The 142,783-nt window shown below is 45.9% G+C and overlaps 1 pseudogene across 1 annotated transcript; it reads right to left on the bottom strand.

Annotated features, from left to right (window-relative positions):
* Positions 1–39,582: 39,582 nt before the first annotated feature.
* On the bottom strand, positions 39,583–81,453 carry LOC147737591 (uncharacterized; annotated as a pseudogene). The gene is made up of 4 exons (XR_015299698.1): positions 81,404–81,453; positions 79,461–79,575; positions 53,159–53,340; positions 39,583–42,979 (listed from the first exon to the last, which is right to left on the bottom strand). The product of XR_015299698.1 is annotated as an uncharacterized LOC147737591 (transcript).
* Between the last annotated feature and the right edge of the window lie 61,330 nt (positions 81,454–142,783).

Genomic DNA, 142,783 nt, shown 5'->3' with positions numbered 1-142,783 from the left:
GCAGCTCTCTCAGCAAGGGAGCAGAAGGGGAGCCAGCAGGGCGGGTCAGTAACCAATGCAGCTCTCTCAGCAAGGTAGCAGAAGGGGAGCCAGCAGGGCGGCTCAGTAACCAATGCAGCTCTCTCAGCAAGGGAGCAGAAGGGGCGCCAGCAGGGCGGGTCAGTAACCAATGCAGCTCTCTCAGCAAGGGAGCAGAAGGGGAGCCAGCAGGGCGGTTCAGTAACCAATGCAGCTCTCTCAGCAAGGGAGCAGAAGGGGCGCCAGCAGGGCGGCTCAGTAACCAATGCAGCTCTCTCAGCAAGGGAGCAGAAGGGGAGCCAGCAGGGCGGCTCAGTAACCAATGCAGCTCTCTCAGCAAGGGAGCAGAAGGGGAGCCAGCAGGGCGGTTCAGTAACCAATGCAGCTCTCTCAGCAAGGGAGCAGAAGGGGAGCCAGCAGGGCGGCTCAGTAACCAATGCAGCTCTCTCAGCAAGGGAGCAGAAGGGGAGCCAGCAGGGCGGCTCAGTAGCCAATGCAGCTCTCTCAGCAAGGGAGCAGAAGGGAGCCAGCAGGGCGGCTCAGTAACCAATGCAGCTCTCTCAGCAAGGGAGCAGAAGGGGAGCCAGCAGGGCGGATCAGTAACCAATGCAGCTCTCTCAGCAAGGGAGCAGAAGGGGAGCCAGCAGGGCGGTTCAGTAACATTCTGGCCACCATGTTCTGAATCACTTGTAATTTAGTAAGCAGGGTCTCTCCCACTTCTGCCAACAGAGCATTACCATAGTCTAATCGGCTGATGACCATGGCTTGAACTGAGGTTCTGCAGTGATTAGTGGGCATGTAGGGAAGACTTTTGCGGAGTAAACGCATATTATAGTAGCAGGAGCTAGTAGTGGCAGCAATGTAGTCTTTCATGGCTAATGACTGATCTAATTTTAGGCCTAGATTTTTAACACATTTTTTAGGAACAGGAGCTGGTCCCAATTGTGAGGGCCACCATTCATCAGACCAGCGAGCTGAGGCTTTCCCCGTTGGCATGACCTTGGTTTTTCCAGGATTCATATGGAGGCAGTTCTGTGTCATCCAGCTAGAGATTACAAGCATTCTGCTGGAGAATCACAATTTCTCTGCTTCTATCTTTGGGCCAATAGTAAATATAAGCTGAGTATCATCAGCATATGAAATTATCTCAAAACCTAGCTGTTCTACAAATTTTGCCGAAGGTGCCATATATATGTTAAATAATGTTGGGCTTAGGCAGGAGCCCTGGGTTATGCCCCTGCCTAGATGATTGTTTTTCTGACAGATATGGCCCTAGCATGATAGTTTGCATTCTGTCTGACACAAAGTTCTGCAACCACTTCAAGGCAGTCCCTTGAATGCCACAGGAAGCTAGTCTCTCCGCGAGCACTAAATATGAGATGGTATCAAAAGCCACGGAGTGATCTAGAAGGATCAGATCTTCCAATGTCTATTTTCTGTCTGAGCAAGTCAGTTACAGCTAGCGTGGCAGTCTCGGTACTGAAGCCCGGTTGAAACCCGGATTGTGATGGATCCAGAATTTCGTTGGACTCCAGGTATAGACTTAGTTGTTTGTTAATTATACTTTCCAGCAGCTTGCCCAATAAGGGTACCAAAGAAATAGGGTGGTAGTTTCTGAGTTCTCGGGGATCCGCAGTCGGTTTCTTCAATATTGGACGTACGAACGCTTCCTTCCATGTTATTGGAATGGTACCTGATTGTATTGAATAAATATTGATATTTAGAACTGCTGGCACGCAACGAGTGGCTTATAGGGCCATTGTCTTTGGAGGACAAAGATCTTGGGGTGAGCCAGATTTTGAGAAGGAGAGAGCATTGGAAACTTCCTCAAGTGTGGTTAACTCGAAACAATCTAAGGTGCTAGCTGCCATTTTTTCTAAGCCCTCGGTTCGAGTAGAGGCTTCAAGGTCTTGAGAGGTGATCGATGAAAAGTTAGCATAAATATCAATTATCATTTCTTGAAAATAGATTGCTAACGAATTACAAAAATCTTGTGTTTCCATAGGCAATTGTCTACAGACATGAAGAGATACGAAGTCTTTTACTATATTGAAAAGGGCCTTTGGGACATTACTGGCACGTTCAATTTGGTTAATAATAAATAGACGTCTGGCTGATTTTAAATTCAAATTACAGCTAGACAAGAATTGTTTAAACCGTAGTTTGTTTTGTGGGTCTTTACTAACTCGCCAAAGTCTCTCCAATCTCTTGCATTTGTATTTTTCAATCTTTAGCTCCGAAGTGCACCAGGGGGCTGATGGTGGACAATAGAGAGAATGAAAAACTGTCACAAAGTCGGTATTAAATTCTTCCAACGTCGTAGGAGCGTCCTTATCCTTCTTTGGTGATTCCAGGTGAACATCCTCATTAAAGGCTTCTACAGAAAGATTTCGCCAAGGTCTTATCTTATCTTATCTTAATGTTTTGTTGAAGCGCTACAGCTGCCTCGGCAATGAGGCGTCCCGGCGCTGAAACCTAGATCCGATCCTGAGCAAGAAGGCCTAGGGCAGAGGCGGGTTTAGAGACAAGGGAAAAGATAAGTTTTCACTGCCTTTCGGAAGGCAGAAAGGTTGTCCAGCGCGCGAATATGATGTGGGAGTTCGTTCCACATCTTGGGTCCCAGGAACCTAAAGGAGCGTCCGCCCATGCGGGAGAGTTTTATGCGTGGGACACAGAGGAGGTTTTGGTTGGAAGATCTTAGGTTCCGTGACGGCGCATAGGGAGTGAGAAGGGGTTGAAGCAGAGGGGGAGTGTCAAGTTTGAGAATTTTGAAGGTCATGATGAGGGTCTTAAACTTGATTCTGGAGTCAACCGGGAGCCAGTGCAAATTTCTGATGGTTGCTCTGGCTGAACATCTGCGGGGCAGGCCGATCAGAGCCATTTTCTTGCGCCACTTGTTTTTTCCCTGCACTTAAGTCTGAGCTCTTAGGGCATGGCTGTTGGATAGAGAACTTAATCATTGAATGATCGGTCCAAGTGAGAGAGTCTGGGAGGTTACAGGTTAGATGATCAATATTAGAAAAGATTAGGTCTAGCGAGTGGCCAGCTGGATGAGTTGGGCCTGTAACTCTTTGGGTGAGTTCAATCATGTCAAGAGTAGAGAGGAGTTTATTAACCTCAGGGTTCGTATGATTTTCACCATGAAAATTAAAATACCCCAACAAAAGAAATGTATTTGAGGAGAGCACATTTATAGCAATTAGATCTATCAGTTGGTCCGTGAAATTGGTCTTAGGAGAGCTCTTCCGGGGAACCCTCCCTGCTCCCGGGACCGACGTTACAGAGCCTACCAGCAACCTAGGTCTGATGCCGATGCCAGACACAATTCTGCCCTCCTGCTGCTGGGCCATGGCCGAGCAGGGGAAGGTAGTACAATAGGTTTCCTGTCACAGGGAGGTCGCTCCCCACACTGCAACAGCACCACCTGTCTGCCCGTGTCTCCCAGCTCCCTGCTGTTGCCTCGGACACAAGTTCATGGCACTCCTCCACCCGCAAGCTACCACCTGTGCCTCATCCCTGGTGGCCAGTGGTAGGTTGCTTTCTGTAATTGTATTGCTTGTTGTATTGTTTATTTTGTTTGCTTCATTCCCCTTGCGCTACTTCTGTGTCCTGTGCCCTTCTGCCTTCTCGCCGTTCCTCCTGTGGTTTCCCCGCCGCTGTGTCCCCTGCGGCCCTGCCCCCCGCTCGCTACACTTCACCTTAATGTATTTTGTTGGATTGTTCGTTGTTTTCCTTTCCATTCCTCCTTTTCCTCTTGTGCCATTTCTGTGCCCTTTTTGCCTTCTGTACACTCGCCGTTCCCCGTTTTCCCGCCGCTGCACCCCCTGCGGGCCCAACCCCCCGCTCACCCATTCATGCGCCCCCACCTCCCAGATGCTCCTCCCTCCCATCTTCCCTTCTTATGGCGGCTGCTGCACGGTGAGGAGTACGACCCATGACCCTTTCAAAGGCAGGTGGCTCCCCACGCCGCAACAGCACCACCTGTCTGCCCGTGTCTCCCAGCTCGCTGCAGCTGCCTTGGATGCGAGTTCGGGCCCTCCTCCACCTGCAGGTTACCACTTGTGCCCCATCCCTGGTAACCAGTGGTAGGTTTCTTTGTGTAATTGTATTGCTTGTTGTATTGTTAATTTTGTTTGTTTCATTCCCTCTGTTGCCTCTTGCGCTACTTCTGTGCCCAGTGCCCTTCTGCCTTCTCGCCGTTCCTCCTGTAGTTTCTCCGTCGCTGTGTCCCCTCCGGCCCGCCCCCCCACTTGCTACACTTCGCCTTAGTGTATTTTGTATTGGATTTTGTTGGATTGTTAGTTATTTTCCTTCCCATTCCTCCTTTTCCTCTTGTGCCATTTCTGTGCCCTTTCCGCCTTCTGTACCCTCGCCGTTCCTCCCCAATTTTCCTGCCGCTGCGCCCGCGCTCCCCCGCTCGCCCATTTGTCTGCCCCCACCACCCAGCTGCTCCTCCCTTCTACCTCCCCTTCTTATGGCGTCCGCGCCTGGACCGCGCCCAGAGCCAGAACACCTGGCCCCCACGAACGCCACGACGCCGGTCTCCGCAACTACTTTAGCTCCCTCCACGTACTCAACCCCGGATGATCATTCACCTGCTGCCTGGCTGCCCCGAAACGCACCCAAGGACCCTACTCCTGCCGGAACTGCAGCTTCACCAGCATCCGGCCCGCCAATCCTCCTACCAGGAAAGAACCCGACTACCTTAGATGAATTCATCTCAACACTCGCAACACTAGAAAGCGTGTTAAGACTCACTTACCAGCCGGGATGAGATTAAAACTGTGGATCAATGTTTTGTCCACGGGGCAAAGTAACATAATTAGGAAAATTAGTTAAATTAGGATTGCTATATAAGATATAGTGCCAAAATTCATAATGCCATCTTTGATGTAATCTTTCCTAGTTTTTCAGTGCAGGGCAGTAGAAAAACGAATTTGCAGGAAGTCGCTCTGAGGTTGGCACTTCTTTACGATCCCATAGGGATTCTATAAGGACAGTATCCACTTGTCCTAGCTCAAATTTACATTTTGTTACAATCCGTCAGGGAACTTAGAGTCAAAGAACTTAAAGTATAAGTAAAAGATTCCTATTTTCATTTTAAATTTCAATGCTCCACGTTCGATTTCTGAAGAAAGAATACATTATTGTGGCTTCTCTCCGCGCTTCTGGTTAACGAAACACGGCAGAGAAGACCTACAACATAAACGGGATGCAGCTGGCAGCCGCAGCGTGTACATGCAGTGTTCAAAGGCCTCGTGTAAGATGATCAGTTGAGTGGCGGTTTAGCTGCCGCTTGCTGTGTGGTACAAGTGGGATTATACGAAGTATGCATCTAAGACTACCCAATGTTACAGTCCTGTTTTTCTATTACAAACTTACTTCAAATGTTTTGTTTGATTTAAGTTATTCCGGTAACTGTTCAAAACTAAGAGATTGATCTTGAGAACACAATTTGTCACATGGGTAGGCTGAGAATTAAGAAAAACAACAAATCTCCTGGTTTTATAGATGCCATCTTGTTTTTTAGTGGATGTCACTGTCTGTGATGGTGAGACCGGGACTGTTCTTATCATGGAAATGCCACTGAGTGCAAGCTGCCCAGACCTTTAATAGAGAGTTCTCAACTACAATATTTTGGAAAAGAGGTGAAGCCACAAATAAATGAGTGAGGTTTGTGGCTGCCCAAATCAGTGAACACCTTGTTGGGGGAGGGGATTCACAAGGATTTTTTTAAAGCACTCGCTACTTTAACAGAGACAGTTTCCAAGCCCTCAAAGTGTTTACCGATAAGAGACTAAGGGCCAGATGTAGGAAGCTAAATACTGGTCGGTAATGACCAAAAATTGGTGAATTTTCCGTTACAGACCGGTATTTAGCCCTTTCCAATGTAGGAGGCTGTAAATAAGGATTCGGTAATTTACCGATTTGTTATTTTAAGGAATCAGTAAAATACTGATTCCTTATTTTAAGGAATCAGTAAATTACCGAATCCTTAAAACCTATGTAGGTAGCACTTAAGTGAGTGCATTTTTGCTTTGAGGATTCTCTAATTACCACCAACTACAAGTTGGTGGTAAATACCGAATACCTTTAAAAAGGAATTATTTGCTTTTTTCAAAGTGCCATGTGGCAGACATCCATGCCCTTAGGGCATGTATGTGCGCCACATGTGCACACAGTATCAAAACGTGGGAGAACCCAATAGACCCTTGTAGGCTTGGGCAATGAGTGGTTAGTTTAGATGTCTACAAGGGATTTGTTTTATATGCAATTTCTTAAATCAATATCTGTTATTAACAAGTTCGTTCACAAAATTGAACTCAATGTATCCTTAGGATTACTTGAAGTATTAGTCAGCAGTTATATCAGAACAATGATAACAATCAATGTAAAAGAGAATAGACACACAAAAAGTTGATCAAGACCTCTATGCCTTCAGCATAGAGGTCTTGATCAACTTTTTGTAATTTTGATACATTCAAGATCTAATTAGCGTCTCATCAATAGGATGCGACCCACACAGCAGCATTTTTAGGTTAGATTTGTAGGTTTACTTGTAGAGAACTAGTTGATGCTTTTATTTTGTTTTGATTGATACATCAACTAATTGCATCTAATTGTCTTTATATAGGGGGTTTTTATTTGATGAAAATTAGTCCTGATGATGGTCTTACAGATGAATACCCACAAGACCGAAACGTCGACATAAAACATCAACTCCTCAGCCTAGTTTTTGTTACATCAAAAGGATACCACACTTCATTTATTTGTTTGGGTTCCCTCATGAAGTTATGGAGCTGATGTAATGTGATGAACGGACAATTGAATTTATATGTATCGCTTTTCATGACTTTTTATCTATTGATTTGTTTCATTTGCCATCCCCATGTAATTTTATTCTGATTTGTGTCAATACAATTTATCTTCAAACATAACCTTTCCTGCTGTGTGTCTATTCTCTTTTACATTGATTGTTATCATTGTTCTGATATAACTGCTGACTAATGCTTCAAGTAATCCTAAGGATACATTGAGTTCAATTTTGTGAATGAACTTGTTAATAACAGATATTGATTTAAGAAATTGCTTATAAAACAAATCCCTTGTAGACATCTACACTAACCACATGTGCACACATGCACGATTCAGGGGTGTAACAGGGTGTCAATGTGACACCCTGCCACCCTTGAATATGCTCCCACTATTACCAATTCGGTATTTACCGAATCGGTAATAGTGAATGGCTTCCTATTCATTCCAGGGCCATAGGAATAAATGGGAAGGTATTCCTCATTACCAAATCGGTATTACTGATTCGGTAATAAGGAATATTACCGAATCAGTAAATTTTACCTATTTTTTACCTACATCATATTTACCGATTCTTAAATACCGAATCGGTTAAATTCGGTATTTAAGAATCAGTAAATTGAGATTACCTACATCAGGCCCTAAAGGTATAATAAGGAGATAGCGATGCCTAAGATCTTATTTCATACCAATCAAGTTACTTCCTGTGTAGACTTGGCTCACCAAATGTAGAAATTGCAGGCAGAAAAGGCTTACTTTAAGGTCCAGTACCGTCTAATCTATGTTTCTTCTAAACACTAAGGGATTCAACAAACTTTATTCGGTTTTATAAATGGAAAAAACCATAAAAGTTATAGATAGGATGCTTTTATGCAGCATGCTGCTGGGGTTGTGGACAAGGAGATTGAACTGGCTATTAGACAAATATCTCGCTCACCTTTCCACCCTTCCCTAGGGGTTTCTTCTGTTGCTCCATATGCTGGTTCCCATACTGAGTCCCCTCAAGTAGGCTTGGTGGACATACCTCAAGATATGCCTCAAGACCAGGCTGGGGGTATCGTCCCCCTTACACCAGTTGTTGTCACACGGGCCGGTGCCCAGTCTCCAATTTTTAGGTCAGCCCCTGACATGACCCCTGGCAATGGGTGGGGCCCAGGAGGCGCTAAGAGGAAGCACCCCTCAGTTGGGGGCCCTTGTAAACGCAAAAAGAACATTGGATCACAGTCATCTTCAGCAGTCCACCCAGTAGTGCCTAACCTGGATGCTATTTCATTTGACATGCTCAAAGCAGCCTTGCTGTCAGCATTTGGAACTAAATTGGACCCCATCCTACTCCGACTTTCTGCACTGGAAAGCAACCTGTCTGCACTGATAGCTACTTGCAAAGGGACCGTGTCCTTCTCTCCACAAGTATCCCTCCTACAAGGCCTACGATCTCGACCACCATTTCCAGTCCCAGTGGTAGTGGCACAGAAGCAGGAGACAGAGCAGTGTCAATCACGAAGCAGCCTAGTCACATGGTAGGAGATACAATGGCACCTATTGCCCAGGACTGACCCTCAGCACCGTCCAGCCAACCGGAGGGGGGTGGGGGCACCCAGAACCCAGTACCTTTTCAGTCTCTGCAATCTCAGGGTTTCAAAGTGGGGGATTGTGCAGTTCCGATGATAGGTGCGAAGGGCTGGAAGCCATGCCCCCGGGGACTGGAATAACTATTCTCCTAGCTTGGGCTCTATTCATCTCCTACCTGAGTCCACTCCGCTTGTTGTGGTGTTAGCTAGAGTACCATGCCTCAACCCCGGGACCAAGGAAGACTTTTACCAGCTGAACAATAAGGTGGTGCACTGGCTCAATTAAAACATTGCCCCTGGGCTTAGGGTGGAAAACCAAATTCTCATGATGCGCCAGACACAGTTGGTTGGTAGCGCCAAGAAATACTGGCTGGGGGACTGCATTATCATCAATTTTAACAATCCAGTCATGGTAAACCGAACCTTAAGCACGGTTGCCCAGTCTAACTACAGGTGTTGGAACTCAGCAATCTTGACACTCCCGCTGGGATACTTCTACAGACCCAATTATTACCAACTATGGTCCCAGCGCGAGCGGCTCCAAGAGGTGGGCCATAGGGGTCGTGCAGAGGGGATTACAGTGGTAAGCACAGCAAATAGGTTTACTCCTCTGAGCTTATACGAAGATTGCGATTGACGATATGTGGGTACCTCGGACCCTGTGGCACCCGCATCCCAGGGAAATGTATCGCCTCCGGAACAGGTATCGAGTGTGAATGGAGGGTGTAAATTTCTTTCTTGGAATATCATGGGGCTGAAGAGTAAGATTGGGAACACCGAATGGTTGGCCCTTGTTAAGAGTTTTGATGTGATATGCCTCCAGGAAACATGGGCTGAAGACAATAATTAGCACCTGGATGGCTATAAAACCCTCTTTGTTCCAGCTACCCCATCCAGGTCAGGGAGAGCCAAGAGGGGGCTTATCACATTTGTTTCTCTAGCTGTCCTTGGCATCTCCGCTCCCTGTAGGAAGGAAAATGTTACTTACCAGTGTGCGTCTGTTCTTGGCATGTAGACCTGCAGAGATTCACACTCTGTGCATAGATGGCCATCTGGTGTGGGGCTCGGATGCTTGCACCTTGTTGTTGTCTCGGAAGAAGTCTTTTGTAGCCACAAGATAGGTGGCTTCTCCTTTGGACGATAGTGCGCATGGGCATCAACTCCATCCTCAGATTGTTTTTCGCCATGAAGGGAAATGATGGAGTTTGTAAGAAACAGAGATGTCCATAAGAATGTATCTAAGATAACACTGGAACAGATACAGGTTCCGAGGAGGTGGGGGGCTTGTGAATCTCTGCAGCTATACATGCCAAGAACAGATGCATACTGGTAAGTAGCATTTTCCGTTCGAGGCATATGAGTCGCAGAATTCACTAGCCCCTAGTTGGCGTGTTGAGTGCGCTCTAGGGGGAATTGTTAACATGTATTTTGCTTTCTGATAGCATATTTGAATGCATTTTACTATCCACATGGCAATTCCAGCATTGAAAATTGGGTTGCCTTTATGAGGTGGTGAGAAAACCACAAACAGTTCTTTTGTTTTCCTAACGGGTTTAGTCCTGTCGATGTAATAAAGTAAAGCTCTTTTGACATCAAGCGTGTGAAGACCTCTTTCCGCTACAGAATCAGGGTTTTGGAAAAATACTGGTAACTCTACTGATTGATTAAGATGGAATGGAGAAATCACCTTTGGAAGAAATGTTCTAAGAACCACTTTGTTGCGATGCATTTGTAAAAATGGTTCTTGTACCGTTAAAGCCGGAATCTCACTTACTCTCCTGAGAGAGGTGATTGCGACAAGGAAAGCTACTTTCCATGTAAGGAATTGTAATTCGCATTTGTGTAAAGGCTCAAACGGGGGACCCATGAGCCTAGTAAGAACAATGTTTAGGTTCCACACTGGAGATGGTGGCAGTCCGGTTGAAATAATTCTTTTAAGGCCTTCCATGAAGGCTTTGATAGCAGGTACCCTAAACAATGACAAATGTTGCCTGTTTTGTAAGTAGGCTGCAAGAGCAGCTAGATGTAATCTGATTGATGAGTATGCAAGATTTCATCTTTGTAGATGTAGTAAATAGCAAATAATGTTCTGAATTGAAGCATCTAATGGGTCAATTTTGTTGTTATTGTAGTAAATGACAAATCTTTTCCATTTAGCTGCATAGCAAGCTCTAGTAGTCAGGCGTTTGGCTTCTTTAATAATATTCATACAGTCCATGGGAGGTTCAGGTAACCGAACTCGAAGATTTCAGGAGCCAGATTGCTAGATTCAGTTGTGCTGGATCTGAGTGCCTTATCTCTCCATGGTTCTGCGTCAGCAGTTTAGGGGACAGATGTCGTTTTTGGTGTGGAATTATTGAAAGTTGGAGGAGTGTTGTGAACCACGGTTGCCGAGCCCATGTGGGAGCAACCAGGATCATCTTGAGAGACGGCTGTTGGAGCTTGCGTACTACTAGTGGGATGAGTGGGAGTGGCGGAAAAGCGTACGCAAATCTCCCTGACCAGTTCATCCATATTGCATTGCCCTTGGACAACGGGTTTGGGAACCTGGCAGCGAAGGTGTGGCATTTCGCGTTTGAGTGTGTGGAGAACAGATCTATGTCTGATTGGCCCCAAATTTGGAAGAAAGGTTGAAGGACTTGTGGATGAAGTTCCCATTCTTGTATTTGTTGAGTCTGACGACTTAACAGATCCGCTATCTGATTGTTTACTCCTGGAAGATGTTCTGCCAGGAGATATATGTTTTGTGTAATGGCCCACCTCCATATACTTTGCGCTAGGTGAGACATCTGCAAAGAATGTGCTCCTCCTTGCTTTTGTATGTAGTACATTGCTGTCATATTGTCCATCCGGACTAAGGCAGCCTTGTGGAGAAGATGTACTTGGAACTAGAAATATTGCCAGTGGTTCTAGGTGATTGATGTGGAGCGCTTTTAGTTGAGTGGTCCACTTGCCCTGAATTGTGTGATTTAGGAGATGGGCTCCCCAGCCGGTGAGTGATGCGTCTGTTGTAAGCACTATTTGTGAAACTGGCTCTAGGAACGGCCATCCTTTGGAAAGGTTTTGTGTGTTCCACCACTGCAGAGAGCGATGTGTTTGGCTGTCTGCCAACATCAGATCTGTAAGTTGTCCCTGAGCCTGATTCCACTGACATGCCAAACATGCTTGTAAAGGGCGCATCTGAAGTCTTGCATGAGGTACGATGAAAATGCAAGAGGCCATCACGCCTATTAGCTGCATAAACACTTGTGCTTAGAGAGAGTGTTGAGGCTGAAACTTGGTGATGAGGGTTTGCATGCTGGCTATCCTGGCTGGATTTGGGTATGCCAGAGCATTGCAAGTGTCTATTATAGCTCCTAGATACTGATGTACGTAGGAGGGTTGAAGGTGTGACTTGGTGTAGTTTAGTGTGATCCCTAAGTCGTGTAATAGCTGGATCATTTGATAAGTGTGATGAACACACTGACGTATGACTTGGCTTTTAAGAGCCAGTCGTCGAGGTATGGAAATGCTTGGATTTGTTGCCTTCTTAAGTGTGCTGCTACTACTGCAAGGCACTTTGTGAACACCCTGAGTGCTCTGGTCACCCCAAATGGAAGGACCTTGAACTGATAATGCTGGCCGTCAACTGTGAATCTTAGGTATTTCCTGTGAGCAGGGTGAATGGGAATTTGGAAGTAGGAGTCCTTGAGATCTAGTGTGGCAAGGAAGTCGCCTCTTTGAAGCAGTGGAAGGATCTGCTGAAGAGTGATCATGTGAAAATGATCTGATTGAACGTAGAAATTGAGAGGTCTATGGTCCAGTATTGGTCTTAGAGTCCCGTCTTTTTGGGGAATTAGGAAATACAGGGAGTAAACCCCTGTTCATTGATGTTGTATGGGAACTGGTTCTACTGCATGCTTTTGAAGCAGTGAAAGAACTTCTTGTTTGAGGAGTGTTAGATGTTCCCCGGACATTGGACGCTGTTTGGGTGGTAAGTTGAGGGGAGTAGCAGAAAGTTACAGGCAGTAGCCATACTGGATAATATGTCTTACCCACTTGTCCATAGTGATGGAATTCCAGACAGGTAGGAACTGTGATAGTCTCCCTCCGACCAGAGTGGAATGGGCTGGAGGGAAGTCATTGCTTACTAGCGGGGGAGGTGCGAGTGCTGTTGTTACCGCGACCTCTCCCTTTGTTGTTACTTTCCCTGTATCCACCTCTAAAATATCACCTACTGGGAGATGTTTGTGTGGTATTTTTGTATGAAGAGGAAATTGTGCCTGTACCAATGTTCTTGGATTATCCTCTGTAGAAGGAGCGGCGAAAGGAACCACGTGTCGATGGAGACTGTAATGCTCCCATGGATTTAGCAGTCTCTGTGTCCTTTTTAATTTTTTGGTGTTTACAGCCGGTCCAAAAAGTTGTTGCTGATTGAACACCTGGTTGAGGATAGTTGTTTGTACCTCCTGTTTGAAGCCAGAAATGTGCAAGCAAGCATGTTGTCTGAGTAATATGCTAGTGTTAAAGGCCCTAGAGGCGGTGTCTGCTGCATCAAGGGCACACTTGATTGATGCATTTGTTATTAATTTCCCCTCTTGGATGAGATCATTGGCCTTGGTCTTGTATTGATCTGGTAAATGTTGCAATAGGGTTTCTACTTGGTCATAGTGAGCCCTATCATACCTAGCAAGTAATGCTTGTGTGCTGGCTATCCGCCAGGTATTAGCTGCTTGAGCAGCAACTCGTTTGCGGGAAGCATATAATAATTTATACTTCTTGTCTGGAGGTGGTGCCTCACCAGAGGTCTGCGAATTAGCCCGTTTCTTAGCGTTAGCTACCACCAGGGAATCTTAAGGGAGTTGACTTTTGATGTAGGCGGGATCATTGAGAGGAGGTTTATATTTTTTGTCAATTCTCACATTGAGAATTCTAGCCCTAACAGGGTCTTTAAATATGTCAGGGGCATGTTTAATGACACCTTTTAACATTGGCAGGGTTTGTACAGTCTTTAGTGACTGCTCAAAAGTGTCTGAATGCATTGAAACACCATGGTATGTAGCTGCCCTATTTACCAACTGACTAAAGCCAATATTGCCATCTGGGGGAGATGGCTTTGTTGGGTATGCCTGGGGATCAGGGAGGTCTGGAGGGTCGACCGAGTCATCATAATCGTCCCAGTCGTCCTGTGGTACGTCTGTTGGTATCAGGATCTGTAAAAGGGTCATTGTTGCCTCCCCCATCCCCTAAACCATCATCAACCTGTAGTAATCATGAGATTGGTGTAATTATAGGAGAGTATGGAGGAGAGATAGGATTGGTAGGAAGAACAGGAGAAGTAGCACAGTTCTTTTCTTAAGAGGCACTGCAGGAATGCCTGGTGTATCCAGTTTCCTTTTCTTGTGTGGAACAGTAGACACATGTCCGGTGTTAGGGTCTATGTGGGGTGTTTTTTTATTCGGATCGATAGGATCCGGTCAAAAAAGTTATTCCTCTTCGGTAGACGCTTTCGGTGCCGATCTTTTCGGGTCTTGTGTGCCCAACCCAGCGGTGCCTAACCAACCTACAAGATCCCAACTTACCACTCAAAGTGGTGGTCGCTCCTGGAAGATCCTCATCCACAAGCCTGCAGTGTTTCTTTGTCCCGGAGAATCTCCATTGAAATCAACAGGGCACTCTACCTCAAAACAGCCCCTGCGCCCGGCCGCCCTAGTGCCGCTGAGGGTGCACCTTTGGTCCCCAACTTGCCCTGAGCTAAACCCTAGGAGCTTTGCTCCCACAATCCTGTGGTCTGCTTGCCAGCCGCCACCAAACAAAGCCCCCCTATCCTCCTTAGGATAACATTGGGCCTCAACACTCTGCACCCGGCTGTCCTAGTACAGCTGAGGGTGCAACAACAGTGCATCACTGACCCTAGGAGACCCCCTGAGTCTAACCCCAGAACATTAACTCCCACAGTCAATTACTTACCTGAGAACCGTTAACCTGATTTCCCTCCGTTGGATAACATAGACACTTTTTCTCCAAAATGTTTCGAAGTGTGGAGTTTTGAAATCTAAAAATATTTTTTTTAATTGCACAAATAACCAAAACGTGTTTACTTACCTGTTTCAAGGGAATGTCCCAGTGCTGAATCTAGGTATCCATAGCGATACAAAAGAGGATGATGGAGATGATGGACAGAGCGTTTGAGCAAATCAAACACTCATCCCCAGTCAACTGATCTGGGTTTAATCCATCACCATTCTTTAGCTCACTCCGCCACCCCAGTTCCGACATGGCCATATGCAAATCAGTCTGACCCTGTGCCTCATGGGAACAGTCCAGCCCGAACTGCCAAGCCATGTCTTCCCTGGACCGGAAACAAGAATCTTGGGACGGGTTTCGGGTTCATAGCCCTCATCAGCCAGGCTATCTTGAATCCAGTGGCAAAGTGAGCATATCCTGCCAACTTAGGGTGAACAACGCAAAACAAAAGGGGATGATGGACGGAGCGTTTGAGCAAACCAAACACTAACCCCCGGTCAACTGATCTGGGTGTAATCCATCACCATTCTTTAGCTCACTCCGCTACCCCAGTTCAGACATGGCCATATGCAAATCAGTCTGACCCTGTGCCTCATGGGAACAGTCCAGCCCGAACTGCCAAGCCATGTCTTCCCTGGACCGGACTTAAATACGTGTGAACATTGGAAATGCGCACATCCCAGTATTTGGGCACTCCCTCTGGTTCAAAGAATCATTTGACTCCATATGATTTTATAAATTTATTCGATTAGAGTTATTTCTTGTTTCAAAAGTTCATCAGTGGATTATTTTCATCCAACTAACTATGTTTATCACAAAATCATCATTGCTCCGATGCATTTCGGGTCCAAAACCCTTTCTCAAGGAGCACTGCAAAAAAGAAGAACGATCTATATTGGCATCATAGTAATGTTATCAAGATAGCGTATTCAAACAGAGCAATTCCCAAAAAGAATGTAAAACCAAAAGTGTACATTCCAAAACACGAAACAAAAGTTTGTGCAAACATTTGTGGAGAGACTATAGAACAGTAATATAGACCGATGTATGAATCACCAGAAGATGTGGCAAAGTAAGCCCACTAGAAGACAGGAAGCTGTGTCAGAATGAAATTAATGCACCTAACTGGGGAGTGCATACGTTACAAGAAGGCTGGAGTAACAAAATCCGCGCTCACGTGTAAGTGAAGCTGTAACGCGGTGCTGGAGGGAGAAATAAAAACGGGCGGTTAAGTAATCACTCGAAACGCGAGTGCAGTGTGAAATGAAGGTTGGCTGTCGGTTTTACATTAATGCGCTTACCGATATGTGATATTCAAAGAGGGACAGAAGAAGTCTCCTGGTTCTTACTGCAGCTCAGGCGCGCCGGGCTGAAGTGTCAGCTCGCGAGTGAAATAGACAAACTTAAAAGTAACGCGGGATCAGCCACCAAGGAAATTAACGAAGGACTTAATACTGTTGATTATGGGGGCCATGTTGGAACGGTGTAGAGTGGAAGGTGACATGAACATAAAGGGCATGCAGGTGACACGGTGTAGTAGACAGGTTGACAAGTGGGAGAAAAAACGATAGAAAACAGAAACTAATTAAAATTAAACAGAATAGTGAGATGACAATGGATGCTAATCAGTTACATTAATGTGGGCTTAAAAAATGATGATAAACTAGAAAGTGCAATTGACATCTCAGAGAACTCGCACAATACAAATGTGTCCATTATGTACCCGGCTGGGTACTTTACAGGAAGCAACTTAGCTCTATTCGATCGTTGAGCCCAAAAGGTTTATACGATTGCAAAAAGTAAATCCATGAAGTTTCCCTTTGTAGTAGAAACTTATTATTGTCTCTTCCTTCTTTTTTTTCAATCATCTCGAGGACCAAAAATTTCAATTGTGCCACGGTATGTTGATTTTCCATGAAGTGTGCCGCCACACTGGATTTGGTTTGCTTTGTCCGAATATTAGATTTGTGTTCGTTTAATCTGACTTTGATTTTTCGCTCCGTTTTACCTATGTAAGTCTTGCCACATGGGCACTTGAGGAGGTAAATTAGATTGGACGAATCACACGTTGCGTTGACTTTCAAATTAATCGCTGTTCCTCTCATGGGGTGGTTGATTTTGTTACCTCTTATGATGTTGTTGCAACTGTTGCAGTTAAGACACGGTATGGTGCCCTTGTAGGTGGGTGAAATGGGTGTCTCTTTTGAGAGGATCTCCTTTAGGTTGTTAGCTCTGGTGTAAGCAAAAATCGGAGGGTTTTTGAACATGTCTTTAAAGTCAGGTTCAGATGCCAGAATTCTCCAGTGTTGCAAAATGATTTTTTTAAATCTTCCACTCACTGTTGAGTATTTAGAAACGACCACCATCCGGTTGGTCTCTTTTCTGGTTGTCTTTTTTAAAGCTGTTTGGCGTTGAATTCTGGAGACTTTAGTCTTGGCCTCCTCTGTGATTTCCTTTGGGTATCCTCTGGATGTGAATCTTGAACTCATTTCATCTATCCGTTGAACCAGAATCTCCGGATTGGATACAATGCGTTTAACTCGCAACATTTGACTATATGGTAAGTGACATTTTAACGAATTTTGATGAAAGCTAGCGAAATGCAACGTATTGTTGCGGTCTGTCGGCTTTCTGTAGAGGTCTGTACTCAAGCCGGTATCAGATCTAGTGATTAGAACGTCCAGAAAATTGATTTGATTGTCATTGATGTTCCATGTCATTTGTATCCTGTGGTCTTTGGTGTTAAGGTTGTTGAGTTCTTCTTCCAACGTGGTTTTGGTGCCTTTCCACATGATGAATAGGTCGTCGATGTACCTGACGTACATCAACAAATTTTCAGTCCAAGATGGATTGTCGTATATGTACTGCTGTTCGAAATTAGACATATAGATATTAGCGTACGCTGGAGCAGCGCAATTGCCCATGGACATCCCAGATGATTGTTGGAACCAGTGATTGTTGTGACAAAAATAACTATGATAAAGTGTATAAATCATGAGCTCCATCAGGAAAACTTTCATGGCTTCAGGGATGTTGCTGTGTGCTAGGGTTTTCTCGATGGCTTCTATTCCACCTTTGTGTGGAATAGAGGTGTACAAACTGTTCACATCCGCAGTGCAAAAGGTTACGTTATCGTGTCGGTTTATTTTGATCTCTGACAGTTTGAGTATGAATTCGGTGGTGTCTTTCACGTAGCTTTTTGATTCTTTAACAAATGGTTGGAGATAACGATCCAAAAATTTGCCTACAGGCTCATGAAGGGATCTCTTGGTGGAAACTATAGGCCGCATTGGCGGGTCCATCAGGTTTTTGTGTATTTTAGGTAAAAGAGTTATGGTGGGACTTCTTGGGTACTCAACCACTAGGTATTTCTTAGTGCGTTCATCGATGATACCTGTATCAAAAGCTTTATCTATGATTGATATTAATGCGGCTTTGTATGAACAGGTGGGGTTAGATTCCAGCGGAATGTAGGTATCAGATCCACTGACATGTTCATTCATTTTTGTGTCGTACATACTGGAGTTCATAACGACGAGGGCCCCGCCTTTGTCAGCTTTTATGCATTTAATCAGTTTGTTATTGGCGATCTTTTTCAGTGTGTCATTATCTTTCTGAGTCAAATTTCTAGTCCCAGCTCTTTTCTTGAAGTTTATTTTACCCAAATCTTGTTTAACTAAAGTCTCAAATGTATCTATACTTTTGTGACTGGTGGGTGGTATGTATGAGCTAGTTGGGCGTAATCCACAAAGTTGATCCGGTTTCTGATCTGTAGTTGGCGGAATCACATTCTCAAAAAAGTGTCGTAGCTTTAATTTCCTTGTCAGTTTAAATGTACTGGTTTCTAGTTCCAGTAGGTTGGTGTAAGAGGTGGGAACAAACGATGTGCCTTTTTGCAGAAGTTCAGTCTCGTGTTTTGAAAGTTGAATGTCAGAGATGTTAATCACTAGCGATTCTGTTTCTTTTTGTCCTTCTTGGAACCTCTTGTGTTTGGAGCTTCTGGTTCCTTTTCTCTTACTTCGCCTGGGTCGTCGATTTCTGGGGGGCCTCTCTCTAAAAAAGGACCTGTGTTGGATGTAGAAGCGCTCTCTTCCGTTTGTGTTCTGTGTTGATCTTGACCCCTGTTAGTGTCGGGGGTTGTCTTCTTAGTTTGTCTGCTTGAAGTGTCGCTCCCAGAGGAGGAGGTATCCGTGTGTTGACTTGTCGGTTTATTGCGACGACGTTGGGCATAGATATCAGCCCAAGTATATACCTCATCCAATTGATAATCTAAGGTATCACGTTTGAATTTTCTGAGTTTCCTATCGTTGATGTCCTTTGTATGTTTATCCAATTGGATTTTCATATCCTCTAGCATTTGTGTGATATCTTCTGTTGTTTTGAACACTTCTATTTCTTTCTCAACTTCTTTGATTTCATTGGTGAGGTCAACGAGGATGTTGGATAATTCTTCGATGATAAGCAGTATGAGATCTAAACTGCATTTGTTTAGGATTGCGTTCCACTTGGCTTGGAAGTTTTTAGAATTCTTGCACAAAGACGGTTTGAGCGCAATTCTGAGTCCACGGGGAATGCGGAGGGCTTGGTGGTATTTTATTAATGTCTTTGCGTGCAGTTGCTGGTTGATGCGTCGTTTAGATAAGTATAAGAGATGTTTGACACATTGTTCTCTTGTGCGAGTGCTAGACTCTTGTGATACATCATCTTGAATTAATGCATAGATGCGTTCTTTTTCCTCATCTCCATAAGCTAGGAGGTCCGCTCTTGCTTCTGTGGATTTTGATATGGTTTCGTATTGCATCTTGAATGCGTGCTACTGCCTATGATGGGCGGATCAACGGTTAAACACAAAAGTGGGATAGGCAATGCACTGCGTTGTTGATAAGTAAGGTGAAATTGAATCTTCACAAATATATTCATGTGAATTTAAAGGTGCTCCAACTGGTGGCGTAACCGTCCGTTTTCGCCAGATTTAAGACTTAAATACGTGTGAACATTGGAAATGCGCACATCCCAGTATTTGGGCACTCCCTCTGGTTCAAAGAATCATTTGACTCCATATGATTTTATAAATTTATTCGATTAGAGTTATTTCTTGTTTCAAAAGTTCATCAGTGGATTATTTTCATCCAACTAACTATGTTTATCACAAAATCATCATTGCTCCGATGCATTTCGGGTCCAAAACCCTTTCTCAAGGAGCACTGCAAAAAAGAAGAACGATCTATATTGGCATCATAGTAATGTTATCAAGATAGCGTATTCAAACAGAGCAATTCCCAAAAAGAATGTAAAACCAAAAGTGTACATTCCAAAACACGAAACAAAAGTTTGTGCAAACATTTGTGGAGAGACTATAGAACAGTAATATAGACCGATGTATGAATCACCAGAAGATGTGGCAAAGTAAGCCCACTAGAAGACAGGAAGCTGTGTCAGAATGAAATTAATGCACCTAACTGGGGAGTGCATACGTTACAAGAAGGCTGGAGTAACAAAATCCGCGCTCACGTGTAAGTGAAGCTGTAACGCGGTGCTGGAGGGAGAAATAAAAACGGGCGGTTAAGTAATCACTCGAAACGCGAGTGCAGTGTGAAATGAAGGTTGGCTGTCGGTTTTACATTAATGCGCTTACCGATATGTGATATTCAAAGAGGGACAGAAGAAGTCTCCTGGTTCTTACTGCAGCTCAGGCGCGCCGGGCTGAAGTGTCAGCTCGCGAGTGAAATAGACAAACTTAAAAGTAACGCGGGATCAGCCACCAAGGAAATTAACGAAGGACTTAATACTGTTGATTATGGGGGCCATGTTGGAACGGTGTAGAGTGGAAGGTGACATGAACATAAAGGGCATGCAGGTGACACGGTGTAGTAGACAGGTTGACAAGTGGGAGAAAAAACGATAGAAAACAGAAACTAATTAAAATTAAACAGAATAGTGAGATGACAATGGATGCTAATCAGTTACATTAATGTGGGCTTAAAAAATGATGATAAACTAGAAAGTGCAATTGACATCTCAGAGAACTCGCACAATACAAATGTGTCCATTATGTACCCGGCTGGGTACTTTACAGGAAGCAACTTAGCTCTATTCGATCGTTGAGCCCAAAAGGTTTATACGATTGCAAAAAGTAAATCCATGAAGTTTCCCTTTGTAGTAGAAACTTATTATTGTCTCTTCCTTCTTTTTTTTCAATCATCTCGAGGACCAAAAATTTCAATTGTGCCACGGTATGTTGATTTTCCATGAAGTGTGCCGCCACACTGGATTTGGTTTGCTTTGTCCGAATATTAGATTTGTGTTCGTTTAATCTGACTTTGATTTTTCGCTCCGTTTTACCTATGTAAGTCTTGCCACATGGGCACTTGAGGAGGTAAATTAGATTGGACGAATCACACGTTGCGTTGACTTTCAAATTAATCGCTGTTCCTCTCATGGGGTGGTTGATTTTGTTACCTCTTATGATGTTGTTGCAACTGTTGCAGTTAAGACACGGTATGGTGCCCTTGTAGGTGGGTGAAATGGGTGTCTCTTTTGAGAGGATCTCCTTTAGGTTGTTAGCTCTGGTGTAAGCAAAAATCGGAGGGTTTTTGAACATGTCTTTAAAGTCAGGTTCAGATGCCAGAATTCTCCAGTGTTGCAAAATGATTTTTTTAAATCTTCCACTCACTGTTGAGTATTTAGAAACGACCACCATCCGGTTGGTCTCTGGTGATTCATACATCGGTCTATATTACTGTTCTATAGTCTCTCCACAAATGTTTGCACAAACTTTTGTTTCGTGTTTTGGAATGTACACTTTTGGTTTTACATTCTTTTTGGGAATTGCTCTGTTTGAATACGCTATCTTGATAACATTACTATGATGCCAATATAGATCGTTCTTCTTTTTTGCAGTGCTCCTTGAGAAAGGGTTTTGGACCCGAAATGCATCGGAGCAATGATGATTTTGTGATAAACATAGTTAGTTGGATGAAAATAATCCACTGATGAACTTTTGAAACAAGAAATAACTCTAATCGAATAAATTTATAAAATCATATGGAGTCAAATGATTCTTTGAACCAGAGGGAGTGCCCAAATACTGGGATGTGCGCATTTCCAATGTTCACACGTATTTAAGTCTTAAATCTGGCGTAAACGGACGGTTACGCCACCAGTTGGAGCACCTTTAAATTCACATGAATATATTTGTGAAGATTCAATTTCACCTTACTTATCAACAACGCAGTGCATTGCCTATCCCACTTTTGTGTTTAACCGTTGATCCGCCCATCATAGGCAGTAGCACGCATTCAAGATGCAATACGAAACCATATCAAAATCCACAGAAGCAAGAGCGGACCTCCTAGCTTATGGAGATGAGGAAAAAGAACGCATCTACGCATTAATTCAAGATGATGTATCACAAGAGTCTAGCACTCGCACAAGAGAACAATGTGTCAAACATCTCTTATACTTATCTAAACGACGCATCAACCAGCAACTGCACGCAAAGACATTAATAAAATACCACCAAGCCCTCCGCATTCCCCGTGGACTCAGAATTGCGCTCAAACCGTCTTTGTGCAAGAATTCTAAAAACTTCCAAGCCAAGTGGAACGCAATCCTAAACAAATGCAGTTTAGATCTCATACTGCTTATCATCGAAGAATTATCCAACATCCTCGTTGACCTCACCAATGAAATCAAAGAAGTTGAGAAAGAAATAGAAGTGTTCAAAACAACAGAAGATATCACACAAATGCTAGAGGATATGAAAATCCAATTGGATAAACATACAAAGGACATCAACGATAGGAAACTCAGAAAATTCAAACGTGATACCTTAGATTATCAATTGGATGAGGTATATACTTGGGCTGATATCTATGCCCAACGTCGTCGCAATAAACCGACAAGTCAACACACGGATACCTCCTCCTCTGGGAGCGACACTTCAAGCAGACAAACTAAGAAGACAACCCCCGACACTAACAGGGGTCAAGATCAACACAGAACACAAACGGAAGAGAGCGCTTCTACATCCAACACAGGTCCTTTTTTAGAGAGAGGCCCCCCAGAAATCGACGACCCAGGCGAAGTAAGAGAAAAGGAACCAGAAGCTCCAAACACAAGAGGTTCCAAGAAGGACAAAAAGAAACAGAATCGCTAGTGATTAACATCTCTGACATTCAACTTTCAAAACACGAGACTGAACTTCTGCAAAAAGGCACATCGTTTGTTCCCACCTCTTACACCAACCTACTGGAACTAGAAACCAGTACATTTAAACTGACAAGGAAATTAAAGCTACGACACTTTTTTGAGAATGTGATTCCGCCAACTACAGATCAGAAACCGGATCAACTTTGTGGATTACGCCCAACTAGCTCATACATACCACCCACCAGTCACAAAAGTATAGATACATTTGAGACTTTAGTTAAACAAGATTTGGGTAAAATAAACTTCAAGAAAAGAGCTGGGACTAGAAATTTGACTCAGAAAGATAATGACACACTGAAAAAGATCGCCAATAACAAACTGATTAAATGCATAAAAGCTGACAAAGGCGGGGCCCTCGTCGTTATGAACTCCAGTATGTACGACACAAAAATGAATGAACATGTCAGTGGATCTGATACCTACATTCCGCTGGAATCTAACCCCACCTGTTCATACAAAGCCGCATTAATATCAATCATAGATAAAGCTTTTGATACAGGTATCATCGATGAACGCACTAAGAAATACCTAGTGGTTGAGTACCCAAGAAGTCCCACCATAACTCTTTTACCTAAAATACACAAAAACCTGATGGACCCGCCAATGCGGCCTATAGTTTCCACCAAGAGATCCCTTCATGAGCCTGTAGGCAAATTTTTGGATCGTTATCTCCAACCATTTGTTAAAGAATCAAAAAGCTACGTGAAAGACACCACCGAATTCATACTCAAACTGTCAGAGATCAAAATAAACCGACACGATAACGTAACCTTTTGCACTGCGGATGTGAACAGTTTGTACACCTCTATTCCACACAAAGGTGGAATAGAAGCCATCGAGAAAACCCTAGCACACAGCAACATCCCTGAAGCCATGAAAGTTTTCCTGATGGAGCTCATGATTTATACACTTTATCATAGTTATTTTTGTCACAACAATCACTGGTTCCAACAATCATCTGGGATGTCCATGGGCAATTGCGCTGCTCCAGCGTACGCTAATATCTATATGTCTAATTTCGAACAGCAGTACATATACGACAATCCATCTTGGACTGAAAATTTGTTGATGTACGTCAGGTACATCGACGACCTATTCATCATGTGGAAAGGCACCAAAACCACGTTGGAAGAAGAACTCAACAACCTTAACACCAAAGACCACAGGATACAAATGACATGGAACATCAATGACAATCAAATCAATTTTCTGGACGTTCTAATCACTAGATCTGATACCGGCTTGAGTACAGACCTCTACAGAAAGCCGACAGACCGCAACAATACGTTGCATTTCGCTAGCTTTCATCAAAATTCGTTAAAATGTCACTTACCATATAGTCAAATGTTGCGAGTTAAACGCATTGTATCCAATCCGGAGATTCTGGTTCAACGGATAGATGAAATGAGTTCAAGATTCACATCCAGAGGATACCCAAAGGAAATCACAGAGGAGGCCAAGACTAAAGTCTCCAGAATTCAACGCCAAACAGCTTTAAAAAAGACAACCAGAAAAGAGACCAACCGGATGGTGGTCGTTTCTAAATACTCAACAGTGAGTGGAAGATTTAAAAAAATCATTTTGCAACACTGGAGAATTCTGGCATCTGAACCTGACTTTAAAGACATGTTCAAAAACCCTCCGATTTTTGCTTACACCAGAGCTAACAACCTAAAGGAGATCCTCTCAAAAGAGACACCCATTTCACCCACCTACAAGGGCACCATACCGTGTCTTAACTGCAACAGTTGCAACAACATCATAAGAGGTAACAAAATCAACCACCCCATGAGAGGAACAGCGATTAATTTGAAAGTCAACGCAACGTGTGATTCGTCCAATCTAATTTACCTCCTCAAGTGCCCATGTGGCAAGACTTACATAGGTAAAACGGAGCGAAAAATCAAAGTCAGATTAAACGAACACAAATCTAATATTCGGACAAAGCAAACCAAATCCAGTGTGGCGGCACACTTCATGGAAAATCAACATACCGTGGCACAATTGAAATTTTTGGTCCTCGAGATGATTGAAAAAAAAGAAGGAAGAGACAATAATAAGTTTCTACTACAAAGGGAAACTTCATGGATTTACTTTTTGCAATCGTATAAACCCTTTGGACTCAACGATCGAATAGAGCTAAGTTGCTTCATGTAAAGTACCCAGCCGGGTACATAATGGACACATTTGTATTGTGCGAGTTCTCTGAGATGTCAATTGCACTTTCTAGTTTATCATCATTTTTTAAGCCCACATTAATGTAACTGATTAGCATCCATTGTCATCTCACTATTCTGTTTAATTTTAATTAGTTTCTGTTTTCTATCGTTTTTTCTCCCACTTGTCAACCTGTCTACTACACCGTGTCACCTGCATGCCCTTTATGTTCATGTCACCTTCCACTCTACACCGTTCCAACATGGCCCCCATAATCAACAGTATTAAGTCCTTCGTTAATTTCCTTGGTGGCTGATCCCGCGTTACTTTTAAGTTTGTCTATTTCACTCGCGAGCTGACACTTCAGCCCGGCGCGCCTGAGCTGCAGTAAGAACCAGGAGACTTCTTCTGTCCCTCTTTGAATATCACATATCGGTAAGCGCATTAATGTAAAACCGACAGCCAACCTTCATTTCACACTGCACTCGCGTTTCGAGTGATTACTTAACCGCCCGTTTTTATTTCTCCCTCCAGCACCGCGTTACAGCTTCACTTACACGTGAGCGCGGATTTTGTTACTCCAGCCTTCTTGTAACGTATGCACTCCCCAGTTAGGTGCATTAATTTCATTCTGACACAGCTTCCTGTCTTCTAGTGGGCTTACTTTGCCACATCTTCTGGTGATTCATACATCGGTCTATATTACTGTTCTATAGTCTCTCCACAAATGTTTGCACAAACTTTTGTTTCGTGTTTTGGAATGTACACTTTTGGTTTTACATTCTTTTTGGGAATTGCTCTGTTTGAATACGCTATCTTGATAACATTACTATGATGCCAATATAGATCGTTCTTCTTTTTTGCAGTGCTCCTTGAGAAAGGGTTTTGGACCCGAAATGCATCGGAGCAATGATGATTTTGTGATAAACATAGTTAGTTGGATGAAAATAATCCACTGATGAACTTTTGAAACAAGAAATAACTCTAATCGAATAAATTTATAAAATCATATGGAGTCAAATGATTCTTTGAACCAGAGGGAGTGCCCAAATACTGGGATGTGCGCATTTCCAATGTTCACACGTATTTAAGTCTTAAATCTGGCGTAAACGGACGGTTACGCCACCAGTTGGAGCACCTTTAAATTCACATGAATATATTTGTGAAGATTCAATTTCACCTTACTTATCAACAACGCAGTGCATTGCCTATCCCACTTTTGTGTTCCCTGGACCGGAAACAGGTATCCTGGGACCGGTTTCGGGTTCATAACCCTCATCAGCCAGGCTATCTTGAATCAAGTGGCAAAGTGAGCAAGGGACTCATGTCCGAGCATACCCTGCCAACTTAGGGCGAACAAAGCGATACAAAAGGGGATGATGGACGGAATCTAGGTATCCAGCACTGAGTTAGAAAAGTAACACGAAAAGTAACTTACCTGCAATTTATTGTAGAAGCCCATTCATTTCAATGTACTGCTCCAAAAAGTTTCCAAGTGTGGAGTTTTGAAAACTGGAAATATTCTTTAAAAATCATGCGATTAACCAAAACGTAATTACTTAGCTGTTTCTGGGAAATGTACCAGTGCTGAATCTAGGTATCCAGCACGGAGTTAGAAAAGTAAAGCAAAAAGGAACTTACCTGCAATTTAGTGAAAAGGCCTATTCATTTCAATGTACTGTATTTGCTAAGTGTTGCATACTACTTCTCCCCTGTAAATCAAACAAAGTACAATTTCTACTGCATACTTGAACTTTGTTCATACAAGTAAATGATTACCGCAAAGTATTTTTATGCTTACCTGTGCCAGGCTTGCTTGGTTCTAGAAATAAAACAACAGTATATTTTTCATGCAAAAACAATTGGCCTAGAGTTCAGTTCTTGAGTGTGTGAATTCATTTGCTGACTGAGTGTGTACATCAATTGCTTAACACTGTCCTCTTATACTGCCTTACTGCTCGACCAAGCTACAACTTCAGAGAGTAAGGTTCTATCTAACTTTAACCTCTGCCGACCTCTGGAGACCCTTGGACTCTATACACACTGTACCTCACTTTGGTGCAGTATACAGAGCCAGTTTCTTACAATACCTCACAGTATGTCTCTCTCAATTTACATGTGATGTTGTTGCCCAGTGGAAGGAGCAAGCTGCTCTGTTAACTTCTTCAACGCTGGAGAGACACACCCGGATGAGGGAAATATAACTCTGATGGGGCCTGTACTTCAGCATAGCATCTTGAAAGGTCAAAGTTATCACTACATTTTTTAACAGGCGATTTTAACACCCATGTGTAGGGACATCATGCAAGGAGGAGTGGAAGCTATGGGCTGTGCACGACAAGCAGGCTTACACATGGAACATACTCCCAAGGGTGTTGAGCTTAACTCCATTTTACTTGAAATTGATCTAACATCTGTAATAATAAGCTGCCTCCGGGGAAAACAGACATTACTCCCACCTTTATTGGGAGAGGGTGTGAGGCCGTTATTGATTTCACCTTTGTATATACCCCCTTTTACTCTCTGGTTACCGATTTTTCTGTGCAGGCGAGTGAATGCAGTGACCACAACCCCATTTGTGTCTCAACAGGCTGACCCAAACACTCAGACACACCAAGTTGGGCGGGGGCTCGTGTCCCCCTTAAAGAGGTGGAAGCGGGAAGGAGTGTAAAGTGGGGGTGTATTGTCCCAGAGCTACCCCACGAGTCCCTTTTAATTCGGTGTCGCAGCGAGTTTGCCACCTGTCTCGACGATGAGGCAAGTGTTCCGGACATCATAGGTGCATTTGGATCCATGTCTACTGTCATAAGGAAGTTTCTACGGGGCCCGTTAGCAACCAGGTCCATGATGGTTTGACTCGGCGTGCTCCCAGGCTTCCAGGAACCTGAGTCAGACCTTGGGTGATAAGCCCCGAGACCAGGTGGTGGTCAAAAGACTAAGAAGAGCATATAAGGCTGCTCTAGCAACTCGCGAGTCTATCCTGAAGGAGGAGGCCTGGATCAATTTAGTGGAGGCTAGTACACTGCGTAATAGCTCAAAGTTCTGAGGCATTATTAACAGCCCATTTCAATCTGAAAATAATGCTAATTTAGTGGATGCTCAAATCACAGAGGACGATTGGGTACATAATTTTGCTCCAGATGGGATCCCACCAGATCTCTTCATCGCCCACTTAAAAACCTGGGTGCCTGTCCTCACAGCTGTCATCAATACTGCAGTCCAGGAGTTTCCGCACAGATTCTTGGGCTCAATCGATTTTAGTCCTGGCATTTAAAAAGGGATAGCGGGACAGTAACTATTGCTATAGGCCCATTTCTCTGCTGGACTCTGTGGTGAAGGTGGTGGGCCGCATGGTACTTGACACACTTGTATCATGGGTTGATGAAAACAACTTTTTATCCGATATCCAAAACGGCATTCGCCCAGGTCGTTTCACTGTGGAACAGTGTTTAAACCTGTACATGGTTCTGAACAAATACACTGTGACTCGTTCCAGCCCCATATACCTAGCCTTCATGGACCGGTCCTCAGCATTCAACTGGGTTAATAGGTCCAAGCTGTGGCAGTTTATGTCTTCCATTGGCATTGACAGTAACATCGTTTTATTCACCGTGATTAAACTGCGGTTGTCCACTATTCAAAGGACCTGAAAGCGTCCAGTCAGCTTGACATCAAGAGAGGGGTGCATCAGGGGTGCATTTTAGCATCTATATATTCATTCCTTAGAGAAGGCCATTTTGGCCACAAATGCGGATTGTGCTAAGGTAGGCAACCATAGCCTGCCTGTCCTCCTATACGCGGACAACGCAGTCCTCTTTGCAAGGACAGCTAGGGGCCTAAAACTTCTGAATTCTTTTGCCCTTTTTATGGAGAACTTGGACCTGTTGTTTCATCATGCCAAGTCGTTCATGCAGGTGGGACCTTGTAAAGCTAAGCAGTTCACTTTTAAACTCTGACTTTCATCAATACCGAAGAGCAATGTTTTCCCCTATTTGGGAGTTGTGTTTGACGATTCCTTGTGTTGGTGCCCTTTGCTTACTTGGAAGACAGGCGATCTAGTTAAAGCTTTTGCAGCTGTTTTTTACTTTGCCAGCAGAGGGGAAGGGAAGCCAATAGGGGCGCTGTTGAAGACATATGAAGACAAATATAGCTCAAAGGTTAATTATGGGAGTGAGATTTTGGGTCACATTGGGGTAGGAGCAGTGCAAAGTGCTGAAAACTCTTACCTGCGAAGGGCATTTTCTATCCCACAAAGCACTTCGTTTTATGTTGTGCACAAAGAGTTGGGAATGCCTTTCCTCTCAGATGTACTGGCTTTCCGTCCCCTGGCTTTGTGTCCTAATATTTAGGCAAAGCAAGAAAATACACTCAGCAGGCATCCTACAGGAATGCCTTTCACTTGACCATGTCTCAAGCATCCGATGGCTCCAGTTTATAAGAGTTGGCCTCTCCAGGGTAGGTAGGAACTCTATTCGCTAACCTGAGCGCAGATGTAAGAGTGACTTTTCTCTGGTCAAATAGTGTTTTTTAGGAATGAGTCACTGTGATAGAGAGGGAAATGAGCTCTATAAGCCTAGTGTGCGTATGTACATCGTGTTAAAAACCGTACCAACCAGCGAACCTTATCTTCTAGGGCTTAAAAGCATCCGTAATCATTTTGAATGACCCGGTTTCGGCTCAACCTCTTCCATTACCTCATGGCACACCCTCTAGGCTCCCACAGAGGCCTGTGCCTCATGCCCTGTGGCTGCAACATTGAGTCTCCTCAGGACATGATGCACTTTATAATGTTTTGTAGTTTTTATGTTGTCCCTAAAAAGTTATTTATTATTCCCATTCTCAAAAAAACAGGTTTTAGGAGGGTGAGACCACTTCTTATCTTTTTACAACTCCTCTCTAAAGACACTATTTTGCATACGCTTTACTTTTTACGGTTCGCTGTTAGACTCAGGTCAAGCTGCAATTAACTTCTGCTCTGTAATTCATGAATTTTTATCTTGTGTTTTGATTAACTTGGACATATTATATTTGTCAATCTGTAACTTGGAAAATGTTTTATCATTTTATGTATGACTTTTATGGTTTTCTTTTATAAAACCAAATAAAGTTTGTTGCTAATAATCACTAGGGAAATCATTTACAGTACAGGATAGCATAGTATCCCTCACAATAACTCCAGGAGTCACATTCCACAAAATGTACATGCGTTGTTTCCCCTACTTCCAACTTTACATGTCTCCCCAATCACCTGCCCAAACCTCTCCCTGCTGATGCCAATGTGGTACTCCGTCAACCCGCAGCCATTTTTTGGCCCCTTTGAAAGTGCCCATACAATAAAAATGCTGTAGTTGTAAATACATATCAACTACCATTTGTTGTGTTTGGAACATTTTAATAATAAAATCTAATAAACATAAGCTGATTATTAAAGTAAAACAGAACATCAGTTGCCCTACACATAAGAGACAGAGTTGTACATAAAAATCAACATACTGTTGCACAGCAAAGTTATGTAGAGCACAATTCTTAATTTCGGGCAATCTTTAAAGTTTAACAATAGAAACATTAATAAAGAACAGGAAAGGAGAGAACGAAGGTGGGATACAGTAGTTTCATTAATGTAATGCTTCCTACATATAGAAAAACTAATACTAATTATTTTCCTTAAGCAATAAAGTCCTCACATTAAAATACTAAGAGAAATATATTGAACAATGAACATTTCATGTGTAATTAGAATTCAATTTGAATATTTTAACCTCCTCGGCATTATTTGACTCATGATTACAACTTGAATGCTTTCGGGAAAGGAACCGCCTCATGGGGTTCAAAATCACATCTTTTCCAACAATAGGATTAAAGTGATAAACTTGAATTTCAATTCAATTTATTGATTTAGGCCTTTTTGGAATCAACAATTTTAAATATATACAAAATCTATACACTTTTGTAAAATGGTCACCTAAACTTGAATTCAATCCACCTTTTGATTAAACGCTTCCCATTCCAGCAAGCATCACAGGACCACTTGTTGTTATCTTCCCAATTAGTGATAATGTTTCAGATGGCAAAAACAATAGATATGTTTAGTATTTTACTTCCGAAAGCAAAAACATGCCATTTCTGAATCATGGTGCACAATAAAATGTAGGAACAGAAGGGCATCTGTAGGTATAGCATTCATTGAGGTTTGACCAGGCTTGAAACTAGAATTCCTGAACTTTTGGACATTTAAATGTCACATTTTAAAAGAATTCAAACAGACCCACGATGAGCTCCATGAAAAATTGAAGATGAGTGAATTGTACTTAGACAACATGTGCTGATAAGCAATCTATTGATGTTTAATACAGTGGTCAGGCAATGCTTGTGGATCTAATCTATTCAGATTTTAACTCCATAGTTTGTTCAATAAATTGACTAGGCATAATACTTGAAGGTAAATCTCTCAAATCCTTTCTATTACTGTTTTATTTGCGATAACACTAATAGAGATCAATGATAAATAGATTTTAAAAGCCATGGGTGGAATTGATCCTTGGTCTAAATCTAGATTATTGTCTGCAACAGAAACCAGTGCAAACAGATCACATATAAAAGCATTGAATATGTTTATTATAGTGGTTTAGAGTAAACATAGATGACACACATTGTTCCTGAAACTCAGAAATTGATTACATCCTATTTTATGTCCAGAGACCGGTTTAGATGCTTTCCTGTTTAAGTGACAACATTTGCAAATATATTGAACAAAACATTAAAGCTGGATGTCAGAAATTCTGTCTTTAAGCGTTGTGTAAGAGTCATGTGTGATGGTTTTTATTTGATCTGAAGTAACACTAACACTAAATAGGTACGTGCACCGGTTATCATTCAACTAACATTATTAGCAAACTTAATTTGGAGGGAATTGAGAAAAATTTACCCTTGTACCAAGGGTTTTATTGTTCAAAAATCCACTGGTTCGGTAATTCACGAAGTTTGCAAATGTTAACCCCCTTTTTGAAATGTACTAAGCCCATTTAACAATTAAGAATTTGGAAGGGGAATGTTAATAGTGTCCCTTCTCAATACTTAATACATCCTTAAGGTATGTATTAAGCTTTGAAACCATACGTGGGCTGATAAACAGTAACAGGAGGTAGTAACCCAGGGGGACATTTGTGAATCTGAAAGTAAAATGGAGTGCATTAAAAATGCCTTGATTTAAAAGCAATCACAGACAGAGTAGTGTGCTGACTCTACAAGCAACCACTTTTACCAAATGGATTATTAATACATGAACCTCAGTATTTCCTATATATTGCTGAAATGTAGTCTCTAATATTTTTGTCATGTGGTGTAAATATTTGTTTCTAATATTTTTTTTCCCATTGCAATATTGTCAGGAAATGTACCTATTCTTTTTGTCAAACATATTGAAATATCTTTATCACAATTTTTGGGGCATTCTAAAAAGTGTTTTCACTCTCTAACTTAAAGCTTCCTCAGAAAAATACTGATGCGCAGTCCTGCTTTCTCCTAGATCATTTAGCTTTCTCACTAAACCAAGCACAATATTGATTTGAGAGAGGTGGTTATTGTAGTCATACGCACTGGGGTAGTTTAGAAAAGACAAATATAGAACTTCCTTTATCTTTAGAAATAATACTTGCAAAAGTTTATGTCCAATAATTTCAGATAATTTACTGATAAAGATATCAGATAAAGATCCCCTAATTTCTTATACCGTGTGGTATCAAAAATCAAAAATTAATTTCTACCACAATCAAGAAACCCTTGAGTCTATGAGGATTACTGTTGCAAATGAAGACCTAGCTAAGATGAAATATCCCTTTAAAGGGAAGATTTCCCTCACCCACCATAGTAGGCATGCTTCCTCATTCGGAATCTCCTCCCACCGTTATAACTAGTCACAGTACAGGGTACAGCCCCCTCACTGAGACGGAGGAGTTCAGGCATGTTTTGTTATAGAGAAAGGTATACTAAATACCACAAAAATTAGCTCAGGGTAGTGGGGGCAGCCGAGTGAAAGTTAATAAGAGGTCAACATGTTTCAGCCTATTAACCCTCCAAGGAGGTGTTTGCGGTTTTCTTCAGGACCTAATCAAAAGTGCTGCTGCTCATTGTCAATAACAAGCATTAGCATAGCCAATAGGCTCACCTTTGGGACCTTATAAGTGTTTAGCCATGCAGATCCACTAGCAATGTGAAAGAATTTCTCTTAAAAAAGAAGACTATAAACTAACGAAGCTAGACGTGACTTTATAACTGGTTAATCTAATGCTTCTGGAGGTTTAGTATATGTATAGAAGTCCTGTTTTCTATGGCGTGTCATATAAAATTGATGCTCTAAATTTTGGTAAGACTACACAATGTCATAAAAATTCAAAACTGCTTTTATATCATTTTACTTTTGAAAGCTTGAAGTGAAAGTGAATTCTAAATGTCATTTGCTTATGAGTAGGCGCTAATGACTATTTCCGGATGAAAATGTAGTTAGCATTTTTTTGTATAAGATGCGTTAGAAGTATGGGTAGGGAAAATGGCTATTTTGGCCAAAGGCTCCCCTTTCTTTATGCATGCTAGTTTTAATTTGTACACAGAATCACAATTTTTTTATGTGGTACACTCTAGTGTTAGATGAATCTGTTTTACACTTTTGATAAGCAAGAGATGAGGATGAACAGTTTTTTCGTCCCTGGTTTTAAATGGATTCAGGTTGGTTGACTGCCTCAGAAATAGTTGTTTCCCGCATGCTTCTTTCATGTGACTTAAATCCCTTCAGTCGAAGAGGCGGCTGCAGCTTGCAGATATGGCCAGAGAAGTACTTGGCTGGTTCAGTTCACCAGTGGGGCTAGAATAGAAGCTGTTAAGGGCAGGGGATTAGCTACCCATTGGTGCAGCAGGTGCAGTGGCACCAGGTCCCAGACGCCTTAAAGGCCCACTAAACCCTGATAACTGCAGTTTGTCACAGTTCAAACAAAGGCATGAGGGGCCCACAGAACAATTATTGCTGTTTTCCACAGTCCAAACAGAGAGCAGGTGTCACATTTCCTTTCTTGCCTTAGGGCCCAGGGCACACTGGCTAGGCCACTGGTTAAGGATGCATTGGGGAAGAGGTGGGGAGACAGGTGGATATTTAAACAGCTCGACAATGACTTCATGCCTGGGTATTAAAGTATTCATTGCAATTAAGGGCTGAAGCAGGAATAGATCTCATAATATCGGGAGGCCTACTTACAAATGCAACTCGATAAGCGGCTGCCTTTTAACATCTCACTTATCACCTCTCCTAATTTTCAGTTTTATTTTAGATGCAGACTTAAATTGTGACCTATGAATATGTTTATCTATCTTTAGGTTCCAAATGGTCCATCTTTTCCATATGCAAGTATCAGACAGGTCGGGAACACCCAATGGCATTGAACTTCATAAAGCCACATTAATCACTGGTCTTGAAATGCAAGTGGCAGCATTAGGCACACAGGGGTGTAATCTACGTAATCTCACTATGTACCTTAGTATACAAGTAGTACCACATTCTTTGTATACCTGAATTAAAAGGCACACAAAATAGTACCGTATTTCAAGGCCCAGTTCAGAATTACAGGGAAGGTGCACTGTCCCAGACTACACAACGGTGCAGTCTTCAGTGGGTGCTGTCATGTCACACAGGGGAAGTACACCAGATTATGCTGGAAAAAGCATGTGGTGCCCCAACGTAGGTACAGTTGTAAACCACCAGTCTGCTTACAAAGTAAAGCGTCTGGCAGCTATTAAACGAGGTGGCATGTTTCCCCTGCAGTTGGTTGGGGTCTGTCACCATCCTGTCAGGTGGTGGTATACAATCAGTGCGCCTCCTAACTGCTTGTTTGCCCTTTCGCCCGTGTCAATAATACAGTGCAGTCGCAAGACAAAAGGTTTTCCCACATTTGAATGTGGCCATGCCCAATACAACGGAAAGCATGCCCGCTGAGAATCTCTCCTACGTGATCCACACTACATAAAGGACTATGTAAGTGTCTGCAGCCTCTTCTGTAGAACAAAAGCCAAAATGCCCATGGGACGCAGAAAGAGGGTGCACTCTGATGCTTCATCATGTACGAAGCCTTTGGCGTTCGTCTGTACTAAGCTAGTGATAGAGTAAAATGAGTGTTTATTGCCCTCTATGTCACTCTACTTCCAAGCACCTACTACAGCTTGTACATTGGTTACTGTAATCTGTTCACCTACATTATGCTTAATATAAATAGTGCACAATTTCGGCGTTTGTGTCTGCCTACAATGTGGACATGATACAAACAACAGTACCTACTGTAGTGTAGTTCCTATATTCCCAATAGGCTCTGCGCACTGGAATAACATAAACAATAGTTTAGACGTAGGACTGAAGTCAACTAGGTCACTATTGAATATGTTAGACTTGATTGTGAATGCCAGCTAGCTCAGAGGTCACTAGAAACTTTCTCGAATTCACAAGAAGGGATTAGTTTCTGACAACCGCATAAACATGACAACTTTGTTCCCCAAGAATAAGAAATATATCTCTAGAGTCGCAGAAACAATACATTGCGATTTCACTCAGTCAATTGTGCATGCTTCGTTTCACCAGGATTTGCAGGTTTCTAAGCCATAAGATACATAAAAAGGATAAAATACATACAATGATAAATAACGACTAAAAGTACTCAACTGGTGCTTCTAAAATACGCCTACCCAGGTGTACCTAACCTAAGTCTAGTACGAGGGAAGAAGTAAGTAAGGTATAGCTTAAATTCAGTATTTTTTGCCAAGAATCTATCCAAAATTTCTCTAAGGGTCTAATGAGCTCCATACCTTGGTTTTAGAATGAAGGAGGTCTCAGGACTCAATCTCCCAGTAACCCGCAAGGGTAGCAGGGAAACACTGGAGCTGGATTTCTCGGCAGGAGAAAAGACAGCGTCTTTCTCAGTGCATCAGCTGGAAGGTCGGCTTCCTTCGTCACTCGCTATAGCAGGGTATCGGGAAAGCAGTTAGTCGATCAGCTCCAAACCACCGTGTGTTTGCTAGGGCAGATGTGGGTATATTTATACCTGGAAGGTGCAGAGTTCGACGTAAGATTGGACATAATAACCTCACTAAGAACTCGCAGTTCTTTGAAAACTCCATGAGTTCTTGGACAAATCAATACTTAAGCAGGGGGAAGTCCCGGACTGCTGAAGTTTAGTTTCTCCAAGAATTCGTTGTGGATTCTAGGAACTTGTGGAAGTAGCCATGTCGTATTTGGACTGCATTGGCTATGTCTAAATATGGTTTTGATTCTTATGCCTATATAAGGATATAATAAGTTATATCTATATAAGGGCATGAATCGGGAAAATTACACTAGGGTCCTAGATTCGTCTACAACACTACTAGGTGGATGTTACAATTCAACAAGAGTCTAAAATACTTCAGCACAACTGACTTTGCATCAATATTACGGGGCATCAGTCTTGATGGCAAGCCAACTTTGTATACATTATTATCAGAGACTATACTTGCCACTTGGATTCAACTTTACAAGAGAATTTCATAAATTTTCATACAGTTGTATTTATATAATAAAACAACCTACCCACAATAATTCATCTATCTATTCATCTTTTTGGGTTCTGGAGTAGCATGCTACTCGCTGAAAAGCGCTTCAACACTTCATCAGGGGTAGCAAGCGCTATATAAACGCAAAACCTTCCCTCATCTATCCGTCCAGTCTCTTTTTCAACCTAACTAACAGACCAACATGTCCATCTCTCAAATACATTTTATATTTCCCTACACTAATTCACCACTAATCATTTTGGGATCCTGGAGTAGCGTGCCACTCGCCGAAAAAGCGGTTCAAATTGACCCTAACGCACTCTGCTGCTCGCAGAACTCTGCATTGAGCGGTTGAGTTTTTTTGACACTTTGCAGAGTTCTTCATTGAGAAACACCGCCTAGACCTATTCTTAGCATGAAAATCTAGATTTCAGTCATATGTTAAGAAACAAGTGTGAGTAGAAACCTTTTGGGTGGAGAAAATTTAAGACATTAATATTGTGAATTTTTTGTTAATTAGTTGATGTTTGCAAGTACTAACACATCTCTGTGTCAAGTAAAGACCTTGAGAGTTTTGTAACTTTCAGATACTCAAATTGTGGATTTTGTTGCAATTAAAACATTTTCAAGGCCTGAAATTTCTTTGGAGGTTGCATGCGGGCAGCCTAAGTTATCCTGCAAGAATTTCTTGATTAATCCTATTGCAACTGCAATAAGTGTTTTCTCATGTAAAGTCAGGTTGTTAGAAGATTTTCTGCAACTTAAGATACGCCTTACTTTTTACCTGGTGCGGGTGCATTTCTCATGTTTAGTGAGATCTCCTTTCTGAGTATAACGTTTCTGGCTTTCCCCTCCTGTATAAGGCTTTAATCCAGTGTGAATTCTCTCATGTGAAGTGACATTGTATTCAAGACTAAACCTTATCTGACATTCAGAACACACCCGTGTGAGTTTGCTCATGACAAGTGAGACGTAATTTGTGACCAAAACTTTGCTTGCATTTCGAGCACTCATAAGGTTTTTCCCCAGAGTGGGATCTCTCATGAAGCATAACTGTCTTTCAGATTCAAGCTTTTATGGCATAAGGATTTTCTTCAGTGTGGAGTTTCTCATGGTGAGATAGCGTTTTTCTCTGCAGCTTTTCTGGCATTCAGAGCACTCATAAGGTTTTCATCAGTATGGAGTGGATTATGGTTAGTGAGGCTGTGCCTATCAAAAAATAGGAATTTCTGTCATTCACAGCATAGGTAATGTTTTTTCCCTGTGTGCGTCTGCTCATGTAGGTGAGATTGCATTTAAAATGGATGCTTTTCTGGCACTTGGAGCACTGAAGTATTTTTGATGGTGTGTTTTCTTATGATGCATGTAGCCATCACTACCTCTGAATCTTTTCTGAGATTTAGAGCACTGGTGTTTTTCCCCCAGTGTGGATTCTCAAATGTACAGTGAGATCAGATTTACGGCTGAAACATTTTTGGCATTCAGAGCACTGATAAGGTTTTTCCCCAGTGTGCGTTCTTATATGGTGAGTGAGATTGATTTTTTCACTGAAACATTTGTGGCATTCAATGCAATAAGGTTTTTCCCCAATGTGGGTTCTTGTATGCCGAGTGAGTATTCTTTTTTCATTGAAACATTTCTGATATTCAGAGCATGGATAAGGTTTTTCCCCAGTGTGGGTCCTTGTATGTGTAGTGAGTATTCTTTTTTCACTGAAACATTTCTGGCATTCAGAGCACTGATAAGGTTTTTTCCCCAGTGTGGGTCCTTGTATGTGTAGTGAGTATTCTTTTTTCACTGAAACATTTCTGGCATTCAGAGCACTGATAAGGTTTCTTCCCCAGAGTGGAATCTCACATTTCAGTCAGGTCAGTATAGCTCTAAGCTGGCGCTGTACGTGGACGACTTGATTTTATATACGGGTGATCCAGGTACAGCTATTCCTCGGATCGAGGAACTGACAGCAGAGTTTCGGGCATTATCAGGATACAAGGTGAACAGATCCAAGACTGAGGTCATGTGTTGGAACGTAGATCAATGGTATGGCACTGAGAGTCGGGAGTTTAGATATCTGGGAATATATATTGTGAGGGAATTGGATCGAATTCCTAAGTTAAATCTGGACAGAACAACTAGGGAAATGGACCATTTGTTTAGCAGATGGAAGAACCTCCCATTGTCAATCTATGGGAAAGTGAATCTAGTGAAAATGGTCATTCTCCCCAAGCTCTCCTACCTGTTTTCCACAATACCGCTAACATTCCCTAAGAAAGACATAAATAAGATACAGAGCAAAATAGGTTGTTTTCTGTGGGGGGACAAAGGGATGCGCCTGACCTGGAAGAAACTCAGAAGAAGGTTATTAAAAGGTGGGTAAGCTCTCCCCGATATTAGTCTATATGTAGTGGCATTCCAGTTTAAGAGCCTACGCATGCTACTTACTAAGCCAGGCGACTCATCCTGGGGCAGATTGCTGGAAGAGATGGTGAGAGCAGAAGGGGGAAGCGATGCCTTCATGTATAAATTTGGATCTCCTAGATTCTTCAAGTGGGTTTGTTTGAAGATACTAAAAACTGCCCTAGAAACATGGTACAGGGTAAGGGTAAGCAGTGAGATTGGGTACTATTCAGACTCAGCTCCAGTTTGGGATTCACCTGGTACCCCTGACTGCTTGAACAATGCCTTGGCATACCTATAAAAAGGGCTGGGATTACGAAATGGAAAGAGTTAATGGATGAGGAAGGGATATACCCATGGGTGTACTTGAGGGCAAAGGTAGGGACAGATTTATCAAGATTTAAATATCTTCAATTGGTGTCTTGGCATACAGCGGAACGTGAGGAGATAAAAAGTAATGAGGAAATAGAAAGGCTAAGTCAATCCTTCACACCTGTTATAAAAGAAATCTCGGTATGGTATCAACATCTACTAATGGGATAGCTTCGGAAGAGGGGGTTTGGAACAATTTCTCCATGGCACCACTGGCAGAGGGCATGCTTGAACCATCCTTGAAGACACTATACAAACATATAAAGCCTGCCTGTCTGAAAAAGAACCATTTTTTCGTGGTCAATAGGCTTTACTACACTCCTTATAAAATCAGGAAATTCGCCCCCTCACCGCCACCAAAATGCCCGAGATGTCAGGAATTGCAGGCAGATGACATCCACATGTTTTTCGAATGTTTTTGAAACATTTCTGACATTCAGAGCAAGGATGGATAAGGTTTTTCCCCAGTGTGGGTTAGTGTATGTCGAGAAAGACTTCTTTTGTCACTGAAACATTTCTGGCATTCAGAGCACTGATAAGGTTTTTCCCCAGTGTGGAATCTCACATGTGCAGTTAGAAGTGATTTACGGTTGAAATGTTTTAGGCATTCAGAGCACCTCTAAGGTTTTTCCCCAGTGTGGGTTTTTATATGCAGTGTGAGATGTCTTTTTTCACTGAAACATTTGTGGCATTCAATGCACTGATAAGGTTTTTCCCCAGTGTGGATTCTAATGTGCCGTGTGAGACTACTTTTTAAACTGAAACATTTCTGGCATTCAGAGCACTGATAAGGTTGTCCCACAGAATGGGTCACTGCATGATTAGAAAGACTTTGTTTATTACAAAACCTTTTCTGGCATTCAGAGCACTGATAAGGTTTTTCCCCAGTGTGGAATCTCACATGTGCAGTTAGAAGTGATTTACTGTTGAAATGTTTTGGGCACTCAGAGCACTGATAAGGGTTTTCCCCAGAGTGGATTCTTATGTGCTGTGTGAGACTATATTTTAAACTGAAACATTTCTGGCATTCAGAGCACTGATAAGGTTTTTCCCCAGTGTGGGTTCTTAAATGCACCGTGAGATTGCGTTTTTCATTGAAACATTTCTGGCATTCAGAGCACTGATAAGGTTGTTCCACAAAATGGGTTTGTTACAAAACCTTTTCTGGCATTTAGAGCACTGATATGGTTTTTCCCCCGTGTGGATTCTTGTATGTTTAGTGAGTCTGATTTTTACACTGAAACATTTCTGGCATTCAGAGCACTGAAAAGGTTTCTCCCCAGTGTGTGTTCTTATATGATGAGTGAGACTGTTTTTGTCAATGAAACATTTCTGGCATTCCGGGCACTGATAAGGTTTCTCTCCAGTGTGGGTTCTTCTATGCCGAGCGAGATCAGGTTGGGTATTGAAACATTTCTGGCAATCCGTGCACTGATAAGGTTTTTCTCCAGTGTGGGTCCTTATATGTATAATAAGTCCTATTTTTCTAATGAAATATTTCTGACATTCAGGGCACTGGTAAGGTTTTTCCCCAGTGTGGGTTAATACATGTAGAGAAAGACTTTGTTTTTTACAAAACCTTTTCTGGCATTCAGAGCACTGATAAGGTTTTTCCCCAGTGTGGGTCCTTGTATGTACAGTAAGGTCTCTTTTTTTACTGAAATATTTCTGGCATTCAGAGCACTGGTAAGGTTTTTCCCCAGTGTGGCTTAATACATGTAGAGAAAGACTTTGTTTTTTACAAAACCTTTTCTGGCATTCAGAGCACTGATAAGGTTTTTCCCCAGTGTGGGTCCTTGTATGTACAGTAAGGTCTCTTTTTTCACTGAAATATTTCTGGCATTCAGAGCACTGGTAAGGTTTTTCCACAGAGTGGGTTATTACATGTCGAGAAAGACTTTGTTTGTTATAAAACCTTTCTTGGCATTCAGAGCACTGATAAGGTTTGTCCCCAGTGTGGGTTATTGCATGTCGAGAAAGACTTTCTTTGTTACCAAACCTTTCCTGGCATTCAGAGCACTGAAAAGGTTTATCCCCAGTGTGGGTTCTTCTATGCTGAGTGAGACTGGATTTTTGACTGAAACATTTCTGGCATTCAGAGCACTGGTAAGGTTTTTCGCCAGAGTGGGTTATTACATGTCGAGAAAGACGTTGTTTGTTATAAAACCTTTCCTGGCATTCAGAGCACTGATAAGGTTTTTCCCCAGTGTGGATTCTTATATGTTCAGTGAGATAATATTTACTGCTGAAACTTTTTTGGCATTCAGAGCACTGATAAGGGTTTTCCTCAGAGTGGGTTAATGCATGTCGATAAAGTTGCGATTTGAAACTAAACCTTTTCTGGCATTCAGAGCACTGATAAGGTTTTTCCCCAGTGTGGATTCTCATATGCGTAGTGAGATTAGATTTACTGCTGAAACTTTTTTGGCACTCTGAGCACTGAGAGAGGATTTTCCCAGTGTGCATTCTCTCAAATTCAGTGAGATGAGATTTATGGCTGAATCTTTTTTGGCACAGGTAACTTTTTCCCCAACTTGGGTTATTTTGCTTTGATTGAGGCGGGTTTGAACACTGAAATTGTTCTCACAGCCCGTGTTTTTAAAATGTGTATTACTAGAGTTAATATCTCTACATTTAGTTTTCTCTTGCTTATATGCCACGGTAAGAGTGAACCTGATTTTAGAGTCGGGCTTGTTTAGATAATGTTCAGCATTTATCTCTAAAAGATATTGTGTGTAATCTTCTTAACACTTGAATTGAGCAAAATATGTCTGGATGCAGCCCTGTAACACCGGTCGAAATGTTTGTAGCAGATAACAGTCTTTTGGTTATAGCCTATCCGGCAGCAACTTATTTTGTGACTGAAGTTTTTCTCAAATCTATTTGTATAGGTTCCTAGCAATGCAGTGATAAGGTGTTAGTCTGATATTTAATGATTAAACTGAGAAGTACCTTTTTGCACTGGCATAATGGCAGTAACTGAGAACATTAGAACATGCACAGTAATATTGTGGCTCATCAGTCGCAGAACATCAGTTCCTTTTACCCGTTCTGTGTTTGGTGTAAGGTTAAGGATTGTAGTTCTGAAGACAAGGATTTATTTACATTAGCTAGCGCAACGGTGCTCATTTAATCCATTTTGATATTTAACAGTTTTAAATATCACTCCTGCACAACAGATAAGGTTGAGGTGATTTACATAGAATTACAGAACAGTACACAATAAAAAGGAAACAATCTGAGATGGTCATGAACAACACAATAAAGTGGTGAATTTTTAACGTTTTCGCCAGAGTGAGCAGAGTGGGTCGAGGTGTTATATCCCGAGGCAGATAGTCTCAAACTTGCGTAACTGGTTAAAAACAGTTGTTGAACAAAGGTGATTTTCCAATCTTTTGGTTGTTAGCGTGTCAGCTTCGGAGTCTTCTTTCAGTGTCTTTTTTTTGATGGTTTGCAGAAGAAACCTTTTGTTATATCTTTCTTTTATGCAGTGTGTGCTTCCTCTCTTGAATTACATGATGCTTTAGATCATGCGTGCTTTAGATGAACGTTATTCTGTCATGCTGAGGCAATTTGTCTTTCTGGTAATATTTCAGATGAGGACGTTGTGATTGGTCTTTCTGGCACTATTTCCGATGCTGTGTGGACAGATATGCCTTTGCTCTGGGTTAATGAAATGCAAAATTAGAGACTTCACTTACAGGTATAGTACTTTCCTCAGCTCCCACTTCCTCGCCACACCTAGATTTTGGAAATTGTTTAAACTTAGAATGCTGGATGTCCTTCAGTTTTTCAAAATAATCCTTCTTATGGCACTAACATTCAGTTGGCTGGTGCTAAATCTTGCTTTCTTCGTCCGTAATTTCAATCACCTATAGTATTAAAATTAAATAGTTAATACATGTAAATATCCCCAAAAATAATTTACAAGCCATATCAAAGCAGAGTTGCAAAATTTTGAAAGTGTTGAGCTGTTCTTCAGACCGAGCAGAGTGTAGAATGGTAGCCTGAGAGTACTTGGATCTAGGAGTGAGGATTTGTAGAATCTCAAACATTTTATTAAGCTCAGAAAGGATACATGTACCCTATGGACTTGTAACATAGAATCCCAAAAGCAGACATTAAAGTCATATGGACTGGCACCAAAAAGATATTGAAAATAGAATACTATTAATTAATTTTTAATGTAGATTTCTAGGATGGGAATTTCCCCTCCACGGACAACAGGCGTTTCCCGCTGCCCTGAGTTACCACCTACTTGTATCTGGTATCCTGACTTTTGAGCTCTGGCCTCTGCCGCACGCAAATCTATTGTGTGTTGCGAGGACTATGCCTAGACCTATCTCTCAACTATGGTCCAGAGTATGAATCAAGGGCAATGAAATTATGGAGTACTTTCATGTGTTCATTTTATTCCACCTGATTATCAGTCGTTAGGCTTTTCTGCACCTGGATTTAGAGAAACAGGACACCATTTTTTTCCAGACAGAAAAATTAGACTGAAAAGACCCACAAGACTCGGTGCAGCAGAAGCAGCCAAGACTCATGCTGTTTTTTTACAAACTGGGGGAAACACACAATTCTTCCCTCTGTTAGAAATATCTTTCCCCTTCCCTCCCCTGCTTCGCCCATCTCCCCCCCCCCCCCCCAAACAACCACATGCATATATCTACCTCCTGCTTAAAACAAGTGGTAAATGAAAGCAGAAAAACAGTATGAAATAGTGAATGGCATGTGGTTTGAAAGGCAGAAGAATCTGTTCCTCGTGGCAACTCCCCAGTACATTGCGTCAAAACTGTAACTGCACGTTACTGGGATAAATCTACCACAAAACAATTACATGAGATTTTTCTGCCACCCCAGTACTGTACAACTTCTAACAAGGGGCTATAAGAGATCTTGGACCGGTCCTGTGACCTGGAGGGTCACACCAAGTGTGCCCTCATTTAAGGCAGAGGACTGTCATGTGTTTAACAGCTAGAGCGGTGGTGGCAATGCACCCTGTTGTAAGGATCAATAGCCTGATTAGATCTTTGCATCATGGTCAGTGGGGTGGCTTTCTACTGACACACCCATGTAATGCTCCATTTCTATACCTGTGCCCAGACTTTGCAATAACATCAAGTGCATGTTTACGGTGTTGGTGTGCGTAGCATAAATGCAATGTGAGAGTGTGACAGAGTAAACACCATCTCCTGTCTGCCAGTTGTGTATACAAGTGGGACCATCTTTCCCTCATTTATACCAGAGTTCAAAGTCCTCTGTTACCAAGGAATAATGTGCTCTACAAAGTACGCAGGTGCCTGCTGTGGCACCAGGGATGGTGTCAGCCTGACAGTTTATCTAAATTGAATGGACATCACCTGTAGGCTGAATTACTTAATGGAAAAGCTGTGTAACTGTCCACAAGAGCCTAGAAGTCTGCCTAGAAGCCTGCCTGTCTGGTAAGAAAAGGAAGGGAGTTTCACTATCCAGCAGGAGGACAAGGCTGTCCTGGAAAAAGCAAGGTCCGACACATCCTCGTTATCTGTAGGGCGAGCCGGAAAGCCATCCAGCAAGACCAGCTAGTCTGAGGGATGCCAAGACTCTCCCAACAGTTCAAGGTAGAAAATAAAACTCTACGACAACATGATTGTTGAGGTCCAGTAGGACGATTGTGTGCTGCCAACAGGCCCATTCAAGGTTGCATTTGCCAAATTCCTAACACAACAAAGTCTGAATCTACTGACTTGAATGTGGGCTCAATTGCTGATGGTCAGGCCTCCAGAGGGGGCTGCACTTACAGACAGGCCAGGTGTGACTTGCTACCTTGGGACTGCTTATCTACAGGCAACTGCAAAGAAAAGAGAGTGGGTGCCCTACTGAATGCAGCACTATATCCAGGACAAAAGCGCTCCACAAAACCTGCTGGTGGGTCACTGCTCTCGCGAGTCTTCGGAGGTGCCATTCAAATGTCGGGAAACAGGAAAGAGACCCAGACAAGACTGACTCATCCTGTGAAAGGGTAAGACACTTACGACAGAGCATACACGCATTGGGGGTAACTGGAGTGACAGAACTGACCCTATACTATATTCATGATACTCATAAATGCCCCAAGAGCGCAAGAGGTTATCAGAACTGGACGCACCTGTCTGCAGCACATGGTAGTCTGGCATGCCTGCACTATCTTTTCACCCGGACTGTCCATAAAGATGACTTTAGGGCCGCTACACACATAGCAGGGGGAATCTCAGACCATTTGCTGGTGGAGGTGCAACTCGATGGTCCGGTTGGTATGAATTAGGCGACTAAAAACGGTTCTGACATTTGCAGGTGGGTCACGCTCTGCAGGGTAACATCTGGGAAGGGGGGGGGGAGTTGCCTGAGGCATCCCCACTGGAGGAAAAGCTGCTAACTAATCCCCTGACCGAAAAAGCAATCTCAACCATCTATAGGAAGTTGATCTACAATTCTCTGGATCCCTTGGGACTATGCTGTTACCACCTTGCATACAATTGTAGAAACAGCACGCATTAGGAAGAATTCAGCCCAAGCAGCTGAATTGATAGCTCTGACTAGAGCTTGTGTATTGGCTAAAGGAAAAAGAGTGAATGTGTTCACCGATAGCCAATACGCATTCGGGGTAGTCAATAGTTTTGGCCGCCTCTGGAAGGAAAGAGGATTCTTTACCTCACACGGTACTAAAATACAGCATGGCCAGCTAGTAAATGACCTCTTAGAATCACTTGCCTTGCCCACTCAGATAGCGATTGTGAAGTGTAGTGCACATAAGAGGATCACTGATGACGTAGGTGAAGGAAATGCTTTCGCGGATCAGATAGCAAAAGAGACAGCTAGAGATGTGACAAGTCGTATGTATTTTGCTGGACCTGCCAGATGGGTCAGTCAAGGAGGAATGTGTGAGGACACAATAGAAAGTGTGAAAATGATTCAGGAAGAGGCTACAGAGAAAGAATTAAGTAAGTGGAAAGATGGTACGGGAATGTTAGATGTGACGGGGTGTTGGATAGAATTGTCGGAACATCAGCGTTGGCTGCTAACAGATGCCTATGTACTTCCAGTAGTGACTATGGCGCATGGTCCAACCCACATCAGTGTGAAAGGAATATGCAAGCTTTTGGCTACGGTATGGCAGAATGCGGGAATCCCTAAATGTGCAGACAATCTAGTTAAGCATTGCATTGTTTAATGCATAACCCAGGAAGAGGGACACCAACTCCAGCAGGCCATTTTGCTCCCCCAACATATCCTTTTGAGGTGTTGCAGATAGACTACATTCATATGGAGAGATGCAATAACCTAAAGGATGTCCTTGTGGTGGTGTGCGCCTTTTTCTAGATGGATAGAGGCCTACCCCCTAAAGGATAATACTGCTTTGTCTACAGCAAAGGTCCTTCTGAAGGAATACTTCCAGAGGTTTGGTTTACCTCGAATTGTCTGGAGTGACAATAGAAGTGAATTTGTGGGCCAAATCATGCAGAAAGTATGTACAGGTCTTGGTATTAAGCAGAAATTCCATGCGGCAAATGACCCTCAGTCAGCGGGTTTGGTAGAGTGCTATAATGGCACTCTCAAGCTTAAACTTGCAAAGATACAGGCCAGCACGGGTCTTACCTTTGTCCACCCGAACAGCTGTTCATTCTCGTGTGGGACTTAGCCAATATGAAATTGTGTTCAGATGCCAGGCTAATGTCTGGGGTGTCCCTAGGCCCAAAAAGTACTCGGATATAGAGTATCCAATGTTGGTTGATTATTTGCATGACATCACCACTAAATTGCGTGTTCTCCATCAGCAGGTACAAGACGCTTTTGCCTCAGGCCTCTTCCGATCCCGGGCACACCATCCAACCTGGGGACTGGGTGTGTCTGAAGAATTTCCAAAGAAAAAAGAATCTGGAGCTCGCTGGGGACCGCCAAGACAGGTCCTGCTGACGACACGTACAGCCGTGAAGGTTGTTGGGAAAAAGAACTGAACTGCATTCATGGTGTGCGCTGCAAAAAGGTACCCTTGCCTTTGCCTTTTGACCAGTGGGTCCGCAAAGGTATAGGTGATTTTGAAGGAGAAAGGGTCCCCCGGTTTGTACCTTGAATGAACTCGGACTGAGAAGGAAGACGATGATGTTTTGCAAGAAGCTGTACCATCGCATCTCAAAATAGATACAACTGATCCAGAGACACTTTTTCAGGACCAGACTGCGCCGAACAAAAACAAATACAATCTTTGGCCTAGAAAGACAAGAGACATTTGAAAACTTTTCCTTTTTCTGAACTTACATTTCAAATTTTGAATTGCATATATATTTTTTTCTCTCCTTTCCTGTGTGATACTGGAATCATCCAATTTAAGTTGCAGGGTCGTGGTAGGAGACTTGGTTTGTGACCTGAGTAGTGGCAATAGGCCTGAATGACCTGTAGTGTCATAGGACGGCTAATAACCACAACTAAGTGAGATAGGAAGATTGCCACGAGCAACACTTTAGAGGATGAATTCTGGTGAATCGGAAAATGATAAAAGAGCAGAAATGAAAAAGAAATATTGTAAATTATTGTTTAGTAGATGTGGCATAGTATTATGTGTTTTGATTTTTCTATGTGTTTTATTAGCTTGTGTGGGTTGGGTTACTCACACTTTGCAGCCAATACCTGTACCTACACCCACCTCTCACCCTATATCTTTTCACACTACTGTCTCCCCGCACCAGCTACATACCCTCTCTGAACATGAACAGACCAGGAGAACGGAATACTTTAACAATTCATTCATACAGTTGTTGCATCAGCATCAACTGGTCACTAACACCACCGATTGTTGGGTCTGTGGGCTCATGCCTCACAGCACGGATAAGGGGATGCTATTTTTAGTCTTGCCGTTTTCTTATGAAGGATCCTCCTGGGCATTTCTGGCCATGTTTTCCAACGCATATGAGCACCAACCTCGATACCCTGTTAATACTGATGTTTGGTCACGAACCCTTGATGAAGGGAATAGTAGCCATGACAAAGAATACTGGTGAAGGTGGGAAGATCCCACCTGACGAGAAGCAAGCATATGATGGTTGGAACTTGACCCGATACAAAAACAGCCTTACAGATAGGGCTGGACGAAAAAGATCTCCACCCGTTTGGACTCTACCCTGTCGAGGCCATTACTGTTTGCAAGGGAATGGTCAGAATGTCAAAGCCCAATTAGGAAAGAGCACTTGTAACCATACTTATACTTTTTCATCTCAGACTTCTCTGTTAATACCAGCTCAAGGTACATATTTTGTCTGTCACATGGTTGCCGATAAATTTTTCGGGATCGTGTTATGTGGCTTTCCTCCTTCCTCCAACATATACAGCCCCACACGGCAGGACAAGAGGGAGGGGACTTTATCAAAGGACTCCTCCAATTTTGGGGGCCTATGGCTAATAGCAGAGACATCAGACACCTTATTCGCGTTGTCGAGGCTACAGTAAACAATACGGTGGGGGCATTGAGACCTCACCGCTGAGCTTCAGGCGGACTGTCTCGTAACTTTACAGAACAGAATGGTGTTGGATGTTATTCTTGCAGATAGAGGCGGAGTATGCAAATTGATTGGGCCTAGCTGTTGTATTTACATACCAGACAACGCCCCTACAGTATACCAAGCCACTTTGTGAATAGGTCTGCTTTTCCCAGGAGACCTTGGTTTTGATCGAAGGCAGGCAGTCCTCCCAAGGTTCTGGAGGTAGCTGGGCTGCAAGACGAGTTGACTTTTGGTTCAGGATCATCCAGGGATGCAGACAGGCCAGTAGGGCTGGGACCATGTCCGGCTTTCGAGCTGGGTACTCGACAGAATCCGCGCTGCTTCTTGCCACTGAATCCATCAGGAAATTTGTGGATGCAGGTCAAACGGTGGCCTTGATCCTGTTGGATCTAAGTGCCGCCTTTGACACTGTAGCCCATCACACGTTGGTAGTGTCTGAGGAAGGGTGGGGTATCTGGCAATGCCCTGAATTGCCTACAATCTTTTCTGTCTGGTCACTGCTTCCAGGTGAGACCGGGCAAACACTACTCCAGGGTCATCATGCTGAACCAGGGAGTGCTGCAGGGCTCGACCCTGAGCCCGACCCCGTTTAATCTCTATGTAGCTCCCGTAGCGGAGACTGCTGAGGGGTCGGGATCAGGGTCGTATCCTATGCCGATTAAACGCACCTGATGGTCTCCCTGACCCAGGCACAGGAGTTGGCTGCCTCCAACTTCATGGCATGCATGCAAGAATTGGCTGCATGGATAGCTAAGAACTGCCTGAAGTTGAATAGCAACAAGACAGAGGTGCTTGTGGTGGGTAAGGCCCCGACTGTGTTGTCATCGGCATGGTGGCCCCCAGGACTTGGGGGGTCACCTACGCCCTGTGTGCAGGCAAAGAACTTGGGAGTTTGGTTAGATCCCAGTCTTTCCTAAGACTATCAAACAAGACGGGTAGCAGGCGCCTGTTTTGGGATCCTGAAGGTCCTGCGTTAAACCTTGGACCTACTCCCTGTAGCGTCTAGGAAGACTCTGGTTCATGCCCTGGTGACGTCGCGCCTGGACTATGGTAATGTCCTTTATCTAGGCGCAACAACCAAGTGTATGCTCCGTCTGTAGGGAGTGCAGAATGTGGCAGCCCGCCTTATTTTGAGGCGTCCGAGAAGGGCATCGGCTAGGGCAGCCCTGGCCGCGTTACACTGACTCCCAATTAAAGAAAGAGTCACTTTCAAGGCACTTTGTGTCTGTCATCGGATCCTGCAGGGAAGGGCCCCTCCGTCGCGGTCGGATCTCCTGACCCCCCTATGTCCCCACACGTCAGCTGAGGTCAGGTGGGGTAGGATTGGTGTGCGTACCCGCCATTAAGAAAGCCAGTAGTGTACTGCCAGTGTCAATGGAACAAGCTAAGAAAAAACGGTGCAGAAAACCACAATAAGTGTAAATAATGCACGAGTAGTGTACTGCCAGTGTCAATGGAACAAGCTAAGAAAAAACGGTGCAAAAAAGGCTGGCGACGAGTAGACGGACCATGTCGCGGGAATAGAGGCCAACGCTATCGGAACGAGAACGGAGATTCAAGCAGCCAAGATCAAAGGCAATCAGACCGGGAATGTTCACAGCGGACAGAAGTGGACGACCTCGCCCACGGATAAAACTGGAAAGCGGGCCGATCAATAGACACCCAAACATAGATAACGCGGCAGACGCGCCGGCTTTGGACACTGGGCTGATGCGGGCTATGGAGGGAAGGGAAGGTCTGCGCTTCTCCATGGACTTTCTACCCCCTTCACGCAAGTACACTGTTCTGGGTTGGGATGAAGCCCTCTGCTGAGTTGGGGTAGCGGGAAGTTCAGAGTCCGTCGGGCAGGTAGGCAGGGTGGGAGGGTTTGACAAGGGGTTGGGAAGTATGGGTTCCGAGTTTTTTTGTTCTAGTTTGTAACGGCAATGATAACATGGTGGAATATCCCCTGGCTGACAGGTTTCCACATAACATGGTTGGATTACGGCTCACTCTCATCAACTACCGCATCACACACCCCAGTTGATTGTACCCAGGACACAGCCCCTGAAGCTGAGGTGACCCCCGTCACACTACTCACTTGGAATGTACACAGGCTAGGAGACAAGATTAAGAGAGGACTGGTGCTACAGGCCCTGAAACGTCAAGCTCCCACATTGGCACTCCTGCAGGAAACACACCTCACAGTCACTGAGTGTAAGGCATTAGATAGATGGGGTATAAGATGGTGGTACACTCAGAGTTCTCGTCGGGCTCCAGGGGAACGGGTATCCTGGTGCGGAAAAACTCTTCCTTCATAGTAATCCAAACCAGAAAAGATGATCAGGGGAGATTTGCAGCAATACAGGGTCAATGGGAAGGTAAGCTTATTAATGTGATATCAGTATACATCCCCCCGGCGCTCCACACAGTGGCATTCCCAGCTCTTAGTGAATTTCTGCTTACCCTGCCGGAAGGAGACCTTATTATCGGGGGGGGAGTTTAATGACACAATGAATGCTAACTTAGACAGATATCCAATGGTGACGCAGGCACCTGGAGTCTCTCGCTTGTAGAGTTTCGCAGAGGCACTGGGGCTGGTTGACGTTTGGAGGCATACCCATCACACAACGCGACAATACACGTTTCATTCAAATGTACACATCAGTCTATCTAGAATAGACTATTTTTGGACATCGGAACCAGTCCGCAGAAAGTTGATGACATTACGATCAAACCCAGAGGTATATCAGACCACTCACCAGTAGTGTTAACCTTCTCCTACCACCACATGTCCCGTAAGAGGCTTTACTTTATCTACCCCGGATACTTACAAGTCCCGAAAATTTTAAAAGAAATCCGCAAAGCCACGAAATACTTCTTTGGGGAAAACACTGCATCTGTTGGTTCCCCGTCAGTTTTATGGGAAGCTTACAAGACTGTAATTAGGGGGCAGGCAATAGTCTCCAATACGGGACACAAACGAGAAAAAAAGAAAGAACTAATGGATCTAGAGCTAGAATTACACTCAGCCGAAACAGACCACTCGACGGACCCCACACCTGACTCGACGCACACTCTGCACCTCAAACAACAACAGTGTAGGGATCATCTGCGAAGAGAGACGATGTCCAACCTCACAGCAACCAGACATAAGGTATATGATGTAGGGGACAAGGACGGGAAGCTCCTGGCTTGGCTTGATCGGTGAGAGCAGAGCACTAAGGGAATAGCGCAACTACAGGCAGCAGAGGGACAGTTCACAACAGACCCGTGGGCCATTATACGCACATTGGCAGGGCATTTCCGAGATGTTTATACATCGGCATCGGGCATGTCCGAGGCCGAGGCAGCAGCCTCCATAAAAGGTATAGAAATGCATAAAACTAACGCAGGAGGCTTCCTTGAAGCTGGAGGCGGATCTCACAGAGGACGAGTTGCAAGCCGCAATCTTCTCGCTGCAGTCAGGCAAAGCGCTGGGACCCAAAGGGATCCCGATAGAATTATATAAACAGATGGCGGACACTATCAGTTCACACTTACTGCGAATGTACACCGACAGCTTAGATAGAGGTGAACTGCCGCTTGACCAGCGACTGGCCACAATAGTGGCTATCCAGAAACCTGGTAAACCTCTGTCAGAGTGTACCTCTTATCGCCCAATATACCTGCTCAATGCGGAGGCAAAAATGTTTGCTAAAGTACTGGCAAACAGACTGATGGCACACCTCCCGCATTTAGTTCACCCGGACCAATCAGGCTTCATGCCAAATAGAAACACTGCGCTAAACCTCAGACGCTTGCATGGAGCGATGGCTCAAGCACCAGCCCTGTCAGAGCCGGCGGTTGTCATATCCCTAAATGCGAGGATGGCTTTTGATATGGTGGAGTGGAGTTACCTTTTCGCTGTCCTTCCTCATTTGGGATTTGTCCCTAAGTTTTGTGTGTGGATCCGCCTCCTGTACACCGGACCACTGGCGTATGTAACGGACAATGGGCACATATCAGACGCTATACCACTGGCGAGAGGAGACCTGCCGGAAGGAGACCTTATTATCGGGGGGATTTAATACCACAATGGACAGATATCCGGTGAGGACGCAGGCACCTAGATTCTCTCGCTTGCAGAGTTTCGCGGAGGCACTGGGGCTGGTTGAATTTGGAGGCATACCCATCACACAACACAACAATACACGTTTCATTCAAATGCACACAACAGTCTATCTAGAATAGACTATTTTTTGACATCGGAAACCAGTCTGCAGAACGTTGATGACATTACGATCAAACCCAGAGGTATATCAGACCACTCACCAGTAGTGTTAACCTACTCCTACCACCAAATGTCCCGTAAGAGGCTTTACCCTATTTACCCCAGATACTTACAAGTCCCGTAAATTTGAAAAGAAATCCGCAAAGCCTCAAAATACTTCTTTGCGGAAAACACTGCATCTGTTGGTTCCCCGTCAGTTTTATGGGAAGCTTACAAGACGGTCATTACTTTGGCACCGCATCGTGTACATTGGGAGTTTGTTGCATCTTTTGAGTTTCACTCACGCTTGTTAAGCGGCACTGCAGAATTCCAACACCGACGAACGTCCATGGCAACCGAGTCTTGGCAATGATTTCAGCGCGTTGATCTTCGTCGAGACGTTACACAAGTCAGCGCGTTGATCTTCGTCAGGACATAGCACGCTTACGTCTGATGTCATCAGCGGGCATTTTTATCACCGGGGCAACTGTTCTTAAACAAAACACGAACAAATACGGTGATTTACATCTAAAGACTACACGACATTAAATGCTTCGTTTTTCTTGTTTTCTACAGTTTAACACTACGCAGCAATTTATTCTTCATTTTCTGGTAAACTACAAATAAACACTACGCAACCATTTATTCCTCAAAGTTAGCCAGCTTCTCTTCCTGGTGTTCTACGAAGAAATACTACACGGTGATTACTCTTCATTTCAACGCAAAGGACAACTAATGTGGTGTTTCTTTACAATGTAGTATTTAATTTTTTTTTTAAATGATAGGGTATTTTCAAATGATATTAATATGTTAAGAGTCATAGTATAACAATTATCATTCTATTATCACACAATATATAGTTACACATTTAAAACTTAGTTGATGCATATATACTGTATTTAATTCTGCTAGTTACATTTTCTTAATACAACGTGTAACTATGCAATTTGACCCCCAGCAAAGTTTTTGCAGTCCAAGGGTGATCCTCCCATGCCTTGGGTGAGATGGAAGGAAGAATTTATCACAAACATGAAGGCTATAGATGGCGAACACATGGGGGCAGAAAGAAAGAAAAGTATTTTTTTGCATTGTTTAGGTTCGGAGGGCAAGTTATTTTTAGATCATTGCCTCAAATTACTTCCCAGAGCTATGGAAGCGGTGATAATTTGAATGTGTATAATGAGGCTTTATTAAGAACAGAAAAAAGATTTAAGCCTGTTACAAGTATTGCTTTAAACAGATTCAAGTTCTATACTAGAGAGCAAAAATATGATGAAAGTTTCGATGACTTCCTCACAGGATTGAGATCTTTATCTTTGCATTGTAATTTTGGGTTGTTAACGGATGAAATGATAAGAGATCAAATCATAGTACATGTTAAAAATAAAACAATACAGGAAAGATTATGGGTTTTAGGAAATCCTAGTTTGGCTGAGGTAAACTCAGAAGCAAAGGCATTAGAACAGTCGGAAAAATGGATGGAGGTTGTCAAAGACAATGCAAATAAAAAATGGCAGAGGAGGAGGTTTGTTATATTAAACCAAAAAATGAGAACCAAATGCAACGACAACCCACACGTTTCCAACACAACTATCGAGGAAGTTCGAACACTAATATGTACAGGAATGTTCAAGGGTCAACACGGAACAATGCGGTTTGTTTTAGATGTGGCAATAAGTCTCATTTAGCATCATTTCCGGGTTGTCCTGCAATCAACAAGGAATGTAGGAACTGTGGTAGAGTAGGGCACTTCACAAGTGTATGTAGGGACATTAGACGTAATGTCACACCCTCCAGAGGTGCAGTGTCATGTGTTGCGAATAATGAAGTAAACAGGCCTAATCTTGTACATGAAACAGACAAAGTAGATAGATGTTTTGTTGTTTCTATTATTGATGGAGTTCCTGATTATATTAGGAAATCACCTAATAGTGATTTTAGAGTTGTGGAGTGAACATAGTGTTAATGGTAGATTCAGGGTCCCAGTGGACAATTATCACACATCAATATTTTGTAGAACAGTTGAACAAACAATTGTGTTTAGAGAATTTAGTACCATCTGACTTTTTGGCTGAAAGTTTTGAAGGCAATCAGATTGAAGTTGAGGGTTACTTTGGAGTGAGAATCTGTTTTAAGCATAGGAGTACTGATATTAAACTGTACATTGCAAGGAAAGGGGTTAATGTCCTGGGATGGCGTGATCAATATAAACTAGGAGTTATATTGAATCCAAGAGCAAAAGAACCAGTCACTTTATAGTTCAAGTTCAAGTTCAGGAATTTGTATAGTGCACTACTCACCCAGAGGGTCTCAAGGCGCTTGAGGGAGGGTGGGTGCATTACTTATCGAATAGCCAGGTTTTAAGCTGCTTTCTGAAGGAGAGGTTGTTCTGTGTAAGGCGGAGGTGAGTGGGGAGAGGATTCTAGGTTTTCGCCGCTCAGTAGGAGAAGGATCTTCCTCCCGCGGTGGATCTATGGATGTGCGGAATTGCGGCGAGGGCTTGATTGGATGATAGTAGTTGGCGGGTGGGTGTGTAGAAGGACAGTCTTGTGTTGAGGCATTCGGGTCCTAGGTCGTAGAGGGCCTTGTGTGCGTGGGTGAGGAGACGGAACGTTATTCTCTTGTTGACGGGGAGCCAGTGGAGGTCTTTCAGGTGACCGGAGATGTGAGCTTGACGGGGGATGTCCAGTATGAGTCTGGCTGAGGCGTTTTTGATGCGTTGGAGTTTTTTCTGTAGTTTGGCTGTGTTTCCGGCGTAAAGGGTATTTCCATAATCCAGTCGGCTAGTGACCAGTGCGTGGGTGACTGTCTTTCTTGTTTCGGTGGGGATCCAACAGAAGATTTTTTTGAGCATGCGCAGGATGTTGAAGCATGAAGATGAGACGGCGTTGACTTGTCTGGTCATCGAGAGGGAGGAGTCTAGGATGAAGCCCAGGTTACGTGCGTAATCTGTAGGTATGGGTGCTGTGCCCAGGGCCGGTGGCCACCATGAGTCGTCCCAGGAAGAGGGGGATGATCCTAAAATGAGGACTTCCGTTTTGTCAGAGTTTAGTTTTAAACGGCTGTTCTTCATCCATTCGGCTACTTCTTTCATTCCTTCGTGTAGATTGGTTTTTGGCGGTGTTTGGGTCTTTGGTGAGGGAGAGGATCAGCTGGGTGTCGTCTGCGTAGGAGATTATGTGGAGGTTGTGTTGTCGCTCGATGGATGCGAGGGGACTCATGTAAACGTTGAAGAGGGTGAGACTGAGAGATGATCCTTGTGGAACGCCGCAGATGACTTCGGTGGCCTCTGATTTGAATGGGGGGAGGCGTACTCTCTGAGTCCTTCGGGCTAGAAACGAGAGAGCTTTTCCTTGTATTCCGACGTTGCTGAGGCGTTGTATGAGGGTGCTATGACAGACTGTGTCGAAGGCGGCGGAGAGGTCGAGTAGGATGAGGGCAACTGTTTCTCCGTTGTCCAGTAGCGTTCGGCTGTTGTCTGTAGCTGCGATGAGGGCGGTTTCGGTGCTGTGATTGGCTCGGAAGCCAGATTGTGAGGGGTCGAGGGACCTGTTGGATTCAAGGAAGGCGGCGAGCTGATTATTGACGGCTTTCTCAATGACTTTGGCAGGGAATGGAGGAGTGAGATGGGGGTGGTAGTTCTTTAAGTTCTTTATGTGATGATACACTATATAATCAGATTGCCACCATTGGTAACAACGATAACTGTAATGATAAAGAGAAGAAATTGGTAAACAGTTACAAGAATGTGTTTTGTGACAAGTTAGGGAAATTAAATGATTTCTCTCATAAAATAGTTTTAAAGGAAATTGCCACACCTATCAAACAAAAAATTAGGGGAGTTCCAATTAGTGTAGGACAAGAATTGAAGGATATGTTAAAGAATTATCAGATGAGGGGATTATTGAAACTATTGAATCGGCTGAGTGGGTTTCCCCCATAGTTTTGGTCCGCAAACCGGATCAAAAATTGAGAGTATGTGTTGACCTTAGAGCTCTCAACTCTAATATTGTCTTAGATTGTCACCCAATGCCAAATATTAACGAAGTTGTATCAATGTTTGATGGAGCCCAGATATTTTCAACGTTAGATTTGCGATCAGCATACCACCAAATAGAACTTGAGGAGGAGTCAAAGAAACTCACAGCGTTAATTACGCCTTTTGGCCTATACCAATATACGAGAATGCCATTTGGCCTGGCGTCGGCGGCGTCAGTGTTCCAAAGAGTGATGTTCCAGATATTTAGAGATTTGGATGAATTTGTCAAATGCTTCCAGGATGATATTTTAATTTTCTCAAGGAACGAAACTCAGCATGTATTTCATTTAGATGAAGTTTGCAAAAGGTTACAGAGCCATGGTCTCACATTGAGGGCACACAAATGTTATCTTTTCAAACATACAGTCGAGTATTTGGGTCACACATTGTCTGGAAATGGAATTGTTCCAAAGAAGACTAATGTAGATGCAATTGTTAAAGCCCCATAATCTATTAATAAGGATTAGTTGTTATCGTTCACGGATATGTGTAAATATTACAGTAAGTTTGTGGAAAATTTTGCGACTAAAATGGAACCATTGCTGGTTTTATTAAGACAAAATGTGTGGTCAAATGAACAACAGGAGGCTTTTGAATGTATAAAGATGGATATAATTAATGCTCCTACATTGAAACCCATTAGAATGAAGAAAGAGTGCATAATCACGGTGGATGCCAGTTTATATGGTTTAGGGGGCATTCTGTCCCAAAGAGAAGGAAAAGAGAAGGAAAAGAGGAGTTGTGCGTGGCTTTTGCCTCACCCACATCGAACGGAAATATGCAGCAATTGAGAGAGAATTGCTCGCGTGTGTGTGGGCGGTGGAACATTTTAGGTTATATGTGTGGGGTTGTAGATTTATCCTTAGGACAGACCATAAACCGCTAGTTAATATATTGTCCACAGGTGGCGGTTGGCATTCTACTGCCAGGATTGCGAGGTTATCATCAAGATTGCAGGAGTACAATTTTAGCACAGAGTATGTTCCAGGAAAGAAAAATGTCACTGCCGATTTTCTATCTCGTCTGCTGTGTGAACAGGACAAGGTGGATGTGGTTAAGGAAGGAGAATTTATTGCTGATGTGATGGGTGACCATTTTCAAGAGATTACAGAGGAGAAGTGGGACAGTTGTGTCAGGATAGAGGATAGGTGGAGTACTCTTAAAAAATATATAATGGAAGGATGGCCTAAAAAAAATTAATTAAAGAAGAGCTCTTACCATTTGCAAGGGTGGCGGATGAATTGGAATGGGAAAATGTTTTTTTGTTTAAGTCAGGCAAATGTGTTCCACCACAAGGTATACAGGATGTCATACTCAAGTTGTCTCATAAGACACATCCCGGTATTTCTTCTATGAAGAGGTTGATTAGGAGTTTCTTTTAGTGGCCTGGAATGGATGCATTTATAGATAGGACAGTAAGAGAATGTAAGAGTGTGTGTCGAGTGAGAAAATGCTAAAAACTAATGTTCCACCTTTAAAGGTTGTTAAGTGGCCAGACATGCCGAGGCAAAAGTTAGCCTTTGATATTTCAGGCCCATTTAAGAATTTACCAGAAAATTCACAATATGCGCTAGTGTTGATTGATTTTCACTTAAAATGGCCAGAAGTAAAATTTTTACCCAATGCCAGTACCAATGCGGTGATTGTTTTTTCAAAGAGATATTTGCTCGAGAAGGTTGTCCTTCTGTGTTAGTTACGGTCAATGGGGTGCAATTGAAATCATTAGAAATGGAGAATTTCTTAAAGGAACATGGTATTATCATTATATGAACCACATGAGAATGGCCAGGTGGAACGGTTTAATAGGGTGTTGAAGTCTTATATAACAGATGTGGTGAGAACGCGTGGTGAATGGATGAATGAGTTAAGAGAGAGATTGTGGGTGTATCAAATTACACCCCATACAACAACAGAGCTTAGTCCATTTAAACTACTCAAAGGAAGAGATCCAGCTTCAAAAATGTGTCCATGGTGGTCTAAGAATAAGTGTCAAGGTAAACTGGACATTAAAGAATGTGTACATGATACAGCTAAGAGAGTAGAAGCAAAGCAACACAAGACCATGAGTTGGTACAGTAAAAAATGGAAGGTCAAAACTCATCATTTTGTTGTGGGTGATTGGATAAGGATTATGAGACCAGGTCTGATGATGAAAGGGTCATGTAAGTTTGGTAAACCTATACAAATCAAAAAAGTGTTTAGTAATTCTGTAATTACTCAAGATGGAAAATTGTGGAAAGTAAGAAGAATTGCTAAGTGTAATAATGTTGTTTCTGATTCTAGTTATAGATATAAACCCAAAACAGATGTATATATACAGATATAAACCCAACACAGATGTTTTGGCAATTTAAATACCTCAAACACTAATAATGTGCAGAATAAGAGATGATCCTTGCGATGTTTGCAGGAACCTGGGAAACTGAAACATGAATCAGACGGCACACAATGGGATGTCTCAGTCAATGGTCCCAGCCCAACTGGCCTCTGTGCCGAGCATGCAGAATCAAAGGCAGATATATTGGAACATGCCTTCAGTCCTGATGGCCCCACAGCCCAATACAGAATAGAATGCCAAATTCTCAACAAATTCAGGATTTCAACAAAATTCTTCAGTGATTAATAAGGATTTTTCACAACTTGCATCTACACTAGGAGTTTCTACTGGACTGAATCAGACACAATGACGGTGCCTGAGACGGGAGAAGGATTGCATGCTTGGTGCAGTCCTAGAGGTCACCCAGAGTGGCCCTTTTGTTGAAGAAGTAAATGGGAATCCAGCATCTCTTTTAATCAATAAATGTCCTACACGTTCCACAGTCAGGCTGACGGGAGCTCCCAACCCACCCCTCTTGGGAAAGTAGTGCAGGTTTAATTTGATTTGATTTGATTTATTATTTTATAGAGCGCGCGAATGCCCGAGGGCATCTTGGCGCTAAGACAGAAGAAGGTTTTCTGGCCTGATCAAGCCCTCTAGCAGGCTACCGTGAAAAGCCAGGTTTTCACTGCTTTTCTAAAAGAAAGCAGGGATGGACTGTTTTTTATAGAAATTGGAAGCAGGTTCCAAACTTTTGCTGTATGTAGAAGGAAACTTCTGCCTCCCCATCTGGCTCTTTTGAATCTGGGCACTAGGATCAATTTGGCTTGACTGGAAAAAAAGAAGCCTGGAGGGTTCATACTGTTTCAGACGGGTCTTTAAGAACTGAGCGCCAGACCCCTGGAGCGCCTCGTAGGCCAGACACAGTGATTTAAATTGAATCCTTTTGACGATAGGGAGCCAGTGCAGGGATTTTAATTTATGGGTAATTGGCTCGTGTTTAGGAATGTCTAGCACCAGCCTTGCAGCTGCATTCTGCAGGCGCTGAAGTTTTGATAGAATTTGCAGCTTAGCTCCGGCATACAGGGCATTCCCATAGTCTATCCTAGACAGGGCAAGGGCAGTTACCATCTTTTTCCTGGCATCCTTTGGGATGAAGGGCAATAGTTTTTTAATCATTTTTAAAATGAACCAGACTGCCGAAGCCAATTTACTGGCCTGGGCGTCGAAGGAAAGATTGATATCTAAGGTCATACCCAGATTTTTGACCTTCTCTGCTGGAACCGGACAGCTGCCCAAGCTATCAGGCCACCACTCCGGGGACCAGATGTTTGGATCACCCCCTAGCACCAGAACCTCACTTTTATCCCCATTCAATTTCCGACAATTGGTGAGCATCCATTGTCTGACTTGTACCATGCAGGATCTGAATTTCTTCGCTGTCTCTTTCACATCCTTGCTAATAGACACCACAATCTGGGTGTCGTCGGTGTAAGACACCGGTGTGAAGCCAGCTGCCCTAATGATTTCAGCTAATGGGGCTACATACAAATTAAAAAGGGTCGGACTTAAAGAGGACCCCTGGGGCACTCCGCAAGGGGAACTGAAAGTTTTTGAACTAGCTTCCCCCAGCTCGACTGAAAAAATTCTGTTGCACAGATACGAGGCTAGCAGAGCCCGTGCCGAGCTGTTAACTCTAGCCTCGGTTATTTCTAATAAACAACTAATGAGCTGTCAGCAAATGTTCCCGTACAAATTGGGTCAATTATGAATGGCCAGAAACTTAAACTGTGATTAAGATCCAGTTATTATGTTAGGGAATAACCTTGTAAAATGACTTGTGGCTTTTAGGGGAAAAGTCACAATTAATTATTCATTTTGTAGGTGTGGTTTATTTAACTACATTTTGTTGTGCCATGTTTTCATGAACATTCATTGGTTGCTGTAATTTTTACCTCATCATGAACCATGTCAATAATGTGTTCTCTCTGTCTTAAAACTTATAAAATGTACTGTTTTAGGATATTTCCTGGAATTGTTTTATTTTACAGTTTTCCTATAGTCAAACTACATGTCACTCCTCTTACTGATTTTGTACTTAAGAACTTTTCCTTGATTTTTACTTAAGCAAATTCTTTGGCAGTTTGCTATTTGATATTATAGAAACAGTTTTTCTTATTTCTTTGCACACATTTGTTGTTGTGGTCTGTCTATTGACTTTACAGATAGAGTTATTTCTGATTCTGGCTTTTGATATACTTTAGCAGTTACCTTTATGTGATTCTCCTGCAAATATTATGATAATTATTTCCCTGACTGAGTAACCATGTTTATGCTTTCAGTAATTATTTGAAACCTTTAATATAGCTTTGAAGCTTGTTGTAGCTCCAAAGGCAAGGGCCTTTACCAAGGGAGCGGTCCTTTAATGGGCAGTATTGCCTGCTACGGCTAACTATAAGGTCATTACACTGTTTGCCCCATGAGGGCAGAATGTGTTCATTAATAAAACAACGGTGTCCCAGAGACCGAGGGGGTTGAAACACCTCCGGTACTCTGAAAACTTTGTTTCACAGCTGTTGCTGTGAATGTTCAACAGTTAACAGCTGCATGCAGGACCATGGCGGTTAATTGTTGAAAATTCACAGCAATAGCTGTGAAAAGAGGCTGAAGTCAGCCCCTGGTTCTCCCTGGGCTCGGCTAAACTGCTTTTCATCATTCAGGTGAGCCGGAGAGATGCAAGAGATGAGCAGAACCCCACCTCCTTCCTAGACGCCAGTGACACTGCGAGGAGGAAGGGGGGGAGGCTCTTGTGTGCCCTGCTGCAGGCTCTATCCTCTGCCTTCTCCTGCCCAATCCATATATTTTGGAGAGGCAGGGGAAAGAGAAAGGCAGAGGCTGTGTTTTAGGACATTGTGATGTTGAGAGCAGCGGGCCTATATCCGTTTTTAGAGGCTGCTGCTGCTCCGTTGACTTCAATGGAGGTCTCAACATTTCAATATTCTAAGCTTTGTCTTGCGAAGGATTTATTCCAAATTATAGTCCTTGGGTCGCCGTCCTGTAGGGCTCACAAGACACTGACCCTCCGCATCACACCTTTAAATAATTTATAAATTCAAAGCGCCAACACATTGATGCCTTGTTGCTCCCATTGGTCAGTATTCAGTGAGCCACTACTCGCACATAAACGTTGCGATGAATTAGCAAATTATTTTGCTACTAAAGTGGCCAAAATCTACTCCTTGTTTCAGCAGGTTGACCCGGTACCACTCCTCCCTCCCCCTCTTGGGATGACTAGGCTTGAGGAGTTTAATCCGCTCGACTGCTCGACACTGCAGTTACTGCAGGGAAATCTTAAGTCCGGGTCCCCCGCCGATGCTGCTCCCCGTACCATTCTTAAGAGGGTATCAGAGACGGTGGCGTCAGTCATTCAGGAGGTAATTAATTCTTCCATGGCATCGGGTCTTGTTCCACCTCCTTGGAAGCAGGCGAGTGGAAGGCTATTTTAAAAAAAACGAATCTAGACCCGGAGGACTGGACAAATTATCGCCCCATTTCCTTGCTGCAGGGCATTAGTAAGCTGGTGGAAAAACATGTGAACGCTATACTTTCCACCTTCCTGGAAAACCACAAATCCTTACACCCCACCCAGACGGGCTTTAGGCACAAACAGGGCACAGAGACCGCCCTCATTGCAGTGGTCGAAGAAGCCAGGAAAATTGTGGATGCTGGAAGCTGTGCAGCCATCATCCTATTAGACCTAAGCGCAGCCTTCGACACTGTCAATCATACAGTCATGATTCAAACGTTAAGTGACATAGGGGTATCTAGTGTGGCCCTGAAATGGCTTCATTCCTTTCTCACGGGCAGAACTTTTGCTGTCTTTGAGGAGGAGGTAATTTCAACCCAGATGCCCCTGCACTGCGGCGTCCCCCAGGGAGCCTCCCTCAGTCCCACCAGTTTAACATCTACATGAGGCCGTTGGCTGAGGTGGTTTTGCCCAGGGGGGTGCAACTGGTCACTTATGCCGATGACACCCAGTTAGTAATTTCACTCTGGTCAGGGCTCTGCTTGTAATTATCTCTCTGCATGCCTAAGTGAAGTACTCGATTGGATGGACGAGTCCTTCCTGAAGCTTATGGTACAAAAACCGAGGTCATGATGTTGGGGCACAATGCACCCACTTCTGTGGATGCTTGGTGGCCTAGCAGCTTTGGCCAGCCCCCTTCCCACAAGAAACAAATTAAGAGTTTAGGAGTCTGGCTAGACCCAACTCTTAGTTTCCTGGTTCAATCTCGTAAGGTGGCAACCACCTGTTACGCCCTAATAAGATTAATAAGAAAGATTCTTAAGCTCCTCCCGTTTGAAGCCAGGCGCCTCCTGGTGCAGGCCCTGATCCTATTGCGGCTTGATTACGCGAATGCAGTTTATCTGGGTGCCCCTCAGGGAACGATAAAAATCCTGCAGACAGTCCAAAACTGTGCGGCTCGTCTGCTGTTGGACATCCCTAGGAGGAGCTTGACTAAGCCAGCATTACATCAACTGCACTGGTTGCCAGTGCAACAAAGGATTTGGTTCAAGGCTATGACTATTGTGCATAAGTCGATGATAGATTCCGGACCTGCCTTGATACAACCTATGTTCAAACTCCATCAAACTCCACGGACTTTAAGGTCCAGCAATAAGAAATTTCTGAATGTCCCTAGGATCAAAAGGACCCGTATGGGTGGCAGACGTTTTTCCCTACAGGCTGCGAAATTTTGGAACCAGCTTCCCGATGCCATCCGATTGGAAGTTAACCATCTGAGGTTCAGGAAACTTTTAAAGACCTTTTTGTTTTCCTGAACCGTTGAGTAATGACTAGGTTGTCTAATGCGCTGGGATGCCTCCGGGTAGTCATGCGCTATATAAGTGCGTATTCATTCATTCATTCATTCGAACTCTGCATCAGCTTGAGCTAGAATTGCAGTTGCTCAGAGAACATGGTTTGGAAAAATCTAAGAGTCTGGTTGAATTATTTATGAATGGTGGACAAAATTATGTACAAGGACCTTAACATGCCTTTTGTGAACCAGATTGTTTTGATTTGCAAGTTTCATGGGATCTAAATGGAAAGATGGGGGTTATGAAGATGTGGACTGGGTTGTTAGGGTTTGTTCTCTAAGACTGTGTGTGCACTCCATATTCACAGAGACATTTCCCAGCAAAGGATCGTGGTTCTTGAACCAAAAAAAGTATTTATTCATAACCAGAGTTGCTTGGCAATGGCGTCCAGAGAACAAGAGATTCTTTTGTTTTGGAAGTTCAGGACGGTTATTTGGAAGATGGGATGAAATGTGATCGTCTGAAGCAAAACTATTTCTTTACTTCCTTTCAAGATATTCTGGTGATGACCAGGCAGTGCAGCGTGGCTGCCACCCTCGGAGGAACAAAATATAATATAACTGTCAGGTAAGGATTCCTATAACTCTAAGGTTCCTTTTCCCCTGTTTCTTCTTTCTCTATTCCCTTTCTTGATCTCTGTTTTTTTTGGTCTCTTCAGCTTCCACATTTGACTCCCTCTGTGCACTATTCTTGTTGTTATCAAACTTCTGATAATCACCTGATGGAGCAACATTCCTCCTGGAACATGTTGGGAGTGTAGTGCAGGTCCTGTTCCTTTTTAGGTCTCGCTGAGCTAACGCACATGCGTTGCTCTGTGAGAGTTTAGTAAGGGGTTTTCAAAAGAGCTCCCAAAGGCTGCAGGCGGATGAGATACAGTGCATGTGCGCTGGGCGCGTGCACCATTTGTCAGCCTGCAGCCATTGGGAGCACTTTCGCGGCCGCTTTGTTGTTCTCAGTAAGCCGCGTGGCACTGAGAACATCAAAGTGGCCGCGACAGTGCTCACCATTTGCCACCCCCTCCCTTATAGCACTTCCTGCTTGTGCTGTTCTCGTCTCTGTCCTCGTATGCTGTTCCTTCACAACCCTTTTTCGACGATCCCTCCCTTCCGAGTGAACTGACTGTTTCTTTCACCCTCGCCAGCCCCTTTTCTCGCTCGTTTCTGTGCTTCTCCCTCCTTCCTCACCAGCATATTTCCTCTTGTGGCCTGCCGCCCCTCTGCCCTCCTTCCTCGTATTCTGTTACCCGTCCTTCCCTCATACATTGTTACTCTGCCCCGCTTTCTTATGATGCCCTGGTACGCCTCTTAGGATTTCGATCAGTGCTGGGCTTTTTTCAACAGCCGAGTTTGCATCTCTTAAGACCCATCTTCTACGGCACTCTCTTTCTGCACCCCAAGCTGTCATGTTCTTATCTAGGTCCCTAATCTAAATTGCCCGATTCATGCCCGATAACGGATTCAATCATTCAAACCCCTATGTGGACATTAGAATCAAGCCCATATTAGAGTAAGAGTTGACGCACTCCTTACATGGCGTTTCCTCTTCCACCAAGCCCCTAGAAAGTACAAAACTGGCTGTGAGACAAAATCAGCCCACTGTAAGTCCCGGGGGATTTTACCCACGTCTTCAGTATTGATTTGTACCCGACCCATAGAGGGATAGACGCACTTCGTGCATATAGTGACGTTAATATGTCCACCCTTGACATTAATATGTCTACCTTGATGTTAACCTGTCTACATTGACGTTAACATGTCTACATTGACGATAACTTGTCCACCTCTTGACATCAAGCGAGGCACCTGTACAGTATAAATATGCCCAGGTTTTTCCAGTAAAACACACGGTGGTATTCATGGAGCAGATCGACCGTCTTCACGCCCGATGTCCTACTGAAGCTGAAGGAAGGCGACCCTCCTGTCCGACGCACTGGGATAGACGCTGTCTTTTCTCCAGCCGAGAAATCCAGCTCCGGTGTTTCCCGACTGCTCTCGCGGGAAGCCGGGAGATCGAGTTCCAAGTGAGATACAAGTCCTCTCGCATTCTAGATAAGGTATGGAGCTGATTAGACGCTGAGAGAATTCTTGGTTTTATACATTTTTAGCAAAACGATTTAACTTAAAGTACTTCTCACTTACTTCAACCCAGTACTAGACTTAGGTTAGGTACACCGGGGTAGGCGTAACTTAGAAGCACCAGTTGAGGAAGTTTCGTATTTTATTACAGTATATATTTTAAACCGTCTTAGATGCATCTTATGGCTTAGAAACTATATTATGCTTTTACAATATTATTTTATGCTACTCTTTGTACTGTACGCACTTTACTTTATGACAAGTATTGCGATCGTAGCAATTCACTTCTCATGTAAGAGAAAACAGACTGTTTAATAAATACCATCTTTTATTGAAAACGCCCGTCTCTCTTTCTCTAATATTCTGGTGAAACTAAGCATGCACGTACTTACTGAGTGAAACATCCCCTCTATTGTTTTTCACGACTCTGGGGATTCCCTCATAACTCATGGAGATGCAAAGTTGTCATGTTGTATGGTTGTCAGAAACTAATCCCTTCTTGTCTAAGTAGGAGGCGTAAAACCCTCTTGCACATTCGAGAAAGTTTCTAGTGACCTCTGAGCTAGCTGGTAAACACTTAAGTCTAATATAGTCAGCAGAGACCTAGGTGACCTCAGTTCCAGGTCTACACTGGTGTCTATATTATTCCAATGCGCAGATGCCTATTGGGAATATAGGAACTACACTACAAAGCTACCCATGTAGTGTTATTTAGCGCTCCCTCCTCTGCCCACTAGTCTGTGGGCTACCAGCATTCCACCGCCCTCCGTAGGCGGGGCTGTCTCTGTGCCCGACTCTCTCTACTGCTGCCAGTTTCTCTGGTATTTTGTGGCCACAGGGCGTGTGCGCCGCTACCCAGTGAGCTGTCTCTGTGCTTGGCAGTCTGTCCCTCAAACCCCTCTTAACTCTGCCTCTTCGTGGTCGCGAGATTGTTTACCCTCTCCAACCGTCCTGTCTCCGTCTCTAACTATCTCTAAAAGCCCCGCCTCCCCCTCCGCTTTCATGCTACCCACAGTTGGGACATTATTCATGTCCAGGACGCTTGGCTGAAATATCCCCCCTGGTGACATCAGCGTGTTCTGTTCTTCAACCCGCCCCCTCCCGAAACACACACAGTCCCTTTCACACTCCTCCCACACCAATCCCCTCCCGTGGTATTGGAATAGATAAAGAAGCCCCACCTCTAAAGCCTCCTGTAAAAAGAAATTACATTTGCTATGCGTGACTGCGTTGTTACCCAGCTCTTATTCCAAATTATATGACGTTGTATAGTATGGATTGGACTTGCATTACTTTAGGCGGGCAAGGGTCCATTGGACTGCCTGAATTAGTGGTAAGCACCTCTTGCCGAATTTACCTGCTGTAGGAGGGATGAAATGGAACAGTGTGAATTGGGCTGATTGTTCCGCTAGATTTGTTAGGTGTGAGAGAGCCTGGGCTGCGTTATCTGGCTGGTGACTTTTGAAGGAATCATAAACTTAGGATACCTTGTTGACAAAGAGTTCACCCAATGTGTTACGGCATTGCTTCCGAACTATTGTTTCCAATTTTTGATAGTTTTTTTTACAGTGGCAAAGAGAGCTTTACTAGAATTTTTTGACTCATTGATTTTTTGCACAAAGTATTTGCTTTTTTCCGTCATTGTTAATTTTTTATAGCTGGCTAGGACTGCTTTATATTCCTGTTTGAGCTTGGTGTCGTAATTGGTTCTCCACTTTTTCTCTGCCCTTCTGCACGTCTGTTTCTGTGCCTCCAGTGCTTCTGAGAACCATGGATGTGAGGGGGTTTTCCCTTTGAAAGTCACTCTCCTTTGTGGGAAGTGACCTGAACTGGGGCATCCAACCACCCACTAAATTGCTTACAGGCTGTATTGCTGTCTGCATCAAGAACTGGGTAGGATGAGCGGAGTGTGTCAAGAAGAGCCTGAGGGTTGACTTTTGACCAGTCGGGATATGTAGTGTTCCTAAGAATTTCAGCGGGCCTCCCTGTGTCTTCTTTAATTTCTAATAAGAAGAAGACCAGCTTGTGGTCTGACCATGGAACCGGGAGAGTGCCAATTTTGTTTAGGCTCTGACATGAGGTGAAAATACCATCTAAGGTATGGCCAGCACAATGAGTGTCGGGGTATACCTTTTGGTTCAAGGCAAAGTTTGCCAATGCATCCTTGAATGAAGCTACCTTGGGATCAGAAGTTTTCTCCAAGTGTAGGTTAAAGTCTCCTAGAATTGTGTAGTCAGGGCCTATCACACTAGATTCTAAGAACGAACTTAGTAGCTCAATTAGAGGCGTTTTGGCACTGGGTGGTCTGTAAATTAATAGGCCATTGAACGTGTAATCGTTTGTGATCTTAATCTGAAAGATCAGGGTTTCACAGTCCGGGTTACTCCCTTTTTCTGAACTCTTGATCCTAAGCCCCTCTTTTGCTATGATTGCTTAACCTCCCCCGCGTTTCATTTTCCTGTCGGCTCTATAAATGGAGAAGCCCTCTGGGATAGCCAAGGTCAGATCGGCATCCGAGGCTTCATCTGCCCAGGTTTCCGTAACAAATAGTAGGTCAATTTTTTGGCTTTCAATCAGTTCCGCTGTGTGGATGTTGTGTTTAACCAAGAACCTGACATTGATTAAGCTAGCCTTGATAGTGTTGTTTCTATGATTTGGTATCTTGGACTGGTTTTGGGGCAGGTTTGGGTCCCCGGTAGATGCGAATGCAAAAGCGCGCAAGCAGGATGGACAGTTTTTACCTTCCTTCTGTAACTCGATAATGGGACATGTAGCTCTGGGTCTTAGCGATAGGTGCTCCTGGCTGGAGTAACTCAGCTGCCCTCTGTCAGGAAGATTTTGGGCAGGGAGTGTGGCCCTGGGCCCGGACGGGCGCAGACGGGCTTGCCTTAGGCGCGCCCGCTGCGATCGTCCGCTGCGCGGTCGAGAGTGTGATGTCATTTTATTCTGTCCGGGGGTGGGATCGTCCGGCCAAATGCACCGTCACCCAGCACCTTCCCTAAGATGGCGGCAAAACTAGCAACTAGCATAATGATGGATTCAACCCAGATCTCTTGGCTGGGGGTGAATGTTTTGATTTGTTCTGCATTCCGTCCATCAATTGTGTGTCTTTTGCTCTATTATCATTGCAGCACATAAATTCTATACCAGAATTCCGATGGTTCAATTAATAGTGAAACGGCTAATGATATGTTATTTTAATTTGATATCGTACACAAGTTACCCCTAAGCAGAAACTACTTTAAGGAGAAATTTAGCATTGGTACGTAGAACCCCTCTGTCTTTGTGAAGTTGAAAGAAAGGCTCTTGTATAGGTAATGCCTGAAGTTCATCAACTCTCCTTAGTGAGGTTATCGTTATGAAGAAAGCAACTTTCCATGACAGGAATTGTAACGGACATTTGTGCATTGGTTCAAAAGGCGGGCCCATTAGTCTTGTAAGGTCTATGTTTAAGTTCCACTATGGGGCAGGGGAATACTTGGCGGTATAACCCTTTTTAATCCTTCCATGAAGGCTTTAATCACTGGTACTCTGAAGAGAGATAGGTGTTGTCTATTTTGCAAGTGTGCAGCTACGACTCCCAGGTGTAAACAAATGGATGTGTAAGTTAATCCACATTGCTGTAAATGCAACAGTTAACAAATGATTCTGCACAAACGCATCAAGATGATTGATATTGTTGTTGTTACAATAGGCAACAAAACGTTTCCATTTGCTGCATAACATGCTCTAGTAGTAGGCTGTCTAGCTTCCTTGAGAATATTCATACAGTCTGGTTGTAGTTGTAAATAACTAAACTCTATCACTTCAGGAGCCAAATCGCTAGGTTGAGATCTCTGGGAATTGGATGTCTGATTTCTCAATGGCTCGGAGTGAGGAGTCAAGGTGTGAGATGTAGCTTTTGATGTGGAACCACTGAGAGTTCTAAGGATGAGAGTACCAAGGTTGACGAGAACATGTGAGGGCTATTAAGATCAATGTGGGGGACGTTTGTCTGAGGGTCCGAACCAGTAATGGAATTAGCAGGAGAGGCGGAAAAGGGTAAGCAAATATCCCTGACCAAATCATCCGTAGGGCATTGCCTTTGGATGCTGGGTGTGGGAACCTGGATGCAGAGTTTGGGCCTTTTGCGTTGTTCACTGGAAAACCTCAGTTTTGAAAGTAGGGAAGAAGAACTTGGGGATGAAGTTTGTGAGAAGTTAGCCTTGTTGTGTTCTATCTAGGACCCCGATCAATATTGTGACCTCATGCCCCTATACGGCTATAATCAATACATATCCCTATAATGGCATAAACAATCAGAACCATATTTCAGTAACTCGTCTCTGCAGCTCATGACAGTCCATGACACAGCAGAAGCCACTTCCTTAGATTCCTAGATAACACACCGAGTTCTTTCGACATCTCAAACCCCCCAGCAACCTGGGAAAGCCCCGCTTGCTTTGTTTTGATTAGTAATAGAACTCCTGCGAGCACTGTAAGAACGACCAGTTCTTAATGACATCTTTATTGACGTCTTATGTCCAAAAACGTACGTCAAACTCAGCACCTTTCAGGTATAAATATACCAATGCTGCCTTAAGCAAACACACAGTGGTGGTGAATACTGGAGCAGAAGAGCTGTCCCCTTGCAGAGAGCCCAGCAGATGCGAGAAGCCCACGGACGCTGCCCCTCCTCCTCCTTGACGCGCTGAGAAAGATGCTGTCTTTTCTCCTGCCGAGAAAATCCAGCTCCGGCGTTTCCAGCCTACCCTTGCGGGTAACTGGGATATCGGGTCCTGAGCGGAGATACCAGACCTCCTGCATTCTATTCCAGAGGTACGGTCTGACTAAACCCTTAGAGAGAATTCTTGAAACAAACTCTTGGCAAAACCAACTTAACTTAAACTGCTACTTACTTACTCCCTCCCATGTATTAGGCTTAGGTCAGGTACACCACGGTAGGCATAGTTAGAAGCACCAGTTGAGGTCGTTAGCTAATGTATATATGAATGTATATATTTTATTCATTTTAACCATCTTACGGGTAAGAAACCATATCAATGCTTTTATAGTATTATTTCGTAATACTCCTTTTACTGTACACACTTTTCATAATAACAAGTTTTGCAATTGTGGCAATTCATTTTTCTTGCATGAGAAGGAAGACTGCTCAATAAATAATATATTTTATTGAAAAACGCCCGTCTCTCTATTCTCTGCATCCTGGTGAAAGTAAAATCTGCACAACTGACTGAGTGAAATAGCGGTCTATTGTTTCACACGACTCTAGAGATTGACTCTTCTTCTGAGGAGCAAAGTTGTCATGTTTATGCGGTTGTCGGAAGCTGAATCCCTTCTTGTCTGAGCCAGGGAAGCTGATCACTTCCTATTCAGTCAAGAAAGTTTCCAGTGACCTCTGAGCTAGCTGGCGCAAACCTAAATTAAGTCTAACATAGTCAGTAGAGACCTAGAAGACCGCAGTCCTACGTCTACACTGCAGTTTATGTTATTCCAATGCGCAGGGCCTATAGGGAAAATAGGAACTACACTACAGCCTGGCATATGATGTCCACTAGTTCTAGTGGGCACCATGCACCAGTCTAATCGACCCTTATTGATGGTGGTTGTAAAGTCAACCTTATAGAAAGCTATCCTAGTGGTAGCATGGACCAGTAGTCGTCAGGCTAAGACTTAGAGGCGAGTTAAGCACGTTGTTTTACCTTTTTTAATCCCTTGAATACCAAATGAAAGGACACCACACAAGGTATATATCAAATATATATTTATTTATTCTAAACACAACCCCTCTGCACTCTTTATGAGGTCAGAGGTAAAAGCACAATACAAGTTACTTAATTAGCATACGATAAGTTGCACAAATACAGTTATGCCCTAGGGGCCTCACAAACCATACACTAAAATATTGGTATAAGAACCAGTTTTGGAATAGAAAGCAGGCCTATAGCCTGTGGAATCGCTGGGGCTCTCTAAACAACCAACGGTTAGGATGCAGGAGGACCACGGGAGACGCGTGCAGTGACCAAACACAGTCGCAGCTTACCATTGACTTTCTATGGGAAACGAAGAAGTTACAAAGTTACAGATTATGGGCACACGGGAGTGAACTACGATGGAGCCCTTTTAGACTAGGACACTAGGAGAGTCAATACCCGCAGGGGCACCAGAGTACTCGAGTTACCTCACCCAGGGAAGCCGGGTGCGTAGGTGTCTTTTCGTTTCGGGTTTCGTCGTCGATTCCAATGGAGAGCTGCGAAGAAGGGCAGAAGGCGACCGGAGGAAAAGTGTCCAGGTGGATCCAAGAGTGGATTGAAGATCTGAAGAACCTGAAAGCAGAAGGGACAGAGTCTGGGTCACTAGCCAGTGACCAGGAAGGAACCAGGAAGGAACCAGGCGATTTCGGGTGATTTCAGGTGAAGAAGTGAGGCTTGTCTCTGCAGCCACGAGGACCAGGAGGCGTCGACGATGACCAGGAGCTGGATTCGAGCTGTCCCACGAAGGATCTAGTGGACTGCGGTGTCGGTATCTGGATTGGACCCAACAAGCCTTGGCAAACGCAATCTACGCAGGAGATGAAGATTGGCTTCGGAGCAGACCAGCAAGGTCTGAGGTGCTTATCCTTTGTAGGGAAGCTGGAGCAAGCCTGGAGCAACCAGGAAAGCGAGTTAGTTTTAAAAGAAAGTCTTCCAGGGGCTCACTAGCCAAAGGGCAAGGAACCGCGAAGACGTGTCGAGCTGAAATGCAGGAGCGGGCCCCACGGGACACTCATAGAGTGTGGAGGCCTGTGCGTCGGTGCAAATGTGGCTCGGATCTGGGGCTTCAAGCACCCCAAAGCACAACTTCCAAATACCTCGGAAAGTAGATCCAGCTTGCAAAATGCAGGATGTCCAGGAGTTCCGTATCACGTATCTCGTGTCCGCCACGGGTCTCAGCTTTGCTGGGAACGTCGAGCAGCGTCAGAGATGTCTGGAAGTCTGTGTCCTGTGTCACAGAGTCTTCAGGATCCGGCGGGAGCCTCTACAATGCAGACCGGCAAGATGCTTCTTGGTGCCTGTTTGAACAGGCACCAAGGAAGTGTCTTCCGTCTTCCAGTATTTTTAGACACAGTCACAAAGTGGAAGGGGTACCCTGGGGACCCCTTCGAAATTGCGACTGCATTACCACCCTCTTGAAGAGGGTGGTAATTTGCAAGTGTTTTGCGACCGCAATTGTGGTCACAAAACATTCACACATAGCTTTGCGGACGCAATTAGGAAGGGAATGCCCCTTCCTAATTGCGACTTGCAATTCTTAAATAGAGAGTCGTAAATAAACTGCGACTTGCTATTTTGAAATTGTACACGGCCAACAGTGATTTTGCATGTGCAAACGGGTTCGCAAACCTGTTTGCGCATGCAAAATTACGTCGTACATCTGGCCCACTGTGATTGATTCCACTGACTCGCTAGACATTGTTGCAGAGGACGCATGTGAAGCCTTACATGAGGTACGATTGCAACGTAGGATGCAATCATTCCCAGCAGATGCATGAAGACTTTGGCGGGTAATGATTGGTTGAGTTGAAATTGTAATAGTGTGGCCTGGATATTGTGAATCCTGGCTATATTGGGAGCGGCTAGAGCTTTGAGAGTGTTGATGGAAGCTCCCAGATAAGATTGCACTTGTGCCGGAAACAGGTGAGATTTTTGTGCAATTATTGTAAACCCCAACTGGTGAAGTAGATGTACTGTTGTCTGATTGTGTAGTGTCCTTGAAGAGAGAGAGGATGGCCTGGGTGTCGTGGGGGTAGGATACTATACTGAGTCTGTGCTGTTTGACGATGGTGGCGAGGAGGGCCATGTAGATGTTGAAGAGCGTGTGGCAGAGCTACGATCCTTGTGGTACTCCGCAGTTGATTTCTGTGGGTTTGGAGAGGAAGGGTGGCAGTCTGATTCTTTGGGTTCTGCCAGTGAGGAAGGATACAGTCAAGGGCGGTTCCCTGTATGCCGGCGTCATGGAGTCTGCCGGTGAGTGTGCGGTGGGGGACGGTGGAATGCCGCAGAGAAATCAAGTAGGATCAGAGCTGCAGTGTGCCCTTGGTCGAGGAGGGTGTGGAAGTTGTCTATGGCAGCGAGGAGAGCGGTCTTGGTGCTGTGGTTGCTGCGGAATCCAGATTAGGAGGGGTTGAGATGGGAGTTTTCTTCGATGAATTTTGTTAGCTGGGCATGGATGATCTTCTCTGTGACTTTGGTTACGAAGGGGAGGAGAGAGATGGGTCGGTAGTTCTTGAGGTCGGTGGGGACGCTGAGGGCTTCTTGAGCAGGGGTCTGCCTTTGGATTTGTTTCCTCTATATCCTCCTCTGTAGAAACCTTTGCAAGAGGAAGCATTTTAGTCTGAGGATGTTGTTTAGGACCCTGCTATGTAAAACGAGCGGCGAAAGGAGCCTCTATTGGATGGGGACTGGGGTGCTCCAATGGATTTTGCTACTTCACTGTCCTTTTTATTCTTTTCTAAGGATTGGTCAACTACAGGACCAAACAGGTGTTCTTTGTCAAAGGGAGTGTTCAACACGGGCTGTTGAACCTCAGGAAACCCTGAGATCCTAAGCCATGCATGCCTTCTGTGGAGAATGCTAGTATTGATCTCCTGGGCTGAGATCCTAAGCCATGCACGCCTTCTAAGGAGAATGCTGGTATTGATCTCTCGAGCTGGAATCCTAAGCCATGCACGCCTTCTAAGGAGAATGCTGGTATTGATCTCCCGAGCTGCGGTGTCTGCTGCGTCTAAAGCACATCTCATTGAGGACTTAGAAATGAGTCTCCCCTCTTCAACTAACTGCTGTGCCTTAGTTTTGTGTACGCCTGGGAGATATTGGAGCAGTTGCTCCATCTCATCCCAGTGCGCCCTGCCGTACCTAGCTAGTAGGTCCTGTGTGTTTGCGATGCGTCAGTGGTTAGGGGCTTGAACAGCTACTCGTTTCCCCGAGGCATCTGTAAGTTTGGATTCTTTATCTGGGGGAGGTGCATCCCCACAGGTTTGCGAGTTAGCTCTTTTGCGAGCGTTGGACACTACTAGAGAGCCAAGAGGTAATTGTCCCTTAATAAATGCAGGATATATCTACCCTTGGAGTTAAAATACATGCTCTGACAGGGTCTTTAAAGAGATCATCTGCATGCCGCATCATGCCTTCAAGCATAGGGAGTGTTTGACTTGACCTGTGCGTAGACTCAAGTGTTTCAAATAGAAAGTCCTCCTCTAATGTCTCTTTATGTGATGGTACCCCCATGATACTCTGCTGCTCTGGCAATGAGCTGATCATAAGCCATATTATCATCTGGTGGTGATGGCTTTGCTGGGTAAAGGTCCGGTTCATTGCCTCCTGGAGGTCAATGGTGTAATCATTCCACGGGTCTGCAGGCAAATGAGTATCATCATCACCTTGTCCACATCTGGATCTGGATGTGGAGATCCCTGAGGTGTTATGTGTAAGGGCTCTTTAATTATTAACTGTGGAAAAGAGGGTGGAGGTAGGGAGGGTTGTGGCGCAGGATAAACATGGCTAGTAGCCATCTCCTTCTTCTTTAAGGGAATCTTATCAGAAGTGTCCTCTCCAGGATGCTTGTGCTTCGCTGGATTTATGTCCAGTATCAGGATTCATTACAAATGTATTTTGTATGGGATCCAATTTGGCCTTAAGGACGTCTAAAATTGGTTCTGGAGGCTCAAGAACATTGTCCTCGGATTTCGGCTAGTCTTTAGAATGTTTCGGCTCAGAAGCGAGATTGTGTTTCGAAGCGGAGGGTTTTGGCTCCAAACCAGATCTGTCCTTGGAGCCTGATGATTTCGGATCCGAAGGAAATTTCTTCTGACTTGATCCGGAGCTGGAAGGCTTGACGGTTTGTTTTGGTGCCGAGGGACTTGGCGTTGGAAACATTGTCTCGGAGCCGACTGTGACCCGAAGGCAGAGGTGGTGCCATAGCCTTATGAGTTTTAGAAGAGGATTTAGGGGGCAAGGGTTCTTCGGTACTCACTGTACCATGTGCCGAAGGCACATCTTGGGACTCCAGATAGATTTAGAGCTCGGAATCAGACTCTGGAATCGAGAGGGCCTCTTCTACTACGGAGGATGCTTCTATCTCTTCTTGGTTAGATTCTTCTGCAAAGATATCCAGTGTGTTGAATGCTTTGGCGCTGCCTCTCTCGTCATCGAGACTGATGATCGGGTAGAGTCCTCTTGGACCACAACGACTTACAAGCGATGCAGTCTTCCTCCTTGTGCTCCGGAGAGAGGCATAAGTTACAAACTTGATGTAGGTCAGTGTGAGGGTACTTGGTGTGGTACCAAGGAAAGAAATGGAATGGAGTCCGTTCCATTTGTAGAAGGCTGGCCCTACGTAGCCCGACGGTTGCCCGCAAGGTTTTCTATCGAAAATGGATAGTTTGTTGATTGATCTGAAACGCAGAGAACAAAGAAATGCATACTGAAACAATACTGTCGAGGGTAAAGTGGACTGCCTACCGAGGGGAACCTGAAGAACGGTTTCGGAGCGCAGCAATACACATCCAAACCCGTTGGGGGTAAAAAACTATCTAACAATGGAGTCAATGCCCATGTGCACTATCACCGAAAGGAGGAGTCACCTTACCTCGTGACTGGAAAGACTTCTTCAAAGAAAAACAACTTGCAAACATCCGGACCCAACACAAGATGGCAGGAGTATGCAAAGCAATTACATCTACAGCACACATGCCTCAAACATAGGATTAATGGCCCCGAATCCCTGTGGTGGTATCTGGTCATGTTGTGGCTGAGTGTGCCATGTGATACGGCAGGCTATAGTGCTTGGTGTGATTTGGTCATTTTTGACAAGGTGAAGTGTTGAACGGTTAGGGACATTTTGATTTTCTTTGTTTTTGGGATCATGTGATATAGTGCGGTACCTACCGTATGATGTAAATAAATTACATTGCTAATGTACCATAAGGATGTGGGGTGAGTGTTTTTAGAACCAAAGCCTTGCTGATTATATGCAGAATAACAGGTCTGGGAGGTCACTACTGACTAGAGGAGGTTAGCCGCTGCACAGGCCTTGGGCATTGATCCTATTGAGGATAATATGTGACGGGCCACTGGTGACTGGAGCTGGTTAGCAACAACTCTGGCCTCTGGTATTCATTACAAGCAGGGTAACAATACATGTCAATATTGGCTGGAACTGGTTGGCAGTAGAGTTGACCTCTGGTTTTGAATATTTGCAGGATTTAAGGTACAGGGGTCACTACTGACTGGAGTTACTTAGCAGGATAATAGATCTCAGGGAGCCAATACTGACTGAAGCTGGTTAGTATGATCACTAGTCCCAAGGTGCTACTAACGACTCAAGTTGGCTAGAATGGTAACAGGTCCCAGGGGCCACTACTAACAGGAGCTGGCTAGTAGGCTTACATACAGGTCCAAGGGGCCACTACTAACTGGAGCTGGCTAGTAGGCTTACATAGAGGTCCAAGGGGCCACTACTGACTGGAGCTGGCTAAAAGAATAACAGGCCCAAGGGTGGTGGGGGTGCGAGTGGCACCAGTGACCGGAGTTGGCTAAAGCATTGACGACCTTTGGTATTGATTAAATACAGGATTATAGGTCACAGGATGCACTGCTGAATACAGCAGGATAGCAGCAGTGGTGGCCTCTAGGAAGAAGGAATTCAGAAAGCATAACTGGATATACTGGTTTCCTTAATACCGATAATTGGTTACACATGAATGCCACAACGTGCATTGATATATTACATTACCAAATTACAATATTCTTATATTAATTTGATGTGTCTGTTCGCCTTAATATGCCTACAAAGTTACATGATTCTATTAGGGCCCAGAACCATTTTATTTAGTGATGTCCATCTGCACAGTTTCCTGCATCTTGTAGTAAATTGAATATTGACAAACAGAAGTGTTATTTCCAGAAACAGTGAATTCTGCAGCTTGTCTGTGTATCTTTTATCTGCACCTCACGGACTCCTCACATTCCTCTCGAGAGAAGATCCTGCCTCCTACTCATTAGTGTTGTTTCAGTAACTGTTTCTATCACGTGTTCATGTTTCATTGACTTGTATTAGGAGAAAAGTGTATAAAAATACATTGTGTAGCATTAGCATGATATACTCCAACTTGCTCTAGGGTGGATGCTCTCCTCCATTGCAAAGACAATTGTCACTTGTTAGTTTGCTTGGCCTTTTGCTATTTTTGTATTTAATGTATGATAGATGTGTTTGCCTCCCGGTGTGTTGTGTTTTATTTTACAAATCATAAGAGATGACGAGGAAAATGACAGTCCAGTATACACATTCTTCATATAAATCAACTCACAGTTCTGTTCTGGAGGTTCAGTCCCACAGACATTATCTCTAACTGAACGCAGGCACCCTAGGAAGCATGTGCTTTTAAGACCAGTTGCCCTCTGATGCGGCGTCCTCGCTATTGGATAAGACAAAATGTCCTGAATTTTATGAGGGTTACCGTATCTAGTGCACTCTGTTAGACAGCACTCATCTGTGGTAGTAAGATGGTAATAGGCACCTTATCACCTATGCACGGTGCAGGGCTTGGAGTTACAGAGCTCCTCACGCTGTGGAGAAGATTAGGTCACATTTACCCATTTTGCCATATTTGGTCCTGATGAAATGCCAACAGATTGCTCCATGACTACACAAGGCATGAAAAAAGTTGACCTGAAGTATAGACCCCAGCTTACCAGCAGGTCCATAGGTGATCGACACTTTCACACAGTGATAGGGGCCATTAGTTCCTCAATTTCTCTGCCACTGTTTTTAATCTCAACATGGACCAGGAAGATCACATTAACTATATTGTGGCAACTGGTTGATAGTTGATCTTATATTCAGACTTTCACCAATCTCACATCTTATGACACAACATCCTCTGTCCTACTATGCTCATCCAGCGTACTTAATAAAACATCTGCAACAAAGTGCCCTCTGGTGGTACCCGCCAGGCATTGTAGCGCTGGCCTGGTGAGGAGTATAGCCCAATGATGAAGCATGTCACCTTAAGGTGAGTGAACGCAACTTGTCTTAAAAGCACATGCTTCCTAGGGTGTCTGCGTTCAGTTACAGATAATGTCCCTGGGACTGAACCTCTGGAACAATATTCTGTGATTTGACTGTTTTATTTTAACAAATGTACATAGCAGATATTGGCGCTTACTCGTTTCACAAAAATGATCGGATACCTGCCTCCGAGCGCACTTCTTACAGACGAGTATGGCGTTATCATGTTGCCTCTACAAGCTCCTTACCTGTGCGAGTTATCAGGAAAGATGCAGGGGGCAGACCCAAACCAGCCACACGTGGAGATCAATGACAAATACTGAAGAATTAAAAGAGCTTCCAAGTGACCATTACTTATTTGACCTTGAAAATAAAAGACACGTTTTTAGTATTCTGGTGACTCATGACCATAAAAAACAAAGGTTATAAATTCAATATTGTGTCAAATACTTAAAAAATGGAACTGGATGTGCTGAATCGGATGTTGTCCCAGGTCATGCGTGACAGACACCTTCCACCACTATTGCTTATGGGACTTGCAGTTTTGTTTTTCTCATTAAAAGGATGGGCTCTAAAGTCCCAGTGGCCAAAATCAGAGGCCTGACGGAGGATGAAGCATGAGTGCTCTGCTTAGCAGTGAGAAGACTGAAAGTTCCCCAGCCCTTCCATTCTTTGACAGACAGAGGCTCGTCGGCCATTTATATTTTTTTGCAACAACAAAGAAACGTTTATTGCAGCTTGTGTCACTGAAGAGATAAAACGCCTGGGCGTGTTTCATTAACTACTGACAAACATGAACAAACAAGAACATGAGTTTCTGGAAAACTATCAAGCACCCGATCAGAATCAGCCGCCCTTCACACCCAGGAATTCTTGAGGCTTTGGAGAGGGTGAATTGCATGTGGTATAAGAGGAACACTACATCGACTCAAAGCTCACTTCTCAGGGATGTACTGAAATGCCAGCCTCAGGGCACACTTAGCCAGCTCTTCACCTCCTCCTCCTCAAACTGTTGACCAGCTATCAGGGCAAATGAACCTGCAGCAAAGCATCGCTGGCTTGGTTCCACACCGGACCAGGCAAGGTGGTCAACTCCATACTCCTCTGAGTCAGCAAGCCCTCTGGTCGAGCCAGTCCTAACCCCACATGAATGTTCCCCATCACAACTATTTTAATGGTACTAAGTTATGTTTCTGCCAAATGTATGAGTCAAAAAATGAAAGGTTTTACTATGAAGTGCTGAAAGAGAAATCATTAAGTTTTTCAATATTTCGGAGTCTGCCACAGTACACAGGAGCATTATTTCTCTACAGCAGCAAATCATGTATGTGCCCTGTAGAAAGCATGTTTGAATGAAACATGGAATGCATTGCAGCCAAAGATCTGTGGTGCAACATCATAGTAAGATAACTTGTGCTATTATTCCAGCAGAATGAAATGCCATTCCTAATGTGTACGTCATTTTAAAGACGGTGCCAGGAAATGTATGGTCAGTGTTGTTGTTCTGCCAGTTAAAAGAAAATCTACATTAATGTGTCAGGAAATAAAATACTATGAGAAATCCTACTCTATGGCAGGGTGCTACCTGCTACTGTATTGCAGGTTACTTCCATCATACTCTGATTTATACATACATACTCCAGGGGGCTGCCAGCTATCGGGTCTGCACACAGCAGTCTGGAGCCACTCAGGAAGGAGGTAAGCTCTACATTTCATCTTAAGTCCTTAGGTTACATTCACAGCCTGATAGATCCAGAGAACGTTATCCACGCTCTAACTGAGTCGAGCAGATAGACGTATCACATCATAGGCTGTGTTGTGTGCTGGGTGATGCCTGGCATCTTATTATCGTTGGCGGGAGGATGAAGCTCTGATAGGAGCTACTACAAGAAGAAAAGAGAAACAGGATCACAGATCGCCACAGAGCAACAACTGCCCAGAAGCTGAAGAAAGAACTCTGGAACAGCAAACCTCCTACACCCTGGAGATTTTCCAGGATAAGCAAATGATGGTAATGAAATGCAAACTGCAGCATTAAGGTCACACACTACAACATCGTTCCCTTTAAACCAAAGGTAACAGCCTACAAGAAAAAACTAAACAAAAAGCATCACAACTTGAAAATGCATTTCCAAATGCTGCAAAAGAGGAACAGTTAATACAAATGAAAAACATTAATCTTTGTTGGTACCTTAGTAATGTGCTTACTTCTGGGCTTCACTCCATCTGCAGCAATAACGCTCTGAAAGGAGAAATTACTGCTGTGAGTCTCAGATACTTCAGTGTTACTGGTCTCAGTCATGAAGACTGCGGTGTCGGAAGATAACTTTCTCTTATTTGGCTTTATAGATCCACCAGTCATTCCATCGCTTTTAGCAGACACGCTACTGTCGGCAGCATCATAACTTCAGGCAGACCAGCAATGCGGATCTCACCACTCGCATTGGATGAATATTCAACAAGCACGGTCTCGGCTTACCAAGCAGCACAAAAGAATCGGGTCTCACAACCATACCCAGAGTCACAGCTAGCTCTGCCGCCACTTGAGCACACCCAAACACCTCAGCACTTAAGCACCAGTCCCAGGGGAGACCATCTGTGAAGTCCTTGTTAACTTGCACCACTCCGGGGTCAGCACAAGCAGCATCATGGACAGCGTCTAACACCGCTGCCACAAACATTCATCAACATCCAAATCCTTGTCACCCAAACTACCCAAAAGTGGCTTTCTAGATAAGCTTCCAGCCCTGTAGTGTCTGTCTCTGTGTACTAATTTGATGCCAAAGTTGTCATTTTAAAAACAGCCTTAGTTACATTACAGGAGCCTGACTGACACCATTATTGGGCATTCTGCAGATTAAAACATCACCCTCTTAGCTTGCAATAATGTCCATGTTTCGGCAAACACTGGCAGCATGGAAGAATGGCAACAACTGTTGTCGCACTCGAGTTTGATTTTTAAAGTCACGCCCCAATGGGCGTATGCGGGCTAAGCATTGTGGTTCGTGCAGTTCAGCCTTATCACAACCATAGTGAATGGCGCTCATACTTCCCAAAATTAAATTGTTAGAAAAGTTAATTAAGCAGCTTTTGTAGGTGATGTTAAGCTCTGCATTATTTTTCGCCTCACCCCAAACGGACACTCCGTTCCACACGCACCTTTCAAGTTTCTAGGCGCAGACCGCATGTTTGCAGTGGGATGCCTTTCTGGCCGGAGCGGCCATATATATTCCACAAGAAGGGGCTCAAAAGTGAAGGAGCCACACACGACGTCGGTTTATCCTTTTATTGGGCAGACTGCAGATTAAAACACCATCCTCTTAGCTTGCAATATTGTCCATGTTTCGCCAAACGCGTTTCGGGTAAGTACCCTTGACCTCTGTGTGTGCTGCTGTCTGCCATTAAAAGGTCAAATTGGAAGATTGGCCTCTTATCGCCCATTAGCACTCCTATTGGCAAGGCGTCTATCTCCCGTAGTGAAAACATTGGTACACCCTGACCAAAACAGGTTTGTTCCAGCCCGGTGCATTTCTCTTAATATTCGTAGATTTTTTAGAATACAGCAATATGCAACGCATAGTTGGCCTAGGTCGGGTTGCTTAGTTCTTGACCTTCAGAAAGCCTGTGACTCTCTGGAATGGCCTTATCTGGCGGCAGTCTTAGGCAAATTTGAACTGGGAGATCACTTTTTAAATATGGTTTGCCTATTGTATCAGTGCCCCACTGTCCGAGTCGCACCGGTAGGTTGATCTCAGACCCAATCAGGGTGAGACGTGGAACACGCCAGGGCTGTCCCTTGTTCCCGTTGCTATTCTCCCTAGCAATGGAGCCACTGGTGATGATGCTCCGAGGAGATGGGGAGGCATGAGACATTCCGTTAGGGGATGGGATACATACTATTTCCCTGTGCGCGGATGACCTATTATTATACCTTCGGGATATCACTGCGATCCCGACGTCCATTGCAGATATACTGAGAGCTTTTGAGGAAATGTCTGGACTCCGGGTTAACTGGACCAAGTCAGAGATGTATCCCTTCAGCGCTGTCACAGCAGAGGAAGCTGTGATCTTACATGGCTCACCTCTCACATGGTACCCCACCACGCTTAGATACCTTGGGATCTTTGTATATCGGATGCCTGACGACCTGTTTGAGGGTAACCTGATGAGACCAATCTCGGCACTCCGGGCTCCGATGCGCTTCTGGAAGACACTTCCCCTAAATGTTATGAGTCGTATTGCGCTGTTGAAAATGATTGTGTTGCCTAAGCTGCTGTATTATTTTTCAAATCTCCCGCTCTATGTTCCGCCAAAGCTATCGAGAGTTAGAATAGCTCTTCCGGGATTTCATATGGAATAACGGGAGGCCGCGAGTGGCTCTGTGGAAATTGCACGCTCACACTGGTCGGGGAGGACTGGCTGTCCCTCATATGGAACTGTATTATTTGGCTGCCAAACTCCAATGGGCAACAAAATGGCTTGCTGGTCAGAATCTGGAGGACACGGCGGCCATGGCACGGCCCTGGACCCACTCTCAGATCTGCCATCTGTTTCACCCCGTTGCAAAACTTCCAAGGCCAAAACAACTACATCTCGGATTGGCAATACAATGTTATAGGAGAAGCTTATATATCACCCATGCGACCCTCCCATATGCCCCTATATTTCCGCTGCTCGGAACGCGGCGTGGCAGGCTGGGTACATCAGAAACATCTCTGATGATCTGGCACACTGCGGGTTTGACCACGCTGGGTGATCTTTACAGCGACGGTGGGCTATTGCCGCTTGCGACACTAGCTGAAGACGCTGAGTTGCTGGCAGGTCAATTCCTTTTACATGCCTCCATTCCGAAAGCACTATCAGCTGTCTGGGGGGACTTACGGTGGAACCACCGACACATTTGCTACTTCAATACCTGCATGTAGTGGGGGAAGGCTCCCATGTGGTGCACTGGTTAGTGGAAGCGCTCCTCATGAACACACTCAAGCCCATGTTGCGACTTCGTGTTAGTTGGGAAACAGATAGAGGTCGGCCATGGACTGATAAGGAATGGGATGCTGTGTTAGCAAGCTCCAGGCACATACCAAGAAACTCCAGATTCAAACTTATACAGATGTTTATCTTCCAGAGGGCGTATCTCTCGCCTGATAAGATAAATAGATATTTCCACATTGCCACCTCTGCATGTCCATGCTGCTAACAACCAGACGCGGATTTACTACACATGCTTTGGGCCCGCCCATCCCTGCAGCAATATTGGCGGGGGTAGTTACTACACTAGTCTTATGCACAGGCACGCCCTTAACGCTGTCTTGGGAGATTTGCCTTTTAGGACTCTATGCCAGATCAAAACACAATAAAATCACCTCAAGTGTCCGGGATCTGGGTTTAATCGCGGCAAAAAGACTAATAACCAAAAAATGGAAACATGCGGAGAGATGGTTGGCTCGAAAAGTTCACTTGTAACATGGGCACAGGTGGAGAGCACGGCGCTACACAGGGAGGAAACGGCAGGGCTTCGTAAATACCCTATAGCGCAGGACAGGGACTCTATGCTAGCTACCCTTCGAAGCGGTGCCGCGGTGAACGATGAAGGTGTGCAACCTGTTGATCTGCAATAGACATGATAGTACCAGTGCCATGATTACAGGACGATGTTGCGCCCAGACATGCAGACAATCACGTATTCATAAGATCCCTGGTACATCAGTAGTAACCATCAAGGTCCTGCACACTTTTGGGAGGGGAGGTGCTAGCCGTTGTCTTTATGGCTGTACTTAGGCACATGCCTTTGTTTAGCCCCTGCATAGGCGAGCCATAAGATAATAAGGTCCAGATAATTAATCATTATGCTCAGATATGAAACGGCGACCCGACTTACATAGTTTAGATGGCAGTTAGTAGTATTGTACGTTTCAGTTTTGATTATATGCTTATTGGATGTACAGGTCTTATTGGTATCCACGAGTGACTACCTACTGCGAAATGCCATGTATATTATTTCCCTTATATTGTTGTTCAAGTCCGAACAAAAGGTTATTGTTCTGTGTTAGGATAGAATGTACATCAGATATTGTAGTACTGGCCCCGATAAGATATGTTTGGATCATACTATGTATGGCCTTGTTTCTGATTCATAGACCATGAAGTAGCAGCACCGGCGAGTAATAGCACAATGAGGTTTTTCCATATGTGTCCAACATAATGTATGTATCTGGCAGCAGGACTGCAGTGTTGGTTTTATGTTCTCATTGTTGACACTTGCACTATTGAATGTCACAGGGGTTATATAATTTTGTGGTGGGCAACAGAAAGTACTGTATAAAACTATGATGCCAGTTATGATAAAATCAGAAAATACCAATAAAGATATTTAAACAAAAATAAGCAAATAATAAGGCCACCTTCATCAGGACCTGCAGATTATCACACCAAAAGTTCTCAAACACCCTGGGAAGACCTGGAAAAAACATGTATGGAAACGTCCATCGGCTACTAGCCCAAGGCGACACAAACTCTTTATATATAGACATTGATTGGACCGAACACATGCAAAGTGTGATACAGTACAAACGCGCCACCTTATACCCAGAAAAGATAGTGTCATCAAACATCAAGGTCATCCTAATGTGTTCATCCTATAGGGCTCACTAAGGCACAAAATAAAACACACATTGTTAATCTGTGCCACCATAATCCCTAGAGTTATAAAAAAGCAAAGGGGGGAAACCAAGAGCTTACTCCATTTGTCCTCAGATACTCACTGTAATGTATTATGTATCAAAGAGCACACGGCTCATCACTTAAAGGTTAGTGTGCCCCAATACTCTGTAAACGTTCAAAGGTCTGCCTGGTTCCTAGCAGGGAGAAGAGCACACTGCTCATCACTTCAAGGTTAGTGTGCCCCAATACTCTGTAAACGTTCAAAGGTCTGCCTGGTTCCTAGCAGGGTGAAGAGCGCACTGCTCATCACTTAAAGGTTAGTGTGCCCCAATACTCTGTAAACGTTCAAAGGTCTGCCTGGTTCCTAGCAGGGAGAAGAGCACACGGCTCATCACTTAAAGGTTAGTGTGCCCCAATACTCTGTAAACGTTCAAAGGTCTGCCTGGCTCCTAGCAGGGACAGGGGCGTAACACAGGCCCCCGCAGCCCCTGCAGTGCGGGGGGGCCCCCCTGCTCCAGAGGGCCCCTCACTGATTGGAGCCAGCAAGCCTCTTCAAGGCTTCATGAATTAAGTGGTGCGCCGTGCGCACTTGCGCACGCCCGGCCTTCCCTTAAATTAAATGGTACGCACATGCCGCCCACGGCCAGGTGACCTCTTCAATAACTAAAGAGTTTGTGCACACGTCTGGGACCAGGCCGGGGCCCCTCTGAGGCTCTTCTGCGCTCAGCCGTTGTTTCCGGCAGCCTCTAATGAGCGCACAATGAACTCTGGACACCTCGGTGTGAGCCCAGAAGAAGGAGGGGTCTCTGTCAATCAGATCTTTGGGTGGGAGGGGCGCAGCGCCTGCGGCCTCTGCTTCCAATCTCCCTCCGGCCTTTGGTGTAAAGCAGCACCCCCTCATCCCATCGGAGTAGGTGCTGAGGGGGCAGAGTGCATGAGCTTGTAACCTCGCCCGGTGGTCTGGAGGAATCCTTGCGCCTCTGTGAAGGCCTGGATCCGTCGCTGCCCCTCTCCCCCTGACTGAAGCTGCCGCAGAGCTCTGGGCTTGTCCGTGCACCTCTGTAGGCCCCTAACACCAGCATCCATCTGCAACCCCTTAAGGTGAGAGATGCTAGATGTGGCAAGCAGTTGTATCTACATTTAAGGGAAGTGACCTGGAGGTGGAGGATTGGAGGGGGACAGGGGGGGATGGGGGAGGGAGGCAGATAGAGCAAAGACGTGTGGATTCACGTTCCCGCGTTTCATGCCTAACAAAAGAAACACTGTTTGTAAGGTGTGGACAATTTGAGCCAACTGTCGAAAATAACGTTTCCATGGAGGGAATGAGCTGAAAAATGAGGACAGTCCACACAACATATTAACACAATGTCGAGTCGTCCCCAAAAAATCAGACTAGGCACCGAGCCTATTGTGCGTGACAATTGTTGTTGTGATTTGCTATCTCTGCTTCTAATCGGTTGATTCTTTCACTGCCCCTCTCTCCCTCAATAATCTGTCATTTTCCACTCGTATCTCTCATCTCTTCAGCCTGTCTTTGTACAGACTTTGTTTCCCTCGTTAGTCTCACTTTCTCTGATAATATGTGTACTGTGACAGGCTCTTTTATGGCCTCACTATCTCGTAGTGTGCTTCTCTCATCTTTTTCTCTCTCAACCCTCGCTTTCTTCCCCCACTCTACCTGGCACTCCCAGCATCCATTTGTGTTTATTTCTTTGTCTCATCATACCCTCTAGAGTTTTCTGTTCGTGTTCACGCTTTTGCTCGTCTCCCTCCTATTATCTCTCTCCCTCTATCACTCCGTCATGCTCTTCATATCTATCGGTTTAAATCTGTTACTTTTTTTCTAACTCTCTTTCGCTACTTGTTTAATTTCCTCTCTCCTTTATCTCTCCACTCTCTCTCTATCCCCATCCCCTCTTTATGTCTTCCTTCCTTGTAGCCTAGCTCTCTCTGTCAATCTCTCTCTCGGCATGTCTGTAACTTTCTACATCAGTTTAAACCCCCCACCCTCTCTCCCCCAGTTCTTACCCTGTTGCAGAGTGCTTTGCCCGCTCTTGCTCACATACTGTTGTCGGTGAGTTCACCATCTGCAGGCCTCGCTGCATGTGTCTGCCTGGCTTCCTGGGGCCGTGCCATGACAACCGACCTGGCCAGCGTTTGCCAACATTGCCTGAGAGGGTGCCTTTGCTGGTAAACGACTGCCATTTAGGTAAAACATCAATTATGCAACCCTCATGATTCGTGTCTCTTTAGGTGTCTAACTGCATTCATTTTGCTGCTCTCCAGTAATTTTTTTATTTTATTTAACTGTGTGTATCTTTGCATATGTAGAAAGAGCGTTGATAAGTGTTTATTGTTTGTATTGCTCAAATGGGTGTAATTTCTTATATTTAATTGTTCCTATTGACTTCATTGCTTGATTTTGCCCACGACAAAGTGTCACTCATAGTCCTAGAATGTCACTCCTAATTTCACAGAAAAAATGTAAATGTCACACATAAGCAATCTGAAACCATGGCAGCTATGAAGGCTATTCCTCTCGGCCACTGGCCACGCCGGTGCTGGGCCATGGATCATTTGCTTCAGGGTAAGAGTTTGTTGGGGCCTCACACATCGTGTTAGGGTGGCTTAGTCGTGTGGGGCACTGCGTTAATGCCCTTCCATTTCTAGTGTTTTGCAGCAGCTGAGTTAAGACTCTCTCATTGCTCAGATGGGTGTTATTTCTGCTATTTGTGTTTTCCTCGTCTTCATTCCCTGATTTTACTTGTGAAAAAGTGTTACTCATATTTGTGGAAATGTACACTGAAGTTATGAAAATGTCACACATAGTAATCTGAAACCTTGGCAGCTATGGTGACCTGTGACCAATGCCATTGTCAGTCATGCGCATTGCGCAGCGCAATTAAAAGTGTGGATGACTTGTGAGGTATCCCATCCAAGGACCCAGCCAGAGACTACTGTACACTGTCACCGGTGCAGCCACCGGGCATATTTTAATTATTACTAGTACTAGCCCCTGCCTGGCTAGCCTTGCCCTGTTTTCTGTTGCCTGCTTGCGCCTGCCTCTGAAGCTGCAGGCCAGGCCTCAGGTGAGTGAGTCTGTCTGAGGCAGGAGTGGTCCGAGCCTCAGGCTGAGACATGTATTGCTATAATTTTATACTCCTTAATTTATAAAGAAAGATGGGATTTTTCAAGAGATATCCCGGTACTGCCTACCTATCATGTTTATATACTACTCAAGGCCGGCCTGCTCAAGAATGGGTTAGTATTCGCTATGTTCTAGAAAAGGGCAGCATGTATAGGGCACTATTTACATTGTTTTAGAATAGGCCTCTAAAGCTAACTTGTCCTATGAGTAGTATTTGATTTTATAGCGTCAGAAGAAGGTCTTGGCTTCTTCGGTGTGCTACGCAGTAGCGTTCATGTGATGGGCAGGCTGCCTGTGGTCACCGACTTGTGAGTATGTGCTCCGCTTCGGCACGGGCATAGGGCTGGTGCTGAGAGATTTCACAGGGGCGTTGTGCGCGCGGGGGTGTAAAACCAGTGGGGTCCAGCTGGCACAAGGCAGTAAACGTGAATTCTCTTTCTTTGTTGTGAATCACACGCGGGCTAGCACACAAACCAAGCAAAGGGGCACCCAGTGAAGCTCTCGCACTTTCACGCTGGAGCCTCTAGTTTAGGGTCTCTTTCGCACGGCAATGCGCCTCTCAGCTGGAATTAATTGGGCAGAGGCCAGGGCAATAGAGTAGGTATCTTTACTGGGTGTTTGCAATGCCAATCCGCGACTTCCGTTTTTTACAGTGCACTCGTGAACAGAGTGCCATGACAGCAGTGATGGGGACTCCCAGGCCTGACACTGTGCTGATGCCCCGCCGGGTCACAGCAGCTGTCCCAATGGTGATGAGTGCAAAGATGCTGCACCAGTGATCCTCTGCACCAGCGCGGGGTCGTGCATTGCCCAGCCTTGTCCCACCTTGCAAGCGCGTTGAAGCCTGCTCTGGCAGTTAAATGAGATTTGTGACTTCTAGGCGCTCTCACGGAGCCCCCTATGGCGAAGTCACTCGTCCTTGAAAATGAATTGGTGTGAAGTCATCAACTCTTACAAAAAAGGCAGTTCGTTTCAAACCTGCGCTAGGCTAGAGCTCGACTGTCACCTGCGTTGGACATGCAAAGCAAAGTCATCATGCCAAACTGTAAGGTGGCCCGCCCAGGTATAGAATCCTTTGTTGTACTTTCCTGGGGAACAGAAACTTTCCAGAATCGAGTCTTCCACTTCATACTAACAGTTCGAGTTCTTTGCAGTGTGGGTGGGAATAAAAGTAGAACTTAATATTATATAGTAGGTCACTGAGCGTAACACAGGCCCCCGCTTTTCGCGGGAAGTGGGGGCGCGCTCCAGGGAACCCCTCACTCAGCAGAGCCAAGCCTCTTCGTTAACCCGTTGGCTGCTTCGAACATTCTGCGCCAGTGCTGAACGTTCGTAGAAACGGGTGGGGCCGCGTCGGCCAACGGACGTGCGCAGCACTACCGAGGTAGTGCTTGCGATGACCGTTGGCCGACGGCAGTAGCAAATGGGTTAATTAAATAATGTGTGGCACACGGATGTCTACAGATTAGCATGAAGTTGAGAATTGGGTTTGTAGTCAAATACAAATGTTAGTGTGAAGGTGAGGATTCGATTATGATTGGGGTCAGTTTACATATTGGAGTCAGAGATAGATTTAGGGTCAAGGTTCAAGCAGGGTTGGAAAAGGAGAAAAAGAAAATCTGAACAAACTACTGCTCAAACCAACACACAAAGACATTTTCGAACTATTTACAATCACACCTTTTAATTTGAAGGAGATGCTGTTCAAACTACTTCCTTCTACTAGTCATAGAATCATAAATGCACCAGAAGGTCTAGATCTTTTACGTCTTTTTGTTGATGCAACTCAAATGAACTAACATCGTATATACACTATCAAGAGGTGTTGCGCAAATAACACGTATACACTCAGGCAATAAGCGCAATGTAAACAATAAACAGCAATAATCCAAAAGGCACTAAAAGGTGCTTTTTTTCTAGTTTTATATAGCACGATCTCGACCCGAAGGTACCAGAGTGCTTTCCGTAAGCACCGGTTGCGTCACAGACGGACACATTAATTTTAGGCACATGGAAATTAATTGATTTATCCAGATCAGGATGTTGAGCATCCATGCCGAGACTCGAACCTGGTACCCCAGTTCCGAGGTCAACCGCTCTCTTTGATAACAATGCACATACCTTAAAAGAATGATCACCAACCCTGCATTCACTCTAGCACGAAGGCTCTATACCAACAATGCATGGAGACTGTGCCAACAATGCATATGTAAGCACGAAAACCCATCTAACAATGCAACACAAGCACTTAGAATCTATTTACTAAGGATGCTTTTGCCCATGGACACTAGAATAGTAAACCTATGTAGGAAAACACTAAGAACATCTCTGCAAACACTATATACGAAAAGCTGCCCCTAAATAGATACTAAATGCTCTGTCCGCCAGTAACGTGCATTCCAAGATGTAGACTTTTGCTTATAGCGCTATAGGTAGCGTGGAATGGATATTATCCTTTAGCAGAATATCTGTTTGAATGCAAAGGTCTATTCCTTCATACGCTCATGGTACATACAGAGGCCAGCTATCCCTAAACACCACCTTCAAGAGACGGTAGGGCTTTACACACTGCACATAATCACACACTAAAGACTCCTTCACTGCACAAAAACAATCACCGGGAGGAGGGAGGGTTATAATTGAAAACACCATGGGCTCTCACTTACTGCACACGAACAAATATATGGCATACAGCAAGGAGGGAGCAACGGGATAGATGTCAAGGATTAGTTTTGAGCGTTAAAGTTTAAAATAATGTGGCAAAATTCAGATGAATGGATGACTTCGGGATATTCTGTTTTTAGCCAGTCAATGGCCATATATCGAATTTGTTAATGACAAAAGTTTGCAACAACCTCAAATATTTTATGTGTTTGGGAATCGTACTTGGAATAGCGTAAAGTACTTTAAGTAATGCATACAAATGCCTGTGTGTACAACTCACACACTGGTATGTCAACGCTGGACGCTGGTCCAGCGTTGCCCATCCGGAAGCGGATCATGTTTAAAGTTCTGACGCTGGCGCATAAAGCGCTTTTTGGCGTGGGCGCGAAATACCTCCAACGCAGGCTCGCCTTCTACTGCCCTGCCAGATCTTTGCGATCCGAATCTCTGTTCTTGGCTGTGGTTCCTCGAATTAGGAAGGCACGCACTGGAGGGCGCTCCTTTAGTCTGAGGGCACCTCAGTTGTGGAACACCCTCCCTTTGGCCCTACGGTCCTCTACTAATCTGCTTCACTTTAGGAAGAGCCTGAAGACTTGGCTTTTTAACCTTTAGTACTTCTGTTGTTCTTTTTTCAGTTGTTCGCTGTATGGTGTTATGTTTTTTATTCTGAGCTGCCTCGATAAAACGCCGGGACACTCCTTTGGAGTAGCCATGCGCTATAAAAATAAATGTATAACATAACAATAACATAACATAACAGATAACTATTACGCCATTGCTGTAACTCAGCACAACTTTGCTTCTTGCAATATGTTTTCCAGCCTATATTTAACTGGCAAATAAAAGTGACTTGTGCCTTTTACTTAATCTAATAAACTAGGGGTCCAGTTAGTAATTTCACTATGGCTGTCATCCGCAAAAATGTTATACTATTTCAAACCCTAAAATCCCTATGTGCCAGTATTCCAGCCCCACCCTACATCCCCTCTGACAAACAATCTACTCCTGAGTTTCTGGGCCTCTTCTCTCAGCCCTGCATACAAGGTACTCATGAATAACACTGTTAGGCAATATCCTTAGGGAGGGGTGTAGGTGGTAGGCTGACATGGAGCAAGGAAATAGATAAAGAGAAATTATGGGAAACACCTTGATAAAGGGACAAATAGAAAAAGTGAGCGTAAGAAAAATTAAGGATGTGAAATAGCAGAAGGGTATACAAAGGAAACACAGAAAGAAAGACTGGAAGGAAAGAAATATCAAAGGAAATAAGGGAGAAAAGGCAGGATGGAAGGGTGAAAGGAATGATGAAAGAATTAATTAATAGAGTAATGGAAGAATTGATAGAGGGAATGTTGAAATGATGGCTGGAAGAGTGAAAGATCAATAGGTTAAAGAGTGAATGAATTGAAGGGTGAAGAATAGATAGTTTGGGAAGAGTGAAGGATGAATAGTTTAAATAATGTGTAGATTGATCCATGGATATAATGATTTGTGGATGCATGAAAGAAAGGCTATAAGTACGTATATATGAAATGACTATAGTCTTCGGATCGTATCCACCTGTCAGGGTTGGTGCACAGCAGTGGGAGCATGTCCCACTATAAAAATGTAAACAGCCCTGTGTCGTGGTCACACACAGAGGAAAACTCACATTCTGAGATATATTTGCCATAGTAGTTGATTCAAAAGTTTATTCAAAAGACTGACGTGTTTCTACCGGAATTGTCTTTGTGGTGTTATTTCTAATATCTATATGTGTTGATCGTCTTCATTGCTTAATTTTGCTTGCAAGAAAGTGTCACTCATAGTCGTTGAAATGTCACTCATAATTACACTGAAATTATGAAAATGTCACACATAGCAATCTAAAACCTTGGCAGCTGTGCCCCCAGCAGCCCCCGTTTTCCAGCCTCCAGGAGCCCCATCAGCGCTGTAGCTCATACAAGCAGCACTACACTCTCTCGCCGGCGTTGGTTGTACCAGTGAGTTGCCTCATAACATTCCTACCTCATAAATTAAATGGTGCATGCTGCATGCTGTGGGTGCAGCTGACCTGAGCTTCCAGGCCCAGAAACAAGGGTTGCCAAAAGAAAAATGCCAGCCATGTGTTTAAAGAGCTTGGAAAGACCTTGTCTTGGCACTAAATAGGGTTATAAATAAAAAAGTATGTATTCATTTGTAATTTAACTTTTCTGTCTTTGTTCCCTTTAATTATCAGTCATGGATCTCATCATTGAGGCAGCCCTAGAACACAATGAAAGTGCTTTCAATTTATATTTGCTGTTCGAAGTATGCACAGATAAGGGCTGATTATAAGGCTTTAGGTGACTGCTTATTCTTGTCAGTGGGGCAAAGTGGTAGGTGGTGGGCCGGGCCGCTGGGGGGGGCCCCCTCATTGTGCTTTGCAGGGGGGCCCCCTCAAGTTTCGTTACGCCACTGAGCAGGGAGAATGAGGTGATCTATTACGGTCAGATAATTTTAAAACAAGAGACCTTATAACCCATCTCACCCATCAATAGACAGCTTTCTTACCAACAATATTATATTTCTTTTCCCATAGGTCCTTTGATATGAGTTTGGCACCTACGGAACACCCTGTCGAACCATCGGGTTTCCGCCTAGAAATCGACAATTTTTCCAAGGATGTTATTAGACTAAGGCATCCTTTTATACAGTGGTTAAAGGATTCTCATTTAAGGACTTCGGGCAGGACAAAATACCTTGAATAAATGGAGGTACTCCCAACAGGAAGATCTTCTAAGAATAGCGTCTCTGTGTACACACACAGCCGGAGGTCCAGAATCTTGGCTCCTTTTGTAACTTAGTTTTGATACTGTCAAAGAAAATAAAAATAAAAGAGAAGGAAAGTAATATCTAACCAAGCTTGGGACCCAGTCGCATTTTAAACCAACAGCCATGCCAAAATACACTAAGATCTAGGACTCAGGCATTGAAATGTAAACCAGCCCTTCAGATAATCCTATATGTCTACTACTCCTATAGCAAAACTGAATCAATAATAATGTTTGTCATCCAACTGTCTCAAACTGCATAGTGGTTAACACATCCAGCGGGTATCTCGTAGACTGGTTACCCATATTAAACCACCAAATAGGTGGTAGTGTTTGATAACATCCTCAAGACTCTCGTATGTTTCTTATACGGAACATGTCCCACGGGTTTTAAAAGGCAAGCTAGTAATATCTGCCCTCCATGCCGGTAGTGATTTGTGACAGTTTACTATCCTCCGCTAGACTGTACATACGGGCTGGACTCCCATAGATTTTGCCCCTGTCGTACCGCTTCCCATTTTTGATTCATACAACACATTTGTCTGTTTTACCTCTGACTGCCCCCACCTTACACGGAGCATTCATGAAACCCCCTAAAAAATGCGATACCGAAACTGACTGGATAACACACTTCAAAAACTCACCTTCAACAACGACTTGTGTCTCATCCAAAATAGCGTGGCAGATCTGGGGTCTGAAGGAGGCAGATTTGGGGTCTGAGGGGCAGATCTGGGGTGTGAGGGGGGCAGATCTGGGGTCTGAGGGGGGCAGATCTGGGGTCTGAGGGAGGCAGATTTGGGGTCTGAGGGGGGCAGATCTGGGGTCTGAGGGGGGCAGATCTAGGGTCTGAGGGGGCAGATTTGGGGTCTGAGGGGGCAGATCTGGGTTCTGAGGGGGGCAGGGTCAGATCTGGGGTCTGAAGGGGGGCAGATCTGGGGTCTGGGGGGCAGATCTGGGGTCTGAGGGGGGCAGATCTGGGGTCTGAGGGAGGGGGCAGATCTGGGGTCTGAAGGGAGCTGATCTGGGGTCTGAAGCGCAGGGGGAGATCTGGGGTCTGAGGGGGGGGGCAGATCTGGGGACTGAGGGGGGACCGATCTGGGGTCTGAGAAGGGGCAGATCTGGGGTCTGAGAACGGGCAGATCTGGGGTCTGAGGGGGGCAGATCTGACGCCTGAGGGACAAGTCTGGGGTCTGAGGGGCAGGTGGAGATCTGGGGGGGCAGTTCTGGGGGGTCTGTTGGGGTATGAAGATGAAGGTAACTGCCCACGAGACAGGGCTCCTTCCTCCTCTGCTGCAGGCTGAACACACAAGGAGAGGCCGGAAGTGATGTCAGCGCCGCTGCTGGTGCTGTCTCTGCCACCGCTGACCCGGAAGAGGAAACCCTTCTTCTCCCGTCCCATGTGCAGTTCAGGTGGGTTCATTTGCAGGAGAGGTGCGCCCTCTGGTGGCCGCTGACGGAACCGCCGCCTCCAGGCACCGGCAGGGAAACAAGCACTGGCGCCTGTAAAGACAAAGACATGGGTGTTTTTAAGACACTCACAGTCCAAGGACAGGCCTCACCCTTGCTTGGTATGCTCTTGAGGAGTCTCAGATTCAGCCCCTCATGCCAGCTCTGCCTCCTCCCTCAGTGAAATACCAGCAATGTGTTTATTTTTTTAAACTTCTGCAAAGGAACACACATGACATTAAGGAGGTCAGCGGTGGCAGAGACAGCACCAGCAGCGCTGCTGACATCACTTCCTGTCTCTCCTCCTGTGTTCAGCCTGCTGCAGAGGAGGAAGGAGGCCTGTCTGTCTGGGCAGTTACCTTCATCTTCAGACCCCACAGACCCCCCAGAACTGCCCCCCCAGGATCTCCCCCTGCCCCCCAGACTCCAGATTTGCCCCTCAGACCCTAGATCGGCCCCCTCAGACTCCAGATCTGCCCCTCAGAACCCAGATCTGCCCCCCTCAGACTCCAGATCTGCCTCCCCCTCAGAACCCAGATCTGCCCCCCCCAGACCCCAGATCTGCCCCCCTTCAGAACCCAGATCTGCCCCCTCAGACCCCAGATCTGCACCCCCCCCAGACTCCAGATTTGCCCCTCAGACCCCATATCTGCCCCCCTCAGACTCCAGATCTGCCCCCTCAGAACCCAGATCTGCCCCCCTTCAGACTCCAGATCTGCCCCCTTTCAGACTCCAGATCTGCCCCCTCAGAACCCAGATCTGCCCCCAGACCCCAGATCTGCTCCCCTCAGACCCCAAATCTGCCTCCTTCAGACCCCAGATCTGCCACGCTATTTTGGATGAGACACATGTCGTTGTTGAAGGTGAGTTTGGGACATGGGTTATCCAGTCAGTTTCGGTATCGCATTTTTTAGGGGGTTTCATGAATGCTCCGTGTAAGGTGGGGGCAGTCAGAGGTAAAACAGACAAATGTGTTGTATGAATAAAAAATGGGAAGCGGTACAACAGGGGCAAAATCTATGGGAGTCCAGCCCGTATGTACAGTCTAGCGGAGGATAGTAAACTGTCACAAATCACTACCGGCATGGAGGGCAGATATTACTAGCTTGCCTTTTAAAACCCGTGGGACATGTTCGGTATAAGAAACATACTAGAGTCTTGAGGATGTCATCAAACACTGCTACCTATTTGGTGGTTTAATATGGGTAACCGGTCTCCGACATACCCGCTGGATGTGTTAACCACTATGCAGTTTGAGACAGTGGGATGACAAACATTATTATTGATTCAGTTTTGCTATAGGAGTAGTAGACATATAGGAATATCTGAAGGGCTGGTTTACATTTAAATGCCTAGATTTTAGTGTATTTTGGCATGGCTATTGTTTTAAAATGCGACTGGGTCCCAAGCTTGGTTAGATGTTACTTTCCTCCTCTTTTATTTTTACTTTCTTTGACAGTATCAAAACTAAGTTACAAAAGGAGCCAAGATTCTGGACCTCCGGCTGTGTGTGTACACAGAGACGCTATTCTTAGAATATCTTCCTGTTGGGAGTACCTCCATTTATTCAAGGTCTTTTGTCCTGCCCTAAGCCCTTAAATGAGAATCCTTTTAACCACTCTATAAAAGGATGCCTTAGTCTAATAAAATCCTCGGACAAGTTGTCGTTTTCTAGGCGGAAACCCGATGGTACGACAGGGTGTTCCGTAGATGCCACATTCATGCCAAAGGAACTATAGGAAAAGAAATATAATATTGTTGGTAAGAAAGCTGTCTATTGAAGGGTGAGATGGGTTATAAGGTCTCTTGTTTTAAAATTATCTGACCGTAATAGATCACCTCCTTCTCCCTGCTAGAAACCAGGCAGACCTTTTGAACGTTTACAGAGTATTGGGGCACACTAACCTTTAAGTGATGAGCAGTGTGCTCTTCTCCCTGCTAGGAACCAGGCAGACCTTTGAACGTTTACAGAGCATTGGGGCACACTAACCTTTAAGTGATGAGCAGTGTGCTCTTCTCCCTGCTAGGAACCAGGCAGACCTTTGAACGTTTACAGAGTATTGGGGCACACTAACCTTTAAGTGATGAGCAGTGTGCTCTTCTCCCTGCTAGGAACCAGGCAGACCTTTGAACGTTTACAGAGTATTGGGGCACACTAACCTTTAAGTGATGAGCAGTGTGCTCTTCTCCCTGCTAGGAACCAGGCAGACCGTTGAACGTTTACAGAGTATTGGGGCACACTAACCTTTAAGTGATGAGCAGTGTGCTCTTCTCCCTGCTAGGAACCAGGCAGACCTTTGAACGTTTACAGAGTATTGGGGCACACTAACCTTTAAGTGATGAGCTGTGTGCTCTTCTCCCTGCTAGGAACCAGGCAGACCTTTTGAACGTTTACAGAGTATTGGGGCACACTAACCTTTAAGTGATGAGCCGTGCGCTCTTCTCCCTGCTAGGAACCAGGCAGACCTTTTGAACGTTTACAGAGTATTGGGGCACACTAACCTTTAAGTGATGAGCAGTGTACTCTTCTCCCTGCTAGGAACCAGGCAGACCTTTGAACGTTTACAGAGTATTGGGGCTCACTAACCTTTGGGTGATGAGCAGTGTGCTCTTCTCCCTGCTAGGAACCAGGCAGACCCTTTGAACGTTTACAGAGTATTGGGGCACACTAACCTTTAGGTGATGAGCAGTGTGCTCTTCTCCCTGCTCGGAACCAGGCAGACTGTTGAACGTTTACAGAGTATTGGGGCACACTAACCTTTAAGTGATGAGCAGTGTGCTCTTCTCCCTGCTAGGAACCAGGCAGACCTTTGAACGTTTACAGAGTATTGGGCCACACTAACCTTTAAGTGATGAGCAGTGTGCTCTTCTCCCTGCTAGGAACCAGGCAGACCTTTGAACGTTTACAGAGTATTGGGGCACACTAACCTTTAAGTGATGAGCAGTGTGCTCTTTGATACATGATACATTACAGTGAGTATCTGAGGACAAATGGAGTAAGGTCTTGGTTTCCCCCCCTTTGCTTTTTTATAACTCTAGGGATTATGGTGGCTCAGATTAACAATTTGTGTTTTATTTTGTGCCTTAGTGAGCCTTATAGGATGAACACATTAGGATGACCTTGATGTTTGATGACACTATCTTTTCTGGGTATAAGGTGGCGCATGTGTACTGTATCACACTTTGCATGTGTTCGGTCCAATCAATGTCTATATATAAAGAGTTTGTGTCGCCTTGGGCTAGTAACCGATGGACGTTTCCATACATGTTTTTTCCAGGTCTTCCCAGGGTGTTTGAGAACTTTTTGGTGTGATAATCTGCGGGTCCTGATGAAGGTGGCCTTATTATTTGCTTATTTTTGTTTAAATATCTTTATTGGTATTTTCTGATTTTATCATAACTGGCATCATAGTTTTATACAGTACTTTCTGTTGCCCACCGCAAAATGATATAACCCCTGTGACATTCAATAGTGCAAGTGTCAACAATAAGAACATAAAACCAACACTGCAGTCCTGCTGCCAGATACATACATTATGTTGGACACATATGGAAAAACCTCATTGTGCTATTACTCGCCGGTGCTGCTACTTCATGGTCTATGAATCAGAAACAAGGCCATACATAGCATGATCCATACATATCTGATCGGGGCCAGTACTACAATATCTGATGTACATTCTATCCTAACACAGAACAATAACCTGTTGTTCGGACTTGAACAACAATATAAGGGAAATAATATAGATTGGCATTTCGCAGTAGGTAGTCACTCGTGGATACCAATAAGACCTGTACCTCCAATAAGCATATAATCAAAACTGAAACGTACAATACTACTAACTGCCATCTAAACTATGTAAGTCGGGTTGCCGTTGCATATCTGAGCATAATGATTCATTATCTCCACCTTATTATCTTTTGGCTTGCCTATGCAGGGGCTAAACAAAGGCATGTATCTACGTACAGCCATAAAGACAACGGCTAGCACCTCCCCTCCCAAAAGTGTGCAGGACCTTGATGGTTACTACTCATGTACCAGGCATCTTATGAATACGTGATTGTCAATCAATCAATCAATACATTTATAGAGCGCGCTACTCACCTGTGAGGGTCTCAAGGCGCTGAAGGGGGGAGGGGGGGGTCACTAACTGCTCGAATAGCCAGGTCTTGAGGTGTCTCCTGAAGATGACATGGTCCTGGGTCAGTCGTAGGTGTGCCGGGAGGGAGTTCCATGTTTTGGCTGCCAGGTAGGAAAACAATCTTCCTCCAGTGGTGGTTCTGCGGATTCGTTGGACGGTGGCGAAGGTCGAGGTTGGCGGAGCAGAGCTGGCGGGTGGGGGTATAGAACGAGAGGCGGCTGTTGAGGTATTCAGGGCCTTTGTCGTGGAGCGCTTTGTGTGTGTGGGTGAGGAGCCTGAACGTGATCCTCTTGTTGATGGGGAGCCAGTGCAGGTTTCTCAGGTGGACGGATATGTGGCTGTGGCGGGGGATGTCGAGGATGAGTCGTGCAGAGGCGTTCTGTATGCGCTGTAGTCGTTTCTGAAGTTTGGCAGTGGTTCCTTCGTATAGGGTGTTTCCGTTCTCCAGTCGGCTGGTAACGAGGGCTTGGGTGACGGTCTTTCTGGTTTTGGTGGGGATCCACCGGAAGATTTTTCGGAGCATGCTCAGGGTGTTGAAGCAAGATGATGAGATGGCGTTGACCTGCTTGGTCATCGTGAGGGAGGAGTCCAGGATGAATCCCAGGTTGCGTGCGTGGTCCGTGGGTGTTGGTGCGGAGCCCAGTGCTGTGGGCCACCAGGTGTCGTCCCAGGCCGATGGGGATTGTCCGAGGATAAGGACCTCCGTCTTGCCTGAGTTCAGTTTCAGGTGACTGAGCTTCATCCATTCTGCGACGTCTTTCATTCGGTCCTGGAGGTTGGTTTTGGCTGTGGCTGGGTCTTTGGTGAGGGAGAGTATCAGTTGGGTGTCGTCGGCGTAGGAGATGATGTTGCTGTTGTGTTTGCGTGTGATGACAGCGAGGGAGCTCATGTAGATATTGAAGAGGGTTGGGCTGAGCGCGGAGCCTTGGGGTACGCCGCAGATGATCTCGTTGGCTTCTGAGCAGAAGGGAAGGAGGCGGACTCTCTGGGTTCTGTCGGAGAGGAATGAGGTAATCCAGTCTAGGGCCTTTCCTTGGATCCCGGTGTGGAAGAGGCGGGTTATTAGGGTGCGATGGCCGACGGTGTCGATAGGAGGATGAGAGCGGTTTTTTCTCCTTTGTCCATCAGGGTCCTGATGTCGTTTGTGGCTGCGATGAGGGCAGTCTCAGTGCTGTGGTTGGCTCGAAATCCGGACTAGGATGGGTCGAGCGAGTTGTTTGCCTCGAGGAACGCAGTCAGCTGTTTGTTGATGGTCTTCTCGATGACTTTAGCCGGGAAGGGAAGAGGAGAGATGGGGCGGAAGTTCTTGAGGTCTTTGGGGTCTGCTGTAGGTTTCTTTAGGAGGGCGTTGATTTCTGCATGCTTCCAGAGATGGGGTGCGATGATGGTGTCGGCTTTGTTGAAGATATGGTGGGGGCATGGGTCAGAGGGGGAGCCGGATTGGATGGAGTTCATGACGTTGGTGGTGTCTTCGGTGCTGGTGGGGATCCAGGCGCTGAGGGTGTTGGTGGGGGTTGTTGGTTCGGTGACTGGAGGTGGAGTCTGGGGTCCGAAGCTGTTGTGTATATCTACGATCTTCCAGTGGAAGAACGTTGCGAGGGAGTTGCAGAGGTCTTGCGACGGTGTGATGTTGTTGTTGCTGGCGCTGGGGTTGGAAAGCTCTTTGACTATGTTGAAGAGTTCCTTGCTGTTGTGGGTGTTGTTGTCCAGCCGCTCTTTGAACGATGTCTTTTTGGTGGTGCGGATCAGCTGGTGGTGTTCGCGAGTGGCGTTCTTGAGGGCTGTCATGTTTTCTGTTGTCCGTTCTTGGCGCCAGGTTTTTTCGAGGTTGCAGCAGGATTTCTTTGAGGCTTTGAGTGCATCTGTGAACAACAGGGATTTCCTGTTTCCGGTATTGCCTGGGTGGTTCTTCAGTGGAGCGAAGTCGTTGGCGCATTTGGTAATCCACTGTCAGAGGTAGTGGGCAGCGAAGTTGATGTCGGCGGTGTCGGTTGGCGGGTTCTGTTTCAGTGATGCGAGGAGCTGGTCTGTGGTGATTTTGCTCCAGCATCTGCTGGGGATTTGTTGCGTGCAGTGGTGGGATGTAGTCTTTTTGAAGGTGAAGTGGATGCATCTGTGGTCGGTCCAGTGTAGTCCGGTGGAGTGGCTGAAGGACACGTGGTTGCTGGCGGAGAAGATGGGGTCAAGCATGTGGCTAGCGAGGTGGGTGGGGATGTTCACCAGTTGTTTGAGTCCGAGGTTGGCAAGGTTGTCGAGCAGGGTGGTGGTGTTGTTGTCGTCTTTTTTCTCCAGGTGGAAGTTCAGGTCCCCTAAGAGGATGTATTCTGGTGAGGCTAGGGCGTGCGGAGTGACGAAGTCGGCGATGGTTTCGCTGAATTGTGTGCGTGGGCCCGGGGGTCTGTAGATGAGCGTTTCTCTGAGGGTGGTCTTGAGGTCGGTGTGAATCTGGAAGTGTAGGTGTTCGGCGGCAGGGAGTGTGTCTTCGGCGTTGGTCGTGATGCTGATGGTGTTTTTGTAGATGATGGCGATTCCTCCTCTGGTTTCCTTGATGCGGTCCTTCCGGGTGATCTTGTAGCTGTCCGGGATGGCTATGGCGATGTCAGGGCCGAGGAAGCGTTCATCCAGGTTTCCGTGAGGAAGGCGATGTCTGGTGCTGTTGTGTCGAGGAGGTCCCAGAGTTCGATGGCGTGCTTGTGGATGGAGCGGGTGTTGAGGAGGATGCACTTGAGGTGGTTGTTGATGATGTTAGGTCCGGGCGGTGGTCTGCAGGTTCGGAGGCAGGTGAATTTGCAGGCTTGACAGGTGAAGGTTCCATGTGTTCGCTTCGGGGTGGCTTGGTAGCAGGCGGGTGGTCGTCCGATGTTGAGTGCATTGAGGGCGGCGGTGTCGTATCTCAGTCGAGGCCCTTTGCTCCGTCCGGGGCCAGGGGTTCTGGCCTTGGACGCGGTCCAGGCGCGGACAGGGGCAGACGGGCTTGCTTTAGGCGCGCCTTTGGTGCGCCAGCGGCGCGCCCGCTGCACGGCCCCCATATGAGGGGCTGTGGGAGGGAGGAGCAGCTGAGAGGCGGGAGCGGGGTGGCAAATGGGAACAGTGGGGGGCGGGGCCGCAGGGGCACAGCAGCGGGAAAATAGCACAGAGGGAGGTGGGGGGGAGAAAGGACACAGAAGCAAAAAACGGGGAAGGGGGCTCAAGGGCACAGAAAGCAAAAAACGGGGAAGGGGGCTCAAGGGCACAGAAAGCAAAAACGAAGGGAAGGGGGCACAGGACACAGAAGCAAAAAACAAGGGAAGTGGGGGCTCAAGGGCACAGAAAGCAAAAACGAAGGGAGGGGGCACAGAAGCAAAAGGAGGGAACGGGGCTCAAGGACACAACACAGCAGTACAGGGGAAAAAGCGAGATGCAGTTGGCAAGGGCTCACGCAGCAACAGGCAGCGGGAGCAGGCTACAGCGTCACTGGAGGTCCGTGTGGCGGCTGGGGGGGCAACCTACCTGTGGACAGGTCAAGGGTCTGCATGTCTGGGCACAACATCGTCCTGTAATCATGACACTGGGTACTATCATGTCTATTGCAGATCAACAGGTTGCACACCTTCATCGTTCACCGCGGCACCGCTTCGAAGGGCAGCTAGCATAGAGACCCAGTCCTGCGCTATAGGGTATTTACGAAGCCCTGCCGTTTCCTCCCTATGTAGCGCCGTGTTCTCCGCCTGTACCCATGTTACAAGTGAACTTTTCCAGTCAACCATCTCTGGTGGCTCCACATGTTTCCATTTTTTGGTTATTAGTCGTTTTGCCGTGATTAAACCCAGACCCCGGAATCTCAAGGTGATTTTATTGTGTTTTGATCTGGCATAGAGTCCTAAAAGGCCAATCTCCCAAGACAGCGGTAAGGGCGTGCCTGTGCATAAGGCCAGCGTAGTAACTACCCCCGCCAATATTGCTGCCGGGATGGGCAGGCCCAAAGCATGTGTAGTAAATCCACCTCTGGTTGTTAACTGCGTGGGCATGCAGAGGTGTCAATGTGGAAATATCTATTTATCTTATCAGGCGAGAGATACGCCCTCTGGAAGATAAACGTCTGTATACGTTTGAATCTGGAGTTTCTTGGTATGTGTCTGGAGCTTGCTAACACAGCATCCCATTCCTTATCAGTCCATGGCCGACATCTATCTGTTTCCCAACTAACACGAAGTCGCAACATGGGCTTGAGTGTGTGCATGAGGAGCGCTTCCACTAACCAGTGCACCACATGGGAGCCTTCCCCATTACATGCAGGTACTGAAGTAGCAAGTGTGTCTGTGGTGCCACCGTTAAGTCCCCCCAGACAGCTAATAGTGCTTTCAGAATGGAGGCGTGTAAAAGGAATTGACCTGCCGGCAACTCAGCGTCTTCAGCTAGTGTCGCAAACGGCAATAGCCCACCGTCGCTGTAAAGATCACCCAGCGTGGTCAAACCCGCAGCGTGCCAGATCATCAGAGCTGTTTCTGATGTACCAAGCCTGCCACGGGGTGTACCGAGCAGCGGAAATATAGGGGCATATGGGAGGGTCGCATGGGTAATATATAAGCTTCTCCTATAACATTGTATTGCCAATCCGAGATGTAGTTGTTTTGGCCTTGGAAGTTTTGCAACGGGGTGAAACAGATGGCAGATCTGAGAGTGGGTCCAGGGCCGTGCCATGGCCGCCGTGTCCTCCAGATTCTGACCAGCAAGCCATTTTGTTGCCCATTGGAGTTGGGCAGCCAAATAATACAGTTCCATATGAGGGACAGCCAGTCCTCCCCGACCAGTGTGAGCGTGCAATTTACACAGAGCCACTCGTGGCCTCCCGTTATTCCATATGAAATCCCAGAAGAGCTATTCTAACTCTCGATAGCTTGGGCGGAACATAGAGCAGGAGATTTGAAAAATAATACAGCAGCTTAGGCAACACAATCATTTTCAACAGCGCAATACGACTCATAACGTTTAGGGGAAGTGTCTTCAAGAAGCGCATCTGATCCCGTAGTGCCGAGATTACTCTCATCAGGTTACCCTCAAACAGGTCGTCGGGCATCCGATATACAAAGATCCCAAGGTATCTAAACGTGGTGGGGTACCATGTGAGAGGTGAGCCATTTAAGATCACAGCTTCCTCTGCTGTGGCAGCGCTGAAGGGATACATCTCTGACTTGGTCCAGTTAACCCGGAGTCCAGACATTTCCTCAAAAGCTCTCAGTATATCTGCAATGGACGTCGGTATCGCAGTAATATTCCGAAGATATAATAATAGGTCATCCGCGCACAGGGAAATAGTATGTAGCCCATCCCCTAACGGAATGCCTCATGCCTCCCCATCTCCTCGGAGCATCATCACCAGTGGTTCCATTGCTAGGGAGAATAGCAACGGAAACAAGGGACAGCCCTGGCGTGTCCCACGTCTCACCCTGATTGGGTCCGAGATCAACCTACAGGTGCGGACTCGGTCAGTGGGGCGCTGATACAATAGGTGAACCATATTTAAAAATCTCCCAGTTCAAATGTGCCTAAGACTGCTGCTAGATAAGGCCATTCCAGAGAGTCACAGGCTTTCTCCAGGTCAAGAACTAAGCAACCCGACCTAGGCCAACTATGCGTTGCATAATGCTGTATTCTAAAAAATCTACGAATATTAAGAGAAATGCACCGGGCTGGAACAAACCCGTTTTGGTCAGAGTGTACCAATGTTTTCACTACGGGAGATAGACGCCTTGCCAGTAGTGATGCAAAAACTTTGTAGTCAGTGTTGAGGAGTGCTAATGGGCGATAAGAGCCCAATCTTCCAATTTAACCTTTTAATGGCAGACAGCAGCACACACAGAGGTCAGGGGTACTTACCCGAAATGCGTTTGGCGAAACATGAACAATATTGCAAGCTAAGAGGATGGTGTTTTAATCTGCAGTCTGCCCAATAAAAGGATAAACCGACGTCGTGTGTGGCTCCTTCACTTTTGAGCACCTTCATATGGAATATATATGGCCTGCTCCGGCCAGGAAGGCGTCCCACTGCAAACATGCAGGTCCGCGCCTAGAAACTTGAAAGGTGCGTGTGGAACGGAGTGTCCGTTTGGGGTGAGGCGAAAAATAATGCAGAGCTTAACATCACCTACAAAAGCTGCTTAATTAACTTTTCTAACAATTTAATTTTGGGAAGTATAAGCGGCATTCACTATGTTTGTGAAAAGGCTGAACTGCACGAACCACAATGCTTAGCGCGCATACGCCCATTGGGGCGTGACTTTAAAAATCAAACTCGAGTGCGACAACAGTTGTTGCCATTCTTCCATGCTGCCAGTGTTTGGCGAAACATGGACATTATTGCAAGCTAAGAGGATGATGTTTTAATCTGCAGAATGCCCAATAATGGTGTCAGTCAGGCCCCTGTAATGTAACGAAGGCTGTTTTTAAAATTCCAACTTTGGCATCAAATTAGTGCACAGAGACAGACACTACAGGGTTGGTTGCTTATCTAGAAAGCCACTTTTGGGTAGTTTGGGTGACGAGGATTTGGATGTTGATGAATGTTTGTGGCAGCGGTGTTAGACGCTGTCCATGATGCTGCTTGTGCTGACCCAGGAGTGGTGCAAGCTCACAAGGACTTCACAGATGGTCTCCCCTGGGACTGGTGCTGAGATGTTTGGGTGTGCTCAAGTGGCGGCAGAGCTAACTGTGGCTCGGGGCATGGTTATGAGACCCGATACTTTTGTGCTGCTTGGTAAGCCGAGACCGTGCTTGTTGAATATTCATCCAATGCGAGTGGTGAGATCCGCATTGCTGGTCTGCCTGAAGTTATGATGCTGCCGACAGTAGCGTGTCTGCTAAAAGCGATGGAATGACTGGTGGATCTATAAAGCCAAATAAGAGAAAGTTATCTTCCGACACCGCAGTCTTCGTGACTGAGACCAGTAACACTGAAGACTCTGAGACTCACAGCTGTAATTTCTCCTTTCAGAGCGTTATTGCTGCAGATGGAGTGAAACCATGAATTAAGCACATTACTAAGGTACGAACAAAGATTAATGTTTTTCATTTGTATTAACTGTTCCTCTTTTGCAGCATTTGGAAATGCATTTTCAAGTTGTGATGCTTTTTGTTTAGTTTTTTCTTGTAGGCTGATACCTTTGGTTTAAAGGGAAAGATGTTGTAGTGTGTGACCTTAATGCTGATGTTTGCATTTCATTACCATCATTTGCTTATCCTGGAGAATCTCCAGGGTGTAGGAAGTTTGCTGTTCCAGAGTTCTTTCTTCAGCTTCTGGGAAGTTGTCGCTCTGTGGCGATCTGTGGTCCTGTTTCTCTGCTCTTCTTGGAGCAGCTCCTATCAGAGCTTCATCCCCCCGCCAACGATAATATGATGCCAGGCATCACCCAACACAAAACACAGCCTATGAAGGGCTACGTCTATCTGCTTGGCGCAGTTAGAGCGAAGATAGACCTAATAAAATCCTACAAAAAATCTATTTTTTTGGCCAAATCCTCCCATTACTCCCAGAAAGTTATCAATTCTGCATCCAAAACAAAATAAATTTTTTCCATCGTAGCTGAACTTTCCCTACCTGATCGAGTTACACCTCAGCCTCTACCCTCACAAGTTTTGTGCGACTCCCTTAATTCTTTTTTTATCGACAAAATCTCCACAATTAAAAACAACATCCCTCCTACCACCTTGTCTCAGGTTAGCGCCCTCCCCTCCCCGAATCCTCACTCCCTGCACGTTTTTCCCCCTATCTCCTTGGATACTTTTTTTTCTTTACTCCAGGCTGTTGGCTCTGGTTCCCCTAATGACTGTTGCCCTCCTTCAATCCTAAGAGATGCCTTTATGGCCTGTCCCGGCCCTCCTCTTGACCTTCTAAATTGATCACTCTCTACAGGCTCTGTCCCCAATGCTTTCAAAAGCGCTGTGGTGGTACTTATTTTAAAAAAATCTGGTTCTGACCCTGCGATCTTGGGTAACTATCGACCTATCTCCCTCCTCCCCTATTTGGGGAAGGTCTTGGAGACCTACGTCACCCGCTGCCTGAGCACTTTCATCGAGGAAACACATTTTCTCGATGATCAACAGGCAGGTTTTAGACCAGCCTATTCCACGGAGGCAGTGGTGGTGGCGGTTATGGACACGCTGAGACAGGGGGCTGATAAGAACCTGGCCCAGGCCCTAGTGCTACTTGATCTCTCGGCCGCTTTTGACACGGTCAACCATGAAATTTTGGTCGACCGTGTCAGAAATGCTGGCATCTCGGGCCGGGCCCTGTCCTGGATTGTGTCCTTTCTCCAATTCCGCTCCCAATCGGTTCACCTGTCTTCCTTCTCTGCTCCCCGAATTTCACTTTCCTGTGGTGTTCCCCAGGGCTCTGCTTTGTCCCCACTTTTGTTTAATCTTTATATGCAGCCCCTCCTTGTCTCTCTCCGTCACTCCTCTGTCACCACCTTCAACTATGCAGATGATCTGCAACTTATTTTTCCCATCGACCCCTCCCCTCTTTCCTGCTCTAATTTTCAAACCACAATGCTTACCATCTATGAGTGGATGAACTTCAGCCAGCTGAAGCTCAATCCTAGCAAGACAGAGCTGGTTTTGATTGGCGGGCTCCCACATCCCTGGACTCCCAACTTCTGGCCCCCTGCCCTTGGTCCCCCTCCCTGCCCAGTCAACTCTGTGAAGAGCCTAGGTGTTACTATCTCTAGTGACCTTTCGATGCGGCCCCACATCAACGCTGTTACCTCGGCCTGCTTTTATCATCTTCGCAGAATCGGGAAATCCGAAGGTTCCTATCACCAGAGGCTCTCACCCTTGTCATCATGGCGCTGGTCACCTCACGTTTAGACTATGCCAACTGTCTATACATGAGGATTCCTGCATACCATCTCCAACGCCTCCAACTGGTGCAAAACCAGGCAGCCAGATTAATCTTTCATTAGCCCAAACACCAACACGTCACCCCAATGCTAAAACTCTACACTGGCTCCCGGTTGCGCAACGTTGTATCTTTAAATTAGGATGTACCATTTTCAAATCTCTCTTTGCCTCTGCTCCTGTCTTTATTTCTCTCTGCTTGCACCCCTATGTTCCCTCTCGACACCTCAGATCCTCTGCTCACAATCTTCTGATTACTCCTAGGTTCAATCGCAAGAAGCACAGTGGTGCCTGTTTCTCTTTTCTTTCTCCGTCCACTTGGAACTCCTTTCCTCTCTTAATCCGTCTCACTCCTGACTATTCTACTTTCCGTAAATTCTTGAAAACATATCTGTTCCGACTTGCTCATGGCTAGCTGCACTCACTCCCCTGTGTCCTTCCACTGGTCTCCGAGCGCCAAGAAACCAATTGGTGTATGTGCGCGGTACTAAATTCCTTTAACATAACATAACATAACACATAACGTTCTCCGGACCCATCAGGCTGTGAATGTAACCTAAGGGCTTAAGATGAAATGAAGAGCTTATCTCCTTCCTGAGTGGCTCCAGACTGCTGTGTGCAGACCCGATAGCTGGCAGCACCCTGGAGTATGTGTGTATAAATCAGATTATGTTGGAAGTAACCTGCAATACAGTGGCAGGCAGCACCCTTCCAACAAGTAAGATTTCTCATAGTATTTTATTTCCTGGCACATTAATGGATATTGTCTTTTAACCGGCAGAAGAACAACACTGACCATACATTTCCTGGCACTGTCTTTAAAATGACGTACACATTAGGAATGGCATTTCATTCTGCTGGAATAATAACACAAGTTATCTTGCACTCTGCTATGATGTTGCACAGATCTTTGGCTGCAATACTTCCATGTTTCATTCAAACATGATTTCTACAGGGCACATACATGATTTGCTGCTGTAGAGAAATACTGCTCCTGTGTACGGTGGCAGAGTCGGAAATATTGAAAAACTTCATGATTTCTCTTTCAGCACTTCAAAGTAAAACCTTTCAATTTTTGACTCAATCATTTGGCAGAAACATAACTTAGTACCATTAAAATAGTTGTGATGGGGAACATTCATGTGGGGTTAGGACTGGCTCGACCAGGGTGCTTGCTGACTTGGAGGAGTATGGAGTTGACCACCTTGCCTGGGCCGGTGTGGAACCAAGCCAGCGATGCTTTGCTGCAGGCTCATTTGCCCTGATAGCTGGTCAACAGTTTGAGGAGGAGGAGGTGAAGAGCTGGCTAAGTGTGCCATGAGGCTGGGATTTCAGTACATCCCTGAGAAGTGAGCTTTGAGTCCTGTAGTGTTCCTCTTATACCACGTGCAATTCACCCTCTCCAAAGCCTCAAGAATTCCTGGGTGTGAAGGGCGACTGATTCTGATTGGGTGCTTGATAGTTTTCCAGAAACTCATGTTCTTGATTGTTCATGTTTGTCAGTAGTGAATTAAATACGCCCTGGGGTTTTATCTCTTTAGTGACACAAGCTGCAATAAAAGTTTCTTTGTCATTGCAAAAAAATATGAACGGCCGACGAGCCTCTGTCTGTCAAAGAATGGAAGGGCTGGGAAACTGTCAGTCATCTCACTGCTAAGCAGAGCAGTGTCATGCTTCGTCCTCTGTCAGGCCTTTGATTTTGACCACTGGGACTTTAGAGCCCATCCTTTTAATGAGAAAAACAAAACTACAAGTCCCATAAGCAATAGTGGTGGAAGGTGTCACGCATGACCTGGGACAACATCCGATTCAGCACATCCAGTTCCATTTTTTAAGTATTTGACACAATATTGAATTTATAACCTTTGTTTTTTATGGTCATGAGTCACCAGAATACTAAAAACGTGTCTTTTATTTTCAAGGTCAAATAAGTAATGGTCACCAGCTTGGAAGCTCTGTTAATTCTTCAGTATTTGTCATTGATCTCCACGTGTGGCTGGATTGGGTCTGCCCCCTGCATCGTTCGCGATAACTCGCACAGGTAAGGAGCTTGTAGCAGCAACATGATAACCCCATACTCGTCTGTAAGAAGTGCACTCCTAGGCAGGTATCCGATCATTTTTGTGAAACAAGGAAGGGGCCAATATCTGCTATGTACATTTGTTAAAATATAACAGTCAAATCACAGTATACTGTTCCGGAGGTTCAGTCCCAGAGTCATTATCTGTAACTGAACGCAGTCACCCTAGGAAGCATGTGCTTTTAAGACAAGTTGCGTTCACTCACCTGAAGGTGACATGCTTCCTCATTGGGCTATACTCCTCACCAGGCCGGCGCTACAATGCCTGGTGGGCACCACAAAGGACATTTTGTTGGAGATCTTTTATTAAGTACTCTGGATGAGCATAGTAGGACAGAGGATGTTGTGTCATAGGATGTGAGATTGGTGAAAGTCTGAATATAAGATCAACTATTGACCATTTGCTACAATATAGTTAATGTGATCTTCCTGGTCCATGTTGGGATTAAAAACAGTGGCAGAGAAATTGAGGAACTAATGGCCCCTATCACTGTGTGAAAGTGTCGATCACCTATGGACCCGCTGGTAAGCTGGGGTCTATACTTCAGGTCAACTTTTTTCATGCCTTGTGTAGTCATGAAGCAATCTGTTGGCATTTCATCAGGACCAAATATGGGAAAATGGGTAAATGTGACCTAATCTTCTCCACAGCGTGAGGAGCTCTGTAACTCAAAGCCCTGCACCGTGCATAGGTGATAAGGTGCCTTACTACCACAGGTGAGCGATGTCTAACAGAGTGCACTAGATTCGGTAACCCTCCTAAAATTCAGGGCATTTTGACTTATCCAATAGTGAGGACGCCGCATCAGAGGGCAACTGGTTTGAAAAGCACATGCTTCCTAGAGCGCCTGCGTTCAGTTAGAGATAATGTCTGTGGGACTGAACCTCCAGAACAGTATACTGAGAGTTGATTTATATGAAGAATGTGTATACTGGACTGCCATTTTCCTCGTCATCTCTTAGGATTTGTAAAATAAAACACAACACACCGGGAGGCCAACAAATCTATCACACATTTAATGCAAAAATAGCAAAAGGCCAAGCAAACTACCAAGTGACAATTGTCTTTGCAATGGACGAGAGCATCAACCCAGTGCGAGGAGCTCTGTAACTCAAAGCCCTGCACCGTGCATAGGTGATAAGGTGCCTAGTACCATCTTACTACCACAGGTGAGTGCTGTCTAACAGAGTGCACTAGATACGGTAACATTGAAGAAATCAAACTTCATTCTCAGGGGTCTCACTAATACAAAGAAGAATCTGACATAGAAGCTCGAATATAAAAAGAACCTCTTTATTAAACTCAAATAAGTGAGACTACGTCACACAGAAGCCTCAGCAACGGAATGAGGCAGTCTGAGGAGTACAGAAAACAGAGGCCTTATATATGCTTAGGGTTACAAAACTCAGCATAAAAGTAAGGGGCAGTCCTAGCTCATACAAGCATGCAAAAATGCCTAACATGGACATGCAAGATCTGCCAAATATTAGCCAATAGGAAAACATTCAAAACAAGGCATCATGTAACCAGAACGTCCCCCTTGAGTCGTGTCTTTGCCCGATCCCATAAGTCAATCAATGACAGCACCTAGAGGTCAATCAGTAATGGCAGAACATGTCTGTATGCTTCAAAAGAAAGGTTGTGTAATAGGAAAACACAGGGAGAGAATAGTGAAGGCCAAAGATAAGATATGACATGAAAAGAATGCTAAAGGCTAACAGATAGTTGATACAGGAATTAGGTGGTCCAGACAAGGATTAGTTTAGGTCGGCTGGTGTCTGAGATGGGTTTCAAGACAAGGACGGAGGGGGTTTTCAACACGTTGCAGTCCAAAGAGCAGAGACACTTTGTGAATCATGCTGCCTGTGTAAAGGCAACACAAAATGAAGTTGAATGTAAAATGGAGTCGAAATTAAAGAACCTCAGACCCTCCTAAAATTCAGGACATATTGACTTATCCAATAGCGAGGACGCCCATCAGAGGGCAACTGGTTTGAAAAGCACATGCTTCCTAGGGTGTTCCGTTAGAGTTAATGTCTGTGGGACTCAACCTCCAGAACAGTATACCGTGAGTTGATTTATATGAAGAATGTGTATACTGGACTGTCATTTTCCTCGTCATCTCTTGTGCTATGTAAAATAATACACAACACACCGGGAGGCCAACAAATCTATCATACATTTGATTGTAAAATAGCAAAAGGCCAAGCAAACTAACAAGTGACAATTGTCTTTGCAATGGACGAGAGCATCCACCCTAAAGCAAGTTGGAGTATATAATGCTAATGCTACACAATGTATTTTTATACACTTTTCTCCTAATACAAGTCAATGAAACATGAACACGTGATAGAAACAGTTACTGAAACAACAGTAATGAGTTGGAGGCAGGATCTTCTCTCGAGAGGAATGTGAGGAGTCCGTGAGGTGCAGATCAAAGATACACAGACAAGCTGCAGAATTCACTGTTTCTGGAAATAACACTTCTGTTTGTCAATATTCAATTTACTACAAGATGCAGGAAAGTGTGCAGATGAATATCACTAAATAAAAGGGTTCTGGCCCCTAATAGAATCATGTAACTTTGCAGGCATATTAAGGCGAACAGTCACATCAAATAATATAAGAATATTGTAATTTGGTAATGTAATATATCCATGCACGTTGTGACAGTGATGTGTATGATGTGTAAACAATTATCGGTATTAAAGAAACCAGTATATCCAGGTATGCTTTCTCAATTCCTTCTTCCTAGAGGCTACCACTGCTGCAAGCCAGCCGTATTCAGCAGTGCCTCCTGTGACCTATAATCCTGCATGTAATCAATACCAAAGGTTGTCAATGCTTCTAGCCAACTCCGGTCACTGGTGCCACTCGCACCCCTCCACCCTTGGGCCTGTTATTCTTCTAGCCAGCTCCAGTCAGTAGTGGCCCCTTGGACCTGTATGTAAGCCTACTAGCCAGCTCCTGTTAGTACTGGCCCCTGGGACCTGTTATCATTCTAGCCAACTTGAGTCATTAGTAGCACCTTGGGACTAGTGATCATACTAACCAGCTTCAGTCAGTATTGGCCCCCTGAGACCTATTATCCTGCTAAGTAACTCCAGTCAGTAGTGACCCCTGTACCTTAAATCCTGCAAATATTCAAAACCAGAGGTCAACTCTACTGCCAACCAGTTCCAGTCAATATTGACATGTATTGTTACCCTGCTTGCAATGAATAACAGAGGCCAGCGTTGTTGCTAGCCAGCTCCAGTCACCAGTGCCCGTCACATATTATCCTCAATAGGATCAATGCCCAAGGCCTGTGCAGCTGCTAACCTCCTCTAGTCAGTAGTGACCTCCCAGACCTGTTATTCTGCATATAATCAGCAAGGCTTCGGCCCTAATAACACTCACCTCCACAACCTATATGGTATATTAGCAATGTAATTTATTTACATCATACGGTAGGTACCGCACTTATTTCACACGATCCCAAAAACAAAGAAAATCTAAATTTGCCTAACCGTTCAGCACACCACCTTGTCAAAAATGACCAAATTACACCAAGCACTGTAGCCTGCCACATCACATGGCACACTCAGCCACAACATGACAAGATACCACGGCAGGGATTTGGGGCCATTAATCCTCTGTTCGGGGCATGTGTGCTGTAGATGCACATGCTTTACATACTCCTGCCCATCTTGTGTAGGGTCCGGATGTTTGCAAGTTGTTTTTCTTTGAAGAAGTCTTTCCAGTCACGAGGTAAGGTGACTCCACCTTTCGGTGATAGTGCGCATGGGCATCGACTCCATTGTTAGATTGTTTTTTACCCCAAACGGGTTCGGATGCATATTGCTGCGCTCTGAAACCGCTCTTTGGGTTCCCCGCAGTCCACTCTACCCTCAACGGTATTCTTTCAGTACCCGTTTCCCTATTCTCTGCGTTTCAAATAGATCGACAAACTCTCCATTTTCGATAGAAAACCTCGTGGGCAACCGTCGGGCCTTGCTGCTTTGGGCCAGCCATCTGCAAATGGAATGGACTCCATTCTATTTCTGTCCTGGGTGCCACGCCAAGTACCCTCGCACCGACGTACATCAAGTTTGTAACTTGTGCCTCTCTCCGGAGCAAAAGGAGGAAGCCTGCATAGCTTGTAAGTCGTTTTGGTCCAAGACGACTCTACCCGATCATCAGGCTCGATGACGAGAGAGGCAGCATCAAAGCATTCAACACACTCTGGATATCTTCGGGGAAGAATCTGAACAAGACGAGATAGAAGCGTCTGCCATAGAAGAAGAGGCCCATCTCTATGCCAGAGCGCAATCGTTGGGGCAATCTGGGGCAGCCATGTGATTGCAATTCTACGTCATGCCAGTTCCGTAGGCGACTGACCAAATGTATAGGTTATCTTGCGCCCTTCTGGCATCTAAATAGGCCTAATAAACAGTATTTGGGTGTCAGCTCAATACTTAATTATGTGGCATGAACCATTTCTTCAACAGCTAGTTGCCAGAAGGAGTGTATTTCATCGCAGGACCATGGTTAATGTAAGAAATCAGGCCCCACAGTGTTGCAGCGCAAGCATATATCTGGGCAAGACCCGACCATTCGATGAAGGTGTTGTGGCGTTAAGTAGGTTCTTTGCAGAAAATTATAATGTATCAGTCGAAAATGGGCAATACTAGAAACCATGCGTATTAGTTCACAGGCCCGCTGCCAGTCTTGATCTTCCATTGGAATGTAAGGCCCGTGTGTAGTGCCTACTGTATCTGATCGCATTGTTCTGTAAAGATGCATACTTAGGTGTCTACACGCTCCATATGTTAGCAGTATCTCAAGGGTTTGAGTTTGCGGCGGAGCTGTCGGATAGCATGGCCAAGTGTGCCTGTTTGTGTTTGCCAAGCCCTCATGCTGTAAAAATTGCCCCTGGCTTAGACCAAACTCTTTGCGGGCATGTTTAAAGGGGATAAGTCTCATCTGGGTATAATTCACCCTATTGCTTGCAGCCCCCTCCCTCCATGCCTGGAAGGACATACTGAGTGCTATCTGCCTGATTGGTTTTAATATCCAGATTGGGAGCTCCCTATGGAATGGTGCGCGCTTAAGTACTCTCACTACAAACCTTTGCCATACTCTGGTCGTCTGTCGCACAATATATGGAGTATCTCTCAGTGTACCTGATTCCTCCATTAACAGCTCTGGAAGACAACCAGCATCCACCATTCCTGGTGAGAGCCGCATTTCCCAACTAGGGACTGTGTTGAGCGATCGAGCTGCATGTTGCAATTGAACGGCATAATATTAGGGGTCCAAATGTGGGACCTCCAACCCCCCGCTGCATACGTCCTGGTCAGTGTGGCCAAAGCCACTCTGCTATGTGTAATGGCCGTGTTGAAAGATTTAACAAGACCATGAAGGGCATGATCGGTGGACTTCCTGAAAAACTCAAAGGAAGATGGGATGTCTTACTTCCATGCCTGCTTTTTGCCTATTGGGAAGGGCCACAGAAAGGGCCACAGAAAGGAGTGGGGTCCTCCTTATTTTAGCTTCTGTTTGGGATTTCCTGTCGGGACCACTGTGCCTTGTGAAGGAGGGATTGGAGAAACCTCTTGTTGACCATAGCAAGATATAGTGGACTATGTGCTTGGCGTTTGCTCCAGTATGTATGAGTACGTGGAAAAAGCAAGCAAAAACATTGAGGAAAGCCTAGCTCCAGAAGCTCTGGTGATGCCAAAAGGGTGCTATGGTTGAGTTCCAGCCTGGGCAGATGGTGTGGGGTTTGGGGCCTTTGGCTCCTAGGGCTCTGCACGGTAAGTGGAGTGGACCCTACCCTGTCCTAGAAAGAAAAGGGGCGGTCACCTACCTGGTAGACCCTGGCTCTGACAGGAGTCATAAGAGGGTCGTCCACGTCACCCGCCTTACATCCTACTATGACATGGCAGATGTGACCATGCTCAAGGTTATAGATGAGGATCAGGAAGCAAAGAGCGAACCTGTCCCTGACCTGTCCAACAATCCAAAAGATGGGTCAGTGGAAGGTGTGGTCTTGTCAGACACCCTACCTGCCCATCAGGAGGCTGATTGCAGGCAAGTCCTAAATCACTTTGCTGAGCTCTTCTTTTTGACCTCTCCAGACTGGCTGGTGTATCCATGATGTAGACGCCGAAGAAAGACTACCTGTCGAGAATAAAATATACAGGCCGACTGAACATGTGAAAGAGAGCATCAAAGCTGAAGTATGCATGATGCTGGAATTGGGAGTTCCAAATGCTTCTGAGAGCCCCTGGACCTGCCCAGTTGTCTTAATCCCCAAGCCTCATAGCCAGGATGGTAAGAAAGAAATGAGGTTTTGTGTGGACTATTGGGGCGTGAATGCTGTGACCAAAAGCGATGCATACCAAACTCCATGGGCAGATGAACTTATTGACAGGTTGGGAGCAGCCAAGTATCTGAGTATGTTTGATCTCACATCAGATTACTGGCTGATAGGTCTGACTCCAGGAGCAAAAGAAATATCTGCATTTTCAATCTCAAATGGGTATTATCAGTTCACTGTAATTTCCTTTGGTTTGAAAAATGCATCTGCCACTTTTCAAAGGTTGGTGAACTAAGCATTGCTGGATTGGAATCCTTGAGTGCAGCATTTCTACACAATATTGCTGTCTTTAGCTCCACCTGGCAGGATCACCTGATCCACCTTAGGAAAGTACTGGGGGCTCTGAGAAGTGCAGGCCTCATTATCAAGGCATGCAAGTGCCAGACAGGACTGGGAAAGGTTGCATACTTGGGTCACCTTGTGAGTGGAGGCCAGGTTCAACCCTTACAACCCAAGATCTAGACCATTCTGGACTGGGTGGCTCCAACGACCCAGACTCTAGTGAGGGCCTTCCTTGGCTTCCCTGGTACTATAGGAGGTTTGTGAGAGATTATGGCACCATTGTGGCACCCCTCACAGAACTGATTTCCAGAAGAATGCCCACAAATAGTGAACTGGACTTTGAGCTGTCTAAAGGCTTGTGACACGCTTAAGGAAGCAATGTGCTCTGCAGCTGTTCTGAAAGCTGCGGATTATGTCAAGCAATTCATTGTACAGACTGATGCCTCGGAACATGGTATAGGAGCAGTGCTATCCCATCAGTAAGAGGCTAATCCCCAGGGAGGGGGGGCGTGGCCTGGCGATCTGCAAGGTGGCCGCACTATAGTGTTTCTCTGCCGGCCGCCGATAAATATCCTTCACTTATCCTGCCTTCACCACGCCATCCATGGCTTTTGCCGCTGGAGCTGTGTAGCTGATGTAGCGACTGATCGGCTGAGGTGGTTTTCGATCGCCGCGAATGCCCGGAGGAGCGTTAGGCCGTGAGAGGGGCGAGCTGTCTGCACAGGTGTAATGGCGGCATGACTCTCCTGGCTCAGTGCGCTGTGGTCCCTTACTGCCTGTGGCAGCGATCTGGGAAGGCGGAGATTCATTTGGGACATAACGGAGTATCTGCAGACTGCAGCTGTGCCGTGACCACAGATAAGTGACCTGTCGGGGGGCTGCGGACACTAGTTTGTGCCTTACCGGGGTTCGGCCGGTCGTGCTGGGCTCTGGAGACACGCTTGCGGCTGGCGTGAGCTGCCGGACTAGGCCGCGCCTAGGCCTCGTGAGGGGCGGTGGTGTCAGAGCGGCCGTTCGTTGCTGAGGCGCTCAGAAGATTAGCCCCCCGCCCACATCTACATCTCTCCCCGGTGGTATATACAAGTAACGCTGCACGCGCTCACCTTTGCCCAGTTGGTGCCCTCGGAGACCGAATTCGGTGCAGTGGGAGGTGGCGCCTTCATGATCCGGATCTCTTGGGGGATGCGGAGTGGCTAGCGGTGCTGGGACTTGCACGCGGATATGGTGAGACTGCGCTGGCCCCCTGGGAGCGGGTCCCCTCTTGCGGTATTCCTCACGGTTTTGAATAACGGACGTTGCTTCAGACAGCTGGATTGTTGTTGTGGCTTTGCACTGCGGGCGAGCGCACCGTACTGGGCTGCGAGGCACCTTTGACTGTTGGATTCCTTACACCCTTCTGACCTGTTTGTATGGTGCGCAGTGTTCAAGTGTCTCACTCACGTTCTGCTGCTGAACATTCCCTGCTGTTATGGACTGATTGTGGAGCAGTTAGTGGTTGGGACCAACTGGGTTGCATCACTACTCCCTCTGACCGGCCTCTAGGAGTGAATCGTTTAAATACAATGAGGGGCAGTACTTGTGGTCTGCATATTTCCGACTGTTGAAGGGTGAGGCCATAATGGGAAAACCAGAGAAGAATCAACCACGCCTCACCTGTGAGTTGCGTAAGGGGGCAAACCTACTCAAAACGCGGCCTCTGACTCAGAGCTGGAATCGGCCTCCCAGGGACCCTCGACACTGGAAAAATCGCTAGCTGCCATTCAGGCCAGTCTTCAATCTAATGATGGTAAGACCGAGGCCATCAATGGGAAAATGGATCACTTTTCGGCCAAACTCAACAAACATGCGGAATGCATTGATGAAGCGGAATAGAGAATATCAGACGCAGAGGATGGGCTCGCAACAGGTAGCGGCGAAGACTACAGATATCACGAAAATTCTCGCTGTCATACAAGTGAAGAATGAGGACATTGATGCGAGATCGAGGCGCAATAATATTCGAGTTTTGGGTCTTCTGGAATCAACAAATGTGGGCTGCCTTGAAGATTACGTGGAGACAATGCTGCGGGAGATATGCGGCGCGGATGACTTGTCGCCTATGTTTGCGGTGGAGCAGACTCATCGCTCCTTGGCGGCGCGCCCTCCTCCAGGTGCTACACCGTGCCCCATAATCGCTCGATTACTCAATTTTATAGACCGGGACACTGTCTTACGGATCACTCGCCAGAAGGGAACAATCACGTACCAAAACAATACCCTCTCGTTCTATCCAGATTTTACGGCACAGGTGCAGGCGGCCCGGAAGGAGTTTCAGAATGTCAAGAAGGTGCTACTCAAAGAACAGATACCATATGCCATGCTTTACCCAGCGAGGCTACGCATTGGGGAAGCAGGCAATGGAACATGGCGATGGAACATGCAAGATTCCTACAGAAGCGCCGCAAAGGGCCAACTCCCACGTCTGACGTTGATGAGTGAACTATGAGAAGTGCATGGGCCCTGTGTTGTTGTGTACTACAAATCGGTAGCTCCACTGCCTTGGTGGGGCAACATTTCCATTGTGCACACTGTTAACTGTTTCTTTCCTTTATTCAGATGGTCTATGTCCTCGTGCATAAGTTGGCAGGCATAACTGTTTTATGGACCTATGATGGTGGGTTTTGGGTGGTTGATCATAATTCGATTGCCTGCTGCAGGAGGGTGCAACTACTCAAATGTCAGCTCCTTACTATGCTACTCTTACTTTCCTGAGGATGGCTGCGTGGTGGGCTGCTTTACCTCCTGTTCGACATTAAATGTTATGTTATGTTAAAAATACTTATAAAGTGCGCTCACACCACAAGGTTTCATGGCGCTGCGGACAAGGGAGTCCTGCTACTAAGTGATTCATTCATAAGCCTGGCGAAATAGCCAAGTCTTTAATAGTTTCCAAAATTGAGGATATGATATCATCTATCTAGTGTCCTGAGGGAGAGAATTCCAAAATTTAGGAGCCAGGACCGCAAATCTTAGTCCCCCCCAATTTCTAGCATTTAAAGGATGGAGTAGTTAGGGGATTTAAATGGGAAGACCTAAGATCCCGAGTGTGGATATATCTCTGGACCCGAGTAGTTACAGACACTGGGCAGTTGGCATGGAGCGCTTTAAAGAGAAGGCATCCCAACTTGAATGCACTGCGTGCGACTACCAGAAGCCAATGTAACTTTTTCATAAGAGGGGTTACATACTGCATTCTTGGCTGGCGATAGATTAATCTAGCAGCCTGGTTTTGCACTAGTTGCAGTCTGTTAGATTGATATGCCGGAATGCCAAAGTAAAGAGTTAGTGTAGTCAATGTGAGAGATGGCTAAGGCTAAAACAACTTGGGTAAGAGCTTCAGTAGTGAGAAATCTGCTGTTCTCCAGTAATGGGGAATCTTTCATAGATTCACATGCTTGAATCATTCTCCGTAGTTGAAGTGGGGTTCCCACGGTACATAGAATAGCAATATAGCAATAGCATAGCGAAAGCATAGCTAAAAGAGCAATAGGAAGTATTGTAACATGGACGTTAATAGGAAAAAACTTGTCACTTTAATAACTTATCCAAGTCATTAGATATGGTCCAAACTCCAGCCAATCAGGCGACAGCACTCTCTGGAACCTTCTCCTCTGAGGCTCAGGCTCTCAGATTTTCTAACGCACGTCGTGTGAAGGGAGCCTCCCTGAGCTCTGCTCAGTACCGCTACCTTTTCTCTTCAGAAACTCTTCAGAATATCTCCACTGCTTTGTCTACTACAAAGAGGTCACTCATCAGACACTGTGAGTCTTGTGGGAAATTCCGGCTTCATTCCGAAGACCCCACAAAAAGTGTATCTACTGCCTCCACCCTGAACATCAGGTGAGAGATTGTAAAATCTGCAGGACTTTTCCTCGAAAGACTTTAAGAGACAGAGAGGGACGTCTACCTCTGTGGTTACAGAAACTCAAGACCAAGGATGATCACTTATCAGATGTTGAGAGTGATTCCTCTCTCAGGACTGTCATCTCTAAGAAGAGGGCTAGTGCGGCTCAGATGGTATCTGCTAAGGTTAAGATGCTCAAGAAAGACCACACCTCTACTCATGAAGGCCAGACTTCCTCCTCAAAAAGGGCTCCTGCTCCTTCTAAGGGACTACCTATGCCCTCTACGCCTCCGAGATCTGCCTCTAAGTCTCAGGCATCTAAGTCTCTTCTTGAGACAAATTTGCCTAAAAAAATGGGTTCCTCGCCGATGAAGACTTCCGTCGCCACTGCTACAAAGATGACTTCCACCTTCTCTTCTTCTCAACCTACAATGATTATGTCATCGGCGCCCTCTCCGTCAATGTTTGTCATGGTGTCGGTGAAGCCTCGCTTGTCTGCCACCTCCCTCACGTCGAGGAAAAAGAGAACTGTCTCCGGTCGGTCGTTGATGGATGCCTCCTCGCCGACGAAACGGTCGATGGCTCTCAAGGCTCTACCTACTTCGTCGACAGATGCCTCGTCGTCGAAGGTTGCCTCGTTGTTGATGGGTGCCTCGTCGACCGTTGCTTCATCGGCAGTTGCCTCGTCAACAGTTGCCTCGTTGACAGCACAGAAGACTTTCCTTACGGAACTTCAACCATGCTCTTCATCGTCGACCGCTGAGTCGGCTGCAGCATCCTTGGTTCCACCTTCAGCTTTGATGTCTCTGGTCCCCTTGAAACACTTTTGCTGCCTTCAGGAACGACGGATGTTTCCCTACTTCAAAGTAGGAACTCTTCTTTGGATCTATTGCCAATTCAATCATCTCCAAATCTTTCTGTGGAGCTTTTTGACTATGGGGCTGATGAGGAGGATTCGGAAGAGGATGACCGGTTCCGTGCTGCTCGTACTCTTTCTGAGCTTCTCATCAAATGGCAAGATATTGATGATGACCAAGGATATGATTATTACCCTGAGCCTAATACTCAACCACCACTTGAGAATCCAACTGTGCAGATACCCATGTCTCTCATCTCTAATTTGCAACATGTGCTTGATGACTACTACTGCCTATTTCCTCCCTCGGAGTCGGCCTCATCTGTCCCACAGACTCCTCTTCCTCTGCCTTCATCGATCATCGGGCCGCCCCCTCCGAAGGCATCGATGTCTCATCACCCGGAGGACGCACACACAACTGACGACGACAGAGAAGAAGGGGAGTGGGTGATAGATCCCTCCTTACTGAGTGGGACAATTATTAAATTCAGACTCCGTCACCTACTGACAAAACTGAAGAGCCGACCTGGCACACATCCCTGTGTGCCATTCCCATGAACACTGCTAGAGGGATGTCTTACCCATATCTCAGGCAGTGAGTTAAAGTTTGCAGATTTATATATTGCAGCTCATCACCTGTGAGGGTTTACAGACGCTGTCTATGGGCACCGGGAGATTAAGTGATTTGCCCAGAATCACAGGATGTTGCACTGAAGCAGAGACTTGAACCCGAATCCCCAGTTCCAGAGTCGGCAGCTCTGGCTGCTGCACCACATCTTATCCCCCCTGTGAGGGCATATCTGTATGAAATGCCCCTGATGCCCCTGCAGTATCCTTCCTAGTCGATTCCTGGATATTGTAAGTGACCAGGGAAGTCATAGTGAGTACATAGGCTGGACACTCATCATTATGAGTTCACCCGCTCCATGATGGCTTCACTGAAATATGTGATGTTTGGCACCAAGCATCTCAACATAATAAACTTGCACTGATTCCAGTGTAGATTTTATTAAAAATTGCACACAGAGGGCCCCTTAGATGGGTCCCCTGAAACCTACCAATCCTTAGTGTGGTCATTGACTCGCCTGAGCCAGCCTGCTACCACCAGAGTGTGTTCTGAACTCAGGGGAGAGTGCCTGCGCACCCTGAGGCTGAGAACAATGCCTTTCCTGGGTGGAGGTGTTCACATCTCCCCCTGGACAGGAAGAGCCATCCGTGGAGGGGAGCTTCAGAGGTCTTGCCTCCTTTGTAATGCAACCCCAGCCTCTCCTGTTCGAAGGAGCTGGCCTCCATCCTGTCCTCACCCCCTTTTTGGTGGCCGGACAGGCCGGGAACCTTTGGTAGAATAGGAGATGTGCCCCCCTCTGCCAACTACACCCCTCGGGTGCAGGAGGCTAGGTCAAGGACACTTTTCAGTGCCCACCATCTTGAAGATGATGGGACTTATCCAGTTAGGGCTAGGACTGTGTCCTCCTCACACAGAAGGTGGGCATGTTAGAGGGCATAGACACCCCAGGCAAAGGGCCCATTAGACACTAACTGTCACTCCGTTGTAACACCCTTAAATCTAGTTTTAAGGTGGCATCCCCAGTCTCTGAACTTCAGTTCCAGACGACCTAAGAAGAGCCGGGCACTACTGATCTGCACCAGCAGAGAAGATTGCAGAGAACTACTGTACACAGGTGTACCAGGACCTTTTGTCTAAAGTAAAATCTGGATCCCCTACGGACTGCTGCCCACCACACGTCCTAAAAGAAGCCTTCACCGGCCTTCGGGTCCAGCCCGCTCTTTTCTGAATGAGTCCCTAGTCCAGGGTTGTGTCCCTAAGGCATTTAAAGAGGCAATTGTGGTTCCCCTTCTGAATAAATCAGGGGCAGACCCCAGATCCTGTTGACTTACCGCCCAATTTCTTTGCTCCCGTACCTGGCAAAGGTAGTGGAGGCTCATGTGGTGAAGTGCCTGTCCAATTTTATTTAACAATCCACCTATATCGACTCACACCAAGCTGGTTTTCGACTTGCCCACTCAATGGAGACCGTAATACTGGCAGTATTGGACTCCCTGCGAGAGAGGGCTGACAGGGGTACTCCTCAGGCCCTGGTGCTGTTGGATCTCTTGGCCGCCTTTGACAGGGCCGACCATGGGACCGTGGACCGTGTCAATGAGGCTGGCATTCAGGGCTCAGCCCTTAGTTAGATTAGCTCCTTTCTAGAGGATCTCTCCCAGTCAGTCTAGAGCGAGCGTCCACCATGAGCTGACCTCGTCTGGACTCCTCAACGTTACCTGCAGCCTCTGCAAGGAGACCCCCTCAACCCTGACGTGCTCTGGTATGCCTTTTCTGACACCAAAAGGCACCCTTGCAACCATCAGTCCTGGGCTTCGGTGAAGAGGACAAAGGGTGTTGCTATGTTCCAGAGAATCAAAACTTACCATGAAAGCTTTTGGTTTCCTTCGACCGGCCTCCTGGCCTGAGCCTGCAGACCTTTTCCAACTTGGCCGGTCTTTGATGCTGTGTTGGCATCTTGCACCCTGTGTCCCTGTGCCGCTGGTGGTGTGGTGTAGTCATGGTGCTGCCTTGGGCCATGTCCAGTGTTGGCCTCAACCCCCAGAGACTAGTTCCCCCAAGCCGCTGTTACTTACCTGTAAGCAGCCTCTGTCCGATTGCCCCGTCCCCCTTCGTTTGTATTGGGTTTCCAACCTTGAACTTGCACTTGCACCTCAGCGCCCTTGTGCCGCTGGTGGTGCACTGTTGGTTCTGAACTGAACCTTGTCCAATATTAACCTTAACTTCTGAAGAATGGTCTTGTAAGGAGATGTTCCCTGTATGTATGTTGAATGTTTTCTTCACCCCATAGTTTAACATTGCAAAGTCTGGAAATTGCACTAATTGGCCACTTTTTATATTGAACAGAATTTCTATTGCAAAACTTATTTACTCAAGATGACATTCTATGGTTCCGCAAAATAAATCTAACCAAGTGTCATTTTATAAATTGGTCTCAGATTTATTCATTGAGTGTGTGTCATTTATTGCCACTGTGGGTACAACAAATGCTTAAAACTACCCTCGGATACGTCTAACTGCTCCCCCACACTACCACAAAAGAGCATAAGTATTACCTACTTTAGCCTCTGCAAAATCTCTGGGGATCCACTGGACTCTCTGCACACTATACCTCTTTTTGGTATAGTATAGTGAGAGCCGACTCCCCACGCTCAAGTACTCACACTCAGACATAGACAGACACACACACTCTCTCTCTCACACACACATTCTCACACATACCCACCCTGCCTCACATCAGAAACATATATTTAACTTCTAAATGACACCTTCAACTAGGACCATTAGTAAAAAGGTTCATGCAGAATTCAAACATCCTACTTGTAAGGATATCTGTGCAGTAATCCGCATGACAGGAAAAAAGAAATACAAATGAATGAATAAAATGGTTTTGAGCACTCTTAAATTAAGAAATGAAAGAAAGATGAACCAGGAATAGAGAGAAACAGAAAAAGCAATAAGAAAGAAAAAAAAAGAGTAAAATAAAGATAATAAAAACAAGAGAAATAGAAAGTACGAAAGAAAGAAACAAGGCTCCCCTATATTATATTCAGTAGTGCTTGTAATACGGCGGCCAGGATATCCGTCACGTTTGTGTCTGAGTAACCCGGCCAGTCACCCGGCCAGCGAACTCTAAATTGGGCTCTTGACACTTTGCAATGTTGCTGCTGTTAACTGTGCACCATTACTTCCTCAGAAGTCACGGGCAAGAGATACCTGGTCGCTGTAACATATCTTTTATAATTACAAGGGTGTGACAACACCGCATAAACAACAAGTGCAGATTAAACCACAGGGTTCAAATAAACCCACACACACCGTAAGATTAAACCTGTACTAAACACACAAGCCTCAGTATCTGATAGAGACTTATAGCCGCAGATTCCTTAACGTTGAATTATTCCCAGGCGTGAGACTGGATCTGGAAAACTTATTGCCACAGCATCCCTGCACATCGGGGAGATGGCATCACGCGACTCCGCCCAAGCGTCTCCGTGTACGTGACGTAAGCGATGTCACATTAATCCCACCCTGGTGCGCCTACGTCAGTTTTTTCCTTTTCCGCGTGCAACGCGGATCCGGTGTCTGTTCGGCCCTTTTTCTTTCATCATTGTGATATCTTTTGGTGGAACAGTGTGTGAATGCCTTCGGGCTTTCAGACTTGCACGTCGTAGGGGGGCCTTATGTCAGCGACGGACCCTCACCTCATTTGCATGTGGTGTTAGGGGAAGATCACGGCACCACTGATTGTGAGGTGTGCCAACAGTTGAAGCCGAAGTCGCGCCGGAAGAAACTACTCTCGGCACGTCTCTCAAGATCGGCTACATCCCCTCGATCGGCCTCGGCAGACGGTTTTAGAAGCGGAGATCCTCGTCGGCGTCCTCATCCCTCCCCAATGTCGCACGAGCGTTGGTTAGGTAAGTGTCGCAGCTTGTCCCTGGGGGCTGGAGTTCGGCCTGCCAGAGGCGTGAGCTCTCCGCAGGTGATGCGTCCCCGCATGTCGTCCTCCCATCCACCATTTCCTGGTGAGGGGGCATCGAGAGTCCAGATGGAGACAATGCGGGGGCTTTGCAGGCCTCGCTGGCGTCTCCTCCTCCTTCCCCTCCTGGGACGTCGGCAGATCCCTTGCATTGCCGGGGCCCTCCGCAGCATTGCGGGCGTTGACTGGCTCGGCTCAGGTTTGGAGGATGTGGTGCTGTTGGGGTTCGGCCCTTCGGGGGTCCCTCCTTCGGACCACAGCGCCTCTGCCTCGCCTCAAACTCCTGCGGGAGTCCATATGGTGTCGCAGGAGGTCACCAGGGCTCGGGTCGCATCCCCGAGCCCTGCTCGGCCTTCTAGACAGGCGACAGCCTTGTCCACGGCTGAGCTGATGCCGCTACAGTGCCGGCGCCTGCTACCCCAGGCGGCGCCACAGGGGTCGGTAGACCCCCCTCGTCCCGCTCTGGGTCGAGGCTGGACGGGGACCCTCCGTCCCCTCCGGGCCCCTCTCGTCCCTCCATGCAGGCGGCTGCCTCGTCGGATGTCGAGTCGGAGGTTGAATCGGCCCCGGTGGCGCCGCATGGGTTGGCAGACCACCAACGTCACATTCTGGGCCGAGGCTGGCGGAGGGCTTCTTCTCACTCCCGTGGTCCCTCTCGTCCCTCCACGCAGTCGGCTGCCTCGTTGGAGGTCGAGTCGGTGCTGTTCCGGCGCTGCCCCTTGGCCACTTCGGCTCTGGTCCCCGGCGCTGTGTGACTTGGAGGAGCCCTGTCCGGCGTCTCTTTTGGCACCGGATGGTAATGACGTCCTGGCTTAGGCTACAGACTCTACGGCGCCGAACAGGCGTCTAGTCGCAGATTCGTCTTCGGACGCTCCCTCTTCTCCGGAGGTTGGGTTCCTGCTAGTGTCATCCTCACCGGAGACAGGCCGCCGCGTGGTGGCTTTTTCACCAGTGTCATCAAAAGGCGGCTCCCCGCCATTCTAGAGTCTGCGATGTTTGCCGGACGTGCAACAGGTCCCCCACTCTTTGGTTCCTGCTTCTAACTTCCAGGTCTGGCCTTTGCCCGCCCCGCTTGGCTTCGGGAACGGCCACCTTAGGTTACAGCGGTCGCCCACAGAGGAGCTGCTTTCTCCACTGCGGGGCCCTATGGAGGCGGGTGCAGCCTTTGCTCACGCAGGGTCCACGGCTGTGGGTTTTCTGCGCATGGGTGACTCAGTTGCTCATTTCCCGGCAGACCATCTTTTGGAGGTTCTCCACCAGGGCTCTGGTGGGAGGGAGCTATTGCTACCCTTTGAGGGTTCGCTCCTCTTTTCCCTGATGGGGACCTGGGAGCGTCCTGCCACATTCGATCCGGTGCCCCAACACCTCTTGCACTGGCACCTTCCAGCGCCACGTGACCCGGCATGTCTTTCCGTCCACCTCTCTGCCTCCAGTCCACTTTTGCGGACTGCTTTTTCCTCCCTGCCGCCACTGTTGTCTCCGCCGTCCCGGGAGGCGCCCCTGGATTCTCAGGGGCGCAACATATTCGCCTCGACCAGCAATGCTTTGCGGGCCCTTATCACCTTATGTGTGTGGCTAGAGCCACCTCTTCTTTGTAGGTCTCGGCTGAGTCCTTGGGATCCGCCACTTCACAGGAGACTGTTCAGGTCGACTTACGGAATCATGCTTTGGAAGACCGGGAGCTAGCAGCGTTTATTCTCAGCCCCGCTCTTGACATCTCAAAGGTGCTGGGCCGTGCTATGGCTTTCTCGGTCGCCCTCCGTCGGCATGCTTGGCTTTGGGACGGTGTGTTCCCTGATGTGTTCGGGAGCGGCTGGTTGCTCTTCCATTCGATAGCACTCTGTTATTCCATGCCCCGGCAGACTCCGCCATCCAGAGGTTCTTGGCAGGGCTCTGTCCTCCTCCTTCTTCTTCTCCTTCTCCTTCTCTTCCTCCTCCTTCTCCCCCTCAGTGACTGCTAAGTTGATCTGGTTATTGGACCTTCTTTTGGGTAGGTTGCCCTGGCTGTGAGGTATGTTTTATGGCCACTCGAGTCCTCCTTGCTGAGACTGTGGCTTTGTTGGCTGCTGGACTGCCCTTTGTTGACTGTGTCTGTTTTTGCTTGAGTTATCCACACAGAATTGGCCCTGAGATTAGGCCTTCTGTTTTTCTCTTGGGCTGCTTTACAAGCCTTCTGCGGCTTTTTTTCCCAGTGGCTCTTTCGTTTTTTCCTCTGCTGCGGACGTTTCTTCCAAAGAGGGTTCCCATGTCTTGGGACTTAATGTACCCGATGTGGGGTAGTAGTAGCTGTTATATAGCTTGCGCTCTGCTAGGGAGTTCTGGTGGCCTTCGGGTCTCTGCTCTCCACGGCATTTATGTATGTTGCTAATGCTTCTTTGGGTCGTGTGCCTGGACCCCTCCTAGTAGTGTGTCCGCGCATTTCCTCGCCTTCATGCTCCTGTCCTGGAGCCTGGGTTGGTTCTGTGTTTCTCCCTCTGTCAGGCATAGCCTGCCCGGTCTTCCTGGGTCCCGGGCTGTTCTTCCTGATTCCGGCGGCTCATTACTGCCGCCTTCGCTCTGTCTGGTCTGTTGCCTTCCGTCTATGTATCTTTTGTGAGTGTTTGATTGGTTCAGATGCTCCGTCCATCACCACCCCCTTTTGTACCACTTTGTTCGCCATAAGTTGGCAGGGTATGCTCAGATGTGAGTCCCTTGCTCACTTTGCCACTGGATTCAAGCAAGCCAGGCTGAAGACGGCTGAAATGCCAGAAACCGGTCCTCGGAAGCTTGTTTCCGGTCCAGGGAAGGCATGGCTTGGCAGTTCGGGCTGGACTGTTCCCATGAGGCACAGGGTCAGACTGATTTGCATATGGCCATGTCTGAACTGGGGTGGCAGAGTGGGCTCAAGAACAGTGATGGATTAAACCCAGATCTGTTGACTCAGTGTGAGTGTTTGATTGGTTCAGATGCTCCGTCCATCACCACCCCCTTTTGTACCACTTTGTTCGCCATAAGTTGGCAGGGTATGCTCAGATGTGAGTCCCTTGCTCACTTTGCCACTGGATTCAAGCAAGCCGGGCTGAAGACGGCTGAAATGCCAGAAACCGGTCCTCGGAAGCTTGTTTCCGATCCAGGGAAGGCATGGCTTAGCAGTTCGGGCTGGACTGTTCCCATGAGGCACAGGATCAGACTGATTTGCATATGGCCATGTCTGAACTGGGGTGGCAGAGTGGGCTCAAGAACTGTGATGGATTAAACCCAGATCTGTTAACTGGGTGTGAGTGTTTGATTGGTTCAGATGCTCCGTCCATCACCACCCCCTTTTGTACCACTTTGTTTGCCATAAGTTGTCAGGGTATGCTCAGACGTGAGTCCCTTGCTCACTTTGCCACTGGATTCAAGCAAGCCGGGCTGAAGACGGCTGAAATGCCAGAAACCAGTCCTTGGAAGCTTGTTTCGGGTCCAGGAAAGGCATGGCTTGGCAGTTCGGGCTGGCTGTTCCCATGAGGCACAGGGTCAGACTGATTTGCATATGGCCATGTCTGAACTGGGGTGGCAGAGTGGGCTCAAGAACTGTGATGGATTAAACCCAGATCTGTTAACTGGGTGTGAGTGTTTGATTGGTTCAGATGCTCCGTCCATCACCACCCCCTTTTGTACCACTTTGTTCGCCATAAGTTGTCAGGGTATGCTCAGACGTGAGTCCCTTGCCCACTTTGCCACTGGATTCAAGCAAGCCGGGCTGAAGACGGCTGAAATGCCAGAAACCAGTCCTCGGAAGCTTGTTTCGGGTCCAGTAAAGGCATGGCTTGGCAGTTCGGGCTGGACTGTTCCCATGAGGCACAGGGTCAGACTGACTTGCATATGGCCATGTCTGAACTGGGGTGGCAGAGTGGGCTCAAGAATGGTGATGGATTAAACCCAGATCTGTTTACTGGGTGTGAGTGTTTGATTGGTTCAGATGCTCCGTCCATCACCACCCCCTTTTGTACCACTTTATTTGGCATAATTGGCAGGGTATGCTCAGACGTGAGTCCCTTGCTCATTTTGCCACTGGATTCAAGCAAGCCGGGCTGAAGGCGGCTGAAATGCCAGAAATCGGTCGTCGGAAACTTGTTTCCGGTCCAGGGAAGGCATGGCTTGGCAGTTCGGGCTGGACTGTTCCCATGAGGCACAGGGTCAGACTGATTTGCATAAGGCCATGTCTGAACTGGGGTGGCAGAGTGGGCTCAAGAACGGTGATGGATTAAACCCAGATCTGTTGACTGGTTGTGCGTGTTTGATTGGTTCAGATGCTCCGTCCATCACCACCCCCTTTTGTACCACTTTGTTCGCCATAAGTTGGCAGGGTATGCTCAGACGTGAGTCTCTTGCTCACTTTGCCACTGGATTCAAGCAAGCCAGGATGAAGACGGCTGAAATGCCAGAAACCGGTCCTCGGAAGCTTGTTTCCGGTCTAGGGAAGGCATGGCTTGGCAGTTCGGGCTGGACTGTTCCCATGAGGCACAGGGTCAGACTGATTTGCATATGGCCATGTCTGAACTGGGGTGGCAGAGTGGGCTCAAGAACGGTGATGGATTAAACCCAGATCTGTTGACTGGTTGTGAGTGTTTGATTGGTTCAGATGCTCCGTCCATCACCACCCCCTTTTGTACCACTTTGTTCGCCATAAGTTGGCAGGGTATGCTCAGACGTGAGTCCCTTGCTCACTTTGCCACTGGATTCAAGCAAGCCGGGCTGAAGACGGCTGAAATGCCAGAAACCAGTCCTCGGAAGCTTGTTTCCGGTCCAGGGAAGGCATGGCTTGCTAGTTCGGGCTGGACTGTTCCCATGAGGCACCGGGTCAGACTGATTTGCATATGGCCATGTCTGAACTGGGGTGGCAGAGTGGGCTCAAGAACGGTGATGGATTAAACCCAGATATGTTGACTGAGTGTGAGTGTTTGATTGGTTCAGATGCTCCGTCTATCACCACCCCCTTTTGTACCACTTTGTTCGCCATAAGTTGGCAGGGTATGCTCAGACGTGAGTCCCTTGCTCACTTTGCCACTGGATTCAAGCAAGCCGGGCTGAAGACTGAAATGCCAGAAACCGGTCCTCGGAAGCTTGATTCCGGTCTAGGGAAGGCATGGCTTGGCAGTTCGGGCTGGACTGTTCCCATGAGGCACAAGGTCAGACTGATTTGCATATGGCCATGTCTAAACTGGGGTGGCAGAGTGGGCTCAAGAACAGTGATGGATGAAACCCAGATCTGTTGACTAGGTGTGAGTGTTTGATTGGTTCAGAGGCTCCGTCCACCACCACCCCCTTTTGTACCACTTTGTTCGCCATAAGTTGGCAGGGTATGCTCAGACGTGAGGCCCTTGCTCACTTTGCCACTGGATTCAAGCAAGCCGGGATGAAGACGGCTGAAATGCCAGAAACTGGTCCTCGGAAGCTTGTTTCCGGTCTAGGGAAGGCATGGCTTGGCAGTTCGGGCTGGACTGTTCCCATGAGGCACAGGGTCAGACTGATTTGCATATGGCCATGTCTGAACTGGGGTGGCAGAGTGGGCTCAAGAACGGTGATGGATTAAACCCAGATCTGTTGACTGGTTGTGAGTGTTTGATTGGTTCAGATGCTCCGTCCATCACCACCCCCTTTTGTACCACTTTGTTCGCCATAAGTTGGCAGGGTATGCTCAGACATGAGTCCCTTGCTCACTTTGCCACTGGATTCAAGCAAGCCGGGCTGAAGACGGCTGAAATGACAGAAACCGGTCCTCGGAAGCTTGTTTCCGGTCCAGGGAAGGCATGGCTTGCTAGTTCGGGCTGGACTGGTTCCATGAGGCACAGGGTCAGACTGATTTGCATATGGCCATGTCTGAAATGGGGTGGCAGAGTGGGCTCAAGAACGGTGATGGATTAAACCCAGATATGTTGACTGGGTGTAAGTGTTTGATTGGTTCAGATGCTCCGTCCATCACCACCCCTTTTGTACCACTTTGTTCGCCATAAGTTGGCAGGGTATGCTCAGACGTGAGTCCCTTGCTTACTTTGCCACTGGATTCAAGCAAGCCGGGCTGAAGACGGCTGAAATGCCAGAAACCGGTCCTCATAAGCTTGTTTCGGTCCAGGGAAGGCATGGCTTGGCAGTTCGGGCTGGACTGTTCCCATGAGGCACAGGGTCAGACTGATTTGCATATGGCCATGTCTGAACTGGGGTGGCAGAGTGGGCTCAAGAACGGTGATGGATTAAACCCAGATCTGTTGACTGGTTGTGAGTGTTTGATTGGTTCAGATGCTCCGTTAATCACCACCCCCTTTTGTACCACTTTGTTCGCCATAAGTTAGCAGGGTATGCTCAGACGTGAGTCCCTTGCTCATTTTGCCACTGGATTCAAGCAAGCCGGGCTGAAGACGGCTGAAATGCCAGAAACCGGTCCTCGGAAGCTTGTTTCCGATCCAGGGAAGGCATGGCTTGACATTTCGGGCTGGCCTGTTCCTATGAGGCACAGGGTCAGACTGATTTGCATATGCCATGTCTGAACTGGGGTGGCAGAGTGGGCTCAAGAACGGTGATGGATTAAACCCAGATCTGTTGACTAGGTGTGAGTGTTTGATTAGTTCAGATGCTCCGTCCATCACCACCCCCTTTTGTACCACTTTGTTCGCCATAAGTTGGCAGGGTATGCTCAGACGTGAGTCCCTTGCTCACTTTGCCACTGGATTCAAGCAAGCCGGGATGAAGACAGCTGAAATGCCAGAAACCGGTCCTCGGAAGCTTGTTTCCGGTCCAGGGAAGGCATGGCTTGCTAGTTCGGGCTGGACTGTTCCCATGAGGCACAGGGTCAGACTGATTTGCATATGGCCATGTCTGAACTGGGGTGGCAGAGTGGGCTCAAGAACGGTGATGGATTAAACCCAGATATGTTGAGTGGGTGTGAGTGTTTGATTGGTTCAGATGCTCCGTCCATCACCACCCCCTTTTTTACCACTTTGTTCGCCATAAGTTGGCAGGGTATGCTCAGATGTGAGTCCCTTGCTCACTTTGCCACTGGATTCAAGCAAGACAGCTGAAATGCCAGAAACCGGTCCTCGGAAGCTTGTTTCCGGTCCAGGGAAGGCATGGCTTGGCAGTTCGGGCTGGACTGTTCCCATGAGGCACAGGGTCAGACTGATTTGCATATGGCCATGTCTGAACTGGAGTGGCAGAGTGGGCTCAAGAACGGTGATGGATTAAATCCAGATCTGTTGACTGGGTGTGAGTGTTTGATTGGTTCAGATGCTCCGTCCATCACCACCCACTTTTGTACCACTTCCGTCTATGGTGGGCTCGCCTTCTTTTTACTCATTTCCTTGGGCCCTCTAGGTTTTTCTTCTGCCTCTTCCTTGCCCTTCCATTGGATCGAAGCTCTGTTGCCTTGTAGGGACGTAGGGTGCTTCGGCCTCCCTGGCCTTGCCCTTGGTTCCTCTGTTGAGAGTGAATGGGCTTTCTTCTTCTTCTTCTTCTTCTTCTTCTTCTTTTTTTTTTTCTTCTTCTTCTTTCTTCTTCTTCCCACACTCCTCTTGGGGTTAGTGGTTTTCTGCTTGTGGGGGTTCCCCCCCTTGCCTGGGAGGATGGGGCTTTTCGCCCTGTCCATTGGACTAGTCCCCTGTGGGACCCTCTGTTATCTCCAGGCTGGTGGGGTCCTTCCGCAGACCCTCCCTCCCCGTGGATATGGCTAGGGTATCTATGCTACGTTAAGGAATCTGCGGCTAGTAGTCTCTATCAGATGTACGAGTTACTTACCTTCGGTAACGATGTATCTGGTAGAGACGATTCTAGCCCAGATTCCTTCACGGCACGCCCTTCCTCTCCGTTCTGCTAGGACCCTTTGACTTGCCCTTCTGCAATCGCCTCCCGGTGGATGGCTATGATGAGTGAGTGCATTCTTTCGCTCTCTCGCCAAGACATTGTCTTGCTTTGTTCCTTCCTCTTCCGTGGCAATGTAGAGACTGGGTCTATAGGTACTCCTGTGCCCCTCTGCTCTGGTTGAGGCTGGTGTTCTTTCAACCCTCTTGTTCCTGAGGGTCCTGGCCCCTCTGCTATCCTCTGGGTTTGGGTCATTTGGCCGTGCCCTGCCCTGGCTCCCTTGGGGGGATGTCACACTCTGTGCTAGGGTTGTCTTGGAGGTCTGTCGTTCCCTGTTTGACTTGGAACTGGCTCCCCTTGATGGGTCTTGGTCGGGGTTGTAGTCCTGCTGCATGTTGTCATTGACATTTTGCATATGTTCCTTGTCTTAAGCGGGTACTGTTTTCATACTGGCAGGGTGGCTGCTCAGGGCTGTGCTCTGTTCTTTCTTCTTTCACTGCTTTTGGGTAATGCAGTGTTGGGACTGCTCCTTATTGTGTTCTTCGTCACTATTCCTTCTGTTCCATTTTTCTGCTGTCTCACACACTGTGCCCATGCTCCCACAGTTTACTCTGCTGGCTCCGCATTGTGGCGCGGAAAAGTTCTAGGCACGCCGGGGTGGGACTTATGTGACCTCGCTGGCATCACGTACGCAGACGATGCCTGGTCGGAGTCGCGTGATGCTGTCCCCCCGGCGCGCAGGGATGCTGCGGCAAAATGTTTTCCAGATCCAGTTTCACGCCTGAGGATAATCCCACATTAAGGAATCTGCGGTTAGAATCGTCTCTACCAGATACATCGTTAACCGAAGGTAAGTAACTCGTACAACAGGTACATCATAGAAAGACTGGTGGACATAATGAAGCGGACCTAGAGATATATGCATAACACAGAAAATATAGAGGTCTTGATTTAGAGTTTGATGAGCAGGGTACTCCTTCACAAGCGTGGTGGAGTATCCTGTCCAACAAACAGATGGTCTGCCTGACCTAGTGCAAGTCAGGTGGATTGTCATGTGCCCAGCCTTACTTGGGTGCCGTTGGTGTAAATACATCAGACTTCCATTCCTTTTTAGATCAAGCAGTCTGATGTATTTTTCTCTTATTCTGGACCACCAGGGAATACCTGGCAGTCGTGATGAGAATCTTTTTTTAAATTGAACCCCACTTCCTGGGAGAAAATTAATTAGGGAGAAAGTTCCAAGGGTGTGAGGGTGATTAGTTATTGGTTTTTAAAAACAAACTGCGGCTTTGGAAGCTTGTTTTTGAAAAACACACAAGTTGGTGAATAGTCGCCTGAAACATGGCAGCCGCTCACCACCCCTGCGGTGCCTTCAGAGGAGCCACGATGGCTGTTGCTCCTCTGAAGGGTCAGAGAGTGCCACAGGGCCAGCAGAGATCTCTAACAAGTCGGGTGACCCTTTGGACTTTAAATCAAACCCATAGCCTTGACAAATGACAAATAGAGTAGTGGAGAAAATAGAGAGTTAATTAGAATGCTGCCTATATGTGATTTCTTGTATGTGAATAAGTAAATGACAAGACGCTGATGTGTTCCTTACCTTAACGGAGCCTTTTTTTTAAAAACCTGCTATATGTGTCGCATTGGTTTATCTCTGCAAGTTCAGCTGAATAAGTTACTGGTTATGTTAAATGATGTCATACTGGATTGCGGTCTAGAAAATACAACGGCCAAATGCTTCCGCTTGACAAAGCAAGGGAGCTTCAGTCCCGCCTCTATGTTCAGTCCAGTTCCGGGGCCACGGGATAGGCAGCGGCTACTGGGTTGAGGTCACTTTCCTTTGATGTCATGTGACTCTCAAGGTAGCGAGGGTGAGCAGTCACAATATTCTCAGCTATGTCATGTCGACCAGCTTGAACTCAGAGCTCAACAATAGATCAACAGACTCGATTTAATAAATGTCCAGCACACTGCTTATCTTGCCAAGACACGGGTACTTTTAAAAACTCTTTTTATTGAACTTGTGCTGAATCGATGGTGTTGACAACGAAAGTACGGTGCACATTAGTGAGAGTGATTAGACCAAAAGGGCAAAGTCTGCAAATATGGAGTGAGTAACATAGCTTGGCTTGTCCTGATACTCCCTGGCCAAATCCCACTACATAAACCTAGATCGCAAGGATGGTACATATTTAACTTTCACTACTTCATGGCGCGTCACATGGCCCGGTAGCTCTACCATCCCTCCCATATCTTTTCCCATTTACAAGGGCAGCCCCTGCTGAGATACACCCTGTGTCCACCCGTTGACACTAATCAAGATCTGCTTCCCAATCCTCCACCCTGGGGGGGGTGAGCTGTCTCCCCAATTCCGTGCAATATTACGCTGCCAACCACCGAAGCCAGGGCCGGTCATATTCTGCTAAAACTATGCCATGTCACTTTACTTGTGATATTCAGAAGGCGCCATTTAGCCCCCATGGGGATCGCTAGTCCCATGAACTGGGACATTATTCGAATGATCTCTACCCAGTAGCATTGAATTACCGGACAACTCCACACCACATTAAAAAAAGCCCCTCACTCACATTCCCTTACACAGAGAGGTGGCCGCCCGCCCTATTCGGTGCAACAAAGCTCTGGAGTAGTAGGTCCTATGTAGAATCTGTAGTTAAATTAGACCAAAACGAGTTCTAATTGCCTCCTCCCTGGCACCCTGAATGGCCTCAACCCAATCGCCATCGCCAAGCGTGCCTAGAACCCTCTCCCAGATAGCTCTCTGCGACCCCAAGGGATCCAGGGAATTGTAGATCCACTTCCTATAGATGGCTGAGATTGCTTTTTCGGTCGGGGATTAGTTAGCAGCTGGTCCTCCAGTGGGGTTGCATCAGGCAACAGCTCCCCTTCCCAGCGTGATCCACCTACAAATGTCAGAACCGTTTTTAGTCACCTAATTTATACTTTTGTTGTAGGATCGTGAAGGACACAAGCGCCTGTCCCCTCCACACATCGCCTGGTCGTTCTGAGCTAATCAATCCCCATTTTGTGAAGCCCTGCAATCCTCCCACTGCACTTAAGAGATCACCATCATACAGTGGAGTAATTTCAGTCCGCTTACCTTCTCAGCCTAAATACTTAGTAGCCTCTTTCCACACCCTTACCAATGTTTGGTTATGAGTAGGTAGGGTGCACTCATACTTTCTTCAATACAGCACCGGGGTGGGGTAACCTCTCTTGCCCATGGCCAATCTATCTACCCGGTAAGCAGGATCCTCACGGTCCGCAAAAACCCAGTTGTTGACTGCCACCAGCTGCGTGGCCCAATAATACTTGAGAATGCTCCGGACCGCCAGTCCACCTTAATGAACTCCCCTCTGCAACTTACTCAGCGTGAAGTGCCAACCTCCCACAACAGGAGCCGAAGTTCTCAGTCTACCCTTTGAAAGAAAATGTCCGGTGGGATCTTAAATGACGTTTTTGCACGATGTACAGGAGACCCTGAAGGGTTATCACTTTAAATAGGGCCACCCGGCCCAGTAAGGAGAGCCAGAGCGCCTGCCAGTTTGGGGTATCCCTGCGACACTGGTCTACTTTCGGAAGCATGTTCCTGCCTGTGGCTCTCTTGTAATGAACACGCCCAAATATTTTGTTTGAAATCTATTTTTATTTTGTAGGTAAAGAATAGAACACAGGTCCTGATGTACACAGCGTTAAGCCCATAACCCTATTTAGGGCCGGCAGCGTACTGTAAGAGAGTCTGCAAGAGTATGAAGAATCAGTAGCAAAATAGCTTGAAGACAGCATGTCGCCTACAACACTTGCTGCGCCGGACGCGTGACACATTATGTATCGCAATATTGGTCTAGTGTGGGAAGTCGCAGGACCCTTTAAAAACAACCACACTAAGAACACGGGTAAGAGGCCCATAAGAAGTGAGCAGGGATGAGTGGACAGAAAAGTGTCAGAAAGAGAAGAGGTAGTAGGAAAGACAGATTACGCCCAAATATTTAAAGCCATGTAGTGCCACCTGAACTGTGCACCTAGAGTGCAGCCACAGGGTCCCTGCCTCCAGCAGGAATATTAATGACTTCTTCCAATTGATCCTATATCCTGAATGATCTCCAAATATGTGAAGAATTTGTAGGATTCGTTCACTCGAGAAGACTTGTTACGTTTCATATAGCAAAATGTCAGCGTAGAGGGAGATTCTCTCATCCCACTCCTGATAAACTGGAATACCCCATATGAGAGGTCCTGGCGATCCCACGCATGTGAGAACATAGGAGACAAGGAGCATCCCTGTTGGAGGGCAAAGACTCCGGAGACTGTATTATTGATGCGCATACGCGCTAGAGGGGCTACATACAAGAGCTCCATTAAGTTGTCGGAGATTTAAGCGCATTCCCTGGTGTGGCATAAAGCCCGATTGATCAGGGTGATCCACTGTTGCAATTACTGTCCGCAGGCAGATCGCCAGGGCCTACACAAGGACCTTAGTCTCAAAATTAAGCAGGGAGAGAGGTCTATAAGACCCACACTCAGTTGCTGGTTCGTCCTTTTTTGGGATGACCGCCACCTCAGACGTTCTTTGGTCCTCTTATTTTCAGGCAGTCTGAAACCTCCTCTGGAGGCACTCCCTGATTTTATCCATCATGCTTTTATATAATTCTAAGGGTAGCTCATCAGGCCCCGTCGCTTGCCCTGTTTGCAAGGTTCTTATTGTCTTATTTATTTAGTCTACTGTCAGGTCTTGGTCTAGTGCGTCTCGGTTCTTATTCGTTAGCATTGGCAGGGTCAGGTCTTTCAGGAAGTCTCTCCCAGTATTTCCTTCCCCTTGTTGTCAGTGTCCTCAAGGATCCAGTTCCGTCCTTTGTCTTGTCTCTCTAACCATGTAAGCAACTCATTGGCTTTATCACCAACATCATAGAGACAATTCTGGGTAACCAGCGCATGAGTGCTCGCTATTTTCCATTACTGCTCTTAATGTGTGCTGCTTCAGTTGATGGTGTAATGAGAGAGAAACTGATTCCCCACTTGCCAGTCGTGCCTCCAGGAAAGCATATTCCCTGTTTTGAGAATCGCACTTCAATTTACGTTTCTTCGGCATTCCCCCAATCAAGGCTTGTGTCTGGCCTCGAATCACTGCCTCAACAGACCGCCCGTTCTCCTTAAAATAAAAGTCTGCTCCATCTCTCATACGAGCTTTGAACGTCTTGTCTTTTAAATATCACGGATTAACCCTTGGGGGTAGCATGGAGTCCACAACCGGACCATTGAGTTGCACCTCCACCAGCGAATGGTCTGAGATTCCCCCTGCTATGTGTGTAGCGGCTCTAAAATCAACTTTATGGACAGTCTGGGTGAAAAGATAGTGCAGGCATGACAGACTACCATGTGCAGCAGACAGGTGCGTCCGGTTCTGATACCCCCTTCCCTCTAGGGGCATTTAGGAGTATAATGAATATAGTATAGGTGCAGTTCTGTCACTCCAGTCACCCCAATGCGTTTATGCTCTGTCGTAAGCGTCTTACCCTTTCACAGGATGAGTCAGTCTTGTCTGGGTCTCTTTCCTGTTTCCCGGCACTTGAATGGCACGTCCGAACACTCGAGAGAGCAGTGACCCACCAGCAGGCTTTTGTGGAGTGCTTTTGTCCTGGAGGTAGTGCTGCATTCAGTAGGGCACCCACTCTGTTTTTTCTTTGCAGTTGCCTGAAGATCAGCAGTCCCAAAGTAGCAGTTACTCCTGGCCTGTCGGTAAGTGCAGCCCCTCTGGAGGCCCGACCGTCAGCAATTGAGCCCACACTGTGGCCGGGTGGACCACAGGCGTAAGCTCAGATGGGGTGTTCGACACTGGAGTAAGTGTAGTCCCTCATGGGCCTCTGACACAGAGTAGTCTGGAATTCAGCCACTAAAAGCCCAACTCAGGCTTTCCAGGAAGCCAGTAGATTCAGACCCTGTTTTGTTAGGAATTTGGCAAATGCAACCTTGAACGGGCGGGTTGGCAGCACACAATCGTCCAACTGGGCCTCAACAATCACGTTGTCCTAGCGTACTATTTTCTGCCCTGAACTGTTGGGAGAGTCTTGGGGGTGGAGCTGGGGGGTGTCCCTTAGACTAGCGGTTTACTCTGTCGCACTCTCACATTGCATTTATCCTGCGCACACCAACACCCTAAACACGCACTTGATGTTAGCACAAAGTCTGGGCACAGGCATAGAAATGGAGCATTACATGGGTGTGTCAGTAGGACGCCACTCCGCTGACCATGATGCAAAGATCACATCAGGCTATTGATCCTTACAACAGGGTGCATTGCCACCACCGCTCTAGCTGTTAAACCCATGACAGTCCTCTGACTTAAATAAGGGCACAATTGGTGTGACCCTCCAGGTCACTGGACCGGTCCAAGACCTCTCATAGTCCCTTGTTAGAAGTTGCACAGTGCTGGAGTGGCAGAAAAATCTCATGTAATTGGTTTTTTTTTTACTTTGTAGTGGATTTACCCCAGTAACGTCCAGTTACAAGTTTGACGCCATGGACTGGGCAGTTGCCACAAGGAACAGATTCTTCTGCCTGTCAAACCGCATGCCATTCACTATTTCATAGTGTTTTTCTGCTTTTATTTACCACTTGTCTTAAGCAGGTGGTAGGTATATGCATGTGGTTGATTGGGGGGAGATAGGTGAAGCAGGGGAGGGAAGGGAAAAGCATTTTCTAACAGAGGGAGTAAGGTAAATTTTATTTGCATGATTAACAAAAATCTTACGATTACTGCATTCTGAAAGGAAACACACCAATTTAAATACAGACCAACAATTTTAAAATTTCAAAAAATCCAAATTAGTTTTCTTGAATAACATAAACACAATTTATAGACATTACATCAGACCGTCATCTTTCCAGGACTTAATATCAATTGTGTCAATTAATATTTCTGTAATGTACGTGTGATGTCATAAAAATAATCCTAAATGTTGTCCTTAATTATCTTAGACTTCCAGATTTCCTGTGGGCAACTCACAAGTATTTGCGTTCATTTTAATACCCGACGGTCTAACTACCATGGCATGTCTGCAGGTACGAACAACTCTGCCAATGAAGCAGTTTTTTAAATATCGTTTTCTTTCCGCCATCATTACTACACATATACAACAAAATGCAAAATACTTTCGCCCCATAGGTTGCATAGGCTGCACATAGTCGGCTTAGATGTTCTCAACCAGGGCACTAAATGTTTTATGCCGGGTAAGTTGCCGAATCGTGCGTTCATAAAGGTGTTTTTGGTTTGTAGAGACCATGGTATTTCTAAATATGGTTGGACCTTAAGACTTGTATATTCCTGGACCAACATCCATGCGTGGTATCTCTTAATAAACAGTTCTTTTGTCTTTTAAAAGTGACATTTTTTTATTTATTTTTTATTTTCAAAAACCTTTATTAAGGAATATCAACATGGCAGATACAATACACCTTGCAGAACCCCCGCGCGCAGTAGCAAGATAAATTACAATACAGACATTGAGTTGCAATTGGGTTACGTTTACAGCAATTCAGTAAAACTAGGAATGTCAAAGTCACAGAACCACAGTCCAAGGCTACAGCCTCCCAAAGGGAAGCACGCATAGAAGCACAATAACAGATGAAAGTCTAAAGCAGCAGGGGTGCAGATGGGGAGGTGGGAGCATTCACTAACCAACACCGGCGGCCGCCGCCGACCCAGGGCCGGCGGGGAGCACGGTAGAGGTAGCGCCGCTGGGGTGGGAGCGGAAAAGGAGATAGACGACCGGGGGGCCCATATGTCAACAGGGCGGGACCTGGCAGGCATTAAATCCCAAAACTCAGAGAGGAGTCTGGCATCGAGAGACATCCTCCAACCAACTCTCGACCCTAGGAGCAGGCCGCTGACCCCAACACATGGCCACCCTACGTCTGGCGAGAACCAAAAGCATCGAAATCAGGCAGAGGGAAGCATCAGGGCAAAACTTAACAAAGCCAAGAAGGCACAGGGGAGGGTCTGGGCGCA

Source organism: Lissotriton vulgaris, chromosome 1_1, assembly GCF_964263255.1.
Source record: "Lissotriton vulgaris chromosome 1_1, aLisVul1.2, whole genome shotgun sequence".
In the NCBI taxonomy this organism is placed as follows: domain Eukaryota; kingdom Metazoa; phylum Chordata; class Amphibia; order Caudata; family Salamandridae; genus Lissotriton; species Lissotriton vulgaris.
This window is presented reverse-complemented; position numbering and strand designations above follow the sequence as displayed.